At 35.3% G+C, this 112,132-nt stretch overlaps 9 protein-coding genes across 11 annotated transcripts; 3 read left to right on the forward strand and 6 right to left on the reverse strand.

The window, feature by feature from the left end:
* The first annotated feature begins 400 nt into the window (after positions 1–400).
* Positions 401–17,030, forward strand: LOC118262275 (transcription factor E2F4). Of its 2 annotated transcripts, none has more exons than XM_035573485.2 (10): positions 401–949; positions 1,315–1,520; positions 7,455–7,618; positions 8,037–8,233; positions 8,951–9,210; positions 9,351–9,456; positions 9,573–9,684; positions 9,773–10,056; positions 10,169–10,279; positions 12,595–17,030. In XM_035573485.2, exons 2-10 carry the CDS (start codon positions 1,317–1,319, stop codon positions 12,708–12,710), a joined length of 1,554 nt encoding a protein of 517 aa, XP_035429378.2. In that variant the 5' UTR covers positions 401–949; positions 1,315–1,316; the 3' UTR covers positions 12,711–17,030. The 2 variants fall into 2 exon arrangements, with proteins under 2 accessions (XP_035429378.2, XP_035429377.2); XM_035573484.2 differs by lacking the exon at positions 401–949 and adding an exon at positions 958–1,128.
* Positions 17,031–17,130: 100 nt separating this feature from the next.
* LOC118262276 (uncharacterized) lies at positions 17,131–33,130 on the reverse strand. 2 transcript variants are annotated; one of them, XM_050697769.1, is made up of 6 exons: positions 32,830–33,130; positions 21,487–21,579; positions 20,470–20,617; positions 20,047–20,125; positions 17,857–18,049; positions 17,131–17,450 (listed from the first exon to the last, which is right to left on the reverse strand). In XM_050697769.1, exons 1-6 carry the CDS (start codon positions 32,918–32,920, stop codon positions 17,299–17,301), a joined length of 756 nt encoding a protein of 251 aa, XP_050553726.1. In that variant the 5' UTR covers positions 32,921–33,130; the 3' UTR covers positions 17,131–17,298. The 2 variants fall into 2 exon arrangements, with proteins under 2 accessions (XP_050553726.1, XP_050553727.1); XM_050697770.1 differs by having other exon boundaries at positions 17,869–18,049; positions 32,830–33,127.
* Positions 25,396–26,774, reverse strand: LOC118272181 (uncharacterized). Its single transcript, XM_050697760.1, has one exon. The coding sequence runs from the start codon at positions 26,673–26,675 to the stop codon at positions 25,551–25,553; it is 1,125 nt and encodes a 374-aa protein (XP_050553717.1). The 5' UTR covers positions 26,676–26,774; the 3' UTR covers positions 25,396–25,550.
* Positions 33,131–37,557: 4,427 nt separating the features above from the next.
* Positions 37,558–50,905, reverse strand: LOC118262192 (protein takeout). The gene is made up of 6 exons (XM_035573347.2): positions 50,669–50,905; positions 42,951–43,069; positions 42,720–42,841; positions 39,694–39,827; positions 38,546–38,695; positions 37,558–38,237 (listed from the first exon to the last, which is right to left on the reverse strand). Exons 1-6 carry the CDS (start codon positions 50,733–50,735, stop codon positions 38,086–38,088), a joined length of 744 nt encoding a protein of 247 aa, XP_035429240.1. The 5' UTR covers positions 50,736–50,905; the 3' UTR covers positions 37,558–38,085.
* Positions 50,906–52,519: 1,614 nt separating this feature from the next.
* Positions 52,520–54,840, reverse strand: LOC118262185 (uncharacterized). The gene is made up of 3 exons (XM_035573341.2): positions 54,685–54,840; positions 54,021–54,286; positions 52,520–53,821 (listed from the first exon to the last, which is right to left on the reverse strand). The coding sequence occupies exons 1-3, from the start codon at positions 54,743–54,745 to the stop codon at positions 52,766–52,768; spliced, it is 1,383 nt and encodes a 460-aa protein (XP_035429234.2). The 5' UTR covers positions 54,746–54,840; the 3' UTR covers positions 52,520–52,765.
* Positions 54,841–56,326: 1,486 nt separating this feature from the next.
* LOC118262187 (uncharacterized) lies at positions 56,327–58,800 on the reverse strand. Its single transcript, XM_035573343.2, has 3 exons — positions 58,643–58,800; positions 57,829–58,091; positions 56,327–57,465 (listed from the first exon to the last, which is right to left on the reverse strand). The coding sequence occupies exons 1-3, from the start codon at positions 58,695–58,697 to the stop codon at positions 56,410–56,412; spliced, it is 1,374 nt and encodes a 457-aa protein (XP_035429236.2). The 5' UTR covers positions 58,698–58,800; the 3' UTR covers positions 56,327–56,409.
* An 11,909-nt stretch (positions 58,801–70,709) lies between these two features.
* Positions 70,710–78,619, forward strand: LOC118262190 (protein takeout). Its single transcript, XM_050697768.1, has 6 exons — positions 70,710–70,877; positions 75,596–75,738; positions 76,049–76,143; positions 76,964–77,097; positions 77,616–77,765; positions 78,179–78,619. The coding sequence occupies exons 1-6, from the start codon at positions 70,799–70,801 to the stop codon at positions 78,331–78,333; spliced, it is 756 nt and encodes a 251-aa protein (XP_050553725.1). The 5' UTR covers positions 70,710–70,798; the 3' UTR covers positions 78,334–78,619.
* Positions 78,620–88,435: 9,816 nt separating this feature from the next.
* Positions 88,436–105,511, forward strand: LOC118262220 (protein takeout). The gene is made up of 5 exons (XM_050697774.1): positions 88,436–88,652; positions 91,192–91,283; positions 96,948–97,096; positions 99,793–99,926; positions 104,321–105,511. Exons 1-5 carry the CDS (start codon positions 88,598–88,600, stop codon positions 104,617–104,619), a joined length of 729 nt encoding a protein of 242 aa, XP_050553731.1. The 5' UTR covers positions 88,436–88,597; the 3' UTR covers positions 104,620–105,511.
* On the reverse strand, positions 91,645–94,389 carry LOC118262221 (uncharacterized protein DDB_G0290685-like). The gene is made up of 3 exons (XM_050697755.1): positions 94,190–94,389; positions 93,101–93,778; positions 91,645–93,016 (listed from the first exon to the last, which is right to left on the reverse strand). Exons 1-3 carry the CDS (start codon positions 94,238–94,240, stop codon positions 91,844–91,846), a joined length of 1,902 nt encoding a protein of 633 aa, XP_050553712.1. The 5' UTR covers positions 94,241–94,389; the 3' UTR covers positions 91,645–91,843.
* Positions 105,512–112,132: the final 6,621 nt, after the last annotated feature.

The raw sequence follows: 112,132 nt of genomic DNA on the forward strand, positions 1-112,132 counted from the left end.
ATCATAATAGTAATGCATTCAACATAGGTAATTAAAGTTACATTATTTTGTTTTTATTCTATGTAGATTTATAATGGAATATAGGACATGGTACTTAACATTATGCCATCGTATTTAATATCATTCGGTCTTTCTACAAATAATTTAATAAGTAAAGGCTAATCCAGTACCTAAAATATCCTTTATTATTCAATAATAAATTCTTTTTTATGATCGACTTCATGAGACTGCGAGATGGTGTTACTCAAAATTAACTTTTAATAACGATACATGAAACGATAAATTTCTAACATATCCATTACCTTTCGATTAAAAACCTACGTAGGTACATCGTACATAAGTCTAAAATAATAAAACGTGGGTATATTTATAAAACTATAACTAATAATAATTAAATAGCTTAAACTTTGGTCTCTACAAAATGCAACTAACGTCTATGAAGACGCTTCGGTCCTCTGAGCCTCTGAGCAAACCGGTCGAACAATGGAAATTCAAAAATTCGTTATATTTTTTATGGCTTCTTCAACGAGGGGAGGAATTTGGATCGCGAAGCGGCGTCCGCTAGGGGTTGCTCGCTCGGTCGCTTCGCGCCTGCGCACGTAGTTCGCGCCACTGCTACGTCGCTTGCAAGCCAGATGTTCTGAAAAGCTTCCTGTCGCCGTTTCAATGCTCCGCATTTTTATCTAATAAGTTATTGTAAAATGTGGACTAGGACCTTTTTAATATTTTCTTTTATGAGTGAAGTAATCAGTGAATAAATATCATGTGTATTGGATAAACTGTGTGTAGTATATTAAAATTATCGAGCGTCTCGATGTCCACGAGTTCACTCGGGACCAACAAAGCGGCGGACATTTTATTTTGAGTACTCGATAATGTAGCGTTCGCGTCGAAAACATTAATGTCGTTTTATGGTTATAAATTCGGATATCGTTCGCTTACACCTTTTGTAAGTATTGTTATTTCACAGTTGGTATTTTGTGCGTAATCCTTGAATGTGTACACTTAGGTTTAGAAGCGGTTATGCCCAGGTATCACCGCTAGGTTGTCGATATTTTGGGGAAAATGTCGTTGAAAAAAGTGACGTAAGCAAAACTGGACAGCTGGAAGTGTCGCCTTGGACCTTTGGTATTAAATTCAGTCTGTTAAACTTGCTATCGACCCACTCCGCTTCGGAGGCTTCTTGTTCGTGATTTCCGCGCGCACGGCGCCCCTAACCTCTACACTAATTGAATTGTGATGATTATGGTGCATAACTGTAGAAAAATGATATGTTGATTGGTTTTGTAATATGTTATTTATGATCATTAACAGCGATGCCGAGAGGGGTGAAGCGAGGGCCGGCGGAGGGCGAGGCCGAGGTGGTGGTTCGCGCTACTGCGTCTCCTTCGCATACCACGCTATTGGACGACAGTCCTAGCCAGCCCATTAGCTATCACCTGCTAGATCACGGCTATGGCGCCACGCCACAGCATCAGATCAGGCGCGAGGCGCCTACGGCACCGCCGAAGACGTCTGAAGTAAGTTTCCTTGAAATGTTTGTCTTTATTCAACAAGTCTGATTTCAAGTAATGAATTTACAAATCTACTGAGTAAATACCTGATGTTTGTAATATTTAGAATAAGTGGGTAAGGTTTGTCAATTTATAACTTAGTGTAAACCTCACTTCATTAAAGTTATTTACAATTGAGTTGAAGTAGCAAGTTTTCTTATGGTCCGCAGCTCCACATAAAACTGGTAAGTGGGGCGGAGTGGTTGTTAGTAATCTCATAACTTACTGGGACTTTAATACACTTACATTTATTAAATGAAACCTAAGTTATCAGTAGTTGCTGAATAATTCATGACACTGATGCTGTATGATGTGGCATAGGGATAGATGTCAACAAGTGACATGCAATACTGTCATTACAAATGGAAGTCATTTTTGATTTGCACAAATCATCATAATAACCCCAAGATGCTCATTGCTGAAGGATATCTTCAGCAATGCACATAATTAATAGCTAATATTGAAATGTATCAAAATACCCTTTTATCTAATGTGTGTTAGTTAATTCATGACATAGATTTATTTGACCCTTCTGCACAGTAAGCGGGAAGTATTTACTTTTATTTTGAGTTATCTATCATTCATAAGTTTTATTAATCAGAAAACAGGTCATTTCTGGATGAATTAGAAATATATAACTGTTGACACTATTCTGAGAATTTTACACTAGATTACATCATTAGACACTGGTAAAACATTTGAGTTTTCTTTAAAAACATAGAATTACATTATGTAACAACAACATAATGAAATTGTTTGGTCATTGGAGTTTGATACATCTTTTATTCAAAAACATAAATTATTTGAGTGTCATACAAACTCACTTGAGTGTGTTAAACATTTTTTGGTGTCTTGAGTTATATGTATTTGGTAACAGCAATCTATTTATTATTTGTGTATATGTTTATCAAATTGAGATTTACAGGTATTCATAAGATGTGAGGTTGTACAGGAATATTGTAAATTGACTTTGTTGATATGGAAAAACAATAATCTTGATAAGATTTGTTGTCACTGACAAGCCTGTACTACAAGTGACTAATATTGTTATAATGACTTGACTATTCAATGATTTGACCATTAAATCATTTGTTTTAAGGTTAGGTTAGTAACAACTTAAAAATGAACAATTCATGATCATTTGATTAGTTGTAGAGGTTTGTTAAAATGTTTTAAATGTAAATCACAATCACATACAAAAATATAATTTAACAGTGGAAAATAACAACTTGATGAATGATAGAGTTCTATGAAACTATGAAAACAGGTGATCTACCTGCTCATATGCTCCCTATTCCTTAAAATAAAACCTATTGATTTCTTGTAACCGTTCCATGGTCATGTTCAAATTATCAACGGTTTTATGTATGCAGTGCAAATTTTTCCTTTTATTAACATAATCATTCAAACATGATATGAATAATACAATTGTCATGTAATACACATTTGTTTCATAATAATCTCAGTGTAAAGCAGGATTGGACTTAGATTAGTTAAAAAATAATAATAATGAGGTCATTGGTCTCTGAAGGGTCAATGTACTGGACAAATAGAATTCTGGAAACTCAAAGAGGAATATTGGACCACTTTTTAAAACTTAATTAATTTCTCTTTAAAATATTGAAAAATTTCAAAAGGCCAAAAAACACTAGGAATATTATTCTTCTTAAATCTATGTGTAAACCTAAGGTCATGTGTAAGGCATTAAGGTATATTTTAGGTTAATGCTTGTTCAAATTATAATTGACCTTCCATATTGTTTATCGTCGTATTTTAATTCCTACTTATTCATCATTAATCGAAAGATTTTTTAAATTACTCATAAATGGCAACTTAATTCTTATAAGTTACGGAAAACATAACGTAAATTCTGCATTTCGTAATAATTGTGACGAATCAAAATGGCGGATCCTAGACGACAAAATTTCGTGTGTGTAACGGTGGCGAGTACACTAAAAAGTGTTTAGTTGTGGGACTGTGGGACCCTACGCGGGACCGGGCCACCGACCAATCACAGGACAGACGCTACACGAATTCTACTTAACAATTTCTCCGACTCTCAGACCCATACGTTAAACAATTCCCGTCTAAATTTTATTATACTAATCCTATCCAACTGTTCCGTAATTATTCCGTTTTTTTAATTGAAAATAAACATAAAACAGTTTTTGCGTTTTTAAATATTATATCGAAAACAGTGTCTGTAGCTCGAAACACTGATAACATTTTTTTAAATGAAATAACAGCATTGAAACCTGCAATTTATTAATTTTCTAAAAAAGTAAAAAAAAGTACCTACGTTAGTAGAATAGAATTGCACCTTGTTTTTTATTTTATCGATAACGTCTCGATAAAGGTGTCACTCGATTCTAACGGTACAGGAATGCTGTCGGTTTTATTAGGTTTCTTTATCGTTATTCAATTAAACTTGTTTACCTCTGAAATTAATATTATTTCAAGGCATTCTACTCGTCTGCCTGTTGTGTAACGTGTCGATTATTTAAACCGATAAAAAAAACCAAAATGGCGGTCGCTTCACGCCAAATTTGAGAACGGTACGCTTCTAGTAACACAGCCTGCACTTTCAAATCACAATACGAATAACTACCTACCTACTTATTACAAGTATTTTATTATAGGTGCGGGATGCCCTTTTGTAATGCAACACAATGATACTTTTAACTAGACGAAATTTTTAAAAGATATTGACATAGATTAGGCAATTGTCTAGTTAAATTTTGCATTAAAATTAATGACTTTAAATAATTGATAAAATGGTTTATAACAACCTTTTCCAAGATTGTTATTTTTTTGTTATCTTGAAAGTAATGAAATGATCGGTGCAGTGGGGCCTTTGCGCCATTCTAATCTTTCGGTTATCCCAATTACACTTTTACGTCCGCTCTGCGTGCGCTAGGAGGAGAGTATCTCTGAATAATGCGTTAGGTGGCACGTTACAAGCGAATAATAATATGAATATGTCAGCTGGAGGTATAACCTTAAACTTGTAGTTGTCGAGCTACACGGAGTAGCGGGCGGCCAATGTAGGCAGGCACATATGTTAGCAGTATATCATGTGTAGTGGCGTTCACCCGGCGCCATGTGGGTCCAGGACTAGAGCACCACGTGACCAGGTAGGTACTCACTTCCTGTCATCACACTTGTATTGCACGTTTGGGTCATTGTCCTTTATCCCTATGGCCTAACGTCTCGTGCGAACTTTGATCTTTCACCAAGAATAAGGAGATCCCTTTTATATTATTAGAGTTGATTTAATTTATCAAACAGCACAATAGATTTTTTCCTTCGTATCAAGTTAATGTAATTTATTCGATCCCACCGGTTGCATATTTATTATTATTACACAGCGTACGTTTAGGGATGTATTGATGATGCGAGCAGTTTTGCGCTAACAGAAGGGATGTTTTGTCTGCTTAGATATCGAACCTCGTGTCACATCTGCTCCGATTTACTTGCCGTGCTTAGTCCGGGACAAAGACGCGCGGGACCCACAAATCCGGCAAATTAACAATAGCGCCTAGTTCCCTATTAATAATAATACAAATATTCCAAGATAAGAAATTGCCGTTCTTTCGCCAGAGGTCCCTTCCGAGAGCTCGCCGGCTTTTGTGTTGATTCTAATTTATGTCATGTATTGTTGTTACCGGGTACCCTCCCCACACACTTCCTTTAGGGGCTTTGGCCCCGTTGCTAGTAAGAATTGAAATTGTTGCAAGAGCTTATCGAAATTGCTTCGTGCATCATCCTCACTGCTCTTCGTGACTACTTTGGTGTGCTCTATTTCTTTATTTTTTTAATATATCCGCAGCTAGTGTTGGTCATAATTTGCCGATTATTGTCGTCGTTGCTATTAATTAACATGGGGTCAACGTACAGTTTAGAAATGGGAACAGTAGTTATAAATTGTTCCGTTGAAGTGTTAGAGAGTGTGAAGTAGGCGTTTCAGTTCTTGTAGTGTAGTGAGTGATGTTCAATTGAAGAGATTAACAATGACTTACTTTGTGTTAAGAGTAAGTACTATTTTATTACAAGAAGTGATGTGTACAGCCCGGTTTACATTGCAATACATGCATTATTGTCCATCTGTTTCGTCTAGTGTGAACAATGACTGAAGTAGAATCGTGTAACAGTGTGTGCAAAGCTTAAAAGTGGCCGAAGTGTCAACACGCTTTTAATTTCTTATCAAATGGTATTGTGGGAAATGCGTGACGTCATGGGGGTAAGTTGAAAGTTTGAGGTGAAACACATAATAATTACTTTATAAGAGTTATAATTATTTATGTGAAACTAGTTAATACAAAAAGCAACATAATGATATAATTGATAAGGGCTGTACCGGTGCGTACGTCTGTTTAATTAGTAGGTGCATGTGTGTAGGTAATTACGTGGCTATCTAGTATTGTAAATAGATATCGAATCTCATCGTTTGACTTGGTACACTATTACGTCAGCAGAACTTGATCACAAACCGTTACTACATTGTTCATAAACTATTTTCTACGTATTTTTAATCGATAATGGGACCACGATGTTCTCTGAATTCCGTGTTCTATTTTAAAGGTTATCGACGATGGTGTTTAGAACTAAAAACTTTTTGTAGTTGTAAATTCTTACGTCGAGAACAACGCACGACTTGAAGATTATCGAATCATTACGCAGGACAAAAGTATCTGTGTTTTCCCGGTCCAGTATTTCCATCCATCCATATTAGGTTATTCAGTTAATGGCTCTTTAAGCTATTACTTAAACATTTCTTTACTTATCTATTCATTCCGCAGCTTCGCTTGTGTTCGCATGGAGGAAGGAACGGATAGGAAGCCATGTGCGAAGCCGGTGCTTTATTCCACGGCATATGTATTCACTCGTGTTTTTCTATAGCTTTGCAAAAACTTGCAAATAACGAAGCATTTTTACTTAACCCATCTTCTGAATTTAATTTAATTCGTGGTTGTCATTTGAGGTTACGCTGAATACGAGGTGTCAAAAAAGTTTAAAGTCCGGGACGGATAGCGCGACGAAATTAGCATAATATATGCAATGCATTAGTGAAATGTGAATTTTTGATGCCATTTTATGCAATTCATATTGCAGATATGACGCACGCCATGTTTTTGGCAAGTAACAAAAGGGTTTGGCCAAAAAAGGTCCTGGAAAAAGAGACGTTGAAAAAACGTGGGCTGTATTGTTAGGTTTCTGCCCATACTATTACTACCCATAAACTATATTGAGCAAGCAAGCGAAGAATGAAATGTACAGGTAGTCTTACATAGTACAGAAATAAAAACAGAGTATCAATAGATCATTTGTTCGTTTTATAGGATTTGTTGGAATTCATACTGAACAAAAAAAGTTTCTTCACATAACTAACATAATAACAATCTGAAAGCTGCGTTTTCTTAATTCCTTATACTATAACCTGATTTCAAGACAATAGTATGAACAAGATGGATCAAGATTTTGATGACGCGCGATTTCCGTAATTCCGTAGTAAACGTCATTGAATACCGCAATCTAGGTATAACTAGTAATTCTCATATTTCATAACTTATCAGTCAGTATTGAGTTTTGCATTTTCCTGATGTGACATTCCTGTTTGAAAGCGATCGCAGGAACTACACTGTTATGTGCATATCTGCAAATTACTTAGTGACCAACTATATTGTTGGTTTATCTACTACTATGGCAAGTATAGATAAATATAATATTTTCAAAATAATATAATCAATAATCAATGAATTATATGGACACTACCACATTCTTATGTATAATCGATTGTTAGATTAAGAATAGATAGCAATTGTGACGACAGGTAACTTGGACTTGTCCATCAGAACTATGCTCTTCTCTTTGTAACATAATTTGATTTGGTGTTGTTCTCAGGCGGTGAAAAGAAGACTGAACTTGAGTGAGAGCAGTTCCGGCAGCCAGGGTCACGTGGTGCCCATGAAAGCCGACTTCAAGACGCCGAAACAGAAACGCGTCAAAGTCCTCACACCGTACAGTCGACCGTCCAGTTCCATGAAAAAGTACACCGAACGTTCCAGGTACTTGTCTCAGTGAGAGGTAAATTTCCATTTTAGAGAGTAGCTTTTTATGTAGTTAAATAGAAGATCGAAGTCTTTGAAAAGTGCTCGCCGACACAAAAGCAAGAGTTTTTTTGTTAGAACACCTCGAAACAAGTGGTCGAATTCGAGAGACGTGCTGAAGATGTGAACTGAATACTTGCAGTCTGAAATAATAAGAATATTATGAGTGGAGTAACAAGCCGACAAACATCGTGATATCGACTTCAGAACATTTGCGAGAGTCCTGAAGACAATCCGTCGTTGAATTTGACTTCATTACACCGTGGTGATAATGAAGAGGAAGAGAGCCAAAGAGTACAGCTACATCAGGGAGAGAATAGTACATCTGCGTTGTAATAGACCGTCTCGTTTCTAAGTATCGTATTATTTGTTTCAGGTTTGACACATCATTAGGTTTACTCACAAAAAAGTTCGTTGCATTGCTGAAGTCTTCACCCAATGGCGTCCTAGACTTGAACATAGCGGCAGAACACTTATCGGTCCAAAAACGTCGTATCTACGACATCACAAACGTTCTAGAGGGTATAGGAATATTAGAAAAGAGATCCAAAAATAATATACAATGGAAATATGGTAAGTGATCTTTGGCAAAGGTCGCGTTATTAGTTGAAACGTTATACATAAGTTTATTGGGTTTATAACATATAAGATATTAGTTATAAGTTTCACGAAAACAGCAGTTGTGTTGTAATGAAAAAACTTAAGATAAAACACGAATAAACTACTATATTCGGCTAAGAACATGTCTAAGGGTCTAAAATTTGAACGCAATGTACTTTGGGATTCGTTATCCCCTCTTTGTGACAACGTGCGAACAAGTTCGTATAAAGCAGCCACTTACTAAGTCGCTGTTATTGTATTATACTTAGTTTAGGGGCATGCAATAGGTGCAGTTACCTGATTGTAATTATGGTTTACATAACAATGATACGACGATGTCACGATGCTTGTTGGAGGGGCCCTTAATTTTTATCTATTATTAAGGTTTCATACATATTTTTATTAATCCTGAGAACATAAATCAGAGTAGTACGCGTGTAGATTGAAACACGTGTTACGTTTTTTAGATTTCTTGGAAATTCACTTACATTATGAACTTCTACTTAACCCTTATATTGTGAACTTCTACTTAACCCTTCGAGTAGCGAAATTTTCCGAGACTTGCAATGATCACACACAAACCAGACCCACTGGGGGTATGATTAGTCAGTGAGAATGTGAGCTAGATACTATAAACCTTATAACGAGAGCTAGGTGTAGTGGGTGTGAGTACAGAGGTTGTGGTTGCAGGCGTGGGCGGCGCGGGCGGCGCGGGCGCGGCGTGCGGGTCGGTGGGCGCGGCGCGGCGGCTGCGGCGCGAGGTGCGCGTGCTGGGCGCGCGGCAGGCCCGCGTGGCGCGCGCCGTGGCCGTGGCCGAGCAGGCGCTCAGCGAGCTGTCGGCGCACCACGGCGCGCGCGCATACATCACCTACGCCGACCTGCGCTCCATACGGGACTTCCGCAACCAGACCGTCATTCCCATCAAGGCGCCACCTGACACACGCCTCAGCGTTAGTTCACAATACTACAACACTTTTATCCCCTTGTCTACGTACTAAATCAAATCTAAAAATCTCGAAACATAATATGTAATATGAGTAATATGAATGATACTTCATGGAGTAATGAAATTACATAAAACTTATTACAGGTGCCTCATCCTGATGAGAAGGGCTACATGATACATTTGAAGTCTATGTCGGGAGAGATTGAAGTCTACCTCTGTCCAAAAGAACGTCCTCCTTCGCCTGCTACATGTAAGTTACAATATCTATATGATTAGAGCTGTTAAACTCAAACAAATCTAGGTCTACGAATAGATAAAGGCTTAATTACTGACAGAAATACTAAAATGTTTATTTTGTTGTTACAGCATCAGGCCCGCTGCCGGCGGATCCACTGTTGGAAGACAACAAGGCACTATTAGCACCACTCATAGCGTTACTGCAGTCTAAACCTACAGGCTCCATCACAGCTGACTTCACGTGAGTTTGTACAAAGATCAAACCTTTTTCTTAATCTTTTTTAGTTCGAGACTGCTTAATCTATAATGCTGTTTATATTTGTGTGCAGAACACCAATAAAGCGAGAACCGCTGAGTGAGGCGTCTTCGACGTCTATGGTGGTGTCGACGCCGTGCGTCACGGACCCCACGCTGCCGCTGGGCGGCGCGCTCGGGGCGCTCGGGCCGCACGCCACGCACGGCACGCTCGGCGGACTCGGCGCGCTCGCCGGGCTCGGGGGCCTCGCCTCGGGCTCCGTGGGGACCTTCACCACGCCACACGTCACGCCACTCAAGTCCCTCACGCCACACTCCGACCACTCCAGCCAACACGACACCCTCAACACACCCGACAGTCAGTGTCTTTCTAATTTCTATCGTAAAATATATAAAAGTAAAGTTCAACTTATATATTTGTATTGTGTATATTATCAGCTGTTTCATAACATAATGTTGTTATGGTACAGGCTCGGGCGCACGAGGTCGGTTGCGTAACGCACTAATAGCAGACAGCGACGACTTCGCGCCCATCATGGGCGGCGGGCGCTTCCAGCTGCAGACCGAGGACCAGGAGTCAGGTACGATGCGCAATCTACTCGCTATTATGTATACGTTACTGATTCATACAAATATACTAAATCTGATAGCAACTACCTATCAATATTTTATAATGTGCACAGGATTTGGGTATGATAAAATATAAAATACACGATGGGTCTTAATTGAGCTATCATTGTCATCATAAACTAACCCTTAGTTGTATTCACAAGTCATGGGTACTAGTCACGCTATATCGAGCGGGATGCGAGGACGGCGGTGCGGTCTCGTGGCTAGCACTTTGGCTGTGACCTGTGTGTCGTAGTCACATCACAGTCAGAGTTCTAGCTACGCGGCTGTGTGGACGGCGAGGACATCTTAGATATAAGTCATACGGCAGCGGGATTCACTAGGTTGGTTATTTATTCAACTGATTCACTTGGTACGGTGACACTATCGATCTGCTTGTAAATAATTTTAATATTTGAATGCGACAAGTGCCAGATATCGATAGTGTTACCGAATAAGTTCATATACATGTATAATGATGTATGTGTCGTGTATCATACCATGGTAAAACACCTTCGCATTGCATGCTTTGTCTCACAGTGCTCATGTCATCATAAATGCTTCACTAACTATGATAACTATCTTTGTAAAACTTTCCTAGCAGAAATGTTCCTTACTTATGTGTATGTTTCAATTTATGCTATTTGTCTGAATTTTGTTGTGCAATGTCTTTCACTAAAAATACCTGTTGCTATTTTTCAAACATTCTTACAGTTGTAGTAACATACCTAAACTGTTTTTGTGGTAAAATTATCTATCTCTACTAATGTAGCATTTTAAAACAGTTTCCTGATCTTTAACAACTTTTTCACTAAAGTATAATAAGACAAGATTTTTAATATTAGATAAACTGAGAGGCTTTTAATCCCGTATGTATAAAAAGTACAAGAAATTATGTTCGAAGCCATTTTGTTTTTGAAATCAATTTATATGACATACAGCTAATTAACATTTAACATAAATAAATATCAGTAACACAAATAACTAATCCATTTACGAAACTTATTTTTTTTTCTCATAGTGTACAATTCATATGATTGAAGTCATGTTTCATTTGTGGATTGATTGATTTTTGTGTCGTGTAAATAATTTGCTGCGATATGTTAACATTTTTGCAGATTTCTGAATGATTAGTGTTTGTATTAAAAACATAAATACGAAATCTCCTAAAGTTTTTATATTGTAAATATGTTTATTTGGAGTAATGCTCACATCTCATCACGGGCTCACTGTTACAATAATAATAATTGTAATTTTAGACATTAAAATCATGAATTAATGTCAATCTCATGAAGTAAATATACATATGGCTCATTTATCGGTATTACCTTGAGATTGGTGTGAGCATTCTCCTACGGAGAGCTTCCAAGGTAAATGTTCGGTTCTGCGGGGTCTACGGTCGCGGTGCCGGGGGGCGGCCGCGAGCTGCATCCCGTGCGGCCGCAGTGTCACGTGTAGCACCATGGGATTCAGCTCACGGACGCCCGCCACTAACTGCCAACTCATCTACTAACTCCACGTACATCGCCAATGTAACAACGCTCTCATGTCTAACTATGTTTGCACTGTGTTCCTAACCTTCGGAAAATGTCGTTCACGCCTTCATCTCACATTCTACCATAATTACCATTCAGCTTTGGCCTTGGGATACGGTATCATTTAACTTGTCTCGACACCACGTACGTTAACGACGTTTTTCGAAGATACAAACACCCAGTTTGAATGTAATGATCTTGGAACTCTTCCATGAAACTATTACATATTCAAATATTCAAACAGGGTGTAGATTTTTTTAATGTCGAACGAAAATAGTTTCTGCTGTTTTTGTTTGAAAGTTTTTACGAGTTTATTGTACAGTTTTCCCTTCGCCTCTGCTTCGCCTGTCAAAGTCCAATAATGCTTACTCTCTTTGTACGTCTGACCGTTTGTACAGATTTTGCAGGTGTTGTCGAGGTGGGGGGACGTGTTTCAACTAATTTTGTAAATAAAATATGCTGTTCTATTACATAACGATTGTAAATTAATTTAATATTTGATGCTACAATGACTAATTGTGAAAAAAATATTAATAAGAGCATGTAGTGATTTGCAACTTATTTAAAACTTATTTTCGTGTGTTTCATGTTATAAAATTATCCATAGGATGTTGTAGGTATACTAGATTAAGTCCGTATTTTATGAAATTAAGAAATGTTTAGTTATGTGCCATTTGCGATTGATAAACTTGTCAAGTGTGAATGTCGATCACGATCGTGTAATGACGAAGCGTGTGTTGGTGGCGTTCCAGAACCGTTGGAGTTGGAGCCGTTCCTGGCGCTGGAGCCGCCGATGTCGGCGACGGACTACGGGTTCTGCCTGGACCACGACGAGGGGCTCGCGGAACTCTTCGACTTCGAGTTCTAGTGCAGTGCGCATGCGTGCCACGCGGCGCGCGCCCTACTCATAGTACTCAGCTGTACTCAGTGCGAGCTACACTCGTCTCAGTCTCACTGGAAAGGTTTAGGCTATCCAATGATATGGTTACCGGTGTTGTGACATCTGCTCCAGGTGTTGGGAAAGGTGCGAACCACTCTCAATAACCTTGAAGATTTGACGTGAAATTGGGACGACTGTCGTAATAGTTACAGAACACTCTCTATTTACATGTGCAAGTGTTAATGAATGCGTGCATGCGACATAATGTTCGCTTAGCAGAATCGTGCTCTGGTTGGCTCTAGTTACGCAAGTCGATAGGCCCGCAAAGGTCGTGTATGCCATTTACTAATGTTTTTGATGAATATATGTAAAGTTTATTTCGTTACGTCACATATGATAATGATGCCATTTTATTTACGGGTAATACACTGTCATCATGTTGAATTTGTTGTTTTATATTTACATGTTACTCTAGACTTATCTAGAAAACCGTGCTTACACATTTCTATTGTGCCTAGAGTCCATGCAATTATGAGAAAGTATGAACGATGAAGTGTGTCAGACTAAATATTGTTGAAAGTAATTACTTATAGACACGTAAGTAGTCTGTTTTACTTTTTGACTAGAGCCATTCGCAACTTACCTTACAACTTATGCGGAAACGCATGCATTTCAAGTAAATCAGTCGATTTGTTAAAAATTCCCAGATATTAGTGTATTATGGTAAACATTTGTGAACCATGTACCGCGTGTAACAGTGCCGTAGACACGTAATAATATGAGAGTGTTCTGTAAATGCAATAATTTGTGGTACCAAACAATCATTGCGCTCTAATTTAGTTGTTAAAATTAATTTCGACGTAAATTATTTAGTTGGATTATTTGTGACGTAGTTGTCGAATATTTAACTAATGCTATGTGTTGTGGGACTGTGGGTGAGGCTCGCTGTTCTAATACGATAGTTGTAGCAGATTACTGGGGTTCCAAGCGTAACTTAGAATGTTGTTTGAGAGCATATCTAAAAATACGAGTATTTATTTAGTAATTCTTATTGCTGTCAAATCTCAATTATTTTACGGTTTTACACTGTAGAGCATGCTAGCTGCAGTAGACGACAGATAACCTCATACACTCCCAATCTGAAAACATGGTGCTAATTTCATTTCTTCATCTCGCCATCAACTACAGTCCCACATTACGAGTTAATACTGAACGCTTATAGTTAAAATGTTCCTTGAAGGTGATCTAATTGATTTACTTGTGTTGTTTAGTACCGACAACCACTGCTTGTTTCCAATGTCTGTGGTCGGTAGCTGACGAGGGCGCATACTACAGAAACAATGCCTTAAGACATGTAGAATTTTGTAAATATTACACAAGCCAAGTTTTGTATGCGATCTCTATAGTGTGTCTCCACGTTGACATAGGAAGTATGCGCCCGCGCAGGCACGTAGCCGGGCCCGCAGCGCCCGTGTACATACGTCGCTCAAACCCGAGGGCGCGGGCGGGCGCCTTGTACATATACACTAATGAACGGTGATATCTTAGCGGCCTTCGATTTTACTTGTAAAGCTAGCTCTAGTGATCCATACGTCATACGTTCACGTTAGGCCTGTCGTTTGCGTATTGCACATTGTTCCGTTATCGATATACTGATTTGCCAAATATTTAGTTAATACCTGAGTTTGTCATTTAAGTTTCATTATGGGTTCGTTTAGTTGTCATTGTAAATAGTGGTAGGCAGGGCGGGAGCGCGGCGAACGTCACCATATAATTTGGGTAAATATAATTTGAATGTTTAAGTACAAAGTGCGATGCCGCGATAGCCGTCTTACCGTGATGTAAGTACATTACTCGAACTCGTTGGCACGCCTCCGCTCTGCCCTTTTTGAATAGTGTACAGCACAAATGTCATTGTAAAAAACCTATTAATAAGTGCATATCAAAATAATTTTAATGTTAGACTTAATTTGGAGATGAGTGTGAGTGGGTCGAGCGAGGGAGGCGCGGAGTGTCGGACTCAGGCAGGCGGAACCTGGTTGCAATATTAGTGCAAATAGTAAGAGCAGGGCCGAAATCATTGTTTTAATATTTTAGTTGTCTATGTTAGTTACATTCCGTGCCCTTGTAATGACAGACAACAGATCCCGCGTCTTCCAGGCATTTGTACATATTTATATTTTGATGGATTCACGAGATTAGACTGAGAACGCGGATTATGAGTGTCACGGTACTCGATCAACAGTATAGCAGCACGTCGCGCGTCGATACAAGCACTAGCGAGCACACGACACAAGGGCGCGGAACTCTCGCCGTATCGGGCGGACACGCATGCGACTACGTCCCGCCAGACTACCCGCAGATAGTATTAAATCATTGATATGTTTATTTATAAAATTATTTGCCTAGTGGGTTAGCTTTTATAGTCACGATACGAGTTTTTGTTTCACATAAATAGAAAATTACCTTAGCTATGTTATGCTACGTTTTGAATGAAATGAAATCTTACTACTAATGAATTTTTAACTTTTTTCGTTTCAACATCGTTATCATTAAGTTTTATTTCGGTTTGATAGGATTTTATTTTTCGTTTTAATTATGCTTCGTGCAAAGCAAACTCTGTTCGAACGCTTTCGGAATCATACTACTGTAACAGAATTTGCTTTTAGCGGCGCTCGTCAAGTACCTTATTGTAAAGTGACAAATTATTAAAAACTGCAAAATACTTTAGTTACCTCATGTCATGTTCCTTAAACATCGTAGAAATCGATAATAGTATAAATTTATCAAGATTGTTGGTATACCGTTTTACTGTCCAATCAGCTACCGTTTGGTAGTGGTTAATTTTATTGGTACCTGAGTGTCGATTTTTAAGGAACACATGCAATCAAGGTGAAGGTTGCTGGTTGCCTATGCAAAATTTTTGTTCGGCATCGCACCGCCTCTTGCTGGAGGCGGCATTTTGTTTTAAATTATTTACGACACAAATTCTGGGGCCAAACGTACGAGAAAAACAAGTACAAATTATTAACAAAATTTTCTCGTAATTTAGTTAAGGAACGCTACTTCCATTGTTAACATCGATCGATGTTTTGTTTTTAGCGAATGATTTTATAGTCGGACGCGTTTGCATTGTAAACACGCAGTATCTTGTGTAATGTGTGTCGGTTTATGTTCTACTCTTGCATCTTTGTAAGTTATTGGAATTATTATTTATTTAGTAGCGCTTGTCTGAAATCATTTAATCGATAATATTATTTGATGTTAGTAATATATTCGGATCCTGGGTAGTGTTGGTATAGCGTCTGTTTTACGATATGACTAAAAATTTACTCAATAAATGGTAGAAGTAGTCTGCTTATCTTCTCCACCTAATATTTTTAAAGACCAACGTAAATCAGACACTATATTTACGTACTCAGGCCGACTTAAAAAATCCAATCTGGTAATTTGTTAAGAGAACCTCATAATGTTACGCTTACACAGTAGCCGTCAGTATTTTGTAGTCCAATCCATTGGGATATACTCATTATTACTTCAACTCTGCGCCGATAGTTTGATGCGGATCTCAAAATGTTGGTATTGTTTGTGTAAGTTAGAAATGAAACTATCGGCGCGGGGCGAAACTGTTACAACGATTTTAGTCCGTACATAATAACGTCACTGCGACGGTCCACAGGGTCCTAATGTAGTATTTCAATACAGACAATATTAAAGTTAATTGGAACTTCACAATGAGTGGCGACGTAGGCCCGCTGTTTGCAATGTTGTCTCGACACGTGATGCGGGGTACATACTGATCTGATATCACTGGTAGTATTCTTACTTTCTGTCTCTAGATGTACTTATGTTATTGTATAAATCCGCGAGGTAGCCTAGTGTGAACTTTGTCAATGAACGGGTTGTAACCAGTCGAGTTTGTTTGCTCCTAGATGCAGACTAGCCAGTGTTGTTATATGAAACAGAGACTTTTTGACGGCATGTTTTGTGTAATACTTTATCTGGTTTAATGTAACAAATTGAAGGTGCAATGTTATAAATATGTATTTATAGTGTGTGAGCGCGGGAGGGACGCGGGGGAGCGCGGGGTGAGCGCGGGGACGCTCGGAGTAACGATACGCTTGTTTGCGCCATTTGTTGTTGGTGTGAGGCCTGTTTGATTTGTATTCATTTGTGTTGAAAGACTGAGGTTGATTATTCCAGTTTCGACGAACGTGCGAGTTATTTGTTGATTGAATTTAAATATAAAGTCATATATATAGTTAGGTTATATTTTTTAATAAATATAATATTGAGATATGTAATATATTTCTGACTTTTATTCCGTAATAACACCCTGCCCTAAACTACACCAGAGTTAGACGTTTGACTAGGTTTACAGTTTATACATCTGTCAAAACAAATCAGATAATGGTCAAAAGGTTTTAATATCAGATTATGACTAAAATATGTACATAGACCTTAATATAAGGTGGATGGATTAAACTATTATTTTAATGGCGTTTGTAATCACAAACTGGCACTTATTCGATTTCAACACTTATAGTAACACTTAAATAATAACAAGACAACAATATCAGTCTCTTATGAAGTTGTCGAGGGGGAAGTCTTTGAAGGAGTGGCTCCAGATGTCGGTGAAGGCGGTGCTGACGAGGTCGTTGATGAGTGGTCTGATGACTGCGAAGCCAGGCTTCCATGTCGCATTGATCAGTCTGTCCAACATGCGCTCTGCAAATAAAACACGAGGGCATGGATAAATGGTACAACAGTTCTACCGTTCTAGCAAGTGCATAAATTATAAAGGGTAGTGCATAATGCAGGCTATGTTCTGTAACAATATTCAAAATTGCCATAATACTTACTATGTACATAGTCACATACACACGGGGCGTGTCTACTTATATCTATGGTGCAATATATACATACTACATAACAGTAAAATGGGGTGAATAGGTTTCAAGAGGCGAATAGAGAGGAGTGATTGGAATATTCTTAATATTTTATAGTATCTAATTATCTATTCACCAGTCGATTCTTATTCACCCCGTTTATTTTACAGTAGGTAGTATTATAAAGTAATACATGCCAGGTGCAGTTCTAACTACTGAAAGACTCGTGTCTAAAAGTATCTTACGCATATAAGTACCGAGTATTCCGTTTCCCCGCACGAGGTTGCCGACGTGTATCTCCATGTCGCCGATGTGGTCCACCTCCACGTGCACATCGACTCCGGTGCCGTTTCGCTTGATCCGTGTTGTCTGGGAGTAGTCGCGCAATGTCATGTTCCATCGACCAGACCGGAGTACGCCTAGACCGAACGCGTCACCCTGGAAAATTAATGGAGATTCTTACAATATACGCCATTAATCCGAAGGGTTGTGTAAAACATAGGTTCACACATTAAAATACTCTTCAAACAAATAAATTAGTCTGAAAATTATAGCTGAACTTATAATACAACGCCTTTTATCCCCGAAGGGGTAGGCAGAGGTGCAATGCTATACAATGTACACCCACTTTTTACCATTTGTGTTATAAGTCCCAGTTTATAGGGGTTGAGCCTATTGCCATATACTGAGCGCAATTCTAGACTCCGTGTTACCATTGAGAAATTTTTGAAAAACCGAATAAAGCCCAGTAATGCTTTTGCCTGACCTGGGCAGAGGCGGCTTTAGGGGGTGGCGAACAGGGCAATCGCCCGGGGCCTCGCTCTTGCAAGGGCCTCGCGCTACACAACCCAAGCAAATTTAAAAAAATATAGATTTTTTTAAACTTTTTATTTTGATCCTTAATTACTTATTCAGGTTATAGCATAGCGGTAAATTAAAATAAAGTTAGTTACTTAACTAATTCCATTAAAATTACTAAAACAGCTTTAATTTTACAATATTTAGTTATCGCTAAAACCACTTTCTGAAACTAGATGGGAGTGCAGGGTAGCATCAGTGAAGGCCGTTAAATACCAACTAAGCGATATATGTGATGCTTTAAAGGATTTAGCAGAAAATACAACGGATTGTCAGTTGGTCAGTGAATGCCATTCTATAGAAAAGGAAATAACTACATACGAATTTGTAGTTTCACTTGTCATATGGTATGACATTCTTACAAAAATAAATGTTTTAAGTAAAATGTGGCAAAGCAAAAACATGCACATAGATGTGGCTATACAACACCTAGACGCATTCACAAATTGGCTCGATAATTATCGAGAAAATGGTTTTCAGTCATCTCTTGTAACAGCGAGAGAAATAGCCGAGGAAAATCAGATTGACAGACAGATTAAAGAAGTCAGAAGACGACGTAAAAAAAGGCATTTTGATTATGAAGGGAAAGATGAAGTTCATGAATTGAATGCGGAAGAGATTTTCAAAATAAACTATTTTTATGTTATTGTCGACAACGTGCGCGCAAGCTGTCATCCTAGGTTTGAGGCACTTAAACACCATGAGAGCATATTTGGTTTCATGTATAATACAAAAAGATTAAAGGAAATTAGTGATAGTGAACTTTTGAAACGATGCAGCGACTTGCAAATATCTATGACAGTAGGAGAATCATGTGATATTGATGGACATGAATTGTACGAAGAACTAAATATGTTCATTCGGGTGTATGAAGGAAACGACGACATTATCTCGGTGCTCACATACATAATAGAAAAAAAATTACCGAAGTTTACCCCACTATCGAAATAGTCCGGAGAATTATTGCCACCACACCTGTTACAGTTGCGTCTGCTGAAAGGAGTTTTTCGAGGCTAAAAATCATTAAAACATATTTGAGGAATTCGATGACACAAGATCGGCTTTCAGCCCTTGCTATTCTTTCCATCGAAAATGAAGTAGCTCATTCGTTAGATTATTCTGTTTTAATTAAAATTTTTAGTCTTAGGAAAAGTCGCAGCTCTGTATTTGTTAATTTTACAAATCTTTCAAAGTAAAATCTTTTAAAACTCAAATTTTATTTATTTGTATAACTTTAGTATTTCTCGTCAAACATAACAAGTACCTAAACCAAACAACCAGACCTACTTTCGCATCACATACTTTTTACGAAGGACAAAGGGCCTCGCAAAGACCTGCCGCCCGGAGCCTCGCAATGGGTAAGGCCGCCGCTGGACCTGGGAATCGAAGCGAGGGGTCTCGCTTCGCGCTTGTAACAACTCGACCAACGAGACAGGCTGAACTTATTACAACAAAATTTTTGTGATTGCCTTGATAATTGAGAGAGGCTTAAATTATTTATTAGTGATCGGCCACTATCGTCAGCAATATATGCGTGATACGAAACTTGTGGAAAAATACAGCGGGTCATATCTCACCTTGAACTCGTAGTCGCCATTGAGCCACTTTTCTGGAAAGTACTGTGAATAGATTATGCGTTGGTTTTCCCAGTCCGTTCTGCAAAACAAAGTTAATCTCACTTACTCCTACACTACATATATGTCATATTATATGTAAATAGTTCATATTCCTAAATTGTCTCACTGCTAACCAATCATATGGATGAGGAATGAGCCTTTATTTTGGCAGTACTGAAAGTGTATCTTTTGTGGTAACAAATGTAGGTCCATTAGTCATCGACAGCTTTCATGAAGAATTATTGTGTACCTATTTATGTAGATAAGTACTGGAGCCCGCACGTACCTTGCCTACCTATGTTCGTATTCTCCACAGATTGCTCGCTAACCGAAATCAGTTAAAAAACATTATTACAACTGTAGAGGGATTAATATTATTCTTACTTGTACTTAGTAACGACGGAATTCGACCAGCCCCTTTCAAAGACGTCGTTCAGCGTGAGTGTGTAGCCGACCCCATTGATGGCGCGCACCTGCTTCACCTCCCGCGCGAAGTGAGGGTCGAACGGAGCCACGCCCATTTCGGGAATACCTGAAAATAAAAAACACAATTTTAAAAGATGATTATTTAAGAGAGCTATTGTTACCTGCCTAGTGGTAAAATATGTGAAAGGTATGTTGAGATGGTTTGGGTTTGTGGAGAGAATGGAGGGAAATGAGATCGCCAATGGTTTTAATAAAAGATTCCTACGTTAGTGGTAGAGAATGTCTGTAGGGGACAGTAAAGGGGGCACTCCACGAGAGCTTAAAGTTTGGAGAGATTCTCAAAAAGCGAAAAACCAATCTGTTGAAAGCAAATCCTCCGCCTGTAACTTTTGCCCCCATGGCGTTTAATGTGATAAGGAAGTCATGTTTTGCGGTTTGAACTTTTATTAGTCTAACCTTAGATACAAGGTTTTTCTATAGATTTTAGCATAATTTCTACAGTCCTACAGATTGACATTACATATCTAGTAGTTCATTTAATTGTAAGATTAGTAAGTCGTCAATTAGTACCTAATTAACAAATGGAAAAGTGAAGGGAAACTGATAAATTCTGATTACGAAAAAGTAAAGCTCATTTAGAACACAAAATTATACAATTTACATTCTACTTGTAATACCTACTAGGCTATTTTACCAAGGTTTATCTATTGACAATGTTAATTTACCTACCTAAAAGTGCGTTTCCTAATAAAATTACGTTACCTATGTAATTTTAAGATACCAATCTAAATTGTCTGCTCAATTAAACTTTTGTAGCTGTTATTAATGCTACTAAAGCTAGGTGTTCACTCGAGCGGCTATTTTTGAGAGGTAATGTTATTTTTTAAGCAATACTTGGGTAAGTACGTGTATTTACAAATACATAATGTAATGTAAGAATGTTTACAAGTGCTTGTGTCGAAGTGTTGTACTCACCTATTTTGAAAAAGGGGCGCACCTTGTTGAAAGCTCTCTTGATACACCCATCGAAGTCTGGCGATGTTTTCTTGCATGATGCGAATATTCTTTCTGAAATGATTACGTATATAGAGTTAGACATAGATATGTAGGGTTTATCTTGATAATCGTTTATTATCAATAGTGGAAAAGTTTAAATGTTTGTATGGGAGGGCTAAAGTTGGTTTAGTTGAATTTTGGTTTAATGTAAGATATACTATAAAGCAAATGACGTGCCGCCGAATCTCGTATTAGAATTTGAATGTGGGTCCCCTTTATTATTATCATACATTGCCTCTTCCGTCCTGTCTCTCAAGTCTCAAAGAAATTACCTAATTTTTAACAGCGAGCCCAGGTTTGGAGGCTGTTATGACGAAGTTAACTTTTCTAAAGTTACTGTCAACTTTTTAACGCATGCTTTACGCGCAAAAAATGATTATTTTTCATTAATAACTTTTGTAATACAAACTTTTGTATAAAAGTAATTACTGAAATGAAACAAATAATTCAGATGATATTTTTTTTGCTTACGCACGTTGGGGGCCCGTGTAATTGATACGGCAGATACGGTGCTATCTACGCGCCAGAGTTTCACAATAAAAATAACAGTTTAAAAAGAATTTATTGATTGGCAGATTTCATGCGGTTTCATTCAAGTGACAGTATCTGTTCATTGGTCAGTTTTGCGCAACCTCGCGAATTTTGTGACCGAGTCCGAGAGACCCTGACAAACAAACAAACTATAAATGGATAATATGGGTCATTACTTAATATGTGTGTAAAGTATGTGATTTTTTTCTTATGAAGTTGATAATTAAGATATGATTACATAATTAGGAAAGCTACCGTTTAGTGATAGATGGATAATATTCGGTTGTTAAAATAACTAAGTCAAAGTAATTTATAGCTAGCTTTATTGTGGTACTTAACATAATAATGCTTAGGTAATAAACATCAAGGATGAAATAAATGGACAATTTCCTTTTATTATTTAGTTACCTATACATTCACATGCCTAAGTTGCAAGTTCTAAGGAATAAGGCGATGTATATCTAATAGGTCTTTTTAAAATATCAAGAGAAACCAAACATAAAATACTTAATGATATAATTTAATGTGCAGTAGATGCAATAATTCGTTGACAGAACTTGAAATATGGGAATAGCTGTCCATTATGACATCGTTAAATCTAGACAAATATAAATAGATAACGATTTATCAAAGAAATCGACATTAAGCCGTTGCTAAATATCTGTGTATTTGGGACAGATTGCAGTTAGCCACTAAGAAAAACAATCTGCAGTAATAATGAAATGCAATTGAATAAGTTCAGGTTTTAATTAACATATCAGCTGCATTAAAGCTTGCATTCTTTCGTTATTATATCATGTAATATTGCTGCGTTCTTGCAACGAAACTGGAGCGTTGTTGCATCACTGGGATTGGCATTGGATAGCACCCTGTTCCGAAATTGTTGCCAATGTCCCAAAACTTGTCTCGTTGGAGAGAAAGGTAATGCGTAGGTGCATTTGCTTGCTTACTGATATCAGTTTAGCTGGTATACAAAGACCATAAAGTCCTAAAAATACATTTGACCTAAGTTTAGACTACCAACATTAAGGGTCATAGAAGTCATCCAATGCAATAGAGCATAGATATCTAAATGTGAAAGGTAAGTATTTAATTAATTGCAATTGTTTTAGAATTACTTATAGATAATGAAGATTTTTGGATATGTATGAGAAAGGATAGCGGTTGACAGCGAATATCACTTAATTATCCTTCGATTTTGATCTCTTCGCTATTACAAAAATACTGCTTGCTCACGAATCGTCGTTAACTTTTCCTATTTATTATCTTGAGTTGTTGCAAACTAGTAATTTAGTGACTTATGGCTTAAGCATGGCACATGAAACACAGCATTAACCAAACGTTCATCTCACCTTGGCTGCTTTGCATCACTGTTTGTTGACGCTCAGGCGAGCAATGTAAGCCGCCATCTTGCCCAATGCATCCGTTACGAAAATGTATGTATCAACATTTCATATTTCGTACGTTGACACAATACCTTTTAACCTTTTTCAAGAACACAATGTTAATTGATAGCGTTGGACCGGTGAGATTACGACAAAATCTCGGAATCTCGAATATCTAGGAAGGTTACCCTTGCGATTATCTGACGACGAAATCGTTATATTGCCCAATCCTAAACTAGGCCTCTGGTTGTATAGTAACATCTTATCGGAAATCTTATTAATTACATTCACTATTCTCTGCAACTGTTTGCCGAATGCCTTCAACTCTGCCGAGTTGTAAAGTTCTAAAGCGTGTTTTACTTGTAGCATAGATCTGTACTAAAATGACTGAAAACTTTACAATAGATTGAACTAGAGGCGCGAAGGCACTTTGAAATCACACTTACGAAGTTTAGACCATATGTATGAATAGATACGACGATGGCGAAATGCAAGAATACGATGAGTCACGAAAAATATAGCTATAAGCTACAGGAAAACGAACTAATACGAGTATTTTAGTTATTCTTGAGGAAGTCTACGAAATACGAACTGTTATAATACACTTCAATATTTTATAACAGAGATTCGCTGGAAATGCTGAAGGGCAATTGTAAAATCATTGTACAATAAAGAGCATTTGAACATCATCTTTTTACAGTCCGATATAAATAAAAATGCAAGTCATTAAAGTTATACATATAGCTGGTGGCGGTATTCTACAGTGTTGCCCAATAATGTGCGGCTCACGGGCTCACGTAACCGCCTGTAGGTATATCCGTAGTTATATTGATGGTAGTGCCGCCTGTACCACCTATGGTTACTTTGCTATTAACCCGCCTATTAATGGTGCACTCGCTTCTATGTCAAGGAGGTTGCTAAAGAAGGTTGAGGAGGAAAAGTAGAAGGTTTATTGCGCTGCTAATTGGTTGAATTCGACGTGTGGTTTTAAAGCAGGGGTTTTCAACTTTTTTTTTTGGTTAAGCATCACTTTTATGTCATTCTTGTTTTTGTTGTGTAATGTTTATATTTGGTACATTTGAGTTTATCAGTCATGAATCATGATGTAATTAATGGACTTGTTAGGTTAAGGATCACTGTTACTATTATTTTATTTGCATTTGGAGATTGCACTTATATTTTCTCGGGAACGCACCCTAAAGCACAGCTCATGAATTAATGAAATCAGTTGGCCTCTTTGACATAAACTTAATTCGAGTTAACCGTGATATTTATGGGACATAGATGTTGTCTTGTGTATTTTTATATCATTTCGCTGACCATATTTTGTCTTCTGTGTCCCATGGGTGGTTGAGAACCACTATTTTAAAGTAAGAGTCTCCATTGTTTGTGTCAGGAATGCTTGGTTGAGCTTTGAACCACGAACAACTCACGCATTCGCACGGCCTCAGTTACGCTAGTTCACATAACATTTCAGTATATCGCGAACAGAATTAGTGACACGAAAGATGACTTTGTTTTATAAGTAACTTAACCACTTGTTGAATGAGTTCAATTCCCGGGTCGGGTAAAATATTACAGGGAGGTTTTCGGTTTTTCAAAATTTTCTTATTAGTAGCAAGGACTTCGGAATTTATGGCAATAGGCTCACTCCCTATTACATGTGGCTAATTATAACACAAATGGTGAAAAGTGGGTGTACATTGTACAGTGGCATTACGTGCTGTGATGTGCACCTCTGCCTACCCCTTCAGGGATTACAGAAGTGACGATACTGTTACTGTAATCACCTAGGTGGTTTTTATTTGAAGCAACTGTTTCTTAAACTTGATTTTCTCTAATACGGTCATGGTTCTATTTTTTTTATTGTGGTTTCCACAATAAAAAAAATAGAATTTTCAGTAGTCATGTATTTATTTTTATTTTATTTATTTTATTTATTCGTTTATTTCAGGCTTCATAGGCCCATATAAAATACTATAAACTAATACATTAAAATTTATAAATACTATACATACATTACAAACAATATTACACATAGTTGTGCTTAATAATTATTATTAATAATTAGGTCACACGAAGAGACGGCGTCGTGTGTCGCGCAGTGTCCGGTAGCCGACCTCGGAACCGTCGGTAGACTACCCCTCGCGGCCAAAACTCCTCCTTCATTAAGGTCGACAGATGTTCAGTCGGCACCCTGACCACATAGGACTTGAAGTCCACTCTGTGTTGAGAGTGCAGCTGCTCGACCTTTAGATGAAGTTTTGCCTTGATCTTGATGAACTCCACAATCTCCTCCGCCTTTGTGGAGTCATGCAGACGGGACACGTAGAGCAGCGTCGCTGGTACAGCAGGACGCAGCAGATGGTTATGTCCTGTCAATGCGGTACCGCACTGATTGCGGCAAGTAGGCTTCCTCTTCTTCTTTCTTTCGACAAGGGTAAAGCCTTCCTTGTCATTCTGGTTCTTTTTAGGAACCTCCTGATGCAGATCCACGCGAGGCTTTTCGCCCTGTTGAACCTGCTTACCCCCCTTTGCAGCGATGTCAGCGTAAGCACGTTTGGGGGTCGACGTACTCACACGTGTCGTAGCCTGCGCCGGAGACGCTAGCCGTTCGGCGGAGTGACTCACTGCAGCGCCCGCACGTGGCGATGCCTGCGCCTTCGCCGACTCAAAACTGCTGACCGATGCATTGGCTGCACCGCGGCATGTGTTTGCGTCGGTGCACAGTTTCGGTGACCCACTTACAGCAACTGTGTTGCGTAACGCCATCAATTCCGCACGGAGTTCTCCAATTGTATTCTCTGAAGACATCAGCTTGGATTGTACCTCAGCCAGGCTTGTCTTCAAGGATATGATGTCCTTGAGCAACCTGGTAACGTCGACGTGATCGAAGGTGACAGGGGGCAGCTTGTGCAGGTCCTTTGCCACGAATGCAGGCACGTCGTCGGGATCTGTCACCTTCAGCAAGGTGATTATATCCTGCACACTTTTCTCCGTTCCGTCTCTTCGGCGAGCTGGCATCTCGTCCAGCTTTCCAAGACATTGGAATAGCAACCTTTTGCCGCTACTTATGTCTTCCTCCTTGAAGTTAGATTTGCAGATTTGCAAGATGCTAACCTCATCCATCGTGTCGATAGCATGTTGAATGAATGCCAGCAACTCATTGGCTATGAGTGGTTGGGTACTCATAGTAAGGCAGGCAGCGGCTAGTGCCGCGCGATTCGCGAGTTTTGTAAACACGACCGTATACGAGCGCGCTTCGCACTGCACTGCATGTATGAAGGTACTAAGTATAAAGTATAAACATATGCATCGTCACGACTTTTAACCCCGAAGGGGTAAGCAGAGGTGCACATTACGACTGTACGAAAGTATAAATTAAATTAAGCCTCGTCTGTTGGACTAAGATTACAGTGCATGTCTATTTATATTTTAAATATCTAATAGGCATTTTAAATCTGAAATGCTTGGAACTAAATCGTAGGAGCATAGTTCGAAGTTTAAGGTTACATAGTCCATTATTATTTATCTATTACAGTAGAGTCCGTTTATAATGACATCGAAAGGAATTGACAAACACGTCATAATAAGCGGACGTCATACAAAGCGTTATGTATAAATGAAAATCTTTTTTATGTAAATATGTATGTATTAAGTATTGTAATACAGAAACATAGTATATTTGCATATGTGTAAGACCATATTAAATCAAAAACAAAATTGCACGTAATCAGCAGATTATTATAATAACACATACAAGTGTATTTTTTATTGTAAGTAATCTGTAATTTTTGTCTGCTTTTGTTTCTTCATTTTATTGTAAAAACAGACTCTCACACTATTGTGTATAGAAGACATAGCTATGGTCAAATTATCATTTTCAATATTGCTGTGGACAAATCGTGATAATAATTCTGCAGCTTTTAATGCCTCTTCCGCGGTAGGCAAGTGCCGAACGTCGTCGGGAATTAACGAACATTATTGAAGGTAAAGAATCGTGCCGGTCATTATAACCGGACATAATTTATTAAAAATGGGTCATATAAAGCGGCATGTCACTGTAAGGGAAGTCAATATATCCGACTTTTTTATAAAGAATTTTATATGAAAACCAAACTTCGTCATGCAATTACGTTATAATAACCGGTTGGTCAATATAGGCGGAGTCATAATAAACGGATTCTTCTGTATATAAAAATAAGTCGGGTTTTCCTTCCTGACGCTATAACTCCAGAACGCACGAACCGATTTCCATGGTTTTGCATTTGTTGGAAAGGTCTCGAGTTCCGTGAGGTTTATAGCAAAAAAAAATTAGGAAAAAAGACATGGTGGCGAAACGGAGTTCGCCAGGTTTGCTAGTCTTCTATATAAATATACTATGCTAATATTATATAGCTGAAGAGTTTGTTTGTTTGAACGCGCTAATCTCCGGAACTATTGGACCGATTTGAATAATTTTTTTTGTGTTTGGTAGTGCATTTATTGAGGAAGGCCAATAGGAGCCGAGCAGAGCGGGTGAAACCACGTGGCAGTAGCTAGTCTTCTATAAAGTGTACTTTTCTGGTAAAAAAATTACGTATTTTTGCCTATGGAAAAGAAATACATAAACTATGTAGGTAAGTCTACATAGTTTAAGAAATGTAGATATTTACCTACATGCATGTACTCAGATATTTAGGTACATATTAGGTAACCAGAAAACTTTTTTAAAAAGATATAAAACACGTTATGCCTTTTGTATAAAAACAAAATAAACGAAAACTGTGAATTAGATTGTTTGTTTATATTCGCTATTTTAGCCGTGAAGGTCGCGTTGGTTAAATAGTCAAAGTCAATATTTATCAGGAATTTTATGAGACATTAAGGTTGGGCAAAGAGATATACAAGATTCGATTTTAGCGATTAAGTAATCTATAAATGTGTGGGTGTGAACTCCAGTATTCATGAAATGATGACACACAATTTTTTTATGGAATAGGAGGCACACGATCAAATGGATCACCTGATGGTAAACGATCAGCGTCGCCCATATATACCCGCAAAATCAGAGGATTGACAGGTGCGTTGCCTGGAGTACGAATAGTCGTATTTATAGGCTAAAGATTGTGGTAAAACTTCTTTGAATTCTCATTAAGAATAAGATTTTCGTTTCCTATACGGAGTATTTATTAATTAAACATGCGAGCGAATGTACTTATCGGTTTCTGATAAAATGATATACTGAGAATTATCTACCTGATAATTTGAATTTTTGAGAAGATCGAGCTTGGTTTGATATTAAAAAAAATATAAATTTAATTTCAGGTTCTGTATGTAATTCGAATACCATAATAACTTGACCTACATAGTAATAAATGATAAATGTTATATATTTATTTTTGAAAATTGGTTACCAGATAACACTTTTACTCGCCAATCTCTAACATAACTAGATGAGGCCGTAACATGACATGTATCAGTAACGATAACACGTATCAGTATAGTCAAGAAAGTTAAGGTTCCTTCCAAGGTAAATTAGGTACCTTCTTTTATGTTTTTTTTATTAAATGTTGTTTTTTTGTCATCTATTTGTATGATATCTGTAGATAAAACAAAGAGTTTTGCATTGTATTTTTTGGATTAAGCCGGTAAACGAGCAGTCGAATCACCTGACAGTAAGCAATTGCCGCCGCCCATGGACACTTGAAACAGCAGAGGCGTTACGAGTGTGTTGTCGGTCTTTGGGGGTTAGGAATTTAAGGGTTGTTGGGTAATCGTGGTTTGGGAAGATTGGGAAGGGGAGTAATTGGGCCTCCGGTACCCTGACTCACACAACGAAACGCAACACAAACGTTGTTGCACGTCGGTTTTCTGTGAGGCCGTGGTATCACCCCTGTCGTGCCGGCCCATTCGTGCCAAATTGTATTGGTTTTTTTGATTAAAAATATATGATGATTTGCTATTACATCTTTTATTATGGTTTCCCTTGAACTATGTAGGATTATTACTTGATCTTGAATTATTTGATTATGTTCCATGATTCTAACAATAGTTTAAAGGTTGTTTGGGCAACCTTCGATGTTATTTCCTACGAGTTATTTTCCATGTTGTGATGAATCCGCATTATTGAACTGTGTTAGTAAAATTAATAACCAAAATATGATATTGGCTACACTATGACCATCAATAAATGTATTTTTAATAAGTTTATCGATTCGATTAGTAACTGTTAATAGGTAGATAGAATAGATGATTTATTTTCTTGAACGAGTGCCACCACTTTTAGGGCATTTAGTTAGAAGTACTAAAAGTAGATTACAAGGGCAAGATTTTTATTTATTTGTTTGTATTCTATTAGGACATAGGTAGGGTGATTATTGTTTTGATAGTGCGATGACTACTTGTAAGTCCCGTACAGCCATGCTTTGGTACGAATAGGCCGGCTCGAGCGGAGTGATACTACCGCCTCACAGAAAACCGACGTGTTTTGTAGTGTGAGTGACGTTACCGGAGGCCCTATTACTTTCCTTCCCAATCTCCGATTCTCCAACAACCATTAAATTCATTACCCCAAAAGGCCAGCAACGGATTTGTAACGCCTCTGGTGTTTTGGGTGTCCATGGGCGGCGGTGTTTTTAACCCCCGACGCAAAAAGAGGGGTGTTATAAGTTTGACGTGTCTGTCTGTCTGTCTGTCTGTCTGTCTGTCTGTCTGTCTGTCTGTCTGTCTGTCTGTCTGTCTGTCTGTCTGTCTGTCTGTCTGTCTGTCTGTCTGTCTGTCTGTGGCATCGTAACTCCCGAACGGATGCAGTGATTTCAATTTAGTTTTTTTCGTATGAAAGGGGACTTATGTGCGGGTGTTCTTAGACATGTTTGATGAAAATCCGTTGAGCCGTTTTAAAGTTATGGGCGGTGAAAGTGGGGAGATTAGCCAAAGGACTGCAAATATACTGGGATGGGGTCTCAAATTAAACCGCACTGAAAGAAGATATTGAAAGATATTATTTTTTCGTATTAACAAAAATAAAAAATGAAATAAAAAAAAAATAAAAAAATTAAATTAAAAATTTAATAACAAAAATATAAAATTTTTAATTTAACGTTTTATTATAAACAAAAAATCTTGCACCAATGTTATCTTTAGCCTACTTATAGAAACAAAAACTAGTAATTAATCAGTAAAAAAAAAGCGAACGAGCTTGACCTTAGATGTAATCTTTACCTTAACAAGAATCGAAATTATAGTAAGTATATGTAATATACTAAGCCCAACTTAACCTAACCTACCTATAAAAAGTATTAAATAAAAAATTAAATTAAAAATTTAAAAAACCCCCGACATAAAAATTAATTTCCCTTTAAAAAGTAAAAAATAATAAAAGAAACTTAATCTTAAAGTAACTAAGAATGTACAAATAATTCTAAAAAAAAAATACGTCTCGTTGGGGGACCGCATTCATACGGACTGTACACCGCCGCCCGCGCCGCTATATTTCTATTTTCTGTGTTATAGTTAAGTACTTAAACATCAATTTACTTTAATGTTAACACCAAGCATGCGATACTTATGAACAAATCGTAGATAAGTAAGAAATAATTAGGAGCGGTCCCCCAACGCGACGTATTTTTTTTTTAGAATTATTAGTACATTCTTAGTTACTTTAAGATTAAGTTTCTTTTATTATTTTTTACTTTTTAAAGGGAAATTAATTTTTATGTCGGGGGTTTTTTTCTTACCATCAGGTGATACGTATGATCGTTTACCGGCTTATCCAAAAAATGCTAGTTATTTATTTCCGATATTAAAGGTAATCCAGATAAAATAAACACATTGCAAATAGTTTTATTATAATAAGAGATTGTCTACAGATACTTGGATATTAGATTTCTACTAATCTTATGACTCGCTTGTCACCTTGTCCCGAATCGCAGTCACTCTACTTTGTAAACTATTCAAATGTCACGCATAGAATGTCCTATTAGATCTAGGAATCTATATATTAATACGTGATGCAAAAACTTTGGACCGCTTTTTACGAAAATTGCGCGGACGTAGGAGCATAAAATTTGGTACACTTATAGTTTATGTGTAAGAGAAGTGGAGAACGCTAATATTTTTCAAAAATAATGCTTATAAAGTACATTAAATCAATAAATAAAACATTACACACACATGCATAGTATCTGATCGTATTTGACAAAACGTCAAAATTAATAGACATTGCTATGATATTCTGACGTCTCATATGAATAGAGTTTTATAAAAGAGTTTGTTTGAGTTTGAGTTAAATAAAAATTATCCTTGAACGTATGTTAAGTGGTATTGTAAATTAAATCGTATATGGTCGAATTTCGACCACTAGGCGACCACTAGTTATTTTAATCTGATTAATGAAGTATTTATCTAATACGAACAAGTATAATCCTTTATTTGTTTTATCGAAAATAATGCATTACATAAACTTACCAAACTGTTAAGACAGTTAGAAGACGGCCGACAGACAGACGTTATTAATATTATTATATTTGCTTTGACGTTCAAAAGTGCCTTTCTGGTCTATTTGAAATAAATGATTTTGACTTTGACTTTGACTTTGCATTGAAATTCAGTTTAAAAAAAAAATCATCATCAGCTTGGTATTGTTAGCAAGCCTATACGCTTTTGGCTCTTGGATTATATATCCAGGCCAAACACCGCTGTTTGTTGTCAAGGTCATATCATCTTGTTTTTTAAATTTTCCGCAAAGTACATAAATGGAGTAAAATACAAAAACATAATGCAATTTTCTGAACCTACTTACCTAAATCTCGCATGATAACAAAGACAAACTAATTCTTAACCCATGACCCACATTTCCACGCATTCCTGACCATACCACATTACCACAACAATCGATTTTTCACGCATTTAGCCGTTTCGTTTTGCATCTTATACTATTATCTATTACTAATATATGTGTGTACAAAGCTGAAGAGTTTGTTTGAACGCGCTAATCTTCAGAAATACAGGTCTAAATTGAATAATGTTTGTGTTCGATAGTGAATTTATCTAATAAAACATCACGCTATGACTAGTAGGAGTAGAGCAGGTGAAACCGAGTGAAAGAAACTTGAAACTAGTACTTAATTGATAAGTAACTCATACATTTATGAACACATGTGTATACTGAGATATCCCAAAAGAACATCTTTCTTTAATAGATATTCAACTTTGTTTATAATCTAATTAAGTTTAATTTAAGTTTTTGTTTATAAACTTCTATGGAACTCATATTTATATTTAGAATTTAAATAATGCAACTTCATTCTCGTAGAGTCCTGCACTAAATATTATTATAACTGAAGACTTACAATTAGCCACTTACCGATTTCGAGGGCTTCCCTTTCGGTCTTCGTCATTTGCGACAGGCACACCACTAAAGCACTTATACTAATTAACATTCCCAAAGAACGCATTTTTAACTATTTCTTAAAATAAATTATTTAATTAAAACATTAACAATAAATCGCTCCAATAAAATTGACAACCACGTAATAGCGGGAAACAAATTTTGAATATCGAAATGAGAATTGACAAGCAAGCTATTTTTTTTTTATTTCGTTGAGTTGTAAATAGGTTTTTATCGTAGGCACTCGGAGCTATGGTCAAGCGCAATCTGAGTGCGTCTGCGAAAGTGCACGCCCCTACCAATGCTGTCTTGCGACACGGCTGTTGCTGTTGTCACTAGAATCTGTTGCAAAGTTCTTACCAGTATGGACTTTGTTTATGTAAACATATTGTTAGAACACTTAGATTTTGCTTGAAGTCTATATTGAATTACATTTAATTTTTATTATGGGGGGGGGGGGAATCATCCAATAAATTCTCCCGTCCTGGGCAAGACGAGAGGGAGTGTCAAACGCTTACTGACTAAAAACCACCCCGTTCCTACTCCTGCTTTTCGAACCGGAGTCCCGGTAAACCCGCTATGTAGTCCGCAGCTCCGGATCAGGCATCAGCCCTACTGGGCCCAAATACATTACATAGGTTTTGGTCTAGGCTTTAAAAGTCAAAATAGTGTCTAATGACACAATAAAATGACAATTGTTATACGTAACAAATAACAGCGTGTAACCTGAAAAGCGTAAGCCGTGTAATAATAGTGTAAACATAATGTAACTAATCAGTATTATCATGCTCTTTCAGGAAATATCTTCATGAAAATATCATTCTACAATATTTGTTTAGATAACAGACCTGAATATTATAATTTATTTCAGTTTCATTGCAGTTTGGCATGACTGGTTTCATTGTTAAGAAGACCGGATAAATTATTACCGTATTATTGAAATTTTTGAAATATTCACTGACAGAGGAGACTAAAATTTCATCTCTGTTACCTGAAATAAGTCTTACAGCAGACATATTTCAGGTGTTTAAACACCTTTAGAAATAAGTGATGTTTTATGTTTGTATTTACTGCCTCGTTGGCCAAGTGGTTACAAGTGCGACTACCGGGCAAGGGGTCTTGGGTTCGATTCCCAGGTCGGGCGAAGTATTACTGGGGTCTTTCGGTTTTTCGAAAATTTCTCAGTAGTAGCACGGAGTCTGGAAATGTGCCCGGTATATGGCAATAGGCTCACCACCTATTACATGGGACTTACAACAGAAATTGTGAAAAGTGCGTGTATACAGTGTCATTACGTTCCATATTGTGCACCTCTGCCTATCTCTGCGGGGATTAAAGGCGTGACGATATATATGTATATTGTATGTATGTATGTATGTATGTATAATTATTTCGAAGCCCATCGATGCAAATTCTCGCAATATAAAACGACACAGTTCTCTCCACGATACTATTAAGGCCTTAGGCCACGTTGTGTAATGAGTGACATAATAATATGATACTACTACTATATACAATATCATATACTTACATATAAATAGGTACATCTGGCTGTATGTTGTATATCTCGCTTCTTACGAGTGTTACATCTGCAGTTGTGTAACTAATGGGTTGAGACGCACTGACAATAGGAAGAGGGCATCGGGAAGCAAGCTCTTGCGATATTACGGTCATTGAAGTATCGGTACCCATGAGTGAAACTATACTATAAGTTGCCTAACTTTCGGCTTTCTTTAGGCTTTCTTTTCTTATTGTTATCCTCTAATAATATCTTCTGATTTAAGATTTTAAACTGACATGGTCGCTTGTAATATCATTAGAACTTAAAATAGGATATTTACCATGTTAATTAGTTTTTAGGAATTCCCGATATTTTGGCACTAATAATATCTTCGGATTTATTTCGTTGCGGGATCCAAGAAAGTCAGTCACGTCGCTGGGACGCGTCGGACTTCAGTGTTCCGGTGTTTTCATGTTTGTATCTACTGTAGATCCTGGCTTACAGGAGTTGTGGTATGGCAGGTAGGGCTTATCCCATTAAATAGTAAACTATTTAGGCATCTTGCATACCATGTGTATAGTAGTAATGTCGAAGATATTAATAAGTGGTAATAATATGTATTAGCCGTAAATATCTTAATGTATTAGCCGTAAATATCTTAATGTAAGACTATAATTTGAAAGGTAGGTACACATATTTGTAAAATGAAAGGTTCCCTTGTATAGGAGGCACTAGTAGGTTCTAAAAATTCAGTTATAGTGCGTAAAAACAAATAAATCTGCATTTTATTACGAAAAGTTAGTATTTTGGTGAATAAATTATTATCTTTTTGATTGTATATACTTGTATTGTAAATACCGATGGAGTTTCTTGCTCGTCCGTTTGAAGCTACACTTTAGAATGAGCGCCTACCTTCACTGACAGACAGACTGGCTGACAGACAATTATGGTTTAATTGAAATAAATACTTTGATTTTGACTTTGAATAGTTTAAAATTCTTCAGAACTTAGTTTAACGACTTTAGCGCCATCTACCTACTTAAATGATTACTAAAGTAGCGCAGTATGTGCGAGTTAGTGAACAATAGCAGTTTAATTTCATCAGGCGCTGCCGTAAACGTGAATAAAAAATCTAAATGATTTTTATGTGATTAAATGACTGCACGGTTGGCGCGGTGGCTGGGCAACTGGCTGCCGTGCAACGGGTAGCGGGTTCGATTCCCGCACGGAGCAACTCTTTGTGTGATCCACAAATTGTTGTTTCGGGTCTGGGTGTCATGTGCATGTGAACTTGTATGTTTGTAAACGCACCCACGACACAGGAGAAAATCCTAGTGTGGGGCAACGTTTTTTAAAAATAAATCAAAATCAAAAAAAATATTACGCCTTTTTTGACGGGAGAAAAAGCGTCATGAATTGCGAGAGGGAGTGTCACTCTTACTTAATAAAAAATCATCCTTGATGAAGTCTGCAGCATCAGCACTACTGGGCCTCATCTGTGGAGTTCTGATGACTACTCGAGTTTTCGTACGTAAGGAAGTATTACGCCTAGTAATGTCTTAAAAATCCAGCCTTTTAACCAGTAGGTTCCATTTTCAAAACTAGGACTTACCTCACAACATTATCCAAACGTCACTACGTAGACTGGTTAAATTCTCGAAAATGCTTCAATTTCTGGGATCATTTTCGTTTTGTTAATTTCCCATTTAACTTTTCTCAAAATTAGGACTTATCTCACAGCTCTCCTAAAATCTAACCACCCTAACGTTTAAATTATCGAACATAATTGAATTTCTGGGTTTAATTTCGTTGTCTTTTTCCATTTAACTTTCTCTCATGTCCTTTGGTTTCGTAATGTAAATCCAAATGACTAAACAGTTCTCATATTAAAGTTATTCACTATAAGTACCGGTAAACTATGGCAACTTTACCAGACCCTTGGCAACTTTACCATACTATAGGTATTCGGTATAAACTCATTTATCTAAAAATCTACCCACTAGAATTCTGTTTTGTAATAGTAGTATTTTTTAGACTTTAAAAGGAAATATTTACTATATTTTGCGTAGACGTAAGACTGCTATTATGCCAGTACTGGCCGTCACAATGTATGCGTGAAAATGTGCTAAAAGTTAGTAGTTCCTAAATTGTACTCACAGAGCCTAAATTATTTGTCACAGGTGAGTGAAATTTTGATCTTGTATGTATAATATAGTTGGGATTGCTGTTGTAATGTCAGCAATTGCTTTTTCTTTAATTTATTGATAAATAATCGCTTCGGTAATGTTGACACAGGTTAGGTAAAGTTGCCACGGCCTGCTTTGTGGCAACTTTACCTACAGTTAGGGTTGGCAATAAATGTTTTTTTCTTGTTTGTGTGTATGTAACCATTTTCGAATACCTAAATTTCCCAGCATGATAGTGAATATCCTGGATTATAAGTTATAATGTATTTAATAATACCTTTTGTTTTAGAGCCAAAATGGCTCACATGAAACAAAACCGCAGAAAACTCGGATCTAGACAATATAAAAAGAATACGAAAGTAATGTTAAAATTAGCTATGGAGATAGTGAAGTCAAAAAATTAAAAAGTCAAAAGATTAAACATTATTTTGTAGCCTTTTTTTACAATTTTAAACATAAATACTTAAAATTTTAGAACTTAATTTAGTTTAAAAGGGAACAATATTTATGTCAGATATTTATGCTTTTTTTTACTTTAGGTTTAAGGTTTATAATTTTTTTTTTAAATATACATGTCATAAAAAAATTCTCAATTTTTGACAACCCCGAGCGTAACAAATTATTTGTATGTAAATTACGGTGAAACCCGTGGCAACTTTCCCGAACGTCTGTGTAGCCGTTATCTTTATAGATTTCCTCATATTGTTTGCATTATAATACGAAGAGGTCCTAGATGAAGCCCTCTGTACCTCAACAACTCTTTAATATGCGATACACGATGAATACGGCGCGTAGGTAAAGTTGCCAAAAATTTGGTATCTTTACCCATGTTGTTTTTTCTTTACTACGGCTAAAGTAAGCGTTTGTATATAATGACGATTACAGTAAAGTGAGCCAGATAGACTACAATTTTAAATATATAGTTTTGGTTTCTATGCGTCTTATGGTTAAAAATATATTTCGATTTTTGTTCCAAAATATGGTAAAGTTGCCATGTTTTACGGTAAATAAATGAAATTCAAAATTTTGAAGACTTTATTACAGTTGTACAAATTGTCGTAAAACTAATAATACAAGAGGACCGTCCGGTCGAATGTACCTTAGGAAGAAGTCTAAATAAATACCTTACATACTACATTTTACAATTACAATGTTAAAGAAAGTAATGTCCAGTCTATAGCAACTAATACAAACACGTGGGTATCTTGTTCTTAGCAACTTAAGTTATCTAATGAACTTAAATTTTACTTAAAAGATGTTACTGGGTTATCCATCAATTTTATTAGCACCAATATTCATAAAGTCATATTTGATCTTGTCAAATGCCTTACTCTGTTCAGAAAACAACTTATTGAAGAAATGTTCTTCAAATTGTTATAATCTTTTATTGTTTTTTACAAATTGATGGATCGAACTACCGAAACTAAAGCACCATTTTGGAAAAAAAACCATTTTTAAAGTTGGTCTGTCTGATTATCGGTTAACCAACCATGTTGTCTCACTGTATTTCTGTGTTAAACCTAAGATTATCTTTATTATCTATTATTAGTCCACGATCCAGTCGTCGTATGGAATCTTCTGGAACACGTTGTCGAGGAAGCGTGACATCTTCTCTGCAAGGTCCCGTTTCAACTCTGGCTTCATCTCCTTCAGCAGCTCTTGGGCGTTTGTGTTGATGAACAGGTTTAGGGCAGCCTCTGTCATAAAATGTTTTTCATTTTAGTCTTTCATAGCTTCATGTTAAGTATTTGACTACTAGGAACATTTTACGAAGATAATGTGTTTTTTCTTAATATTTGGAATTTTTTTTAGAGACATTTTATCTTTTATATCTCTTTGGAAGTAGTCATTATGAATTTCAATAGGTAGGTAGGTAGTACGTATCAATGCGCCCAAATGCGACGTTGTGTAGTTAACAATTTTCTTAACTTTACCATTATCACATGTATTATAGAAAGTATCAAGTCCATAATAGCTATGACTATATAATACACATAGTTCTTACCTAAGACAGCGTTACTATTCTGCAGATTCTCGACGCCCATCTGAATGTCTTTGACGGAGAAGTCCAGTTTGAGCTGCTGCAGCTTCAGGTAGGTACGGCCGTTGCGAGTGTACGGCTCTCCGCGGAAGTATACCTTCGCCTTCACACCGTCTGCCAAAGGATTAGGGAAATTTTTAAGTTGTTTTAAGGACTTATTTGTTGTAATATTGGGATAAAATAAAATGTAACTTTTTAATCATTTGCATTTGCTTGCTTTTTTATTCCCTGGTAAACAAAAAACCAATTCCATTGATTTATTCTTAAACTTAAATGAATTGCCTTTCCAATGATACCTTACAGTCATATGTCTGCCATTGATTAATAGGGTTAAAATGACTATGAAGGGAACTTTTAAAGAGGTGCGATTTTTGTGACGCCGAGTGTATTTAAACTTTATTAACTTTCGTAACTTTACCATTATCACATGTATTATAGAAAGTATCAAGTCCATAATAGCTATGACTATATAATACACATAGTTCTTACCTAAGACAGCGTTACTATTCTGCAGATTCTCGACGCCCATCTGAATGTCTTTGACGGAGAAGTCCAGTTTGAGCTGCTAGCTTCTACGGCCGTTGCGAGTACGGCTCTCCGCGGAAGCTTCGTCACAGTCTGCCAAAGTAGCATTGTTAGTGATGGTACTGGATTTAAACGTTACAATCGTGCGTGCGCAGTATGCTGCTGGCCCGAATATGTGTTAGCATAGCTTGAAACTGTCGAGTTCCTCGTCAAAAGGTCTGAGTAAGCCTGATTTGATAATAATCAGTAAAGTAAAGTTTGCAATTTACCAAAAATGGTGTTATTGCTTTATCATTTGAAAAGATCTGACTATAGAAACCAAAAAAGCTTGTAGGTAGTAATTATACGATCATCTATTTCAAACTTTCAACGGCAATTTTGTATATTTATTTTTTTCAATGTTGCTCCACTCTATGATATTCTCCTGTGCCATTGGTGCGTTTACAAACATAGTTCATAATTATACACGTGACACCTGGACCCAAAACAACAATTTGTGGACCATACAAAGAGTTCCATGCGGGAATCGAACGGGGTATGCTATTTTATTTTTAATAGTGTAAAGAAAAGTGAATGTGTGTACTGACCGTATTCGCCCCAGTACTCGCCACCACCAGACGCACGCACGAGCAGCAGCACTCCGGACGAACGGTAGCGTGCGCGCGCACTGATGTGGGGCCCGAATAGTGTCAACTGGAACTGATGCGTCTCTAGGTCTGACCTGTTTGATAATAAAGTAAAGCTAATTAATTGAAATAAATAATAACACGATAAGCATGGTACCTTTTACCTAATATCTTAATGGGGCCCGGTAGGGCTGATGCCCAACCCGGAGATGCGGGCTACCTAGCGAATTTACCGGATCTAAGAGAGATTGGATGATTTTCCCCTGCTTAAAAAAAGTAAGCTACGTTATTCATAACTTATGATACTAAGATAGTAAGTGTGAACTAAATAGAAACGATAATGGTAGGGCTCAATTTAAATGGATAGATGAAAAGGAAAAGAAAGATAAAGGCAAAGTAAAAGATGGAAAAGTTACTATTGAAAAGATAGTTTATGATGAGGTTGCGAGGAAGGAAGAGAAGGAGATATAAGCCTGAACGTCAGGTAATTCTGAACAATAGTAAATTATTTACATGATCATATACAACGAAGCAAGAAGTACAGCTACTACGTATAGTCATAACAATAATATGTTTGAACCTAATGAGTAGGAATATTAATTAATAGTATGTGTGAAACATAACATGTCATAATTACGATTTACAAACTGAATAATATTCATATTGTTGATTCAGAGAGATATATATGCATAATAATGTTTCATTTACATTTAACATTATATTCTATTTGCCTGGTGAACAACGTTCCGTATTGATTTTTATAAGTAAACTGACTGTATTTGCAAATCATTTGTATTTGTTTTCCTCAAAGTTAAAGTCAAAGATATTTATTTCAATTAATCATTTGAAACGTTAAATTGAATTGTTCGCCAGACTCTCTGTCAGTAAAGCTAGGTGCTCTCTTCCTACAATCATCAACAGTATGTATTTAAGGTGGATGACATTGTACATAATTTTTTTAAAGCTGGTAAACAACGAGACGGATCCCCTGATGGTAAGCAATCGTCGCCACCCGTGTTGACGGCCTTTTGGGTGTAAGGCATTTAAGGGTTGTTGAAAATTGGGAAGATTAGGAAGAGGGGTATTCAGAGCTCTGTTAACTACACTCACACAGCCAAACACATATGTTTTCGGTGAGGCCGTTGTATCAATCCGGTCGAGCCAGCCCATTCGTGCCGAAGCATGGCTCTCTCACACAGATTATGCAGTTAAAATTAACAACGTGTTGATATCGTCAGTTACATTGTTTGAACATTCGAACTAGATCTATTGTAATGCGCTGGGAAAAGTTACCATTACAAATTTCGCCAAAGAAAAAGTATGTTTTGCGGCTGCAAGTAGACAAGCTTTTGTTTTTCAAATTTTATTAATCCAAGATGATGATAAATCCTTAATTTTATAAATTACCAATTTTATAAATAACCATTTTTAACCCAGTCGCCGTTCAATGATATGGTCTACATGAGTCCATTCAGAATCCTTAATTTCATCATATTTTCTCGAAACCTTACACGCTTTATGAAAACCTTTTGTTACCCCTTCAAGTATGAATATTATAAGATAAGAGACCTCTACCAGTATACATGGTTATACAAGTTGTTTGTGTTATGAGTCGACAATTCTTTGTCCCCTTCGACCCTGCAACTTATATGGACATTGGACAAGCTTTCCACGTGAACAGAATAAATTAAATCATTATTTGTCATATCCAAATAGTCTTAATATTTACTTATTTGCTGGAGTCAGTTAAGAACGGTAATTTGACAAGTTAAATTTTACGACTTTTGGATTCCTATTAGTCATTGTTTATGAGACGTTGTGGAAGGATCTAGGCGATTCTTAAAAAATAAAATTACAAAAAGTTAACGGCGTGATTATCTTCAACCAAAAGTTAACAATTCTGCCGATTGAAACACTACATTTGGTTTCTATAAATTAAGCTGTTACACTGCTCTCAACCAATCCAATAAAAATAAGGTTGATAATAAGCTACCACGATGCTTAATAACGCGGGAGAATAATGATTTGTTAAACAAAAGTTATGAAGAAACATCCATCTAAGCTTGAAATAAAACTCAGAATTCTTTCCTTAATAAAAAGTTACTACAACAAAGAGCACTGAAAGGGAAAGCATGTAATGTGTAATCCTTTTAAATGACTTAAGAATGTCTTGGGAAAGGTGAACAAAACTGATAAAAAAGCCAACAATTATAACAATTAGGAAGAGATAGATGCTCATATTTCACATTGTAACAATAGTGTTGCAAAAACAAATAATTAGTATAATTACTGATGGTCTTTGTTAAGTTTTTCATGTGGGAACGGATCTTATGTAAGGAGAAAAATAACTTGACACTACAATGTAGTATGAACGTCCCAAGTCTTTATTGGTACTTTAGCTGAGTAATTTTGTGGTTAGTTTGAAATGAGTGACGAGTTCTGTGTCGTACGTGCTAAAACATACATCGGAACAAATATAAAACGCAATGTAAATATGATTAGTTCTTGAGCCGCTGTTGAGATAGCGGTAGATATTCATGTTTTCATTGATTTAATTTAATGATCGTTTTAACACCTTTTGCGGTTAATGACATAAATATCGAAACTAGATTTTTTGGTGAATATAACAGGAGTTATCATAGTTGTTGACATGGCTCTAAATGCCATTAAAATAAAGTCTTTGGACTAGTTAGGAGACCAAAATGTAAAAGATAGACAAGTGATGTTAGTCGTTCGGCTATTATTTTTCATCAGCTGACCCGGCAAACTTCGTACCGCCTCAAACATTTTGTTCTCACCTTTTAAACCTTCCCTGGACTTTTGCTAATAATTCAAGACCAAAATTACCCAAATCGGTCCAACCGATCTCGAGTTTTAGCGAGACTAACGAACAGCAATTGATTTTTGAATATTGTTAATGATCATCAACAAATAGCTTGTGAAAAGGGATCTGAATATGCCTTAAGACTGCTCATTTCTGGTCTTACCTCACATTAGTGATGGTCATGTTAGACGCTCCTATGGCTTGGATGTCCTTGAAGCTTGCTCGGTAGCCATCGGGACCTCCACCCAGTGCGATTGACAGCTCATCGATTACAATAGGTTCCGACTGGAAATTCAACATTATTCGGGATTTTAGTAAGGCCTTTGATTACTTAGAGACATGTTTAGTGGTTTTTTAACAATTTAAATGAGTTTGTAATAATGATTAGCTTTACCTCTTCGATTCCCAGTTCAGGAGCTCCTCCTTTCATGTATTCGATGAATGAGTTGAAGCTGCGGAGTAAGCAGGCGTCCACGTTGGGATCCCGTCGCGAGCATCGGCCCCCAAATATGTCTGGGTGAAGAAAATTCCAAATATAGCACCAGTTCATCATAAATTATATTAAGAATGGGTGAAGTGAAGGTGATCTAGGTTTTTACAGGCTTGTGTAAAAAGGTTGAAATTGTAAAGTCCAAATAAGACTTAAGGAAAACAGTTTTGAGGAAAACAAATACAGTCAACAAATAAAGTTAACTAGAAATCACGGTTTACTCAGGTCAATTAATGTAGAAAATCTCTACTAGTTTCGAGTTAGTAGGCTGCGCGACGTCGCCGCGTCTACGGTCGCTGCTTATGATGAAGAGTCCTTGTGTGTCTCGAAACTATTAGAGCTTTTTTTCCATTAAATTACGTGAGTAAACCGTGATTTTTAGTTAATATAGTATGTCTCACGATAGTTATTATAAAAATATAACAAATACCGACAATAACAGACCGTTCGAGTCATATTAACAGTTAACATATTATTATAGAACATTCCTACGTTTCTTGTTATTTTATTAGTCAGCTGTTATGCTAATAGGCTTTCGATAGCGTAGGTATTATGAATATGGCTGACACTACTTTGTATGCTGTTGGCATCGACTAACGGTAGGCAGGCATTGACGCGGTGAAAACAATAGAATCTGATAGATACACAATGCGAATTTCTGCGAAGCCCTAGGAAGGAGCGATCGTGTGATTAGCTTTGTTTTAGCTAGGAACTGGGTTCTTGGAGACACTTTGTTTTGATCTTCAAAAGTACACGATAGCTAATGAAGCAGTCTGATTTGTAAAGCTTAATACTGTTAGAGTATTTGTTAATAATTATAATTGGGATGGATTATCCTGTACAAGTCCCGGAGACTAACTTCGTTAAAAGAGACATTTTGCACGTAGTCATATGCAGTCTAATCCTAAACCGACATCTGCTTTTTTTTGATAAGTTGTTTATTATATTTATTCTTTGAAAAACTTGTATCGGTAAGTAAAAAAGATGATAAATGAATGTTATTTTAGTTTACAAGACAGACAGATAAAAACAAATCATTTTTGATTTAGTATATCCTAAATCTCCGATTATATGACCATTGACCAGTATCTATATGGTAGAACCGTTTGTTTGTTGAATACATTTATCCTCATGTGTCATTAGTGTTAATCAAATAATTTCCGTTAATGCCGCATTGGAAGAAATGATACAAACAAACAAATAAATGAAAGTTTTATATAGAAACGCCTTTCTCTTTGTCAACACAAAATTAACTGTCATCGTTCCTTCTGAGAATTGTGTTTAATGGCTAACGCAGTGCTAATTTTGTTGCAAAATATTTTGGTTACTTAACTTAATTCTTATATATAAGTTTTTAAACTGACATGGTCACTAACACTAGATTTGGAACTTGAAACGGGATATTTACCATGTTTTTTCTTTTAACTATAGGACGTCCTATTGAATTCTTATAAAATAAAAATTAAAAAGCGTTTTTCAGGGCTTCTAACAGCAGATACGAGATATGACGAGATGAACTTTTGGGTATTAACATCAATAGATGTTACACTTTCGATACCTTTTAAAAGTTTCTCATCGTAGAGTCAATGGATCAAACAACAATGAGTACAAAGAAGGGCCTACAGCTCGCGGCTACAACGTGTCAGAAATAATTATGTTTTTAACTGGTTGTGAAGTAACGGATCGCCGTAATGCACCTGCCGGGTCAATGACCCACCGCGGGACCTTGTCCGCGAAACTCGATCTCGCAAAAACCATTTACTGTTAGCCATGGAACACTTAATCCGTCTATATGGGGTGCAATAATAAGCTCCAAGTCAATGTAATCAGTATGTATAGAGGACATCGCTGTTGTAGGGTCCTTGTTTGTAAGCTTATGCTTAACATGGTATGCAAAGGTTTTACTTAAGTTGGATCAGTAATGTAATAATGTTCTAACAATTATTTCATCCTAAGGGCATATTTATCTTAAGTGGCTACACCATAAACTACAATTAACTAATGATCTAAATATCTTTTCAATTCGAATTTTGTCACAAAGATTTTTATCGATTTTGCTATAGAACCTCCATTAACACGAGCAAAAGCGAAGTAGATCAACGATTAACTATAAAACTAACTGGTTTAAGTAAAGTGGGATTAATAACAAGTTTCTGTGGAAACTTTCGTGCCAACATAGGGTCAAGGTCCCATACATTTGATGTGGCCTGGCAAATAGATAATGGCTACTTAAGAAGTAGATGCTAAACCGACTGGAATAGGTACGCTGACCTCATTGAGGCCTAGAATTACATGATAGCGTGCTGACAGAAGTTAATGTCAGTGTATTAGTAGCAGGTACATACCTGATTATATAACATACAAGGACATATATATGCAATCACATATTTAGGACGAATTACCGCTGCACATTAATCAAGCCGTTAATAAACCCTTTTGTTAATCTCGTCACTGTGTGCAACTTTAATTAATTGCACATTTATGATATTTATGTGTTAGATACAGACATAATTTTAGTTGTAATGAGTTTATTATTCTACTGTAGACGTGATTTTAATTAATTAAATTGTTTTCAGAGAAGATTTGTATCTTTATTTAAGAGGACAAATATGCATATAAACAAAGTATGGAAGTAATCTCTAGACAACAGCAACTGGGGGGGAGACTTTAACGTTTTGAAGCCCCATCTTGTCAATTTCAATCAACGGAGTGGCTGTTTCCTGTCGCAATACAAGAGCTATGACATTTAAGACCCGTGTACACTAATACTAAAGCAATAAAGAAGCTGCAACCACCATTATAACGAAGTTTTTGTCGAAATTCAATTCAAGCAACAGCTGTTTTGATGGTTAAGCAATAAACGTATGAAGTACCAAATTGAATGTCATAATTTTAGGAATGTGCAAACGTGCGTGCATTAGCGATGTATCAAGATGCAATATGTGATTATCATGATTTTGTTTTGCAATTCTTTTATTAGAGTATAATGATGATGGTAGTTGCTAAATTGAAATTTTAAGAAGTTTACGTTGCGATATTTTGATTGTGGTTTCTGTTGGTAATTGCATCGTCCTTTCCAGGGTGATAATTTGAATTAAATAGCTAAGTAAAAGTACGTACGTATAGACGATCGCACTTGGTCCTCTCCGAGCCATATTCGATCGTGTCAAAGTCAAAGCATTTATTTCGATTAATCCTAAATTAGGCACTTTTGAAACGTCAAATTGACTTGTCTGTCAGTGAAGCTAGGTGCTCGTATGGTGCATGGTCCGCCATACATTATCAATGTGAAGGTTTGGTTCGATCGTCTATTTGTGCTTTAAATACGACAAGACTTTCGTATTCTGCAATAATTTATATTTCTTCAGCACTCAATAGATATTACCAGATTTTTATTTTAATATTATAAATTAACTATAACTAAAATAGGTACGTGTGGTTTTACGTAATTTAAAGCTTTCATAGGGCAGTAAAATATCAAGAGTTTCAGTTTAAAACGATATGGCAAGGGCAAGGATTGATATTATTTACCAATGTATTGTATAATAATGATCATAGCCAAAAGGTATGTATTTAGGTAGGTATGTATTATATGATAATTAATGATATATTTAGTTAGACCATTTATATAATAGCTTTGTGTGTTAATTTTAATTAATTACAAATGACAAAGAACTATACCGACATACTTCGTTGATACTGATAGAATATTTTAATTTTTGATGTGGAAGGAAGGATAAGATTTCGTTCTTATATTTTTTGATGGAGATTTATTATTTAAACGCATGTGAATGTGTGGAAAGAGATTCCCTTCCCAATTCCCGATTCTCTAACAACCCTTAAATTCCTAACCCCCAAAAGGCCGGTAACGCACTTGTGTGTCCATGGCGGCGGCGATTGCTTACCATCAGGTGATCAGTCACCTCGTTTACTTATTATAACATAAAAAAGAGCGATATCAGTAAGAAGCTGACATAGTATTATATACATGAAGAAGAATAATTAGTTCTTATACTGCATAGGTAATATAAGACCGTATATTGTGTTTCTGTCTTTAATTCAGAAAAATCCAAATTACTTCGGATCTTAAAACTTTTCAAGCAAATTAATTTAATACTGATTTATTCAGTTTTATATACTAAACACAGGTATACTTAATGCCATTGGCATTCTTAAATAGAAGGTTAAGATAATATTATCCGCTACGATGGATAGTTTTAAGACATTAGTATTGCACCTGCGTGTTGTCAAGTGTCATGGCGTCGATTCGAGCCGCGGCATCCATATTACCCAACCTCTATTATACGCATTTCTCCTACTTTCTTAGGCTTCCGTATTTAGCGAGCACTTTATGTAATAATCTATTTCTGATCTTATAATGTTTACGTTATTGATTTATTGACATAGGTTTACATACTTATGTAAGTAAGTACACCTACAATAAGTGAAATTGATCAACACAAATTGAAGATTTACGAAAAACATATACAATATACATACAAGCTTATGAATGGGGCCGTCGGTAGAGGACACCTTATAGCAAGAAGAATCCTTGTGTAAATTGGCGTTCCATTGTCCCTGCCTATCTGAGACAGGCGTGAGTTTTTGTAAGTACATATTGAAATATTTTATTTTACGTTATAGTCGCAGCATCACATTATACGTCGGCATTTTAATCAAATTGGTATTGAGAGTCAGCAGAGAAGTTAACAGTAGGTAAGTAGAAAAAGCTTATAAGTATCGTGTTCGCAAAATCTGACGATTAGAATTGCCAATTCGGAATATAAAATTAATTGCAATTACGATTATTAAGTGGTCAATTATAAGTCAAAGCAATTATTGGTGACTGATATCTACAATTTATTATGAGCTTAATTACTTAGAACTTAGACACCAAACGGAGAGAGAAATGGACACTTGGACTGTCAAGGCAAAACGTAGACTCGTAAATGGGACCATTAGACGATGCAACTAGAAAAGTGAAATTGTTTAATTGATTTTTGAACCGATTTGGCATGTTTATAATGTATTTAGTTTCACTTTAACTTTTATAAACTTTCTTAATTGTATTTATTAATTTTAATCGTTGATTAGCTTATGAATCAGACCTCCGCGGAGTCCGTTAGGAAATGCCGACCTCATCTATTTTTTTTATATAATAATTTTTGACGTGTAAAGGTGCTCTTTTGTAGCCTATTTATTTACAAATATTAATTACATAATTTCATTTTATTTCAATAGGTTGTTTTTAGTTATTAAGATTACCCAATAAGAAAAAAAAACACACCATAGCAATGACCTTTATTTCTTTTGTAAACTTTTGTAAACTGTCAAGGTAAATGGGAATTCATGTCAGGTACACGTAAATAAACAAACAAAAAATATGACCTCGCTAATCATATACGCGTTAAAGTCTTAGTTATTTTAGTTTTTGTGCTAATTGTTATGGTAATTTTAGTGTTCGTGTATTAGGTTAAACTAAATACCTTATTTGTATTTTAGTAGGTGAGAACAATGCATTTTAAGGTACTTATTGTAGAACGTCAATATTAAACGATAGCATGTTGCCTTGATTAGATTAAAAACGCAAATCATTATGTAAAAAATTTTTTATTTCCATTTTTCGGAAGACAACTAGAAACTAGTGAATTGGACGATATCATTATGTCGCAAGATGTTACCAATGTCAGACACAAGCAAAACTATCCTTTAAAAAAAACCATTTAAAATCTTTTAATTAAAAATTATTTTCACCTTTTGACATGAAACCCTAGTCTACTCCAAAATAAGGAGTCACTGCAAACCTAGCCTAATAATATTAACCCACATTTAACGAGTTTCTACAACAAACATCATGGGACTAAATTTCATGATTACTTAAACTATTTCTTAGTACCTAACGATTTTGTATCGAAAACAATTGCTAAGGACTGGGTTAAGTAACTGTTAAATGTCTCTGAGTACGGCGGTAAGTTTCTGCCTCCCATGGGAGACAGGTGAGGTCATGAGGTTATGTACCTATGCATATCAAGGGATAAGTTGATCCGACTAGTTCTTAAATGACTTTATTTTTAGCATTCTTTTTAGACACAGGATTAATTTCTTTGTAAGAAAAGAAAGTTTCAGAAAAAAATTGCAAGGGAAAGTGTCTTTACTTTCACGTTACACACTAATGCACTGTTATTAAAGTAAAAAATAAAAATATTTAATGATCCTGTTATTGTTATATCATTAAAGTGTGGTTTTATAATCATGCTGATGTTCAAAAGTGAGCTTCAAGCTTTTGGTAATTGAGTACTTTTTAATAAGTATACTGTGTAATTACTACATAGTGAATGCAAAATTAGTTGTATAAAAATCAGGTCAATTTTCAGTTTCGGTGACTCAAAGTACTAATTTGATTTTTAAGCAAAATTAATTCAATTACTTTATTTTTTTTACAACCATAAAGGGAATATTGTAACCATAAGGTGTTACAATAGGCTTAAAGATAAGTTATATTTATGGACCATGTAAGACCATGGGCCGTGTTCAAATAATTTGATATCATTTAATATGAGTTAGTTTTAAGTAATTAAAATTATTGTACTTTGTTTTTTGGCAAATATATATACAGTATTGCTTTAATGTATTGGTTTAAACTGTAAAATTATGCATGTAATTTTTACTATTAAAACAATTTAAACAATAATATAGTAAGTAGTCTAATTTTAAACGCTTCGTTGACAACAACTTCACAATTATTTGAAATCGATGACATAATCTTGAATAAAAGTTGTTTATGTAAATTAATCTCGTTAACTAATTAAAAACCGTAATTTTGGAAAACCCGTGTTTTGACTATATCACAGTAATTTCCCTGATCTTATACTTAAAAATATTTACATAAATGATAGTTAGACCTCTAAAGAGGTTGAACTCGTTTACGTAGGTCCCTTTTATTTGTTGCTATGCCAACATAAGAATTTGAGGGGCTTTTTTTAATTGGTAATTTTTGTAGGACGTTATTTTTTTATTATTGATATTTATAAAGTTAGATAGCTTCTATCGTATTTATTACTATTTTTCTGTAGATGACCCATTAGGAAACTAAATTCAGTATAGCTTTAGAAAAAATAAATACGTTTTTTGATGATTGGACAAGATCAGAATGGGTTCACTCTACTTAATAGAGTATAGTCTATCGACAAATGCACAATTATATTAAACTAAAGAAATAAAATAATGCCTTTTACAAAATAACGAGGATAAATTTACGATAAAACACCATATTTTAATGAATAAAAAAATCCTTCGATCGAGTTCAAAATTGGAAGAACAATACGTTATATCGAGAGGATTAAAAAATAAAATACAAGATATGGTCCTTTAAAAACGAATAATCGCAAACAAATAAAACGATAAAAAACAACTGCGACATTATGTCGATTTAAATAAAGAAGAAAGCGTTAATAATCAAGGTTTGTGCTAATGCGAGCGTTGTGCCCTTAGAAAATTTGGGTTAATGTCACCGAATACCTGAAAAGAAACTCACTCCATAGTGCATGCTATTGTTTAGGGCTAGTAAAACAAAATGACACAAATAGTAACACTCGTCCGTCTACTTTCTTCCATCTACTTACGTGTGTTTGAGGTCCCCGATGCTATCACTGCAGCGAAAAATAATACTAACACTTGGTAATACGCCATTTTGAAAATAAATTATTTAAACATTAAAAATAAAACGTGAAAGAGCGCGCCTCGGAAGTATTCCACGTTTGAATTTAGGAATAGACAATTTTGTTTTTTTTTTTATTGATGAAAGCCGGCAAGCGTCCGGCGCGTGCTGCCTCGGTGGGAGCAATGGTGGGCTGAACCCTCTCCAAGGCACAAGATGCGTTGACCGCAGGTTTTCTATACATTTTTGCGGATGCGTATTTTTTTCCTTTTGTCTCTTTGTTAGTGTTTGAGAATGACATGTCATCGAGTTTCTCACATTTCGTTTTCTTTATGATGTCTAATTAATGTGCCTTAACTCTCTAGATAGTTGCCTGACATAGATAAACATTTTTGGAATTGTGTAAAATTTTTATTAGAGCTGTTTTTCAGTGTAATTATTACATAATTATAATAAATAAAATATGTGTTCCATATTTTATTTCCCAGTCGACAGACTTGTAGAATTAGCTTTATTGTTTTACGGATTAAATAATAATTTATGGAACCAATTTACTCAATAAACCAATAAGTAATCAATCAAATAATTTAGGTAAAACCACTTAATTTTAAAACTGTACACGCTGAACATATTGGGTAACTAAATAAGGTATTGATTTCACCTATCACCCCTCACTGGATGGTTTACAATTTACAGGACACTCCGTACATCCAATAACATAATATAAACCTTACACCCTAAACCAAATGAAGTTGTTATCAAGAGAATGCCGCGACTTCATCATCATTGTGTTATCGTGTGATGAATTTGAATTAAACGTGAAGTGAACGGCCGAGGCGTAACTTATGACATGCCCAGACACTTAGGGAATAAATTGAGATGTTCCAAGATAATAAAAATAACATTGTTATAAGAAATGAGTAAGGTTTAAGGTTTAACTCTCTTTTGTAGAGGCCCTTTCAGTAAATTCCCCTCGGCTCTTGAGGATGAATTAAACAATAAAGGTGTTTACACAAAGAAACAGGTTTTTGGTACAGACAAATCTGTACGGATCGCTATCGATATGTAAGCACCCTAGTTAAAGTCAAAATCAACATTATTTATTTCAAATAGACCAGAAAGGCACTTTCGAACGTCAAAGCAAAATATAAATCAATTGTTGGTGAGCCAAATAAATAAAATAAAACAAAATAAAAAATAAATAATTTTAAAAATATCTCTCCGTCTGTCAGTCCTCTAGTTAAGCTACTTGCTCGTTCCAAAGTGTAGATTACTATGGAGAAGAATGAGTAAGAATCTCAATAAGTTACTCTTTTTCAATCAGGTTCGCAATACATTGTTTCGTTGGTTTAATTATTATGTGAGAACAATGTTACACCAATATTCAGTCAAAGAGATAGAAAAAGAACCTATCCTAACAAAAACATAGTAACTACGTATCCGAGAATAGAGAGATAAAATACACTATAATATTACATATTACTTATTATATTGCTTCTTTGTCCGTTTGAAATTAATCGATTTTCCGAAATGATTCTCGATACAACCGAATCGAATCTCGATACCGTTACTACCGGTTTGAGTGCATTCGTGATGAGGAATATGTCGGTCATACACTCTTGCTCTGAATTGCTTTTTATTTATTTTTCATTTCTGCAATTCATTTTGAATTTAAAAATGCCGGAAGACTGGCAGCAGACGCATAAAAAATAACTTTACTTTTTTATGGTTTATTTATTTTTGTAAATCGAACTTAACCATAAAGTTTCGCATTAGCCGTTAATTTTTATTGAAAGAAAAAACAAAACAAGTGGAATATTTCTTCATAAATGTATTTGTTTTGAATTAACATTTTAATTAATTATTTATTATGCGTAATTATACATACTCGTATACTTATCAGCAAGATGATGATTCAATATAAACAATAGAATTCATTGGAGATGTGTCATTGGACAAGTGCTTATATTTTATTGAAAAAAAAAGCTATAGGTAGGAACTTCATTGTGGACTATACGGTAGATATACATTATACATATACATATATGGTACAAAGCTACGTTTAAAAGTTAAAGAACTCGTCTTCATCATACTTCACATTAGCATTCTCTGGCCCTCTTAGAGCTGATAGCTTGAAGCCTGTCTCTTGCATTTGATCAAGTTTTGGTAACTCTTGTTTGATCAGCTCATCCACATTTACCTTGGTCAGTTCCTGCTGAATTCTTTCCCTCAAAGGTCCTTCGAAAGCATTCATTATCTGGTATCTTAGAAGATTAGGAATAACGTTTATTGCAAATTCAATCACGTAGTCCAGAGTGCCTGCACCGTCGAAGCGAACTTGGATGTTACCTATATCGAGATCTATGTCCCTTAATGTGGGAGCTTTCCTGGTGTCCAGCGGCTGTGCCAGTATCACCCTGGCACCAAAGTACTCTATAGAAAACGCCGCCGTACCCGCTCTAGACACAAGTCCACTCACTGCCGACACATCCCACTGAGTTCTTCCTTCCAACTTTTGTGTACCAACCTCAAAGTCTGCTATAGCTGTATTGTTTTCCATCTTCAAAGTTATATTACCAACTCTTTGGAAAGAAGATATTCCAGTCACCCAGGTGTTAGCCAAAGAAATAGTGAATATACTCATTGTAGTGTTGTTATCTTTGATCTTGTACGGGTCTAACTTCATGTCGCTTATTTTTTTCCTAACGTCGATGATCACCATGTCCAGAGGAGAAATGGAGTTGGGGAATTGTAAATCGCCAGCGACTTCTTCAAGTTTAGCATTGATTTCAGCTCTAGCTTTAGGATAGGCTTCCTTGAGGATAGCTGGCATACTTGAGTCAAAGATGGAAGCACCTCCAGTGTTAATAATGCTCTGCAACATACCTCCAAGGAAGCCTAAGTTTTCGAAGTTGGTGGCTATTTTGCTGAAGCTTAGGTCGACGTGGATGTCTTGGGCTCGTAGCTTTCCGTCTATTTCTACACCGACATTAGCCTTTGCCAATATTTTCAGGCCTGTGATGTCGACTGTGAACGGTCCCCTTGAAGAACCGAACCATGATGATATCGAGTAGTTGCCTCGAGCTTGCAAGGCATCTATCCTTAATGCTGCTTCAACCTGGAATAATGTTACCAATGATTTATTATTTGTTTAGTTATGTATTAGAACATACATTGTATATGTCATTTTCATTTACAGGGACAGGGCTCACAGATATACGAGTACTACGTAGTGATATTTATACATCGTTTGAGTAGTCACCTTTGATGTAAATGACAAGTTACGGAAGAAAGGATATTTATAAATTAAGACTTACCACAAGATCTTCGACTTCAGCATTCACATGTAAGATTCTGAGTTTACTAAGACCGTGGACCTTTGTATTGGTCAGGTACAGCGTGCCTAGTTGTAGAGACTGCTTCATGTCTGCCACAGGACAAGGGTCTGGTATGACGTCACCTGGTAGACCTACAGGGTCTGGTTGCCTAAAATGTTCTAGCATCATCAGGATATTGTCGCTCAACTTTTTCTCTCCTTGTGCCAATTTCTCGCTCTCCGTTGAAATGTCTTCTTCCGTATCATCTGGAAATATATTTGGACTACTATTACATTGTTTGTTTATAGCTAGATTAATGTTTCTTCCGTAGGTAATATGGTGAACACTGTAAGTTTTTGTGGCCATACAAAAATCGTTTTCGTAACTATTTATAGAAATCATTAAAAGTGTCTTTTTGAAGACTTCTTAATCAGATTTTTTGTTTATCAATCCTCAACAGTAAAAACTTAAACCACGTCAAACGAATGCGCAGAAAAATTTCAATATTGACTCATCACACACGACAAGACGACACCGTCAGAATAGAACAAGGGCACTAAGACCAAAATATTATTAAGACAAGAAACACCAAAGTTTGATTACTCATTAACGGCAAATATAACTTTAGCTTCACTAATAAATATGTACACTTTGTTGAACACACCTTGGCCTGATGCCGCGACAATTATTAAACAGAATATAACTATAAACTTTTGCAGCCACATGTTCCCTGACTTATGTACCACTGAGTAAAAAACAGCCGAATATTGTTTCGTTATTCATACTCAAGTCAGGGGTCAATCCTTATCAGTTCTACGTAGCCATTTATCAATACTCTACGGGTTTCCTGTTTAATCATTTCGGATTCTTTTGCTCTTAATATCATTAGTTTTATTAAAGTGAGGGCCGTTTGTTCGTTTACTGGGTAATGTTTAACTTAACAGCAATTTGTACAGTGGTCAAAATGTGATCATAGTTGAGGGATCTAGTTGCAGACTACACAAACACCATTTGGGCATAAAATTTTGGAATTATCAAGCATTGTAATGTTGTCAGTTGATCTGGAAATCATTGGAGGAGTCCTGTGTTCAGCAGTGGACGTGATGTGGCTGATAGGGCGATGACGATTGTAAGTAAGCATTGCTTTTCTGGTTAATAAGTAGAAATATTTTAATTGAACATGCCTTAAAATTGTTTTATTGACTATGTGTGGCTGTGTATAAAAAGTGGGAATACTGAGTAGATGACAATATACCTATATGTACTTTATCTTATAAGTAAACTTAGTTAAGTAAAAAAAAACTTGTAAACGAATGAAGCAGTTCTTACCTTTTCTATGTAAGTCACGTTCGACGACGACAGTTCACGATCTGTCTATTATTTTAGTTCCCAGACGCAAAGATAGTTTCAAAAATTTATTGCTTTAATTTCGTAATACTTACGTGATTGTAATTCAATCCGTGATTTATAGTCGTTGGCTCGTTTGTATGACGACTGTGTCGAGCGTCTTAAAGTTTAGGGTTCGATGCCCGTAATGGGTGATGAAGTGGTGATGAAAACGTGTTTATATAAATATCTGTGTAGTTGTATAAGTTTAAAATGTAAAAGTAAGAAAATGGTTCTTTCTTTCTGTTGTTTCTCAAAGTTCTCTCACTACTTAATATTATCTGTTGTTCCACCTATTTCCACATACATAAAACTATCTGTCCAATTAGATAAATAAAAAAATCCAATGTAAGAATTACTCACATGTTAGTTATAGTTAAGTAGGTACTTCAACTTACTGTTGTACGTATGTTTCTTTGCTGTGGTTTTTCTTGTAGGCACTTCGGACAAATATATTCCTAATTTCTTCAGATATATCCAATATTCCGATCTGATTTCACTCAATTATTATAATCATCTTGTAATCAATGTTTATCTTTAATTGTTACCAAAGTCTTAGCAGGTTTTTCCGAGGTTTATCCATCTTATCAGGAATGAATCATCTTATTTACAACGACATAATTATAAACTTTTTATTCTAAATAATGGTAGAGTTTATGCTCACTAAATAATATCTACTCGAAGTAATTATTTTTAAATTGTCGTCAATATGTTTTTGTAAACTAATTAATGTATTTGTTTAACTACTATTAATGACTAATGATAATTTAAAGCAGATACTCTACGGAGCATAGATTAACTTGTACATGTTCACCAATCATAGTTGATAAAAACGCCATCTCTTGATGCTCAGACGCAATTATACATATCTATTATATGGTTTTCAATAACTGTTTTATGCAATTAAATATGGCACTAAACGATTTATTCAATTTAATTTATTTAATAAATAAGTAGATGACAATTTATGAAATATGAAATCTTATTTTAAAGTTTTGCAAGTTTAAAAGTTAAAGAATTCATCTTCGTCAAATGGTGCTTTTTCTGTGACGGATTCTTTGAAATCTGATAGTTTAAACCCTGACCCTTGCATCGCGTCGAGTCTTGGCAGCTCTTCTTTAATCATCTCCTCAACATTAAGCTTATCAAGTTCCTGTTGCACTCTCTCTCTCAAGGGACCTTCTATGGCATCCATTATCTGATATCTCAGTAGATTCGGTAAAACGTTGACTGTGAACTCAATGACGTAATCGATAGTACCAGCTCCGTTCCAACGAACTTGAATATTTCCTACTTCTAAGTCTATGTCCCTGAATACTGGCTTCTTCGTTGTGTCCAGTGGCTGAGCCAATATTATTCTAGCACTGATATATTCCACAGAGAACGATGCTGTTCCAGCTCTAGACAACAATCCACCAATAGCAGAAATGTCCCATTGAGTCCTGCCTTCAAGCCTCTGTGTACCAATATCAAAGTCTGCGATGGCAGTATTATTTTCCAATTGGAAAGTTATATTCCCAACTCTTTGGAATGCAGATATACCAGTGATCCAAGTATTGGTTAAGGAGACTGTGAAGACACTCACTGTGGCGTTATAGTCCTTCATTTTATAAGGATCAAGATGCATGTCTCGTACCTTTTTCCGGACGTCAATGATCACCATGTCTAGTGGAGAAATGGAGTTGGGGAACTGCATATCTCCAGCGACTGCATCCAGCCTAGTGTTGATTTCGGCTCTAACTTTAGTGTAAGCTTCTTTCAAAACATATGGCTTGATGGAATCGAAGAGGAAGTTACCAACAGTGTTGATAATTCCTTGGAACATTCCGCCGAAGAAGCCTAAATTCTCAAAGTTCACAGCTATAGTACTGAAGCTGAGGTCTATGACAATGTCTTGTGCTCGTAGTTTGCCATCACGTTCCACGCCAAGTGTCGCTCTTGCTATGATCTTCAGACCAGTGACGTCGACTGTGAATGGCCCCTGCGCTCTGTTCAGCCAAGTCGACATTGTGTAGTTACCGCGAGCTTGAAGTACATCTATTGTCATCGCTGCGTGGACCTGGAAATATGTTTAGAATAATTTAGTTTCATCATCATCATCATTAGCCGGAACACGTCCACTGTTGAACAAAATTTGAAAAATTAAAGTTTGTTTTAGTTTACTTATACTACAAAAGTAGATAGCTAATGTGATGATCTAGAGTAGGACGTTTCATTTATTAAAAATAATGTGACGAGAGTAGAACTTTCAACTTTACTAAAAAGATACTTTAAATAATTCAATGCACACGATGTATCTAGTTAACTTTAGGCCTTATCATCTTTTGCGAATAATAATATGATAGATCAATGAGTCTATCGAGTGACTTCATAGTACGTTATCTATGTTTGCACCAATTATTATAATATCAACTTATTTTACCTCCATTGCTCCAATTTCAGCATTGACATAGAGAATACGGAACTTGCTAATGCCGTACACAGCCGTGTTCTTGAAGTAGAGGGTACCAAACGATAAGGACTGCTTCATGTCTGGTACAGGGTACGGGTCGGGTATAGCAGCTCCTGGTAGACCCACAGGATCCGGCTGTTTGAAGTGTTCGAGTATCGCCAGAACATTTTCACTTAGTTTCTTCTCTCCTTCTGCTAATTTCTCAGCATCAGTTGTATCTTCTTCCGTGTCATCTGTAATGTCATAGTCATCGCGTTCATTCATTGTGAAAGATAATCTATTAATCGGTCATATATGTTTACTAAAGTGATATCTAGTTATTAATAGTCATATTGTACGAAGAATGTGCTCTAATAAAATTTCTATGTTACGTAAATGGATTTTAATAGTTTCTTTTTCTATTGGAAGATACATTAATGGATCAAATATGATAATTATCTAGATATTTGATAAATATATTCATCTACATTCTAGTTACATTTAATTAAATAAAACTAAGAATAACGCGATTTTAAGTTTCTAACAAACAAAGGGCTTCGCAATCGCTTTGCGTATCAATGCAGCTCAAGTTTCAAACACGTGTTATTTATTACACACATAAACGACACAAACTAGAAAAATAAACTTTAACACTGTAGTAACACATCACAAAATCAAACTTCCACATATGTAACAAAACACAGATGAAAGGGACAAGATAAATGGAAATACGGAAGGAAGTATTAATGAGACAGATAAAAATCACGTAATAGATAAAAATGGTGGAATAAATGGCAGCACAGACCTTGACCGAAAACTGTGAGGAACAATGAGAACAGGAGCACTTTATGTAACCACATCTTGATTCAAAGATGGAAGTGTGTGTACTGAATGATGAATGGGGCGTGCTGCGGATCCCTCGCTCCTGTCGACTCAGGGGTCACAATTTATCTACGCTGCACTTCGTTATCGTTTGTTTGTTTATCATACCAATAAACGGTTATTAGGTGATTACAATATAATTTGTTTTAATTAGCAGATTGTGGATTAGGTCACTTTGTTTCATTTCTTAATGTCTTTTTTTATTGTTGCACTTTGGTTTGTGTCTGATAGAGTATTTAAAAAAAAAATACTTAAAAAAACTTGTGTGAGGTTTTTATACAGCCCTATTCGTTAGTATAAAATGTGATAGATAGACATTATAACATTTAGATAGAAATTGTTTTTCTTTGTACTTAAAATTAGCCAGTTATGAAGGAGCAGTTTAACAATTTGGAATTAGAATCTGACGCAGGAAGTAGCCTACATGACAATTTCTATTAAACCATGACAACATCACAGCAAACAGGAGAAAGGTCAAATCATTTTACATTATCCACTTCTTTACATTTTAACTCAACGCGAAATAGTAGGCGTCTGCGCAAAGGTTAAGCAAGGAAATATTTATAGTTTAACGCCATCTATTTTTGATGTCGGGAACTAAATGAGATTTGAATGATTTTGTGATCATGTATTGTATCAGGTGCATATGGGTAGATGTCGTTTCGGTTGTCTAGTATGAGGTATTGGTTTTGATTCTCAAGTCGCATAATTTACATTATATTACTACCCGAAGTGGGAAAAGAGTACCTTAGATTCAAGATTATCTCCGCATTTCCTTTCATAATTTTATTATAATAAAGTTAAGTTAGACTACCTGGTTGTCGATCCCTTCCAGCCAAAAGAGGCTTAAGCAACATTTTTTTGCGAATTTAAGTTACATACATATTTCAAATCAGCTATTTTCTACATCCAAAGATATATAAGTTACACTCTCAATATCGCAAAAAAAACTTAAGTTTTGGCCGGAAAGCATTGATATTTATACATTTTAAAACAAAAATTCGCATTACATCTTTACCCAACTAGAGACTTGGATAGTCGGATTTCACGACCAGCGAGGTAGTCTAGATGTTTCTATTGTAAATTAATTGTATAGCAACAAAATTTAAAAATCCCACCACAACAGGAAATGGCAACTGGTAGGTTCTGGTATGCGTTACACAATAACACATAACATATTTATACACATATGTATATAATTAGCAAAACATAAGCATTCCGTTATGGGAAAATATTTAAAGAACTTTGCAATAAGTAACTTTTTTATATAAAATTAGTATACAGAGTGTTACTAAAGTATAATCTCGTATGGTGTTGTAGAATAGATTATGTTTTCGATGGATAATAAGCAGAAGGAGAAGGGGGAGGCCTTTGTTCAGCAGTGGACGTCTCTCAGCTGATGATGATGATGATGAATGAGCAGAAATAAACTCTTACTAAAATATTTCAGTGTTAGTTTTAAAGTGACTTAATTAAAAACTCCAAGACGCAAAAATAAACTCGTCAAATGAGTTTTTTTATTTATATTAGGTATCTATACTTAATTTATTATAAAATGTACCTACAATCATGACAGATTTCAAATAAACGTAGAATAAATTGACTCTGTCTAAATGAATTGTTCTATGATGTATAATTACATAATAATCTCATCTCCTTAATCTATGACTATGAGAGAATACGTTTTAAGTCACCCTGTACATGCGTATGACGCATTTTTTCTATATACTCTAACTTCCAATTATAACCACGATGTGCCAAAAAGTTTTTTTTTATTATTTGAACAAAAACAATGGCTTACATAATATTAGGCCTATTTATTACATCCGTAGTAGGTTTAGATTATAGTTGCAAGTTTTTTGTCAATATTATTTTTATTAGGCAGGCCTCTTGTTATTTGTATGAGTTTTTCTGTACTAAATTATAAATAGAGAATAATGATTGCTTCATAAAAATGATTCTGCTACATATTTTTATAATCTTCTGAAGGGCAACAGACTGCGAACTGTTCGCTTTTTGTTAGAGTTAAAATTATGATTCGGATTTAATCTTCACAAATAGAGGGTCTTAAATAGAGAGACTTATAACTACTTGACGTATTCCCCTTGAGAAGCGATAATATCAACGAAAATTTTCCTACAAAATCAGCCCTTAGATAAACCCTGAGTTACTACCACATAAGAACAACGAAACATTAAGTACTTTTCTATTAACGGAGCGGCCGTTGTGACATGAAAGAAAGACAGACCAAAAAATAAATAAACAAACACACTCTTGCATTTGCAATAAGTAGACAATATAATAAAGTAAGGATCTTAATATATTTTCCTATACATACATTAGAAAATATAATAAAGTAAGTATCTTAATATACCTACCTATATATGTATACAACATATATGAGTCTTGACCTGACGCAACCTACAATACAATTATCATGTCGATCACAATGACGCAAAGGATTAAGTTTAATTATAACATAAACTGTGTATTAATAAGTCTGGTATTCTCATCGAGCTATATACTAAGTTAGTTTATTAATATGTTACCAACTAATTATATCTACAATGTATCTTAAGTTTAATATGTAGGAAACTTGCACCTATCATCATATTATTATGAAGGCGAGTGACACAGACTTTAAAAATAAAAGATATGTATGGGTACGTAACTTATACATACATACATACATGCATTACCACGCCTGTCTCCCATGGGGGTAGGTAGAGACAATAAAATGCCAATTGCTACAAATCTTATATTCTTCTTTCGCTTCATCAACAGTCATCATCATTCATGCTTGTTCATCTCTTAAGGGTACTTTTTTAATATTTCGCCAATCTGGTCGATACACCTATATGCCAATTTAATGAGCCCTGTACTGACTGTACCATTCATATCGTAACAAATCTCACTATAGGAGTTAAACATTTTTAAAATCTAAAACACTAAACTCTATCGAATAAAATTTTTCCCAAGCTTTTCATTTCATTGGCGACAGCAGCATGAATACTTGGTTAGTAATTTTCAAGTTTATCGCGAACAGACGGACACAATAAGAAGTCTTTGTTTTCTAGTACGTAAGGATACCGATGTAAATATGATCAAGGAAATAATTTTAGTTTAATACTTAATAAGGTATAATAACACATCCTTATTTAATGCATCTTAATTGTATCCTCATAGACTACTCCTGTCACCTACGCTGAGAATATTTCCATATAATAATGTTTTACATATAAAATGGAATTAATGGTGTGGTTGTTGTTATGTCTAATGCAAGTCTTAATGACTAAAGGCTGTAATCTGGTGAAGTGATACCAACAGCTCTGTGTTTGGATAGTTATTGTATTTAAAATAACTATTATTTAACACATTGAACGCCGTGGTGGTCTCCGGTGACCGACGTTAGCGTAGGATTTGCCTTCAACAGTTTTCTATTGGCAGTCAAAGACTTAAACAATTTTTTTCTTTGTCCTTAAGCTTACAATGTTGAAAGAAACGTTTCTGAATCGTTCAATCGCCTCCAAAGGTCTGCAATGCACTTGTAATGCCTCTGGTGTTTCAGGTATCCATGGGCGGCGGCGATTACTTATCATCAGGTGATATGTCTGCTCGTTTATCGGCTTATACCATAAAAAAGCTACCCACAGGCGCTACAATCAACCATTAAACAAACAAGGCATATCAAGTATTGTCCCAAACATACAAAAACTCACGAAGCAATTAAAGTAAATAAACAAATGCCTAGAGTTGGTCTAAAGTCTCCGTTTTTCTAACATGACATGGCAAATTATGTCAGTTTTTATCATGAAGCAAATACAAAGAGCAGATGTTCATATTGTAATGTTCCACGTACTAAGTATTTAATATAACCTACCTATATACACCTTTTTAGTTATAATGTCAGTAAGCTTAAACGTAAACTTGTCCGGCAGTCGCACTTGCAACCACTCGACCAACGAGGTAGGCACAAATAAATACCTAAGTATTTACCAGACTAATTCTAGATATTCAATATTGGGGCTGTTCATACGTTTCAATAGCTTATTATAGAAATTACAGACTTTCAATTTCAATATCCTCAGTTTCAGTATTTTCATTGTATTGTAGTTACGGAACTATTCGAAAATGATTTGTTAAAGTTTCGGCAACCTTCAGTTAATAAATTGGTCGATTAGTGTTTGTACGTGACAAGTTTCTGACATTATTGTACCATCCAAGGCGACTAGGAAGGAGAGGATCACTTCTGACAACGATATATATAACATATATGTATGTATAACAAAACAAAAAATAATACCAGACCAGAAGAATATGTGTCTTGTGTGTTCTCTTTTGAGTTTTTTGCAATCTCGTTACAAAAATAGTTCCTAATTCTTGAGACATGTTATGTTAATTGACACAAAGAAGTTTTTGCGCAAATTGCAATAGATATACTTTTTGAATTATAAGAAATTATTGAATAATGAATATTAATTTATTTTATTTTGGCCTGTATAATAATTTCATATGCCTCTAATTTCTAGGTTATTCCAACAAGTAGTCCATCGTCTTCCTGACATGAAACCGCCTAGCGGTCTTTGGTGAAGTCGGTGTCCCGACATTTGCTTGCAAATGCTTTCAGTCATTTGAAGATAATTGTCAAATGAATTTGATCCTAATTCCTAATACGAATACAGGGCATTATGCGAAGACTATCGAAATGTCAGGCGTCTCAAACCTCTGGGCCACCACGACATATTTGTTATATAATATTTAAAAACATACCTGTACATAATATTATTACACATGTAAAAAAAGGTAGACTCGTGGTCTCATAATATAAACTAGCCAATCAGCTGTTGTAGCTATAACCGCAAATTATGCAAAGGTATCAATGTTATGGAGTATTTGTGGTACAATGACGTCAAATCAATGCCGGTTAATCCTAGTCGAATGAAATTAGTCTTGGAATTTTCCTAGCAAGATGTTTTTGTAGGCTCGGGAGGTTTTTTGCAAACTTTGCTCTTATTTTTTTAATATTAGTTCCTGACTTCACTAAATAAAGTACCTACGTAGTATATATGTTTATTCTATTTATATCTATAGTGTTCTTGTGACTTTTTTGAGAAAATCTTGTCGAACAAGCGACGGAAATGTTATATTTTCCTGGAATAAAACTGTATTAGATTATTTTCTTACTTCACAGTATTCGATTAATTGATATTTACTATTGTAATCTACAAACACAACCCTACCTCCCATTAAAGCCGTGGCAGATACTTTTAGAACGCCTTATATAATATCAATATCACAACAAGTTTAGGCGAATTTTTAAAAATATACTTAATAGATGCAATTACCAGTCTGACCTTCAAAAACTAGAATTTTGAAAATGGTAGGTAGAGTTACATACTTGCTTCAGGTATAATAATAATATTTGCAACATTATTAATTGAAAATTACACAACACTTTGTAATATCCAGGAGTTAAAAATTGCAACTACAAACCTTTCAAGATTCAAGATTTTGTCTGTTAACACGTTAACTGCACGTAGGTTACTGGTGACCTACGTTAGTGGAGGATTTGCCTTCAACAGTTTTCTAATGGCAGTTAAAGGCTTAACAAAAATCTGTTGAAGGCAAATCTTACCCTGGAGCCGGTTGCTCCCCCCCCCCCCGTTAAATGTGCTGAAATCAAAACAATAACACAAAACTTAGATAAGTATAATTAGAAGGTAAAAAAGCATTGACGCAAATACATTCGGACATGCAAATGTAGATTTTCTGTGGAAATATAATTGTCTAGATAATAATGTAATTAAAAAGGTGGTTTGGTTAAAAGTGAATTTAAAAATAGGTCACGTTTTTGGTTGCTAGTTTTTAAAAATATTATTGAGAGGCTGATTAATCTAAGAGTAATTTTTTGCGATATATATGTCATTCAATGCAGAAAATTTCCGTGAGTCCGAATATGTATGTATATAAAAAATGTCGCTTACATCGCTTAAACTGATTCTCTTTTTTGTAACCAAGTCTACAGACCGAACTATTATTAAATTACCTGCCATAATCGCGGCTCTTATCACACTTCAGGAGATTAGAAAAACGATGTATCGAATATGGCTGACTAGCTTCTGTGAGCAACTTCGTACGCGTTCCCGTTGGATAACAAGTGAAAGTCATAGTATTCTAGCTTACAAGTGAAAGTCAAAGACAAATCATTTTCATTCGAATTAAACTGTAAATAACTTAAACCAACCATAGGTACCTTTTTATATGGCAACAAATAAATAAATAATGGTCTGACAGTCTGTCCGTCAGTGAAGATAGGTCGTTCAAAAGTCTAGCTTCGAATGAAGAAGAATCAATCGTTACTCTTTAAAAAAAATACATGTTTACAATTTCTTTACAGAGTCAGCTTATATCCTGTCTGTATATAAAATTTCACCAAAATCCGTTCAGTAGTTTCAATGTGATTGCCTGACAAACATCCAAACAAACAAACTTTCACATTTATAATATTAGTTGGAACATTTTAAAGAAAATGTTATTAAAAATAAGTACCACCTCCTTTTTGTGGAGTCGGTAATTAGACTAGAAACTAGAATCACCAAGGTATATAGTGACATAGATTAGCTTACATATATCTAGATATATCGGTCGTGGTAACCTTGGCATTTGTTATACTGAATGGTGTTGCAAGTTCAAGAGCAACGTGCAGCTTGCCCGAACAAGGTTCATTGGAGCTGATGTGTTTATTTATGTGTTGAACTGTTATATAATAAATAGCGTTTTTACTTTCATTTTATAAGTTATACTTGCAAACCCGGCGGAGTTCGTTTCGCCACCAATGATTTTCCCTGTTATCCTACTTTTCTCTTGATTTTTTCCTGAATTTTCTTTGCCTCCAACCTCACGGAGCCCGAGCGTGGAAATCGGTTCATGCGTTCTGGAGTTATAGCATCAGGAAGGAAAACTCGACTTATTTTTATATAATGCATAACACATTTTAGAGTGTTTTAGTAAAAAGTTTTAGTCCAATCCATCAATTGACAAATGTCTTTTTTCCTCACGCCAAAACTAACGTATTTCTATTTTTTTTTTACTATCGACATGCACCATGTCACCATTTTTGGGCTTGATGAACTTTGCACTCGTGGATCATCTGTTTTTGGTTAATTGAAGTCTGCTTTTAAACACAGTTCTTTTATTTTTATTCCTTCTATATATTACAAATTATTTTTTTAACCTTTTTAATCTAAAACTAAACAGATTCGACAAGTGATATGACACAAAAACATATATATATGTATATTTGTGTCCATTTTGTTTTAAATTAAGTTACTTAGATTATATTCATCTTTATAGTGGAAACTTTAACTTTTGATCTAAAACTAAATTGATTAGACAACTGATAAGAGACACACGCATACATAATACATATGTATCCATTTTGTTTTTAATTAAATTATTTGGATTAGTCATGATTCGCGTTTCTAGTGGAAACTTTTCGGTGTTGCGGAAGTGTTATTTTTGTTTTTGTAGGATTTTGGAAGATTATAATATTTTGATTCTTTATCATTAAGAGATTATGATTTCCATACTAATTCGACGAATTTAGTTCCGGTAATGAATCCCATATTCTTACGTATATTTTTCCACAGTTATTTTAATCGGAACAATATACCTTGGTAGTCTTTTGACCTTAACCATGAACTACCCATAGGTATTCCTCATTTAAGGAGCAATAAATAATTTGTGTTTAAGTTTGAGTTTGAGCTGTACTAGGAATACCTATGTCATTAGTTATGTAACTATATTGTATATTACTTATACATCAGAATTAATGTGAAATTGAATTCCATTAATACATATGAGTTGTACTTATAATAATTATGTAAATGTCTTTGGATGGAACCTATCAACTCGTCCTATACGATAATGGTTCAATGCATTTACGTAATAATACTAATAACATATACAATATACATATAAAAATAAATTGCCGTAAGTTTTACTATAACAAAAAAACGGTTGGACTGATTTGGATCATTCTGGTCTTGAATTATTTGTGGAAGTCCAGGGTAAATTCTGAAGGGACTCATGTGTACTTCACTATAGAATTTACTTTTCTTGAAGAAAATCTATTATTTAATAATTTCTTACGTTGACAATCTCTTGTATTGGTGTGTTTGTATATGCATTACGTAATATTGACTGCAAGGAGTTGAATTTAGTTCTGATCGATGTATTCCGACAAGTCTATATATAGATCTTAAAATATGTGAGGAAGTGTCATGTATCAAAATAAATAATTATATACGAACACGAAGTTATAAATAGAAGCCAGTCTATAAATAGTATATATATAGAGATTTTATTAAAATAAAAATAAACAGTAAAGTTATAATTACGTATTGTGGACGATGCTAATATATGTATAACTAATAAATAATCATTAATATAGGAATATTACAAAAAGGAAGTAGGTTGGTTATGGACAGCTGTTTGTTTTGTTTTGATTATTGTATTTAAAAGTACCATTCACGGACGAACATGCAAGAAAAGACTGATAACTGTTGATGAAGCGAAAGAGTAAATGTAAGATTTAGGAATTGGCGTTCCATCCATTGTCTCTGCCTACCCCCATGGGAGACAGTCGCATGTATTGTTTTTATTTCTTCATTGATTAATTTGTTCCTTATCTTTTAACAAGAGACCCTATAGAAGATGAAATATGATTTGTTCAGGCGAAGCATTAATGCGATCTAAATGCCAATGACCTATAACAAAAAGTATTTTTATGTAATTCCTAAGTATATCGCTTTATGATCCTTATTACTCAATACTCCTTCTTATCCTTTTTTTTGGAAATAAAGTATATGAGGTTATTGACTTTAATTTATCGTTTATAAGTACTACATGAGGTTTGGGTCATTACCTTTATTTTATCGTTTATAAATACATTTGAAGATGTCCATTGTTACCTGCTAGCAGTACCTATAGGTATTATTAAACCCTAAAGGTCATTCCTTTGTAAACCTTAATTTATTATTTTTCACATCGCAAGTATTATCTTCACTCGACCATTGAGACCTACGAACAGTTTCCCACGAATACTTTAAAGTAAAAACCCCGAAATGAGCTCAATGGTCAATCTTTGGTACAAAGTCCGTATGCTTAGGTATCTTTATAACTCAACATCAATAATTATCATCAGCCTGTGCTCAACTACGGGTCTCTTATATATAAGAGGGTTTGTCTTAATTCCACTACACTGTTTTTTTATTTATATTTTTAAGGGTGTAAAGTCATTCAATATCTTCTCCCGCCTTGAGCGAGGCGAGAGGAAGTGTCAGACTCTTACTGACTAAAAACTAGCCGATTCCTATTTCTGCTTTTCGAGCCGGAGCCCAGCCAAACAGTCCGCAGCAATTCAATTACACTGCACTTGCTTATCGCTTTTCGTCTGAAAGAAAGTAAGAGTAACATTTAACACATAGCGGAGGTTTTCGCAAACTATAAAACAGGGTGTTGTGGTATTGTTAATTTGTTTTTTTAATAATGACCATATAATAATATCAAGCATTTCTGTCTATATTCTTGCTGATTAATAGGCGTGACGTCATGTTATGTTATCACATAGTCAATACTTAATACTATAAATGGGATAGTGTGTTTGTTTTTACATGTCGCAACGGAGGAAGTTTATGAAATGTGTTATGGGTAAAGTTAGTTAGGGTGTTGGAGAGTGATATACCTACTTTTTTTTTTCTTTATTATTTAAGGGGTTTTTTATCCAAATGGATACGTCAACCCCATCGTACCTTATTATCTAATTTATATACTGAGTGATATACTTATACACTACTTTCTAACCCCTCAGTTTTCTAAAATAGAGGAAGAGGAGGGGGTGGAAGTTAGTATGGAACATTTCGCAATTTTTTAGATATAAAGCTTACACTGGCATGTGTGTATTCGTGATTAACAAAAAAATATGGGCAAAGGTTTTTTTTGGAAATCGGAAAACAACGGGCTTTTACTTAGTATAATACATATAATAAGTTTAATACATACGCTGTATGGAGTTAGTACTATATAACTTCTTACACAAGCCAACAATTATACTTTTTACAAATACCTACTCTTGGAAGATTCCGCACACGCGTGAGTGCTTTTTGATTTTTTGGCTATTAATGTTTTTCCTTATGTATAATTCTATGGGGCTTTTTTATTTTGACTCAATTGGGTTCTGTGTATAAAAGGTTTTGACTGATATGATCTGTGGCATACAATTTGCAGTCGTCAAATGTTTAGGAGCCATTATCTGGTACTAAGGATGCTTTTCGACAAGAGATGGGCTATGTAGCTGCATACAGCATAGCTATGCTGCAATGATGTAATACCTAAGCGGTGAAACGATGTGACCCTTTCCACTGATACTAAGCTATGTAACTGTGCGAGTAAGTTTCGCAGCTTGAGTATGCGATGTATCAATAGTAGGGCAGCCATCCGTAGCACGCATTTTTCCATAGGGCAGCCATCCAATGGATATAATTGGTGGAAGCCAAACCCATTCACAGCAACGTAGCTAAGACGTCTCTGGTGGAAAGGTCGCCTTACCGATTTTCATTTACTCTTTATGATTCGATGAGATTGCAATATTCCTAGCTTACACCCACGTGTTATCCCTAGTAGACCAACTTTGATCAATTATCACACTATCTATTGGTGATAACTGCATAAAAATCCATTCAGTATTTTTTGAGCTGAGGCATAATTTTAAGTCCTTTTTCGACGGGTAAAATCATCCAATGACTTCTCCTGCCTTGGGTGAGGTCAATGGGAGTGTTAGACTCTTACTGACTAAAAACCACCCCGTTTCTACTCCTACTTTGAGTCAGAGCCCAGGTAACCTTTTACGTCTGCAGCCCCGGATTAATTTTATAGTCTGTGGCATAATGTAGGCTCATGTGTGTGTGCATGCGTTTTATATATTTTTTTGTTTGTCTATTCATCTTTTATTACGGAACTCTTTGGGCGTCAATTAACTGACGTGCGCATTAATTAGTTACTATTATGATTTTTATTGAACTTTTTGCATACAATTAAGTTTTTACCATACACTACAAAACTGAATCCAAAAAGGTATATCTGAAATGTGTTTATTATAGTTTTATTAACGCTGTTTGGCTTCGTTTATTATACGGGTTTCTCCGTATAGTTACTACTGTTTTTATCATCAGAATGAATTAGACTCATGTTGTTTTCGACCAACAATTAGGTACCTACATAATGTATTAGTATAGACGATAAAAAGATTAATGTGTAAACGATGTTAAGTAAATAAGTTTTTCTTATTCAAAGCAGATTGAGCCAAATCTTTCACGTGGACACTGAAGAAAAGTGGTTGTAAATCCTGCTTCACAGGTCCTATGAATATGAGCCAGGCAACTGAGAGTAACAGGGTTCATTACAGCCTCCAATGTTTTAGGCTTAACGGTCTACCTATGAGAGACTATAGTTTTTTTACAGCGAAAAGGTTCCCTGGTAGATATTGCTCTTAGCGATAAGACCACTCTGTACCCTGCTTATACTATCTATGTACATTGTATAATTACTTACTTATATCTATCAACCTATATAAGACGATTTTTCACAGCGGAAAACTGAAGATAATGGCGGTTTCAAACGTCTTTACAAAATATGATATGTTTTGTTCACTGATGATTTGTCTATTATCATTTATTGAATGTACAGAGTTACCTACATCAGAACCTAGTACAATTATACATTGATATTTCACCCCAAAGAAACATTATACACAACAACGACATGTCAAATTGTCATGTATAGAAAACAGCACAACATCCACATCTTTTTGCGGTTTCCTTCTAAGCTGTCAGTTTTTTTGTATGTTAATAACATTTTTGTGTGATACATGTACCTATATACATGTTATATGTTCCTAAGTAGTCACCTTGGTTTTCGCATCGCTTCTATGGCCGCGGTATATAATAAAATTGATCTCCGTCCATCGTGTAGTGACTGTGAGACTCTGAAAGACGCAGTTAAAACACGCGTCACAGTGAAAATGTTTACGTTTAATAGATTTTTGTCTTCCATCTTTGTTTTATCTTGTGTTATAAATGGCTGTTTGTTCAAAGAGCTTCGTGAGTATTTTTCTTTTGTTTTTACTTTTTATTTTTGTTGGTAAGTTTGTATAGAAGGTGTTCTGGTTGCAGTCTTCTGTAATGAAACGTTTTGTTTTAATGTTCAGAGTTGTAGTAATTGTAACTTAAAATCATAAACATAATATTGATGGAATTGTTGCTTAATTCCAATATCGTTAAATTATTGATTGCCTTATTTTTGTTAAACTTACTCTACTTTTATATTGTTTTATATACTTACGTAGTATTTTTATTACTTTCGCAATTTCATATTTTTTATCCATTTTGTTTGTTGACTCATTTTCTTTTTTTAAATGTAGAATAGACAAATAAGATATAGAATAAAAAAAATAAATCGTTTCTAATTTCCGATATACTAAATTAGACTGCCTTGTTGGTCAAGTGGTCGCAAGAGCAACTGTCGGGCTATGGGTCTCGGGCTTCATTATACGGATTTTCGAAAAAAAATCAGTAGTAGCACGGAGTCTGGAATTATTTCCAGTATATGGAAATAGGCTCACCCCCTATTACAGTGTAGTGAAAAGTAGGTGGCATTACATCCCGTAATGTGCATCTCTGCCTACCCTTTCGGGAATGAAAAGGCGTAACGGTATGACACAATACTGAACTTCAAAACTATATTGGTTAATAAATGGTTTACGAACAGAAAACAATCTATAAATTCACCGGTGTAAACATTAGTTTGACCTACACATACAAAAACAAGATTTGCATTAAAATATCTCGACCTAACTCAGTTCCTCGTAGAGACTATAAAAATTAAAACAAAATATTATTGTGCAAGGATTTCTCTGAACATCATGGCAAACAGGCTATTGTGAACATTTAAAAATTTTTACCTACTTCCTAGTATTAGTAAACAATTATTTCATGGTTATTCAATTGTGTGGTATTTTAAACTAGTAAAAAATATAAGTACCGTATACTTGAATTATAGAACTTAAAGCGGGATATTTACCATGTTTATTAGTTTTTTCTTGGGTAAATATCCTGTTTTAAGTTCTAATGATAGTATAGTGACCATGTCAGTTTAAACACTTATACATACTTGATTTTTTTGTTTAAGATTAAACCTACATGGGAATATGCGTCCCTTTTATAACGTAGGACTAGTTGAAATAACCAGAACCTAATACCTATTGGGTTTACCGGGGCTCCGGCTCAACGAGCAGGAGTAGGAATGGGGTGGTTTTTATTCAGTAAGAGTCTGACACTCCCTCTCGCCTCGCCCAAGGCGATAGAAGCCATTAGATGATTTTCCCACCTTAAAAAAAGGGCTGGTTAATATTTTATGTAACATTTAGGTAATATGTGCGCCTTTACTAGCTCTTCGGACTTACTTAAGAGACGTGACGATAAGAAGAAAATCACCGATATAATGAGGAAATAAAATATACAACATGGCGGTGTAATGTTATAAAACAATGAACTAAATCATTATGACAAATTAATTAATAACAATAATACCTATCTGTAATAGAATATATATAGCTTGCATAAGTAATTACTTATTTCATTATTCTAGACTGAATTTCAATGTCGCATGCATAATTTATTTCTTGAAGCTCAATTATTTTGCACTTTAATAATATGTATATAAATATATAATTTATATAATTTCGCATTAAAGCGTCATTTCAGCACGTTATTGTGTTATGTGTTATAATTTTCATGTAATAATTTCTTCTTTCATCTTAATTATGTAAATAAATACATATCTTTTTCCGAGTTATATGTTCTTTCTAAGATTATTTAGACAAAACTGACAAACGCGGAAGGGAAACACTGTGAGGAAATCTAGGCTTATAATTTCTAATTATAAGTTTAAAATAGCCAACCCGCATTGAGCAAGCGTGTTGATTAATGCTCAAATCTTCTCTGTGTGAGAAGAGGCGTTTGGTCAGCAGTGGCCACTTATAGCCTGATGTTTACATATTTAAATACCTTTATACGTAGGCACTTGTTTCTAAAGTGGCAAAAACTAATCGTCCACACACTATGCCACTGTACTGATGTAGTGAAAAATTTCACGTAAATTGGGGAAAAATACTTAATAATAGTAATTAGGTTTTAGAGAAATATGTTATAGGTAGGTACTTATTACTTATCTCCCTTTACATTAATCTTTTATACCATTAATTATTATTTAAAAGGTACAATCGCCAAAGATGGCACGGTTTCTAAGGTGAGCCAAAACCACGTATTTAAAAAGAGTTTATATTTGTGTTAAAATGCCAAAACTACTACTTTTTTGAATAACTCGATTTTAAAATTAATTTATTTCAATATGTTACGTCTTTACTTTATTTATCTGGAAGATTTTACGTGGCTTTGATATATGGTGGGCCATGTTAGGCGCTTTTACCTTACAAGACAAAACAATGCTTTTATAAAACATAAATTAATTTAAACATAAATATATCTCATCATGATTACTATGATTAGTTACCGGTAGGGTCTAGGAAAACCCTCAACAGTACATAATGACGTGTTTACATAGATTTTATGTAAATTTTATTGAGTAACCGTAACAATTACAAGTTAATTAATAGTTTTGTAATTCTGTATTATAATTGTTATAATAAATTTACAGCTTGATTAAGTACCTAAGTGCTCTACCTTTGTTTTTAATATAAATATCATTTTATTGTTAGAAGTAAAGAAATCTTCTCTAAGATATTATAGAAATCTTCTTTTAAATAAAATAAAAATAGATCCAAACATAGAACCTCCTCCTTTTTTTGAAGTTGGTAAAAATGGGTGGCCTTGAACTATTTATTTCGCTGTTTAAATTGTTATAAGTACCTAAATCTAGACTAAACATATTATTTAAAACAACAAGAGAAACAAAACGCAAATATTATATATTTCTTCAACAAGACGAATTAATTAAAATATTACTCATTCTGTTTATTCAAATTAGTTTTATATTTATAAGACAAAAGATAATAATTATTGTTACGAGTAGCTTTGATGTTATCTATTCATTTAAATATTACCGCCATTCTTGATTATGCATTAAATGCAATTAGAGATAATTAATGATAACTTAAACTTTAGTAACGATTTTGCTCCGAAAACAATTGCTAAGGACTGGGTTAAGTAAGTAAAATGACTATGGGTTTATGGAGGTAAATGTCTAAACTAACCTTGTCACTTTATGAACGAAAAGAAAAGCGGTTTATAATTATGTGTGGCACTAGTGTGGGAGACCCATGCTTCTAACCGAAAACAGGTGTGAAACAACGCCTGCGTTGTGTGAGTTCTTCCCATTTCGCGATTCTCCAACTATCCTTAAATTTCTAACCCCCAAAAGGCCGGCATCGCATTCTTTGACGTCTCTGGTATCCACGCCAGCGTATACCATAAAAAGCTTTGCAAGCCAGGATTAGCATGATTTTTTTTTTTTTTTTTTATGGGACTTGCCGGTAATCGAGCAGACGTATTACCTGATGGTAAGCAATCGCCGCCGCCCATGGACACTTGAAACACCAGAGGCTTTACAAGTGCGTTACCGGCTTTTTGGGAGTTAGGAATTTAAGGGTTGTTGTTCGGGAATGGGGATGGGGAAGATTGGGAAGGGAATTGGGCCTCCGGTAACCTCACTCACACAACGAAACACAACGCAAGCGTTGTTTCACGTCGGTTTTCTGTGAGGCCGTGGTATTACTCCGGTCGAGCCGGCCCATTCGTGCTGAAGCATGGCTCTCCCACACTTAAAATGAATGAATTGAATGAATGTTAAAGTGTAGTTTCGAATATTTATTATCTTCTTCCCTACTAGGGAATAGAGGATTTTGGTACGTCTTATATCCAGCAATCGTTAAATATGGCCTAAGACGATGATGAGGGTTACAGAATGAAAATAAATTAGCTAAACTAATCTTATCAAGTTGCACATTGTAGCGAAATTAAAATCACAATTTAGCAAAGTTGTCAACAACAATGAGTAGGTCACAATTGTACATTATAATAATAAGCTATTGTTGCAAAAGTAATGTGTGGTTTCTGACGCAGGTAATAAGGTATTATATCCTGTGAACTGTAATTACCATGTAAGTAATTTTATTGTGTCTGACTGAAGCATGTTGTAGTGTCATTTTCTAGTGTAACGCCCGTGTCGTTTTGATATTAATTGTGTAATTGTTAACTAAGTAGATGATTAGGTACCTAAATACCTAGATTAGTACTTAGAATCTCCTGTTAACCAATAAGGTGCAGTTCATAATTTTGTTACGAAGAAAAACCCTATAAAATCCCGCTGAGTGTGACAGATTTTAATACTTGATTAACATCACTATTTTCTCTTGTGTGGTATGAGTGCGTTGTTGATTTGGATAGATTTAATGATGTTTTAATTTATTTAGATTTTTTCGTGTCTGGATGTCGTGTGTGATGATGATGATGTATGGGAAATTGTTTGTTTGTAAACGTACCCAGAACGCAGGAAGGAGAAAATCCTAGGTTGGTTCAACGATTTAAAGAAAAACTTTGTACTGGTTTCTAGAGCACAACCAAGAATTCTAGTGATGCCTGAATTCAATAAAATATTTGAGAAGTAATGTAGAACTACGGCCATAAACAATCTTGTTTACCATAACTCTGTAGTTTAATGGAAACCAACAAAACGTATCATTATACAATTTCATTTTCAAATCTTTCAATCTAACTTAATATTATTTTCTATATTCTTCCAGCGGACTACATCCACGTCTGCCAGAGAGACCCGGCCACAATCAATGACTGCGTCGTGAAGTCCATAGAATCACTCCGGCCACAGCTCACCAATGGCATCCCTGAGCTGGGGGTCCCCTCTATCGAGCCCTTCTTGATTAATGAGGTTTGTAAATACAAATACTTATGAGAGGAAGTGTGAAACTTTGGTATAAATAACAGTTATGTGTCGTGAGGCTCGTCATTATCATCATCACCAAGTAGACTCGTAGTGGCCCGCAGGTCTAAGACTTCTCTAGAGGTCTAAGGCTTCTCATGCATGAGGGTTCGAAACCTACCAATGGCAAAGTATCAATGTGACTTTTTCCGAGTTATATATATACTTTCTCAGCACGTTTAGACTCCACTGACGAGGAGGTGAAGGAAAATATATGTTTAATAGCGGTATATGAATTTGCTGTTTGTGTGTTTTTCAGATCAAAGCTTTGACATCAGACAACACGCTCATTCGTGCAAGTGGTCACAACATCAAAGTTACCGGTGCAAGCGCATTCGTGATCAAGAGTTTGTCGTAAGTATTTATCATCAAAAAACAGTAATAGTTTTTTTAAAGGTTCGCCACGAACCAAGTATTACTTAAATTTTTCCAGTTTTCCAAAAAACCTTATAACTGAACAATGTCCGGTGTCGGGCAATAAGTACATTATTGTGATACAACTAACGCCATCTACCTTTGAATACTGAGTGGACAACAGTGCACAAGTTGCAGTGGTCTGATCGAACATTGCTTATTGTTTTTTATCAGGACCGTGCATTTAGTAAATATATTTAGTAAGATCTTTTTAATAGTCAACATTGAAAATGGAAGCTAGAAGTATACTTCTAGCAACTTTTCTAGGTATATTAGGATATTACAGTACTGAAGCACATTTAAAATATACTTGTACTTACGTAATATTTTATAATAAGGTAATTTTGTATGATTTGTATGACTAGGTTCTGTAAAAAAATTTGCTTTGAGCAACAATTTAGGCGCTTAAAGATTGGATACTACCTACCTAAGTAGTTAATTTGAGTAATTATTTTAGGGTTGTGGAAGGTTTACCTAATATTTATTTATTTACACTTTTGGACATAACATACGATGCGGACAGAATGCCGGATGGCATTCTCTACCAGTCAACTATTGGGGTGATGCAGATATATGCAACAGTAGGTTTACTAAATATTAGTGTGATTGATTGTAACGCAAAATAATACATACTATGTGTATCTGCGTATGTCACTAAAGTATAAAGTAATGTGTAAAATGATTAGTAATCGCCATGAGCTGGGTTTGTTATGAAGCTGATCGGAATAAGAGTATACTTATAATGTGTCATCTATTCCAGAGTGGACCTTGACACGCTGAAGATAAGGGTGCGCCTGCGCTTCCCAAAGCTGCACTTCGAGGGAGACTACAAGCTGGATGCCCAGGTCCTCATCGTGCCACTGAAGGGAGAAGGACAACTGAACGCTGATGCTGGTGAGCTTTCTAATAATAATAAGTTTTTGCACAGATGAACTGCCTTTTCTTGTCTGAGTTACAAGTATGTAGTTGTTTTTATATCTGAGAGAGTCTGGTTAAATAATAGCTTCACAAAGTGACCAGCTAGCTGCTTCGCTCCCGTTTGCGTGGGATGGCCTATATGTTATTCCAGACCATATTTTACCCCTATTCCAAATTTCATTCGATTTCTTCAGGAGTTTTTGCGTGAGAGTAACAAATATCCATACTCTCAAACTTTGGTATTTGTTATATTATAGTAGACCAGTGGCTTCGCAAGACCATAATCTATACCTGTTCCAAATTTCATAGCAATCCTTTCAGCTATTTTGACGTCATTGAGTAACAAACATACACACAAATTCACAAACATTTCCATTTATAATATTAGTAGGATTATGGGGATATATTTTACGGTACTTTAATAATAGAATAGAATAAAATAGAATATTTGATATAATCACATTTAAAATAACAATACTGTCTCAAATTTTTAGTGAAATGTGACGCGGAGCTGGTGTTCCACTCTCAGATCATCACGAAGGACGGAGTGGAGTACGTCAAGTTCAAGAAGATCGAAGCCGACATCAGCATCAAGGACTACAGAGTCAAGCTGGACGGACTCTTCAACGGAGACAAGACTTTAGGTAAGTGCAAAAAAATTTCACAATTCAAGATGCGATCCGAAAAGCGGTTTGCCCATTGTTTACCCATTCTGTATACCGTGGAACCGTCACCGTATCCAATTTATAATATAACATTATACTTTTTTAGTTGCAATGTAACTCAAATTCCCACGCATCTTTCCACCACTGCTAAGCTATGTGTACCATTGACCCAACGCATCCACAGTAACGTAGCATAGCACATCTCTGGTGGAAAAGCATCCTAATACTTTCAATCCAAGTGTTGTTATTGCAATTTTTTTAATCTGTCAAACTTTTCAATGCGACCTATGCAAAGCAGAATTGTTAAATTCGAATTTGATACCTGCAATAAACTATCCATCACACATGTACCTAGTAAATAAGTATCTAACCATAATTACAATTCATTACAGGTGAGGCCGCGAACCAGGCCATCAACCAGAACAGAGGAGAGTTCCTCAAGGCTACCAAACCTCATTTGGAGAAGACAGTGGCCACGAACCTCCTGCGAGTTGCCAACAACATCGTGGACGGACTCACGCTTGACCAGCTCTTCCCCAAACCCTAGACAGAGTTCCTAATCTAGAATAACTTAGGTTTATAAGCCCACTGTGATTTATACTCGTTGAAATAGTTTTCTATGTGAGTTTATATAATTTTTGATGTTTACAAATGAAATGTTGGTTCTAATTTTTTACATGACGACATGACATGTGTTTATTTGTTTTTTTTTTATTTGGAGAAAGATAAATAATTAATTTATGTTGTAAATTATCAAGACTTTTATAAATAGAAATGGAATTAAAATTTCGTATTTAATTGTAACGATGTTTAAATTATATTAACAAAAATAACTTTTGCCTTTTATTTAAGTTATGCATTACCTGTTTAAGATTACGCATAATGGTACAATCAATTTATAATTATGTAAGTCAAAACTGCCTCGTTGGTCGACTGGAGCAAGTGCGACTGCCGGACAAGAGGTCTCGAGTTCGATTCCCAAGTCGGGCAAAGTATTACTGGTTTTTTTTCGGTTTTTCGAAAATACTCTGGAATTGTGCCCAGTATATGGCAATAGGCTCACCCCCTATTACATGGGACTTTTAACACAAATAGTTAAAAGTGGGTGTACATTGTATAGCGACATTACATGCTGTAGTGTGTACCTCTGCCTACGCGTGCCAATGGTTCGGCATAAACCTTAATGAGTTATTAAGAGCTTCTCTTCTTTAAGAGTTTCTTGCTCGTTCTTCTCCATTCGAAGCAACACTTTGGAACGAGCGCCTAGCTTCACTGACAGACAGACTGACGGACAATTCAATTTGACGTTTCAAAAGTGCCTAATTTAGGATTAATTTAAATAAATGCTTTGACTTTGACTTTGAGCAAAAGGGAAGCACTCTCCATACTCAACTTCTTATAGCTTTCCACATGTAAGACTGATGTTAAATATAACTAGGACACAATGTGGAACCTGCAAGGTACACGTAGGTATTACCTAGTATGGATCTAATCTAGAAAGCTAAAAAATAAAACAACAACGAACCACTCTGCCTACCCTTCGGTAAGAAACAGTGACATCATGTAACGTATCACATAAACAGTGTACTCGTACTAAGAGATGTCTTGCACAATTGTTGAGTGAACACGTTTGTTCAGCAAATTGCTTGGCCTGGCCTTATGAAGGTCACTCTATTACAATATCACTTCATTTTAGCCATGACATGGAGAACTACATGGTCTTATAGTCTCATACTATGCCGGTGATAATGCTGCTCATGTTTGTACAAACACCATAGAAAGTCTTGGAGGTTTTATTTGATAGCAACAAAAGATTTTTCTCAAATGAAGGTGTATGACAGGAAAACTGTAGTTTTATTGGGAAAGCTGAGACGGATTGGCACTAAATAGTTCATCATTATAATCAGCCCGTTTATGTCCACAACCGTTAGTACATAGATCTCTCTAATAACAGGTCACTGAGCTCAATCTTTGGCTTACTAATATTGCAAATGGCTTTATGTGGTGGGCTATATAAAATCATTCAATTATATCACCCGCCTTGGGTGAAGTGTGAGGGAGTGTCCGACTCTTACTGACTAACAACCACACCGTGCCTACCCCTGCTCTTCGAGTCGGAGCCCCGGTGACCCGTTAAGTGATATAGGAGGCTAGAGAGTAGGCTGCATTTTTCCTCACACATCATTCCGATTCCGATCACAGGCGAAGCCGCAGCTGGGACATTGATAAATAAATATGCATATTATTATAACATAGGTAGTGCATTCTGTGCGTAATAAAAGTTAGATATGAGCTATTAAAACTGGCCTACATCCAGTAAACGTACGCGTGACACGAGCGATTAGTCTCTGCTGTACAAGTTTTATAAATTTTAGACATAATAGTAGGTAATGTAGAGTACAATGTTATACAATGATCTTAACATCATTTTTCACGGCTATGCATTGGATTTGTTCTGATTTTTGTCTTTAAACTTACCTGAATTTCATCGAACAATCTCGCCCGTCGCCGTGGTTTTCGTTCTTGTAAGTTTAGGGATTTACAGCGTTGTAGGGATATACAACAGACATACAAACTGTTTTGGTTTTCATAACCAGCAAATATTCTTAGAAGAATGGAACATCTATATTTGAACGGCAGGCTGATGTCTAGGACATAGTTTAAGAGATTTAGGTTTATCAGAGAGCACTGCTATCATCTATGTCATATTATTATAAGCAGCGCCTTTAATCGACTCTTGCGAGAAAAATAAGGATGATGGTGACGGGGGTCCACACATATTCTTAAGGTACTGTCTGATAAGCCACGAAGCTGTGGTATCAAACAAACCACGATTACAACAAACGGGCAGTTTTAAATCTGATTATCGCTTGCTAATAACGGAAGGTGGAAACTAGTATAATCGTAGGTTGCGTACGCAGTTCCTAGATATTGGTCGGCTTCCTCCGTCCGCCGGCGGACACGCGCCAGTGGAATGACCTGAGGTGGTGACCTTCCAATAATACGGTTCCAAGTAGTGTTAATAAACCCCTTGTTATATTGTATCTTGACCCCGGCAATAATGTTTGGAGTGGTTTATTTTTTGAATTGGTCCTGAATTGTCCTAGTTTGTTTGTAGGAGTACAGACTTTTCGGCAGTCCAGAAGTTAATATACGTGCAAGAGATCGAATTTAGAGAAAAGTGCTTTCGATTTTCCACCGTGAAATAATGAATAAGTTTGAAGATTCAGATAATCTAACATAAACTATATTTAACTGTATACTAAATATTGCACTAGTGAATTATATCGGTTCAGTAAATTATCTACGGCTACTCTCTCTCAACTGAATCAGTCTTTATTTCCATATCTGCAAGCGTAGGTGCAATTGATGGGTTTTATTTTTTTTGATCGGGGAAAATCATCCAATGGCTTCTCCCGCCTTGGCCGAGGGATTTATCAGACTCTTACTGACTAAAAACTTATAATCCACCTTTGAAATTAATTGGCTGACTTTACATATAGAAGGTACATACATTCTATCGTAAGGTACGGACAGATCAACGACCTAACGAAGGCTGCCTTTATTTATAAAATAATATTAATTTGCACGCTCTAATTGTTTCGGTGTCACGTATCTTGGTATAATGGGAAGTCATTAAATATCACGCAATTGCAAAAATAATCACGCATTCTGGTGTAGCTTACTACCATTTTGTTTTTGGTACCTTGAGAATGTCACGTGTGTGAGAATTGTAAACATGGATATATTAAGGTAAACAGGAATATGCTCCTCATCACCATCATATCAGCCATAAGAAGTCCACCGCTAAACATAGGCCTCCCTCATTGACTGTTGAATTGAATGTTGGAAGCGACTCTCTTTCAGTGGCTCCCTGCGACCTTTATTAGGTCGTCTGTCTTGTGAATATGCTCCTATTTTCCTAATGGTGTAGATGTGTTATCGGCTAAGGAAAGATAACAGTCACTCCATGAAAATTCTGCCATCCAGTAGCATTTGTTTAAGACCAAGTACTAAGTAATACTAAAGAAAATAAAAGGGAAGATAAATGGTTAACTATTTCATCAAGCTGTTATCTATACTAATCAATAGGAGCTGAGCAGAGCAGGTAAAACTGCGCGGAAGTCGCTAGTTTTGGAATAAAAGTGCCACATCTATGCTAATTAATTTTGAGTCAAAACCAGCTTAATTTTTTTCCAAATAATATCGAAATTTTGGCATTTAAGCAACAGAAAAGATTTATAAATGACGCTGCATTTCACAAAAACGGAATAGTTATAATAGGGCGATGTCTCATTTCGCAAATGGAGTGTTCATAGATATTTTCGTGTTGGCAATGTGTATGATATGTCAAGAAGTGCCGATTGCCTTGACCAAAGAGGTTGCTTCATAGTCGCGCGCACCTCTAAGCCCCCTGTGCCTTTCTCACATCTGTTTGTGATTGTATTAGCAAGCTTGTAGCTACAAAGGGCGTTATAATGTGCTAATAAATGTTATTTATTATTTTACTTATTTATGCCAGGAGTTTGAATACTTCTGCTGATGATAAAGATGGTGAACAGTATCGAACGAATTCTATTCAGCAGCCCGATACTATCAACTGTTTGACATCGGTTCTTCTAATAAACAACTCTTAAGCATGTATGAGTCAGGAAATCTAGTTAGCATCCTCAGAAAATATAACCAAAGTCCGTTCAGCTGTTTCGGTAGAGGACTAACACACAAACACAATCAGATGCAAAATTGCTTTTACACCTAGCGTGTTATGATGCAAAATGTAACTATTTTCTTAGAAGTTATTTTGAAATCAGTTGTTCATATTAATTGGATTTGATTTCATTTTAATTGTTGATTAAGATGCATCGGTATCTAGATAAAGATATGTAATTTACAATAATAATGCACTTCATTACACTGTAATGTGTCTGACTAAAGGTATTGAATTATTATTATTTTATAATAATGCAGAGTATGGCGATTTGTGTGATTACTGTGTGGTGATTAGGTACACATGCATAGATTTTTAATTGACCATTTTTTATACTTACTTTGTTTGTTTATTGTTTAAAGTAAATGCTTATAGCCTTTTTTATTAAATTATTTTTTTGTCTTATAGCACTTTTGGTGTGAATGAAACCGTGTTTGTCAAAATATTACACACTAGCTTCCGCCTGCGACTCCGTCCGCGCGGATGTCGGTCTTCGCGTGGATATTTCTCCATTTTGAGTAACTCTGACAATGACATCTTATAAATATCTATTGGACCCAAATATGGCGAGGCCCTTAATAATTAAGGAGATCCCTCTTTTGAGCTACTGCTGTTGAGCTCGCGTTCTGTAGAATAAAACTGAAAAATAAATTTTTATTTTCTTCGTATTTTTCCAGGATAAAAAGTATCCTATTTTATGCCCAGGATAATAAGGTATAATTATACCAAGTTTCATCGATATCGAACCGTTAGTTTTCACGTGATGCCTGAACATACAGACAGACAGACAAAAACATTTTTAAATCACATATTTGGGTTTGGTATCGATCCAGTAACACCCCCTGCTATTTATTCTTTCAATATGTTCAATATACAGAATTGACCCTTCTACAGATTTATTATAATATGAATGAATGAATGAATGAATCAATGAATGAATGAGAGTGTTATAAACGTAAGAGAAGACGAATATAATCAGAAAGCTCCGAACTGCTAAGCTATCGAGAGTTATACGTGTTATTGCGAGTCAACCATAAGAGATGGACATTTGCTGTCGTGGAATATTTTTTAAACAATTTTAAGGAGAACATTTCCGTCATACATTATTTCTGTGTAGCTTTAACCCCTAAGGCTGCACACGCGACCGAAATTCAAAATATGTAGTAAGTTCTCCTGTTTTCCCAACATTTCCCTTCACTGCTCTGCTCCTATTGATCGTAGCGTGATGAAAAGTATACTATAACCTGCCCAGGAGTATGAAGAACAATTGTACCAAGTTTCGTTGAAATCTGTCGAGTGGTTTTTGTTTCTATAAAGAACATACAGACAGACAGACAAAAAAAAATCTGATTGCATTTTTGGCGTCAGTATCGATCACTAATCACCCACTGATAGTTATTTTGGAAATATATTTCATGTACAGAATTGACCTCTCTATAGATATAAGTATAGATAGAAGATGTTGGTCAGGTTAGCAAAAAAACTGAATACTTTATTTATTAGTTATGTACAAAAATTTCCACAATATCTTAAAGAAGAAAACTAACTACTAACTTACAATTTTAAGTACCCATAACCGACGAGCATACATGAAAAGACTGATGACTATTTGATAGAAAATGGGTATGTAAGATTTGTAGCAATTGGCGTTCCGTAGTCTCTGCCTATGGGAGACAGGCGTGAAGTTGTGTGTATGTAAGTACATACTTACCATTTTGTATGTGCTTCAATAAGTTTTAAATTAAATGTCGTAGGTTTTAAAAAACACATTACTTCAAGTTTGTGCATAATTTATCAACTGTTACGATGTGTTTATCCTTTTTAAACCAACCATTAAGATGATAAAGGAGATTTACTTTCTTCCGGATAACCTTTTTGACTTCTTCCGATACTGACGACTTTGACGTGCGAGTAACGAGTGCGTACGCGGATATAGAGTGAAAGGTTAAGCGATGCTTTGTAATGCAAAGGTCGGTTAAAACATCACCCTTTATTTTCCAAAAGAATTAAGTAGAAGCATATGGTATGTACCCAAAAGTATTTTTTTGTCAGTTAAGTTTTATGTTTAGAGTTGTATCTAAGTTTCGGATTTCCTTTTAAATTAATAGAGTTTACTTGATGTTCGTTTTCTTTTTCTGCTCCTCTAATAATATCGTCTGAGTTATTTCGTTGTGGGATTCAAGAGAGTCACTCATGTCCCTGAGACGCGGCAGACTTCAATGTTCCGGTGTTTTCGCGGTTGTATCTACTTTTTTTTATTGGGACAAGCCCGCCACAACGTCCCATACCGCTGCAACTCCTGTAAGCCAGGATCTACAGTAGATACAAACATGAAAAACACCGGTACACTGAAGTTCGGCGCGTCCCAGGGAAATGAATGACTGTCTTGGATCCCGCAACGAAACAAATCAGAAGATGTTATTAGAGGAGAGGAAAAAGGTTGTATCTACTCTAGATAGTGACTTACATGAGTTGCAACGGTTTTGGAAGGTTGTGGCGGGCTTGTCCCATTAAAACAGTACAAGGCGTGTCACCCCCGAAAATATTTTTTTACTTGTTTCGAGTATATTGCAAATAATGTCAATCTAGCTTAGGTAGAGTTTCGTTAGCCAAGATTGTTGTTTTGTTAATAGAATGTGTTGGTATATTCAAGCGTCGGATATCGGCAGGACAGCTCAGGTCAAGGCCAACCATCTTTATACCTATTACAATATTTATACTGTGTTCTTTGAGATTGCATTAGTCTACACCAGGGGTTCCCAACTTTTTCTTGCTCAAGGACCACTTTTAACATTTTTGTTAGGTTAGGGATCACTATTACTATTACTTTTTTCATGTGGTTAAAATTGTCTTCACAGTCATGGCTATTAAAAAATTGTGATTTTTGGATTATTCAAATCAGTCGTTTACTTAAACATGAGTTTCATTCAAGCCTTGATGAGATTGTCTTTGTATTTTTTGTTTACGATGCCTAGATATTATGATAGTAATCTGAGAATTTGGTCTAAAGTAGTAGATACATCTGGTTGAACACCAACTTAGACCAGCTTTTTTTATGAAACACGCCGTTAAACGAGCCGACGTATCACCTGATGGTGAGCAATCGCCGGCGGACACTTGAACACGGCTTTGACACGCCTTTGGGGGTTAGGAATTTAAGGGTTGTTGTTCGGGAATCGCGGATTGGGGATTCGGAAGATTGGGAAGGGGGAATTGGGCCTTAGCTTAGCTTAGTGGATTTGAGGCTTCGAGGTCATCTCACCCCCATGGGGATCACGCTGATCCCAATTAGATCGTGTTGTGCCATCGTAGGTCGAACGTCGTTTGATTCGCGGACCATATTTTTCATATTGCGGATCACCGGTTGAGAACCACTGGTGTACAGAAATATTCGATTAAAGGCGCCAGTCTCAATTAGATTAGGCAATTGTGCAGGCAATAGTATAGTGCATAAGAATGCGAATTATTTCAGACGCATGATTTGATTTGAGTGGCAATGAAACTTGATTGTAAATGAAATTTAGGCAATAAGTACTAATAGCTTTACGTACGGGCTTAAAACATCATCGAGTTTCCAGTTGATATGATAGTAGATTTGTATATTAAGGGAATTTATCTAAATTCTTTCTTAGGGGACGCCTAAGTCTCAGCCCGATCGGTTTAAAATCGACAAACTTTAACTCTATTTTAGCCCTTTGAGGGTAAAATTCATAACATCTGCAGGCCAAACAGCTCGATCCGTCCAGTGGTTTGGGGTGTGCGTTGATAGATCACTATCTCAGTCAGTCACTTTTCTTAGAATTATATATATTTAGATACATAACGAAAATAACGAATTTTCACCATAATGTCACAAGTCCATGTAAGCCTCTTACTTGGCAGTAATATGCCCTCAGGCAAACTTGAAATTTTTGGTATTATACATTACAAGACAAGACCGACAAACTATTTCCCCACAGCATTTTCCATCGGTTATCAATGATGTTGCAATAATAAAATTATTTACAAAACGATGCACAAATTAACCTTTCAAAAGCAGTAATAGATGTGTAGTTAGATATGCGAATAATGTATTATTTTCTTTTATTATTATTTGAGTTGCAACACTCGTGTCCATTCATTCAATGTTTTCGTATACACGCTTTGTACTGTAATTTCAATTATTTGAACATTACCACGGCACTACAGCTATTTAGGGTTGCGACATAAATACATTGTTTGTTATTGTTTTTTTATTTATTTACACAACTCTCATTACAGTTTTCATATTACAGTTTAGTATAGCTTTATGAGATGATGCATTTTTATTTATTATGTTTTTGTTTTGTGTAGTCCTTTGGCTTAATATTGTCTTATAATTACGCAAAAGTTTGTGAAGTCAACCGTCGAGGGTACCGACTTGGTTTTAGGTTTAGAAAAAACTTTATTTTCTATAAAAACATTTGTATGTCTTTGTCACTTACTTGAGAACAACAATTTTGGTTTCGATTTGAATCAAGTAAAGAATTATTGCATCGATTGGGTCTGATATTGTGTCCAGTGCATAAGCTCACCCCAATTTTGGTACTGCTTACCCTTTCAGAAAATAAAATTACGCGTGTAGTGTTTAATATCTTCTACTTCCAGATTATCTATTGAACAAAATAAAGTCTAACAAAATATAAAACAGAACCATTTAATCCAATCGGAGGATATTATTTAGATCGAGTTCACAATCGCGGAAGGTCTGCTAATCGACACGTGTGCTAACGGAAAACGACGCACGCGCATCCAGGATAGCAGGTGCGCACGAGTTTCTCCCAAATGGTGCAATGACGGAATATACTTATCAGGCTGTTGTTATCCATTATAAAGCATTTTTTTAATTTATTAATTAGTCGCTAATTGCAGACTAAATCAGATAATTATTATTGGAAAATATTGATGATAAGTAAAATACTTACGAGATTAATTAGGAAAGTGAAATAAGCTTAGTGTTAGTGTTTTATTATTTCTGAAACGATTTATTATCAGCTAGACAGTCAATAATCAGGGAGTACCTACTGGTATTTTGTAGGCTGATTTGAGATTTTACAAAAGAGATAAAGAGAGAAGAAATATTCTATGCATGACATACATGAAATTAAAACTCATACTAACCATATATGTTGTTAGTGAAATGTACCCGGTATATGGCAATAGGCTCACCACCTATTACTTGGGACTTACAACATTAATTGTGAAATTTGGGTGTACATTGGCATTATGTGCCATGTGCACCTCTGCCTACCCCTTCAGGGATTAAAGGCGTGACGTTATAAAAAAAAACTAACCACTCTATTACAGGGATTACATTGGAAGGTTATACATATTATATTAGAGGGTTTATCATATTCACTTGGCGAGTTGGTTGGATATCGCAGAAGGTTCAGATTTTCCAGAGACTCGCTTCTACCCGGTTTTCGTTAGATGTATAGTTCATTAATCTATGGTATTCTATATCCGGGGAAAGAGCCATGGCTACGCAGTATGCACCCCTGTACTATGTTAGTATATAACCCTGGTAATATGTATATGTATGTATGTTATTAACTGACTTGCTAGTTTATTTATATTTTTTATTGATTTCCTTCATAAATTCGGCATTACATTGCACGGCACATGATTTTAACGAATATTTCAATGCGTTTATTGAAATTACGCACTTAATTTTAATGTATGTTTTATGATTTTATGAATTAATTTAGTTATTCGCCACAAATTATGTCAACAAGTTAAAAAAATGGTTTTATTACAAGCCACAGTTACAGGTTTTAAAATTAAAATTATCTCTCAACGATAAATCCCTCCCACATTCCCTGAAGGTCGAGCTTCAACCCTGACACAACAAGGAAGCTTAGCACGAGACATAATGATAATCTGTCCATAGGACAAGTATATAGTTCAGAATAGGGCTGATGCACGCTCACATGTCCTTAGTGTTCCGAGTGGTGGTGGAGTAGTGTTGGTGCGCCAGTGCCGGCCGATACCGCGACCAGGCTGGCCGTCCTCGCCTCTTCAATCAGTTTCCACAGCAGTGCGATTTGCGAAACATTTCTACGTACATTGTGCAAGCTCTATCGACATGTTGCCTACGACGGTGCTTCTGTTTGTGCTGCATTTTGTCGCCGCTGATATACGTAAGTTTAGTACAATTCTATTTTCAAATTTTCTGCGAGTTATGCTGGATGATAAGGATGGTGTATTTTTTTTAAAAAAAGCAAGACTTGTCTCTGAAAATTAATTAGATTGACATCCCTGTTACAAGAAATGCCTATTTTATTTTTCGAATGCGTAAAATCAAAATTATAAATAAATTTTATGAAGTGATAGCATTTATTAAAATTATTGGAACATAATTTAATTAAATACAAACGCACCATAATTCTACCTTACTCCTTGACAAACAAACCGATACGATTACCAAACTATACAAACATAGACACAGAAAGCATATTAAATTCTCATTTCTGCATCTTTTGTAATCGCAGCATAATATCGTCCTCAATTACGATAAGTATTTACGGAAAAACAAGCAATTTTAATGGTGAAGTAAAAAGTGCGTCGATTTCTCGCACTGCGTACAGATTGAGAGCGTTTCTGTTGGGACACTATTGCAGCACATTACTGCAATAAACGGCCATTATACCGCTGACATAGATGCTGTCTCGTATAAAAACGATATAGGTACTAGTTATTTAGCTCGGAATCGCTTATCTTCTGGTTATTTGTGATGTAAAGGTAATTAGCGGTATAGATATGTTGATTGCGGTAAAAGTTCAGATGATTACTTACTTATTTTCGTTCTTGGGAAGCATTCTTAAAAGTTGTGACAATGAAGTTGGGGCGTCAATATTTTAAGCCCCCGTAGAAAGACTAACAATTACTATTTATAAAGAGAAGAAAATACATAGTTTGGGTCGAAATCTGTCATACACACAAATTTTGGTTTCCGACACCGTTCAAATCATTATTATAATAGCCTTTCAGGATTGATTTGAGGTATACAGTATAGCTTCCTAATCCTTTGACGTTTTAATATCTATCCTCTAATATTTTACACACAAAAAACTGCGTTTATAAAACCGACTGCTGTGTAACGTGTTGTATGTTCGGTTTTTAAACAGAAAAATTACGGTCTGTGTGTGATGTGTAGATATATGAATTTGTAAGTTCGCAAACGCATCCACAGAAGAAAATCCTAGTGTAGGAACAACATTATTGTAAAGTTAAAAGATAAAAATCAAAGAAAAAAACAGAAAAATAATCGCGATTTGTTGTATTGTACATAACTTAGAAAAATTAACCAAGCAGGTATAAAATTGACGGACGTATACTAAAAGTACAGTTATGAGATGAGACATCGACTGTTTGCAAACAATAACATGTTTAAACAATACCATCTTGTTTTTAATTTCCATTGTACTTATTTTACCTAGTTAACATGCGTGTCAACAGAGGGTTCAGGTCATGTATTTGTTTAACCTATTTCTAGAATTAGAAAAAAACCGTATAGGTACGTTACGTTTAACGGTATAATATACAAAAACAGTAAGGTGCTTATCATACAATTCAAAATCAATGAATGTTACCAATCGAAGACGTGAACCTAAATAAAGAGTAAAAAATGTACGAAAACGTAGCTATGGTTGTTCTTAATTTAAAAAAAGGCAGGTACAACAAAGGCCTGTTTCACATTGTCTGGATAGCCGCTGTATTCCAGATTTTGAATTAAGAACGTTATTTGTATGACGTATCTGTCATTATAAGTTAATCGGGTATTAATATTTACTAACGTACTATGTTGTATTATATTTGAATGCAATTAAAGATATTTTTTGTCTTTGGTTTTAATAATACATAGGTAGATGCAGTTACAACTTTAAATTTCGTGGAAATAGATAAAACATGAACTAATACCAGTAAATACGCATTAAGAATTTAAATCTATACATTTATAAAATGTAATTAGTACTTATAATAAAAACAATGATTTAAAGATGAATTGCTGTTCATTAGTCTCACTAAAATTCTAAAAGTGCTGGACCGAGGTCTTGAATTATTTGTGGAAGTCCAGGGAAGGTTTAAAAGGTAAGATAATAGGATAAAAATACTACAGAACAACAATTTTTTGAAGCGGGCGAAATCGGCCGGATCAGCTAGTATACTTATAATAATATTGTGTTTAAAAACACAGTGCAGTACGATGGAATGCGCGGCTATTTCGGCGTGAGTAGCTGCGTTTACGATAGTCCGTACGATGTAATCATGTGACATAACCTGTACGCATACTCGTTCTCAATCAGCGAAAGCGGGATCTAGACTACAGGATACTTATAGCTTTACTTAATCATAAGTCTTTTATAAATCATTATACTAATATAGACTTAATAGACAAATATCAGTACCTACGAACCACTTAAAAAAAAAAACAGAAAAATGTCTATGAGAGGTTTACGAAGTCTATGGTTGTAAGTCATTTCTAGTTTTTTAATCTGTGACTCGAATTTCCGCGCGAAATTATTGCTAAGAAAATGCGATATTTTTAGTTTATAACAAACTGTGATGTGATAATTCTTTTCGTAAAACATAAAAAAATCTAAACAAAAATAAGAAAACTAGTTTCCTCAGTTTTCGCTGCATTATATGACGAAGCTATAACATATTGTTTTGTTCCAGCATCATACATAAAAGTATGCCAGCGGAACGACCCAGAAGTAGACAAATGCATCATGAACTCGGTGGACTTGCTAAGGCCTAAGATGATAGAGGTAAGTTCAATAATTATAGTTCTAACTTCAGACAATGGAAAAAAGGTAGCTTATATCACTTCTCAGTCCTCTAATATTCGAACCAGAACCGCGAAATCTGAACCTTCTGTGATATCCAACCAACCTGGCAAGATTAGGATAATCCCTTTAATGTTTAGGAGGCTCCTAGTCATACAATAGATATACTGTCACAGATTTTTTTTTGAGACAAGCCCGCCATAACCTCTCGAACCCGCTGCAACTCCTGTAAACTAGGATTTAAAATAGACAAAATAGACGTCACATGAAATTAAACCAACATACTTATTTACATTTCATATTATTAGTAGAAATGATTACTTTTCAGTTTGTCTGTGCACAAAGGCAACACAATCAACATAGTCATTTGTCGTTCGTTTTGGAACATAATAAAATTAGTAGAAAAATGAAAAAAATGTAATACAGTTTAATATTTACTTACTTGTTTTAGTAAAAGTAAGGCAATTCAATTAATTTTTATTTGATAAATTATAATTGTAATTAACACTACTTAAGTATTAGTCATTGCATTTTTTATCATATTAATTTCCCTCTGGTTGATCCCCATTATCTTTATTTTCATCTGGACCATTTTCATCATCATTATTTGGTTCTGGACCATCCTTCTTGCTCTCTAGGTTGTCTCCATCATCGGTCTTTCCTTCTTTCAGATCATTTCCACCATCATTATTTTCTTCAGGGTTACTTCCATTATCTTTCTTTCCTTCTGAATCGCCTTCACCGTCCTTCTTTGCTTCTGGATCATCTTCATTATTATTTTTTCCTTCTTGATCATCTCCATCATTGTTATTTTCTTCTAGATCATCTTTATCATTATTATTTTCTTCTGGCTTATCTCCATTATCATTCTTTGCTTCGGAATCGTCCTCATTGTTATCGTCAGATTTCTTGTCGTTTGAAGGGCTGTCATTGTCAGAGTTGCTGTTATTGTCATTTCCGGCAGGATCAGCTTCATTATCATTATTTTCATCATCGGGGTCCGGAGTGTCAGAGTCTTTATTATTCGATGGATCACTTTCTTCTCTGTCGTCTCCATTGTCAGTGTTTTTGTTGTCAGAATTACCATTATCTTCATTTTCTTTCGGTTTGTCATCTTTGCCCTTCGTATGCTTTGATTTGTCATGATTATGAGGTTTTTTCTCGTCATTATCATCATCATCATCTTCATTTTCTTTCGGTTTGTCATCTTTGCCTTTCTTATGCTTTGATTTGTCATGATTATGAGGTTTTTTCTCGTCATTATCATCATCATCTTCATTTTCTTTCGGTTTGTCATCTTTGCCTTTCTTATGCTTTGATTTGTCATGATTATGAGGTTTTTTCTCGTCATTATCATCATCATCTTCATTTTCTTTCGGTTTGTCATCTTTGCCTTTCTTATTCTTTGATTTGTCATGATTATGAGGTTTTTTCTCGTCATTATCATCATCATCTTCATTTTCTTTCGGTTTGTCATCTTTGCCTTTCTTATGCTTTGATTTGTCATGATTATGAGGTTTTTTCTCGTCATTATCATCATCATCTTCATTTTCTTTCGGTTTGTCATCTTTGCCTTTCCTATGCTTTGATTTGTCATGATTATGAGGTTTTTTCTCGTCATTATCATCATCATCTTCATTTTCTTTCGGTTTGTCATCTTTGCCTTTCCTATGCTTTGATTTGTCATGATTATGAGGTTTTTTCTCGTCATTATCATCATCATCTTTATTTTCTTTCGGTTTGTCATCTTTGCCTTTCTTATGCTTTGATTTGTCATGATTATGAGGTTTTTTCTCGTTATTATCATCTTTGTTTCCATCGTCTTTGTTTTTTTCTGGCTTGTCACTATTATCATCTTCTTTTGGTTTGTCATCTTTATCCCCATTGCCAGCATCTTTCTTATTTTTTGGTTTGTCTTCATTTTCACTGTCTTTCTTGCCTCTTGGTTTATCATCACCATCATCATCATTATTTTCGTCCCCTTTTTTATCTTCTGGTTTATTTCCATCATCACGTTTACCATCACCTCCCTTTTCTTTCGGTTCCTCAGCTTTCCTTTTACCATCATCATTGTTTTCTTGGCCATCGTCATTACCGCTTCTTACGTCAATTTTTGGATCCTCGTCATCTTCGGGTTCCTTTGTTTTGTTAGAAGGTTTATTCTTTCCCTTACGTGTATTGTCAATTTGTACTCTAACTTTAAAATCTCTAGTGTTGAGAATTATAGGTTTGTTTGGTTGTTTAACACTCGGTGTTGAATTGGTGTTATCAATTATAATAGTCCATACTGGATTAGTGGGCCCTCTAGGCGGTTGTTGCCTTCTTGGTGGGTTGTTATTGAAGTTCGTCGTATAATATGGGTATGGTATCGGGATAAATCTGTAATTCTGTGGAAGATTGTAGTAGGGTATCCTGTATTGTATTGTAGTTTGCCTGTTGTTGTTAGGTCTTGCATTTTGAGTTTGAAATGAATTGCACTGGAACAATGTATTAACGTTGTATGAACTTGTTACACAGCATGAAATAAAATATTTTAAGACACGTTTAAAAAGAGTTGGGATTTAATTATAAATTAAATATGTGCGGACTATTGTTAAGTTTGTCAATTGAAAAATTTGCGTTATTACTGTGCAATATGTACGTGATATTTCCACGAATTCTAAAAATTATCTTAAAATCCTTTTACAAAAAACAAAAAGTGTTAAGATAGGTTGTTACATATTTATAAAATTCACACTTCATTATTACACTAGTAGAGGAATAATATTTACCAATATCTTGCGATTTTTCGAATATTAATATTAGAACTCGACTTAAGTTCTAATATTAGTGTTAATGACCATGTCAGTATAAAAACTTTTTCGAATATTATTTAATATTAAACTTACTTGTAACAGTCCTATAAGGGCCACAAGCACAAAACTTCCACACCAGTCCATACTGAACTAATAAAAGAAATACAACGTTCCAACATCCTTTATACCCTCGTTCCTCAACTGATAAACAAAATTAACATATTTGTCACAAAATTTAGTCATTGTTGCTGTTAAATCGGAAGCTAAAGGCACGTAGGACTCATTTTTACCTACACAGATTACAAAGTCAGGTGTTCGAGTGTTCATAGACCCGTTATCAGCTGTATGCAGCATGAGTGACATTCTCGAATACATATTTCCGATAGCGATGTAAACACGACCTAATTGTTGTAGTATTAAGTTCTGTGAAATGAGGAAATTGTGTCAAATGAAACGTGTTATTTATTTGTTTATTTACTAGCTTAGCTTTGCCCGTATCAAAGGAAAAAGTAAAGTAACTTATTATCGCTCTCCTATCTGTCATTAAATTATTTTCAGATACGAAAATTATTTCATAAAAACCTTATAATTAAAATAAAAACGGTTCGAAGTTAAACTTTGTGATTCAACAAATTGTTTTTGGTTTTTTCTATTTAACCTATTGGTTATCAACGAATCTTTCAAAAATGTTAGTTAAGTATCTACCAACAAATAAAATCTGAATGCCAATATCGTAGTAACAATCGTATTTCGGCTACGGCTTCGTAATAGAGTTTCAAAGCATTGCCCATTGAAGTTTTAAACCGAAGATATTATTAGCAAAGGAAATACCTAATTAATAACTTCCGAAACCTTTAAATAAACTTAATGCTGGGTTTTATGAAAGTAAACATGTTGCAACCAGCGAAGGGACACCACCGCATCAAGTAGGTACGGTGGAGTTGTGCAAATCCAAGCAGGCACATATCCTTGGGCATTGAATTAGGGTGAACGGCCAGACCGGTCTCTTAGGAAACATCTAACACTAATAAATTGTTAATTTGATAGCTTACTCTACGTGGATTTGGTTACAGGACCTGATGTGCTCATGTTTCTTGATTAGGTTCGTGTGTGAGGTTCAAAATGTCTTTGTTGCAACATAAAGATGGAGAGTTTAAGTTCAATATTATTATTTACTGGTAATCTGTTCTTCTACCATGAGTTTGCAGCAATAGTATTTGACGATAGATTTTTGTTTGTACTTATGGCAAATTTTAGGTCTGCAGACGACCGGTAGAGGCGTTGTAAAATTTGACATACAAAAAATTTACGTTGTCCCTAGCGACTATCGATAAATACTATTGCTTCAAACTAATGGCAGAGGTACTGATGTAAATTTTAGCAATATTGCTTTCGGTTTTCTTTATTTATCTAACTATAGGGATTGATCCCAAACTCCCTCATAAGTAATTTTGAACTATAGGTAATGCTTCTAGATGATGGACCTATTATTGAAATACTTATTCTATCGACTTTCATTAATCTCCCTACTCTATACTCCAAATAACTTTCCTTAATCAAGGTTACAAAATTAAAAGTTAACAAGTATAAGCTATTATTAAAAACCATCATAAATCCTATAACAAAACTACAAAAGACCTTGATTAGTAGGTACCTATTACAATTAAAGAAGAAAAAAAAGATTTGCTTAATAGTCAATTTGAAAGTGTGTCATTGTCACATGTGTGTGTTGGCACAAACAAACAAACGACTATGTCAAGTGGCTGATGGGTGCAAAATTTTGTAGTAAGCAACTGGTTTATTAGATACATAATGTTTTTTTATGGTATAAGCTGGTAAACTAGCAGACGGATCACCTGATGGTAAGCTATCGCCGCCGCCCATGGAGACTTGAAACACTAGAGGCGTTACAAGAGCGTTGCCGACTTTTTGAGGGCTAGGAATTAACTGGTTGTTGGATTCGAGGATTGGGAAGGGGGTAATAGCGCCTCCAGTAACTTTACTGACACAACGCAAGCTGTTTCACGTCAGTTTTCTGTGAGGCCGTGGTATCCCTCTGGTCGACGCGGACCATCCGTACCGAAGCATGGCTCTCCCACACTTAACACACTTAAATGATGTCTGGATGTATTTGATGATGTCTATCTATGTTCCGACTCATGATATAAACCACTCGACAAACGAGGCAGTAATCTGTAGTAGAGAAATATAAACCTATTTCTAGATTTTCTAGTAACAAGCAGGAGTGTGAGTGTTAATTCAGATTTACCTATTCTATACAGATCTCAGGATATCTAGAAATAAACGTCTTGTCACAAAACTGTTCATTATGAATTCTCAGTACCTAGGTCTGTTTATGTGCATTGCATACATATAGCATTATCTACGGAGGTTTCAAGGCTCTATCGAATTTGTATTCTAAAACATTTTTTTACCTTAAACCTACATAGGTAAGAATTAATTATTATTGTCTTTACTTGCATCTAATTAATAAGTCAGTAAGTTGTGTGTTGCTCTCATGTGTGACATTGCGGGATGTTTCTTTTCCTACTGTTGTTTGTTTTACTAAAATACTTGATTACTGTCACGAAATAAATTGATATAATTATATATGACTTACCCAGTCCGTGATTAATCGAGAAAAGCTCTACTACTTTCAAGTCACTCTGGGGTCTCATATTCACGAGCAGCGTGCGTGGAGAGGCAGAGGGACGTTAACAATAACACCCTTACGGTTGAAAATTTCAATTCATACGTAGTATTTCATCACCATCATCATCATTATCGTCTACTGTTGAACAAAGGCCTCCCCCTTAGCAGTACTAATAAATATTTATGTTTGTAATTCCAGGGTATCCCAGAGTTAAACGTGCCAGGCATCGAACCTCTAAGCTTGGGTCAGATTGCGTTGGCTCGAGGCCCACAGGGCGCCAAGCTGACAGCAGTCGTCAACGATGTTAAAGTTCGCGGACCTAGCAACTTCATCATACAGGAACTTAAGTGAGTATTACTATCCATTCATTTTTACTCTAATTAGGTAACCTATAAACGGTGCATCAATTGATTAATAAATACCTAAAATAAATAAATCTCCCGATCGATTACGATCCTGATGGCCAGTCTGTCTATTTAGACTATCCCACTACGCAAGTACGCAGGAGATATTATAGTGAAAAAGTTTGTGCGCTAACACAGGTGCACTCTCTGTTCCTTCACTCTCTAAGCCCGTTGGGACGGCAGACCTACACGACCAGAGAGAGGTCAGGTGCAGGACCGCTTTATGTGCTTCCCGTGGTACGGGTGTGAAACACCCTCGATCTTATTCACTCCGGGCTAATAATGGTCTTTTTACAATTGTACTTTACATATAGTTCAAGACATTACGGTCTCATAAATAACATAACGTCAAGAACGGATAAAAGTCTAAAATAAATCAAAGCAAGACAGATTGTAATAGTCAATGAAACACTTGTAACGCCTATGGTATTACAGGTGCCCATGGGCAGTGGTGATTGCTTACCATCAGGTGATACATCTGCTCGTTTATCATAAAAAAAGCTTCTAAAGTTTTTCGTCAACTGTTATCTTAAAAAACAGTGAGACAACAAACATAGGCTTTTGTTTTAGTACCCTTGACACCTCACGAAACGTGCAGGAGATACTATCAACATATACACATAGTCATAATTATAGAATGCGTAATTTATACAGCACGTGTTCAGCATATAAATAGGCAGCTGATTCACTGGCACCAGTAAGTGATGACACTTTTTATGGTTGAAGGTCAACTAGAGTTGGCTTTTACATACAAACTTTCAATTAAAAGTATAAAGCCCGTTTTTTGTGGACATGGGGACATGTAAAATTTACTGTCATGCCATGCCATGTGGTGTAGTCACCTGTATTCCTCCCGAGCTTCATCCTCTGGACCGCGTTCAGCGGCGTGCGGTTCGGATTGTTGAGTGTCAGGAAATTTCAAACCGACTTGACACTTTGGCAATGCGTAGAGATGTAACTTCGTTTTGCATTTTCTGTGGGGAGTGCTCTGAGGAATTATTTGGTCTGATACCTGCCGCGTCTCTTCGCCATCGATCTACATGACAGCACTTACATCCCCATCATAAAGATTTTCTTCACTAATGACCATTTTCTGTATAACCTATGTGTCGGAAGAAGAAATGGCTTCTAGATGTATTTTGATCCTATTAGTATCGATTGGTTTCAATCCATAGTCTTTACAAACTAGCCTCTTAATGTAGCTAAATCTAGCTGTAAAAATCTTACATTAGCTTAGATTTAAAACAAATGTGTTAAGCAATGGAGTACACACAAACCAACCAATAACCAAATATTAATGAACAAGGAAAAATTACGCATCGTAAACCTTTTTGTTCCTATTATATTTTCCTGACGCCTACTACCCGGATTTGAGGTTAACCCAAACAAACTTCCCGTATGAAATGTGTGTTACACATAGCCGTATTACAGGAAATTACTGGATATTTCAGCACCTTATATAAACGTTTCCTGGCCCGAAGGATCTGTTAACATTTCCGATAGTAAATCAATTATTTGATTATTCGGTATTAGTCAAGGCTAAGTGGTGTAGAGAGAGTCTATTTCCAGGTCTGTTTGTGTTACAATAAGGTTTAAATTACTCTACTAGGTTTTAAAAGGTTTGGAATGCATTACTTAATGGAATCTATAACTTAGGCTTTAATAAATCATTTCAATCTGCGGAAAGAAACGAAGTGCCTCCTTAAGTCAGTTTTCTAAAAGCGTTATTCTTAAATATCAATTCTATTATGTTGTACCCAAAGTATATTACAGCTGTTAGTTTAAAAAATACATAGATACTTAATCACACATTTAGAACCAGACAATTTTTTTCGGGGAGAAAATCTTCCATTTCCTTTACCTGCCTCGGGTGAAGCGAGAGGGAGTGTCAAATTGTCACTGACTAAAAACTACCCCGTTTCTCCTCCTGCTTTGAGCTGGAGCCCCTTTAATCTGTTATGTTGTCTGCAGCTCCGGATTAAAAACAGACCCTGACAAATGACATTTTACATGTACAAATTATAAACAGCAGACATGCTGCAAATAATAGTGTCACACATTAAACATTAAATTTTAGGGGTTTAAGGTGAAATAGTAAACGTAAACCTTGGTTCAACGTAGACAGAATGGTTTAAGAACAATTATTTATTTTGTGGTTTCGTGAAAGCAAATATTTTAGAAGTTTTAGAAGGCCATTGGACGAGACACGACATTGGATATCGTTGCTTTGTTTATAGAGCTGTGTGTCTGTGTTTTTCTTTTGTCTTTATATAATAAACATTCTTGGAAAACTATTTGAGAGGTGAAGGTTGAAAACCTATGTATGTGAAAAATATTTCAAAAAGTTAATTGAAAATCGAACAGTGACAGAGGGCTACGATATTATAGAAAGCGCACATTTATGTAGAAAGGGTAAAATCAATTGGGTACACATACATTAGAAAGGGCAAAATTATTCATGTGTTTGGCTTACGAACGCAACTATTCGATGAGGTAGCTCGATTAGTTCCAAGTCATGTTCGGGACCCATAGTACTGAACAGCATGCGTGAATAGCTGTTTAAGATCATGACTAAAGTCGATTCGAAAATTCATTTTCTGTCATGTCATGTCTGATCATGTGTTTCTGTGACATTTCAGGTCAGACCTCGACAAGAACAGGTTCGACTTCAAGCTGCTGCTGCCGAAGCTGGACTTCGCCGGCAAGTACAAGATGGACATCCAGGTGCTGCTGCTGCGACTCCAGGGCCGAGGGAACATCACGGGAACCTTCCGTTAGTAGACCTTTTATCTATATAATTACGTATAAGTAAAATTGTATACATTTTCTAGAAAACGGCTGTAATGATTTCGATAAACTTTGCTATGGAGGGTTATTTTTATCTTAGTGCCTTAGTATTTTCGGTTATATTATGTAGAGAGATTGGATTAAGGTTGGATTGGATTAAGGAACCTTGATCCAATGCATCCAAGATGCTATCTTCTAAAATTAGCATTAGCTCTTTCAGTCATTCTATTAGGATGGTTTCCTAATAGAAATACTGTTTTGTGGCGGAAATATTCATGTGCGTTATGTTAGGTGGCCCAAATTAGCCGTACACTTTTTAATTCTAAAGACCAAACAAAAAGGAGTTTAGCCTTTTTACCAACAGTTTAGTGTAGTTTTTATTTGACACGGTTAATATACGTTAAAGCAAGCCATCTGTTATTCCGAGCATATTGCAGTTCCTGTAAAACAGGTACTTACTCGGTTGTTGGCTGTTATTTAACAACTTGGTCGAATCAACTGATCGCAATGCTTGTTATGCAATTTACGTTTCTATGTCAAGATCATAAGGTGTAGTTTTAACAACGTATGCACATAATAGCATGTGTTATATTCATTGTGTATTAAAATAATGTGTTGCACTAAGTCTAATCGAATATTACGTATTTATTGAGTTGTTACAATTTTATTAGTTAATTATTTGTATTTTGAGGACTTTATTTTGAAAATCATTCAATGACTTCTCCTGCTTTGGACGAGGCGAGAGGTAGTGTTACTTTTACTGACTAAAAACCACCCCGTTCCTACTTCTACGTTCCACGTTCTACGTCCTAATAACCTGCTAGGCAGGCCGCAGCTCATATTTTGAGAGCTTAAAGTGCTAATACTGAGTATTTTATTTACATTAATATTTTGCCAAATCGAAAATCAGGACCATAACGCATATACTATCAGTCAAACATAATGAATAAGAGCATTAATATTGCTAAACATACACAGCTTCTAAAGAAATGTAGGTATACTAAATAGTACTTAATTCTTTAGTATATTAATTTAATAAATAATAGACTCATCATACACGTGTAATACTGTGTACCCAGTCATCATACATACAGGAACTTAAGAGTAAATACCTATCGTTTAATGCTGTTCAAATATAGGCACTTGGAGTTAAATATGTATTTACAATATGTAAATATTACATTACATTAGATCTACAGGGATATTATTAACTAGTACTGAATGTATTCTTACCATAATTACTATTGCATATAGAAGTATAAATGGCAAGAAAGCAGATAATTTAGTTATAATATCCTGTTATAAAAATTCTAGTAATTTCCTATCATCATCATCATTAGTATCAGACTATAAGTGGCCACTGCTAATCAAAGGCCTCTTCTCGCATGTAGAAGGTTTGAGTATTAATCACCATACACGCTCAATGCGGGTTGGCGATTTTAAACTCATAATCAGAAATAACCCAGGATTTCTCACGATATTTTCCATCACCGTTTGTCAGTGGTGTTTAAATAATATGAGAAAGTACATATAACTCGGGAAAAGTCACATTGTTACTTTGTTACTTTAGCGTTGGTAGGTTTCTATCCCGCACCCTCATGCATGAGAAGCGTCTTATACTTCCGGACCACCACGACATTCATAACATAGAAGTATAATTAAAATAGGTAGTTTTTTTAAGGGCGGAAAATCATCCAATTACTTCTCTCGCCTTGGGCGAAGCGAGAGGGAATGTCAGACTCTTGCTTTTCGAGCCCAAGCTCCGATAATCCGCTAGGCAGTCTGCAGCTCCGGAAAATAGATAATTATTGGATAGACAGAAGTCTAAACAACCGTTATAAAAAAATTCTTTTTGTCTCTCTGTTCGAGTGTTCGTCTGTTCTCTTGCACACACATAATGCAACTACTGCTTAAAATTAGATGGGATTTATATTTAAAATACACGGTCTATTTTTTATAACTGATCGACAGACATTTTTAATATTATTATAATTGCTTTGACGTTCAAAAGTGCCTTCTTGGTCTATTTGAAATATTTTGACGTTGACTTTGACTTCGAGATCACACATAAAACTCAGTTACTTATGTCTAATCAAATAGTATTGAAAATAAACGTTCTTTCATCACAAAAATTCTTATATTCCAATACAAACTATTAGGATTTCGTAAGTGCATTAGTAAATGCAGTAACGGCAAGGTTTGTTGAACCGAGTTGCATAGGATGACGTAGCTAGTAGCGTGTGGCGTCATCAGCCTCGTGTATGCATTGCGGTCAGTCGGGGCCCAAGGGAAAGAATTATGCGGAATTGTGACTTTTTAATTACTTTTGGTAGCAATAATGCTTATAGTAATTTTACTTCATTGAAATACCCCGGTGAGCATTATCAACGTCGTATGGAGGCACCGAGTTTTCAAATACTTACGGCAGATGCAAAGGTCTAGTAAACTATCTAGTTAAATACACCATTAATTTGAAAATAATTGCTTATCAGTAAAGACTAACCTTGATGTAAGGTCATTTATCTGGTACCTAAACAATAAACATGGATATTTCATCCACATTTTCCTATATATTTGTACATAGCTCATATGTATTTGTTGTAAACCTGCGTACCTAGTGTTAGAGAAGTTGATTAAGTTTTCTGTCACCGAGGCTGTTAATACAAACTATAATCTAATCTAATCTATAATTAAAATGACATGGTGATTCCTAAAATCTAACTAACCTAACTGCGAATGCGTTCAATACTAGAACAACACTGATTTCTTTTCTCAAAATTATTTCATAAATAAGAAGGTTTTATTGAGTTTACATCTAGTGGGGTGACCTATGATGTAGCGATTCGCAACTGGGCATGAGGCGGCGACACAGCACTTTGGATGTTGAAATACTCTATACAACCTTCGTTGCATTAAAGTGGGTGTAATGTCCTGATTCAGCTGATTTGGGCCTCGTGATATGGCGGTAGTCACGTTGTAGGTCGTTGTACCCTTAGACCAGCAACTCTTCAAAGACTAAGGTTGAGTATAGGACACGCTATTCCGCCGTTTGTCGTCGTTTGGATTTTGTAGATAGGACGGAGAACATGTGTTCCTGCCAAGCTACATTTTATCATTTGAAATAGAACTTTCTGATACTGAGGATAATAACGCACTCAATAAATATGCCAACAACACACTTGTTACGCCTTTGGTGAGTCGGGTGTCTATGGGTGGCGGTTATTGCTTACTCAGGTGATCCGTCTGCTTGTTTACCGGCTTATACCATAAAAAAATCCATGCTATTGTAGAATAATTTTACATAGAGTATAATAGTTTTAAAGTAAATCCGTTTATAACTTGCACCTCGGAGCTGCTCCTTCACCGAACAGTTTACTAATGCGCCATGCAATGTTTAGCATAGGTGTTAGCGTTACAAGCCCGCACGTGCGTCCACTGTGTCACTGTGTCGCTTTATGTAACCATCCGATTTGATTTATTTGTGTCCAATAACATGAATTGTCCTATCAAGGTTACAGACTCGGTATTAACTGATCGCTATCCAATATCTTTGGATTTATGAAGATTTTTATAAAGACTTTCTGCCATAAATCTGGATCGATTCAGAGATTTTGTGTTAAGGTTGGTTAGATTCTAATTTTGGCTATTAGATCGTTTGAACTATACTGATACTACTCCTAATATGCGTACGTATAACATATATCTCGAATATAAATTTTGGAGATAAATAAATATAACAAATAAAAAACTTATTCACGTTTGTTACAACAGCAGAAGATTGTAAAACCATTTTAAGCCTTAACCTACCAACAAAAATCTGTTAAAGGTTGTGCTATTCCTTTACTAGTGTCGGTCAGCGTTGTTCAACATGGCCTCTTATGTGTTGATTCTACTTTTGGATACAAAGTTTCATCCAGTTATATCTGGTATAAATCTCAGCTTTCTGAGGAAGATATAATTTTATATAGGTAGTTACGTAGGTGAAACGTAATCTTACCTTTAACTACCACTTCCTACTATGCATGTAATAACAAAATACTCCTCAAATTACTTATAGATAACGTAATTATTACTTAGCTTGGAGATAGATATATTTTATAAGAAACTTTGGTTGTTAAGTATTATAACATTGATGAAGAATACCAACCTAATGTTTAGTTTGGTATCAGTTTTAGTCTTTGATGCCTCCTTAATTATTGGTAGCCTGGTATTAATTTATAGGCAATGTATTAGTTGGACTAATATACTAGGCAGGTCAAAAGCAAAAGAGGTGTTTTTACAGATTTTCACTGATGTTAGTAAAAGCTGATAGAATGACGACGACGTAACGCCTAGTTCAAATAATTTATTAATTAACTAATAAACGTTTTCACATTCCAGGAGACTACGCTTGCAACGTCACGATGAGAGGACACAAACAGAAGATCGGTGAAGACGAGCACCTACAGTTTGATCCCTTCAAAGTGAAGCTCCGTGTCGGTCAGTCTTCCATCTACCTGACCAACTTGTTCGACGGCGATCCAGTCCTGGGACCCGCCACCAACCGGGTCATCAACGAAAACTCACAAGTATTCCTACAAGAAATCAGTCCGGTCCTAGAGAAGAGCCTTGCGGACCTCTTCACAGAAATGGCAAATAAAATAACGTCGAAATTCACTTACAAAGAATTATTCCCGTGATCCGTGCTCATATTGGAGTGATACAGTAATTTTAGTTTATTTGTGATTTCGTATGTACGTCTGTTTATGTATTTGTTGGCGGTTAACGTGTCGAAAGCTTGACAAAAATCTGAAATATGTTAGGGTTGGCTTACACCACATTTCATCGACTATTGTAACTATCATTTTCATATTCATATTCCATTTTGAAGTCAACCCTATAAGGCTCAATTTGTACAGTGATGTGTCAGAGTTATTAGATGTTAGTTATAAGGTATTGGTTATATAAGTGGTAGAGTAAGTTTGTAAATAAATAGTCTAGTAAGTATAGTATTATTTAACTGAACCTGTACTGCTGACGCAACTTGAGATTGTATGAACAAATTCTGGAAACGGATAAATAGAATTTATTAATTCATGAACAAACTACATTATTATAAGTATATTACAGTTTAGTAGATATTTTGTTGTATTATATCTATTTAAATAAAGAAAAATCGCCAAATGTGTAACTCTCTTGTGTAGAGACAAAATCTTTGTACTGAATTTGATATTACTTTTATTTTATTATGTATGTATTTGTTATTTAATTGATATATTTTTGTAAACTTCTGCTTTTGCTTTACTGAAGCATCTGCTCTTCAGAAGGTATTAACTTATTTTATGTACTTACTTATATATTATATTTTATTTTACGTACTGAAATGCCCGGAAAATTATGATTTATAACAGGACATAAATCCATGACTCGTACATTGAACTACAACACTATATAGAAATATGTATATGTAGCAGAATGTATTTATCCGTTTCCTTCGAAATGAAGTTTCCATAAGACTTTATGTTGTAATTACCACATCATTGACATGTGATATCAGGAGATAATGTAAAAATAAATATGTTTGTCAGTGAATTCTGCCGTATCTTTTATTTTATATACCATTTTGTCACTTATCCACACCATTATAGCATGCTTACTGGTCAATCTTAAGGTGTTGTAGATAAAGTAGATATATAGCAGATGCAATAAAGAACCGCAGTGGGTTTAGCAGGTAAGAGTTCGGCACTACACCCTCGTCATCCCCACGATGAGGGAAGTCCATGAGGATTTCCACTGCGATAAAAAAGGTAAAATTAATATCGATTATTTCTAAAAATCATGTGTATTTCATCTGCATCAATGAATTAATTAAGAGAATTGCAAATCTCTATATATGAAAATCAATTGCTGTTCGTTAGTCTCACTAAGACTCGAGATGCGTTGTACCGATATGGTTAATTTTGGTATTGAATTATTTGTGGCAGTCCAGGGAAGGTTTACAAGGTAAGAATAATGTATGAAGTTTGCCGGGTCAGCTAGTAAACAAATAATTATGTACATATCTAAATAAATAGGTGGGTTTAATAGACACATTTAGTACAGGCGCTTGTAACGCCCCTAGTGGCAAAATACAAGAAACTAACTACGCCTACTAGTGCAACAGTCGATTCAGTTCACTATTAGTTTCACATTTCAAGGTAGCTTGTTATGCAGTAATAATATAATGTAGGTACCGTAGTTACTGTATAGTTACGTTTCTAACGATGAAAGTGAAGGTTGCCACCGATAGATGGCGGGATTATTTAATAATATTTTTGTAGTACAGCCAAATAATGAGTACCCATTAATCATTTCTTGTTTAGCGACTGCGTCATTTACAGTCCCTATTTTAATTGAGGAGTCCGCCTTTTTCCTCAAAATCATCTTAGCAATAACACATTTATGCTTTCGTTAAACCGTCTGGCAGATTTTATTTCCTAAAATTTTATTTAATAATAAATGCTATGGTTATCCAGTAAAGAAAGAGACCAAGGAAAGAGGCATCCTTAATTACCAGCCTCCTATAACTTACCTACCTACTTACTCATACCATATACCATTTTTTTTAAACGTTGCCCCACATTAGGATTTTCTCCTGTGTCATTGGTGCGTTTACAAACGTACAATGTTACATGCACATAACACCCAGACCCGAAACCACAATTTGTAGATCACACTAAGTATCTTATAAGTATAAAAAAAATATATAAATATTTTCGTGGTTGAACTTGGTTTTCATTTACCTATTGATGTAAATCAATTGGACATTTGCCTAGACTATTGCGTACCTAACCTAATTTATTGAACATCAGCCGCATGAAGGTTGTATTTAGCAAACTTGCTCAATACTGCTAATTCATTATTATTCGTATGACAAGCAAATAATTGATTATTCGAAGTATTAGTGCTAATGAAATGTCTAGTCTCATTGTTACTTTGGATGAAATCTAGTTACCTATCTAGGTTGGGGTTGACTAACGATCGATAGTAATGAACGATCTCGATTCAAATATTAAAATTCAATCTTTGGATTAGCGGCGATTTTTCACAATAGTTAGACGGAGTTTCTGTAAAAAACCTAGATCGCTTCTTTTTGAAATAAGATAGGTTGTATTTTTTTCATACCTTATAGGATGGCGTTTGGCGGTAGGCCGACGATGGAGCATGCCTACCTATGAGCAACCTGTTCACTCGGGACTTGAAGACACCCAAGTTGTAGGGTAAAGTACCCAATTATCAGCACTTTAAGAGTTAGTCCTAATTTAAGCCAATTTATTATTGTGAAAAAAAGGCTTTTGTCCGTTAAGGCAAATTTTATAGTTATAATATTTAATAAGGAAGACGATAATAAAAGAAAAACACGATTGACCTCTATCCAAGATTATTTAGACAAGTAAGAATAAAAAATGGGTCTGTCACCATTTACTGGCACCATCTCCACCAATTACTAGCATAGAGCAACCCAATTATCAGCACCTAACTATCACTGTGAGGAATTGCATAAAAAAAATAGTTACATTGTTAAAATCTGTTTTTATTTATTTTTTATATAATTAGTAGGTAACTAACAAAACAATCACTTAAAATCTAATAATACTTTTATCTGTATAAGTCGAGCAAAAAAAAAGCGTCACGGCCGTACCATCCTTTTCTCGTAGCCATTCAGGCCAATTTCGACCGCCTATAACTTCATTGTGGATAAAACAAGAAGCCTGAATTTTTAAATACTAAGCAGGCATTGTACAAACATGGTATATTTGAATTTTCATTAAATTTTAACCATTACTTTAAGAATTATAACACGTTAAAGTTTCGAAATTTTGTCACTGACTGACAGATCATCAAAAGTATAAGGCACTTTTAACAGACATAGAAGCTTAAAATTTTTGCATAAAATTAGTATTTAGTACCTACATCAAGGGAAAAATCAAATATTTTGTAAATTCAGTCAGTCTGTCAGTAAATTCAGTTTTTTAGATACATCGACTGCATCAATAACTTTGTAATCCTATAAAAATGTATGGGGTTACAAAGTTTTGATACAGTTACAATTTCATCAGATCAATAACTTTGTAAACCCATATAAATGTATGAGATTACAAAGCTATTGATGCAGTTACATTTTATTGTTTAATGGAATAATTGAATCTACAAAAAGAAGTGAGATACCATCAAAAACATTCTGTAAAAAAATCCAAGTCGCGCACCTCATCAGTTTATGTAGGTACCGTAAAAAAATGTGAGATCCATGTAATACCAAGTCGGTTATTTTATTTAGTCCCTACTTAAGAGACCTTCTGTCTTAAGTTATAATGTAAATTGTTATCATATCAATATTACATTAATTTTACGTTTTAAATAAAATAAATTGACTTGGCCATCGCATGAAAACACAAGTATACCTACTTTTGTTGACATTTCTCGTATTAAATTGTTTAGTCTATTTCATGGCAACGAATTACGATGGTCTATTGCATGATTACGTACGATGGCCAAGTCAATATCTTTTTTTTACACCTTTCCGTTCAGATGGTTTTTTAGTAATCATAATGTCCTGTAATTTGACTGGTGTTAGTAAATATTGTTGACTATCAAGACATACCAATTGCGCACTACTAAGACAATCTCCAGTATTCTTCGATCAACAATACCAACTAGATATCGGGTCGGCGCAAAAAATACGTCTCGATAAATAACAGCTCACTTGAGACGTGAGCTCTTATTTTGTTTAGTTCGCTTGTAACACGGCCAATGTAAACACGTTTCACAATGCCGCAATGTGTATTCAAGAGTTGCAAAAATAATGCCCGAAAAAGCAATTTATCGGCCGGAGTGTCTTACTTTCGGTAAGTACATGTAAATTAAGTTATATTATAATTTTTAAACTAACAAATAATATTTAATTTTGAACAAAATTACCGATTTTGAGTCACCGCTACAAACGTTTGGCCAAGATCGGCCAATACGTGCCCAAACTTTTGTGTAACAGAACAGTAGACGCATGGAGTAGATTTATGTTGTAGGTAATAATTTAAAATAATTTGTTACTAGAACTTTTAAATACGTTAATGCTACTTTTCTGTCTGTTTTTTTGAACTCTCATTAGATAGTTACTTATTTCTTTTTTTTTTTAGTTTTCCTAGCAATCCGTTTACGTGGGCAGAATGTCCATTTTAATTTACGCAATATTATTTCTGTAAACTAGACTTGTGTTTTTTGTTTGTTTACAATTCTTTTTCCAAGTGATATTTTTTTGTTGAGACTTATGTAATGATTTCAGTAACTTATTCGCTCCTATGCTACTACATTCGCACCTTTGCATGTGATTAACTGAGGAAAATAATAAGTACTTTTTTTTACTTTTGCCCGTATTTCATCGCTCCCGCTCTTCCCTTCTCCAACATACTTTACTCTACAATACAATTTATTATAGGATTAAAACAATTAAAATTAAAACGGTGTAAGTATACATAAGTATGTATAATAACAAACGTAATACCCAAAACATTCATATTATAAATTATTGTAGTGTTGAACGCGACTCCATACCTCCTGTAGTAATATTCGACAAAGCAAACTGACACGAAACAAAACGCTGTAGCTCACAAGGCCGTGACAGGAAATAGTACTTTATTTGTTGCTCTTTAAAGTTGATTTTACACTGAATGTTATTTGACTTATGTCTTTTCATTTCTAAGTGACAGAATAGGTTTATTGCTTTTGTTACGAAAGATAGTAAGTGTAAGATAATATTTTGAAGATTTGTGACTTTATTACTAGGTGCGATGGTTGAAATTAGGTTAAACTTAAAACGGTTTTAAAACTTTTCTCTTAGTACGTTAAAAACAAATGCAGCTATATAGGTATAAATTCACGCGGACAGCATTTGGCTTTGATTTTGTATGTGACCCGTTATCTAGTTGGTATTGTTGATCGAAGCCAGTATTATTATAACATTGTTTATTTGTTATAGAAGTTGTCGTAGCTTGCATACCATCTACAAAATCTTTTGCTAATATTACTGGTAATAAAACAAAAAATAAGAAGAGAAAAAATAAATAGAAAGAAATAAGAAGAGATGATGAAATTCTAGGGAAACCAATTTATCAGCATGCTTCTGATCCAATTATCAGCACCATGCTAACATTTGGATTTTGATGGTATAAACTACTTTTACATAACAAAATTAATTCTTTGCATAAAATAAACATAATTTACATTAAAAAATATGAAATTAGTATTTATGTACTTTTTTCCATTTATCAGCACCAGTGCTGATAATTTAGAATTTACAAAATATTCGTTCCATTTATCAGCACTACGTATTTTACCAATTAATTACCAGAACCTCAAATTCTACTCTTCAGATTATCATCAAAAATTATCTCAAATATCAGAGAAATCATTAGTTTCAATATAAAATTTGTAAAATATACGATATATCATAAAATGTAAACACGTGAACTTACGCGCGATCACAAGAAACAGGCAAAAACAGAAGAAACTGCAAGACACAAATGTTTGTTTACATAATTTCCACCAATTTGAGGTCTCAAAGTATGATTTTCCCAATAGCAGGATTCCAAAAACATGCATTTATTTATTTATAAGTGTGGTAACCCAAATTAGTGAGTGAAAACCTTAGAATTGGTCGATTTATTCAGAGTGCTGATAATTTGGTGCAGTGCTAGCAATTGGGTAGTTGCCCCTATTTTAGAGGAAACAAATTTCGGCAGGGTGTTCCATTCTTTAGCGGTTCGCATAAGGAAACTCGAAGCGAAATGCTTCATGTGAATGGATGGAATATACCACCATATACTAGTAGCATATACGCCTACATTTGAGATGGGACACCAACCTGGGTAGTTTGTAATCCAGGATAAATAAAGGATTAAATCCTTGTAGTGTAGTGTAAGTGCTACAGCAGTACTGTGCTATAGTAATGATATTTCTTTATTATTTTTTTTAGACTTAATCAGATGTGGACGCAGATTTACTTCTTCTACCAAATCCAATACGTTTTATATTTATTTTCCTCTAAAATGAATGAAAGACGATAACATTACGCCAACTTGATTCTCAGAACGCTAGGGGTCACAGTTTCCTGACGACGAAACTGTGTGACGTCATTATTTATTATAGTACAGTGAAGGTTTTGTTTTGAAACTATTAAGAAAGGGGGCGCGACGTTTGCGACAACCGGATCCGTGTTGATTTGTGTTGTCAAAACATTATAAATGATTATTAGAATGTTTTGGACCGTGCAGTCGTGTGTATCGTAATGATTTTTGTGAAACTTTTTTGGTAACGTTAATTTTAAGCATTTTTTTGGTACCTAGTTTTGTTTTTTTTATTAAACTTTGATTTGCAGCAGGAGTTTTCCAGGCAGTGGGGATGAAAGTGATTCCCAGTCACGATTTTAAATTTCAAAATGGAGCCCATCTGAGCAAGTCTTCTTGCCGTTATCTAAATTCTAAATTACAACAAAACAGAAATGTTGCAAACATCTCCTAAGCCTGCCCTAGAAAAAATTAGTAACTGCACAGAACTAAAAACATTATTAGATACGTTTTTAATTAGAGTTGATAAGACCTCGGATATTGCAGCATTATGGCCACTTGACCAGTACTTCCCAATCTGTGCATGATGAGATAACAGTTGTATAACAGTAATTGGCTGCGCCGGCGCTGCTCAGCGGTCACAGTTTTATGCAACTGATCACGGAACTACGGACCGGGTCGATACGGTTACGGTTGATCGTAGAGACGTAGAGCATGAATGGGAGGGTAATTACTCTGTACCTTTTGGAGAGACGTTAGTTTTTTGGGGGATTGCTGCATTGGTTTGTGAATGGAAGATTTGCAACCCTCTGTAACGAAGAAAATAGACGAGATGTTAGTGATGGGCTGATATTGCATAATACTCGATTTTAAATGAGTCTTTGAGTGAATTTGACTGTATCGAATATAATTGCGGAATATCGAATGCGACTATATCAAATTGGATAAATATTTTTTTAGCGCCAAAGTCGTAGTTTGTACAAGAGTAATGTACAGTTAGTATTTTTAAAATACAAAATTTTTGTCCCACGTTTTTTTGGTTTTGTTTACCTTCTAATCTTTTGATAAGTGGCAACGGCAGAACAAGTACAAGAATTTTCTTTCTCATATTTTT

This window comes from Spodoptera frugiperda, chromosome 12, assembly GCF_023101765.2.
Source record: "Spodoptera frugiperda isolate SF20-4 chromosome 12, AGI-APGP_CSIRO_Sfru_2.0, whole genome shotgun sequence".
NCBI lineage: Eukaryota > Metazoa > Arthropoda > Insecta > Lepidoptera > Noctuidae > Spodoptera > Spodoptera frugiperda.

Coding starts and splice junctions, on each gene's coding strand:
- LOC118262220 (XM_050697774.1), top strand. CDS start 88,598: ATGTTGCCTACGACGGTGCTTCTGTTTGTGCTGCATTTTGTCGCCGCT. Junction 91,284..96,947: donor TAAGGCCTAAGATGATAGAG/GTAAGTTCAATA, acceptor TTGTAATTCCAG/GGTATCCCAGAGTTAAACGT. Junction 99,927..104,320: donor GAACATCACGGGAACCTTCC/GTTAGTAGACCT, acceptor TTCACATTCCAG/GAGACTACGCTTGCAACGTC.
- LOC118262192 (XM_035573347.2), bottom strand. CDS start 50,735: ATGGCGTATTACCAAGTGTTAGTATTATTTTTCGCTGCAGTGATAGCA. Junction 43,070..50,668: donor ATCGGGGACCTCAAACACAC/GTAAGTAGATGG, acceptor TTCTTCACCCAG/ACATATTTGGGGGCCGATGC. Junction 38,696..39,693: donor CGAGTACTGGGGCGAATACG/GTCAGTACACAC, acceptor ATCCTTTGGCAG/ACGGTGTGAAGGCGAAGGTA.
- LOC118262187 (XM_035573343.2), bottom strand. CDS start 58,697: ATGTGGTTACATAAAGTGCTCCTGTTCTCATTGTTCCTCACAGTTTTC. Junction 58,092..58,642: donor CCTCACAGTTTTCGGTCAAG/GTCTGTGCTGCC, acceptor ATGACATTACAG/ATGACACGGAAGAAGATACA. Junction 57,466..57,828: donor CTGAAATTGGAGCAATGGAG/GTAAAATAAGTT, acceptor ACATATTTCCAG/GTCCACGCAGCGATGACAAT.
- LOC118262275 (XM_035573484.2), top strand. CDS start 996: ATGTGTACACTTAGGTTTAGAAGCGGTTATGCCCAGGTATCACCGCTA. Junction 1,521..7,454: donor CACCGCCGAAGACGTCTGAA/GTAAGTTTCCTT, acceptor TGTTGTTCTCAG/GCGGTGAAAAGAAGACTGAA. Junction 9,685..9,772: donor TCCATCACAGCTGACTTCAC/GTGAGTTTGTAC, acceptor ATTTGTGTGCAG/AACACCAATAAAGCGAGAAC.
- LOC118262221 (XM_050697755.1), bottom strand. CDS start 94,240: ATGGACTGGTGTGGAAGTTTTGTGCTTGTGGCCCTTATAGGACTGTTA. Junction 93,779..94,189: donor CCCTTATAGGACTGTTACAA/GTAAGTTTAATA, acceptor ACATTGTTCCAG/TGCAATTCATTTCAAACTCA. Junction 93,017..93,100: donor ATGGAAACAAAGATGATAAT/AACGAGAAAAAA, acceptor AAAGATGATGAT/GATAATGACGAGAAAAAACC.
- LOC118262276 (XM_050697769.1), bottom strand. CDS start 32,920: ATGCGTTCTTTGGGAATGTTAATTAGTATAAGTGCTTTAGTGGTGTGC. Junction 21,580..32,829: donor AAGGGAAGCCCTCGAAATCG/GTAAGTGGCTAA, acceptor TAATCATTTCAG/AAAGAATATTCGCATCATGC. Junction 17,451..17,856: donor AATACTCGGTACTTATATGC/GTAAGATACTTT, acceptor TTTTATTTGCAG/AGCGCATGTTGGACAGACTG.
- LOC118272181 (XM_050697760.1), bottom strand. CDS start 26,675: ATGAGTACCCAACCACTCATAGCCAATGAGTTGCTGGCATTCATTCAA.
- LOC118262185 (XM_035573341.2), bottom strand. CDS start 54,745: ATGTGGCTGCAAAAGTTTATAGTTATATTCTGTTTAATAATTGTCGCG. Junction 54,287..54,684: donor TGTCGCGGCATCAGGCCAAG/GTGTGTTCAACA, acceptor ATATATTTCCAG/ATGATACGGAAGAAGACATT. Junction 53,822..54,020: donor CTGAAGTCGAAGATCTTGTG/GTAAGTCTTAAT, acceptor ACATTATTCCAG/GTTGAAGCAGCATTAAGGAT.
- LOC118262190 (XM_050697768.1), top strand. CDS start 70,799: ATGTTTACGTTTAATAGATTTTTGTCTTCCATCTTTGTTTTATCTTGT. Junction 70,878..75,595: donor CTGTTTGTTCAAAGAGCTTC/GTGAGTATTTTT, acceptor ATATTCTTCCAG/CGGACTACATCCACGTCTGC. Junction 77,766..78,178: donor CAACGGAGACAAGACTTTAG/GTAAGTGCAAAA, acceptor AATTCATTACAG/GTGAGGCCGCGAACCAGGCC.